The sequence below is a fragment of the Enoplosus armatus genome, chromosome 2 (assembly GCF_043641665.1).
Source record: "Enoplosus armatus isolate fEnoArm2 chromosome 2, fEnoArm2.hap1, whole genome shotgun sequence".
In the NCBI taxonomy this organism is placed as follows: Eukaryota; Metazoa; Chordata; class Actinopteri; order Centrarchiformes; family Enoplosidae; genus Enoplosus; species Enoplosus armatus.
The window spans coordinates 18976144-19120322 of NC_092181.1; the positions used below are offsets into that span (position 1 = coordinate 18976144).

The window sequence follows — 144179 nt, forward strand, 5'->3', positions numbered from 1 at the left end:
ATGAGAGCCCGGTGATATCTCCTACACATTCACACACACTCACACACACACACACATGCACACATGCACAGACGTCAACCGGATCTAGAAGGAGCCAGACTTGTTCCAGAGGATGATGCCAATCAGGAGACTATGTCGCGTGCGCTCACACACACACACACACACACACACACACACACACACACACATAAATGCAAACGTACGCACAATATTCTCCCTTATTGCCTTCCATTGAAAGTGCTCCCTCGGGTCATTGAGTGTAGCATGTTTCTGTGTGCCATTAGGCCTCTGATAAGTCCTCGCCATATGTAGACAGTAGAGTATAAAACATGCCTAGACTTGGAGAAAGTCATTACGCGTCTTAATGTCACATGTGCTTCATATAACAGAATCTCTTGTATTTGCCTCTATGTTCAATTTAATAGAACAACTAACATTTTCATCATTTATTCCAACTTAGCTAATAATTCTCTTCTGAATTAACTCTGCATAATGATGCCTGACCCTGGTTTATGAGCTGCAAATTGTGCTTTTTAGAAGTTACAAGTGGATATATTGTGCATATAGAAAACTGCATGAAACAAATGTTTTTCCTTAAAAACCGCTCTGGTGGGCTGTATTTGGTCATCAGTGCAATCAAGAGAATTCCTCGGGTTTACCATAGAGAGCAAATGACTCTTTTTACCACAGGCAACATAAGATAAAATAACTTGTGTGCACACTTTCTACAGTTGAAAAACAAGCTGGGGACTATCTGAGAATGGCTGTGCTTGTTGTGGCCGCACGCCAAGGGTAGGTATGCAGCCCAATGGACACCATCTGCATGAACACATTTTTTAAAAGCTAGCATTTCAAGTGTGTGTGTGTGTGTGTGTGTGTGTGTGTGTATGTGTACATGTGCAGAGTCGGAAACCAGGAGCAAATGCTTCACGCCAAATCGGGGGGACGAGGTGGGAGAGCAGGACATTCCTGCGAGATGACAAGCCATCACAGTCACACACCAGCACAGGAATGTTGGGAAAACAGACAGGGTGGGTGGGATGCAGGGTTGTTGGAGGTGGGGGTGCAAGGGAGGATGAGTGAGCAAGGGGGGGGGGGGGGGGGGTGTCACTTCATTAGACCAGTAGTCATGGGTTTCCAAAAAGGAGCAGAGGAGCTGCTGTAATTAGTTTGCACTCACTGAAAAGAGAAAAAAAGAGATAGGGATACAGATAGAGGAGAGAGAGAAGTGGATGAGAGAAGGCTGACTTTTGCCCCCCATCCCCATCACTGCTCTGCCCGCCCCCTCAGCCCACCCCTGCTGGTGGTTAACTCCAATTTCTGTCATGCAACTGAAAAACCACTGGAGGGGTGAAAGAAAGAGGAAAAATGGATGAAAACAAATCTCTGCGTGTGCGTGCCTTTGTGTGTGTGTGTGTGTGTGTTTGTGTGTGCTTCTAGTGAGTTTACGAAAGTTAGAGGTGGGCTCGCCATAACGACGACAAAGGGCCCTGAAATGAGCTGGAGGAATGTGTCTGGTGGCAGCGTTAGGATATATAGAGGGCCAGCAAAGAGTGAGAGGGAGAAAGAGTGTGAACACTAGTGAATATGCGCTCCAGATGTGTCGGCCTGTCACGCTGCAAGTAAACACCCTCGCTGATGGACAGCTCAGGACTGGATGGCCTCACCGTCTTCCCCCCAGGGAGAGTGCTGGAGAAGGAAGGAGGAGAGTAGAGGGGGGGGTAGGAGCTAATGGAGGAGGAGGAGGAGTTGGGGGGAAGCAGTGGGTGAAGGAGGAGAGGAGAGGGCTCTGTGTTGAGGGACCCGAGCCAAGAGCAAGTCACCCTGAGGACCTGTGTAGCCTGGCAGGCTGGATACAGCGGAGACAGAGAGAGACGGGAGAGAGGAAACGAGAGTAAGGGAGAAAGAGAAAAAAAAAGAAGGGGGAAAGGGAGAAAAAAGTACATGGGAGAGAACGAGAGGGAGGGATAGCAAGGGAGGACTGGGCCTGATTGTTCCCCTCCTGTCCCTCCTCCATGTGGCCTCCAAGGGGGCTCCTGCAGCCTCAGCGAATTTCCGTCTGGCACAGACCTGCGAGCTCCTGGGAGCAAACTGAAATATGAACTGCAAGAAGGGAGGATGGGAGGAGAGACAGGAGAGAAAGGAAAGAGAAGAGAAGGGAAGGAAAGACAGAGGCACCAAAAACGACAGGCGGGGATCTGAGATGAGTGAGTTGTGGTCGGTCCATCCCCTGATCTCCTCACATAAGTACACATAATCTCTCCCATTTAGTCTGGCGTATTTAAAGGGTGGTTTCACCCAAATTATAAAAAAAAAAGATGTACATTTTCTCACTTACCTCTTGTGATATGTACCTATGCAGATAGTTGTGGTTTTATTTGCCCAGGTTTTAATATATCTGCCTCTGAGGTTTTAGCCACAACCCCAATACAATGGAGCTGAATGGAATTTTGTTACTGGTGCTCAAACCACAAAAAATTGATTCTTTTGATTCAAATACTGATGCTGTCTGTTCAAAGGTCAGGCAGCATTTGTTCTTTTTAAGAAAGATGAATTCTTTTAATGTAATTCTTGTAATTCTTACGTCTTTATTTTATCAGTGTGTTACTGAATCTGTTCTTACTCACTATATAGTGGTTAGGTGTGGATACCTCAGTCTGGTAAATAAAAACAGGCTGACAAAGCTGGTCAAGGCGCCCAGCGAGGTGATTGTGGGGTGCAGTTATACTGAGTTTTCCTGTAACCTGTGCTTTTAATAACTGCCTGCAAGCCATTTTAGTTGAAAACTATATGCATGGCTACATACCACCAGAGGTACATGAGAAATGTATTTTTGTGATTTGAGTGAAGTGACTGTTTAAGGTAAGTTTAGAACACAAAAGCTTTTGGCACACAGAAACGTACACACACATGCGAGTGGAGAAAACAGCCACATGTTAAGATCCCACATGTTCACCTTGAGCGGGTGTACCTTTGCTTTCACACTCTTATGAAACTTGTACTGTGTAGTATTATTCCAACTGCTCTGCTGTTATTTTAGCTGCACCGGACAGGAGCGCTCCAGCGGAGTGTGAGAGAGAGAGCGCATGATTGGATAAGTGCATACACTGCGGTCAGGTGACCATTGCTGGCCAAGAGGGCACCCCTCTAGTGCATGATGGGTCGCCAAGCAGTCACCAAACCATGAGTATATCAAGCATGGGGGGGAGAAAAGGGGAATAACTGCAGCATAGGTTTTTGTCAAGAATTCCTATTTTTGATGATGGAAAGAAAGGTCCCTACTGATGCTCAAATACTAAATTATAATATATTCATAATGTAATTGAGAGCTACACTTTGTAATGTGACAGCGTTATGAGCAGTGAAAAATGATAAGAACCCTGTCTGTAGTCATACACTCCAAATGTGATGTGTCTTGTAATCATGCACTGCAACTGTGATATGGCACACATCTAATACACCTTCACCGAGGTGTTCCAAAACCACATTAGCCGATCTGCTAAATGTGGGGGGCTCATGTGCAGCAGATACATTTGAGTCCCGTCAAGTGCAATGGAGCTGCTATCAGAAAGCAGCGCTGATGACACTACTGCATTAAGCAGCTGTCCACTCCCATGATCATTAGTGCGATATGGATGCAGCGGAGCAGTGAACAGGATGCTGGGATTGCTACAAAGACAGGTCTCCAGGGGGAAGAAGGCAGGGAGATGAGTCTAAACAACATCAAGTCACCGCAACCCTCCGAGACAGGGTCAAAACTTTTACACGCACAAACAAACATACAGATTGAATTCTCCCAACATCTTTCTGTGATAATCAAATCTTATTTCACTCAGCTTCCGCAAATTCAGGACCACATACGTGACAGCATCATGGGAAAGAGGCCTTTTGGTAAAATCAGCTCTTATTTTCTGTGCCTACCTTTAAAGTCTTTCTCAAAAGAGGATAAAACCGTTTTTGGACATATTTGTGGAAACAGTGTTTAACCTTCAGGCCTCTGAGTGGGCGTTTCCCATGGCGGCAGTTGACTGACATTTGAGGGTCAGCATTGGTAGGAGGTGCGCTGTTAACTTATGCGCTACTATCATAGCCCTGTATAGCCCACAAACGTTGATTCAGTGTTGATCCCACATAGCGTTGGATATGGACCGTTAGACCTTTACAACGTTCAACATTTGGGAGGACCCATTGTGCCTTTACATTTCTATTTAACTCAGAAAGTTGAAGCTACTTAGGTTAGCTTTTGATTTTTTGATGTTTGATTCCCACCAGACGTTAATTTTTTTTCATGTTATATCAACACCCGCTCAGTCATCTGCAGCTCTTGTACACTCATTGTAGGAGCTGCAGGAGGGGAGAGACAGGGGGGGTAGCTGGCATTAGCTGTCTCTCTTTTATGGGTCCATTGATCCAAATGAACACACTGTCAAAACCTGATAGACGCTGATGGACAGCAGCATTTCTGATCTCTCTTTCGTAACAAAAAAATAACATAAGCTACCACCTCTTAGATAAAGCTAAACCAGAATGTTGTAAAAGACAAAATGATTCTAGCTCGCTTTAATCCTACCTTTTTTTTCATTATGCATTTCATATTTTGCTTACTGTGCTGCGCTCTGATAAGACTAATGCTAATGTTATCCTCCTGGTTAGCAAGGTTAGCCAAGGCAGCCTTGAGGACCAGACCTGCTCTGAAACCACGACCGTGAAACATGAATTCCACAAAGCTTCAAAAAACACACACGCCTCTGAAAATAACTGCACAGAAGATTAAGGGGGGAAAAAAATTCCATCTTCTAAAAGTATTCAAAGCTTGAATGACTGTGTTGGCTTTTAGCATTTATTGAATTCTAACTCATAGATGTAACCTTGCTCTTAGAGTATTCCCACTATCTAGCCAATGAGGTGCAATTGTACTGAGATAGAGTGTCTAATTAGCTTAATTATGAGTTTTAAGCAAGGGATTAACAGATGAAAATCAGAGGTGGGTGAAGGTTACAACGCAGAAAAGCTGCTCTTTTTTCTATTTTCATGGAAATGGCTGCTAGCTATGAGCTACTTGACCTACAGCTATGGTCAAAGACGATGAAAAAAGGCAATCAAAAATAAAGCTGACAAAAGGCAAGACCAGAGGAAAAGATGCCGTAGCCCATATCTAGCTAGTATTTCATTTTAAACAGCATATGGGTGGTATTATGTTGGAGCTGTATGTGCTACTGTCAATGAGGAGGGTCCGCTGTGTTTTCCCACAGTGTAAAGCAAAGTCACACGGGGGTAATTATCTGTGACGTGGAGACAGACATGGCTTCCTACCACACACACACTCAAATTCACACCCCAACATTTATGTACGGCCATATGGTCCCTGGTGCACAAATGTATGACTCCCACAATGTGTGTGTTTGTGTGTGTTTACTGAGCTATGGATGGGTTCCCCCCTTAGAGCCATGGGTTGAGTGAATATTCTTAGCACGTTGGGACAGTCCACAACACAGTGCGTCCCTGTAGACCCCTGCCCTGCCTGCCTGTACCCTCTGATTTGGACAGAGGGCAATCAAGCAGACCCAGTAAACAATACACAGTGAGGCCATGGAAAACCACAATAGCTCCTCAATGTATTCCTCTCATATCGCTAGGGACACCAGTGTTTGTCCAATCACTGTGGAGTCAGAGAGAGACAGTATGGAGGGACTATTAAAATGATCAAGGATGCTGGTTAATGGCCAGTGGAAGATAGGCAGCGGAAGATGACATGCTGTACAGTGCTTTCATAGAGCTTCTTAGGGAACATCCATTAGAGTGATGGCCCATAGGAAAGATATATATAGTGGAGTGTCAATGGCTGCTTTTCAAAAGCATTTTCTTGTTTATTTTATCCCGGGTATGCCTCCAGAGATCTGAGTTCATTCTGAGCCAGGGGGCAAGACCAGAGGGCGCATCTGAGGCCCTTCATGTGGCCGTCCTGCAGAGGAAAACTCCCAAACTTTTTTAGGACATCACACAGTGAAGCTGTTGGTACAAATAATGAGAGATACGCTCCAAACACACAGACCCATAGCATCAGATTAGGAGCCTGTTTCAAAAAAGCTTACACATAGATCGCAAATGGTGGCGGCTTCCTCTTTCACAAATGATCGTCGCTTCCAAATTGCAGATAAATTTGTATGTCCAAAAGAGCTCACACATGGGTCACAAGTTTGCCGTTTGTTTTCATTAGCAAAATGAACATGAGAGAAAATGTTGCTAATTGCAGCTTAAACTGCAATGCTGTCCTTTTTTAGGTAAGAAATAAAAGCAAATATATCTTGAAAAACAAACATACAGATGTGAAGTGTAAATTACAACTTAATTTTGCCTATAAACTGTACAGAGGTAGATATTTAGCATCACCTGCGCATTTCTCCTTTACAGGTTTTTGCTTTGCACAACTTTTACTCTTTTTCTGCGATAACAGAACTGTACAAGAAAATCTATTATTTTCTATTGTTCCACACTGCAAGACCAGCTGAGGTAATGACTAAATAGAATCTGGAGTGTCATCTCCAGACAGGAGTAGAGGAAAGAGAGTGTTCCTCTCACATTACCTACTCCTACATTGGCAAATGATTAGGCTGCTGAAAACATCTCATTATCAGTATTTATGAGGGAGTGCGCCAGCCGAAGTAATGACAGCTTTACTCCAAAGTGGCACTCTCTCTCTTTCTTCCTTTCTCTCTGCCTCTCTTTCTCTATGTGCACACACAGTCTCTCCCCTCCCACTCTCTCTCTCTCTGTTTTACACACACGCTGTTTATCTGTATACATACAGGACGGATATAAATTGTGTAGATATAGATAGATTCAGATACCGTAAATGTTATCTTACTGTAGTACATTAATGCATTATTCTCTTCCTCTTACACCCTGATCCTCCTCGCATGTTGAGCCACTTATAAAGAACCCTTTTATTTCCTGCTGTGTGTTTGAGAGCCTGTCTGTGTGTGCATATTTGTGTGTGTGCAGCTACACTTGTCTATCATTGTGAGAGAAAATGTGAGGCTCCAAGAGTAAGGACATTTTTGTCAGACCTCTGTTCAGGGGTTTAGCTTCAGGTTCGAAAGAAGATTAGATGAAGGTTAAAACTGAGAGTTGATGTCAGACGTGCACAGAACTGATGGCTTTAGTTAGGGTTAAAAGACATTTAGTCTGTGCAGGTCCTCACATGTAACACAAGTGTGAGGACATGTGTGTTTGCTTATTTCTTTACCACAAATGATGTATGGACACTTTATCTATTGTATCCATCTGTGTCCATCCTACCTATCCTAACTACTTTACACCAGTGTTAACAAACAAAATCTCAAGTGCTCAATCCTTTCAGGTACACTAGGCTACATTCAGAAGCACCACCTGTGAAACGACAGCTGCAACTAATTTTGAGACATCCCCACAACAAGCAAACACATCTATCTGAGACCATGTCCACACTAAAGCCGAAGAATCTGAAAACACCATTTACATGTAACGACTACTTGCTTTTTCAGGAAATTCTCTGTCCACACTGAAAGACAACAATGAAATGAAAATGGCGAACTTCTTACCAACTCTCTTGTTCGCAAACAATACACTTTGTAAACACTGAGTCACAGACTCTGCTTGGTGTCAAGAGGGTGAACCTCACCTTTCAGGCAAATTTGTGATTTTTGGTTATATAAATAAAACTGACTTGACTTATTTTGTGTTTTAGTACAGCCAAACACAACTTACTGTTGTCAGACAACTGAACAAGAATAATACAGTGATTTGATTAAATAATAAATGCTACCTGTTAAACAAGGTGAGTGGCAATTACTGCTAATCCTGAAATTATTATTTTTTACGCATGCAAAATTACACCTGTATTATTTAATCAGCTACACTGTCATTCAAAATGAGCACTTAGAAGCAAAGAAAGTTGTCTTCATATACATATATATGTATATATTAGTGTATTGGGTGTGAAAAACCCTCGATAGACTCGCTCAGTGTGGACATGGGCTAACATCCTCCCCAAGATCAGTCAACATGTCAACTTCTTTGCTGGAACCATTAGTTTTAACTTGGCGAACTTGTTGAAAATCTGGTTTCGGTCACAGATACATACTATCTCTGCACTAATCATTTTTTTCATCTGTAGACCCAACCCTGAGAGACGGAGGAGATTTCTTATTAGTTTGGATCCTGTTGCCTGAGGGGCCAGAAAGCGATGAGATATTTGACCAAACGCAGAAACCCAATAAGGGGCCATCGATTAGGACGGATGAGCACCATATTGGACACACAGGTGGCTACAAAGAAATTAAAAAGCTGCAACAAAGAAATGGAAGAAATCAAAACTGGGGCACCTTAAATGTCTTTGCCTCTTCGCCACAAGTTGAGCGTCTGTTTGTTTGTTTATGTTTTGGATCCCCCGGGTGGAGGGCGTGTTGGCTGCCTGAAGAGGAAGTCGCAATAATACATTTGTGTGGACCATGGAAGAGCGAGCACAACGTGTTCAGTGTGGTCTAGACTGACACTGGTGATTATTTGATGTTTGTGAGTGATCTTAATGCAGTCTAATGCAACAGTCCTGCATTAAATTCTGCCTTCATGAAGGTTATAATGTTCAGTTTTTGTTTTTGAGAGGTGTTGATTCAACTGTATGATCATTTTGGAGGATGTAGTTTGTGGTGCTGTTGAACAGCAAGGTGTCTCTATTATTTAACCTACCCTAAGTGATATAAATGGGGTGGACAAAATAACAGAAACACCTAAATGACCATACAGTTGAATAAACACCTGTCTAGAACAGTTTAAGCAAAAACAGAACATTATGTAACATTAGCTAGGTGTTATTTTTCTGCAGTGAGAGCGCTTCTGACTGGTATGATATCTCTGTGGGTGGGCACCAAAAAACATAATATCACTTCAGTTGTTCACACAAAGAGAGACGACTAACGTTAGATAGCCCCCTTCCGTCCTGTAATGTGTGACAAACACAGCACAAACATAGAATGGGTCCTACCAACATTTGTAGGCTTTACAAACGTATGCTTCAGTTAGTAGCATGTTAGTGCTAGTGTTAGTTAGTAGTATGTTAACGTGTGTATGTGTTAACATATGTTAGCGTGTCTCCTAGCAACGCCGGCTCATAAGTGTCAGTCAGCCACCGTAATGGGAAATGCCCAGCCAGAGGCTTGACACTTGGATAATATGCACAGTAGCTGCAGAATTATTATAGTTTATATTAAAACTTCAGTTTGACTTTTTTTTACAAGCTACTAGACATTGATGTTAACAACATTATCCATGAAATGCATGCAAAAACTCTATTGTTGTAAAGTGGAGACGAGCAGGGACAACTTCACAGCTACCTCTCACAAAGTGGCAAAGCTTTCTCAATATTGTCTATATTTAACTTTGACAAGAGGGAATGAGTATGTTTGTGTTGTAAATACTAAGTGTGCAGGGGCTATAATATGAATTGGCTGCAACTGGATACATGTGACTAGGGGGCAAATGGATCTAATGGTAGTCTTAATGCTGGCCTTGAATAATGAGGCCTTTGTCTAATAAAACTGGAAAGCCTCCAAATACCTATAGGGACCTCGGCTAGTTAGAGCAATAACAGTCTATCAAAAGAGAAAGCAAAGTGATTACTTAGAGGGTAATAAATACAAGGCCCATGCTGGGGAGGGACTGGGAGCTAGAGTGAGGGAGAGAAAGAGAGAAAGACAGAGACAGGGACAAAGAGAGACAGAAAAAGAGAAAGAAAGAGCTTAATGGATAAAACAAACTCTACACCTGTTCTTTTACCAAGAACTGTTGTTGAAATTAGGTCCTGGGTAAAATAAGTGTCCAACCAGCATCCTTTTGCATCGTAAAAGCAAGCAATGGAAAAAAAGTCAGGTGGGTAAATATGAATACATCTGCAGGTACCAAATCAGGCTGAAGTCCTACTTAACCTTGTAAATCTTTCAAGAAGTAAAACATCAAGATAGCTTCAATTGAGGTCAAATTAAAAGTGTTTTTTTTAATTTAATTTTTTTTTTAAATACAAACGTATTTTGAGCATGAGGACCTTGATGATTGTATAGGTGACAAGTAAGAATAATAATAAAGAATAATAATTAAAACTTTCTTCCAGGTAAAGATTTTTTTTCTCCAGGATACTTTGAAAACTACTTCACACCGCATTTTGTAATTACTTAGTAAAATAGTTTAAAAGTCAGTTGAAATATGCTACAAGAAAGGGCCACCAAACAAAGAACACGATCAAAGCCAATGTGTGCATGTCTATAGCGGCCAAGGGCAAACACTACACTTTAGAGGGAACATGGAGTTCTAAGGAAATATTGTCCCTTATTCAAAATGACAAAACACTTCAAGCGTGAATGTCAAGATTGTTTTGAATTTTAAAGAACTGTTTGAAAACCAATCAGGTTCACATCGATTGCTTAAACAGACAAAGAAAGTGGGTAACCCTGGTTTTAGTGCTCTCTCAAATTTGCACACATACAGAAACATGCACTCACACACAGGCAGAAAAAAAGAAAGGTTTTCACTGTCTACCCCATTCCCAGCATGTCTTAAATGGTAGAGTAGTGCTGACCTGGAGGAATGGCTTTAGGGCCAGAGAACTGGACACAATAACACCACCATCAATTATGGCCCAGAGAGAGAGTCCAATCAGAGAATTAGAGAGATGTGGGGCAGACAGGTGGATCGACAGCCTCGAGGCAGAGGGAGAGGGTGGAAAAGGGGATGACAGAGAGGACAGAGGAGAGACAGACTGCTGGTCCCCGCTCTAACTAAGTGACGGGATGAGGATAATGAAGAGTCAGTCACACAGAGCGAGCGGTGGCCTCGGAGGGGGGAGAGAGGGAGGGTTCAGAGCAGAGGGGTGACAGAAGTGAGAGATGGACTTCATCAAGACTGCTGCCTGATGGTCAGGGTTCAGACTGTTGCTCTGTTTCTGGCCCTGTGTCTTAAGGGCAGGGAAAGTGTGTGTGTGTGTGTGTGTGTGTGTGTGTGTGTGTGTGTGTGTGTGTGTGTGTGTGTGCGTGCGCGCATACTGGCTCAATCTCTAATGACAGGTGAGTGATTCATTGCCCCCCCCACACACACACCACCACCACCACCAGAGTGACCAATGCCTTTCCACTCCAGGCCTTGATTCATTTCAGCTAATGTATTACTGGAGGAGCATCACTGTCCGCTGTCTGCTGACTGGGCTGCACTGACCTAAACACAGCTTTACCGAGCTTCACTGGACTGCACTGGGCTCTCCTGAGAGTTACCAGACAGGCAGCGCAGCCTTCATCAAAGCAGATCCAAAGGCGTTTCTTCACCATTTTCAGATAACACATACGAATTTTAACCGTGAACCTCTAATGGCCGTACTTTGGCGCATTTGTGGAGAGTTTGTGGATTTGAAGGCCTTGAGATGGGAGATATTACCACGTCTTACCTGAACCAGGCAAAATAAAAAGAATACAGGACACTAGACACCTTATAAATGTCTGTTACTCCAACCCTGTCTCCTAGAAATCACATTTATATACACCTGATTTATTATTATACTTTCTATTAACATAATGAGGAAATGTTGTTAATTAACATATCTGGCAAGTCGCAAAAATGTTGACACGGAACGCACCAGCCAAATGATCCAATCTTGCAGTACAAATCCGCTTTTAGTGACTACAGGATTATTAAACTTTTGACACATGGTGTTGATTTAATACAGAAGAAGTCTGCAGTGACTTGAAGCATAAAGCCATGATCTTTCCTAACCTAAACCAAAGTGCTGCCTAAACCTAACCACAGATGGGACTCGGGATGTGATGCCTGGTCTCATCCACCCCAACCACCTCCCTGCAACCATGGTGCTGCTCATAAATGAAGCACTTCTTTCACTCAAAAAAACAATGCCTCTGAATATAATCCAGGAAGTGATTATGTTTGCTTCCACAACCGAAATGGGAAAACAATTTAGTAATATATAAACCTAATTTCTAGTAGACAAGGTTGATTATTTGTCTTGCTTCTTTTCTGTCAATGAAATAGATTTTCATGGATACAAAAACCCTCTTGTTTCAGCTGATTATTGTCACATTACACTGACTACATTACACTATTTGCTCTGTCTCCCATTCACTTCAATCAAGGCCTGTAGGACTGACTGAAGCACGTGTTTCAGTGCAATCTCCAACAAACAGTGACGCACCGTGTAGGATGCAAGCAAAAGATGAACAAGACACACTTTGTACTATATAGTGCCTTCAAAGATTCTCACAATGGAACGGAAAATGTAGAGTCTATGGCATGTAATTTCCTTTTTGCTAAAACCCCCACAAAGCTTGGATTCACACTGAATGTGATGAATGTGAAAATTACAGTTATGTGATATTACACCTGTCAGTGGTGGTTAATGGTTATGATGATGATTTATAAGTGTCTGAAGTCACAACTAGCTGCCATCTATAGAGTAATCTATTGAGTATTTATTATAGAGGGAATAGTGAATGAGTTTCCCAGGACACATCCTATCCTCATCCGTATTACCTGTTGGCCTTCTAAATATGTAAATGCCATAATGGCTGTTGAAATTGTGAAATCATTCAAATAATCTGGGATGTATTCCTTTATCTTCATTCAAAGTGCAAAGGAGCTCATTATTTTTTGATAGTCAATTTAGAGTTCAACACACACACACACTTATAACAGGGGTCATACAACGATGATTCTCGGTGTGCGAGCAGCAGGAGAGATAGAGAGACAGTCAGAGCGACAGACAGAGAAGGAGGGGAAGCTGGTGTGTCCTTCCTTGGGGACCAGATTGCCCCTTATGGCTGCCCATTAAAAACAGAATTCCTCCACAAAGTGTTTGTGTTTTCAGTCTAACTCCTCCAGGGTGCTGCTGCTCGCCACAGCACAAGACAGTCACACCACGCCTGTCCTCTCCTTTTCTCTCTCTTTTCCATTCCCTTCCTCGTTCTGTCTGAGACCTGTCTACTGTCAACATGTGGCACATGTCCTTGACGGGTCAAGAGGATCCTTCACCAGAGGAGTTGGGTGGCAGCGTCAACCGCGCACCCCCTTTTCCTCTCTTTCCACCCTTCCTCCCTCATCCTGCCTCCCCTCTTTCACTCTCCCTCTCTCAATATTGAGTTGCCTGGGTAAAAGGGGGCCAGAGGAATCTAATAACTGTGACAGTGGGGCTTTTTTGGCATTGTTCCTGAAGCTGTGCAGACACACACAGGGCTGTCTGCTGGCTCTAATGAAAGGTTAAATGAATAGGACAAAGTGACAGGAGGTACAATAAAGAAACAAGAAGGAGGAGAGAATGTGTGTGCAAGCATGTGTCCATGTCTCTGTGTGTGAGTGTCTCGAGGCCAGCCTCCCCAGCTCAGGGAACAACAAGGACAGCCCCTCCACAGCGCCACAATATTCAAAACAGATTGGTCTGCGACAGGGTGTGTGTGTGTGTGTGTGTGCACTTGTATGTGTGTCTGTGTCATGTATGTGTGTTCGTGTCTGACTCTCCCACCAGGACACAGATGCTGAAGAGGAATTCCTGCATGGGGCTCTTTGATAAATGTTAAGGTCACTGGCAGAGGGGAGGGGTGGAGGCTGGAGGGGTAGGGGAGGGCGGGAGAGCGGGTGCAGTCGGGGAGGAGGCAGAGGGAGTGACGAGGGGGGACGCATGTCTCGTCTTGTGCCTCTCCCTGCCTGTGCCTTGGTGGAATGTGGAGTCACATGAAAGAGGCCCTCTTTCTCTCTCCCTCTCTCTGAGACTCGTCTCTTGTGTCTGTCTCAAAAGCGCCACTGTCCCACTTCTGACACACTACCTGTCAGCAGATTAACCCTCAGATCGGAAAACACACACAGCCACAAATGCATGTGAACACACACAGACGCAATCATATGCACGCAGGCATACACACACATACAGATGTGCCCTTCACACACAGTTTATCAGTATTAAGTTTCCCTCAAACAGGGAAAGTAAACTAAGACGCAAACAAACGCACAAAATCCCATCATCCTTAGACTGCTTAATTACTATGATTATCACCATGAATAGCAACTTTGTCACCAACAATCACAGGGTAGGGCTTCTAAGATGTCATCCAGGTGTGTGGTGATGTATTGCATGGCACTGTACAGTCAATAGATGCAGCATAATCAATTAAAACTGCATATCCCTCAGATGTAGATTGAGACACTAAATGTCAGTCTGGTTGAACATGTGGCATCAGACTGAACCATGTGTTTCTGCCAAACCATCGGGTCAAGACCCATTGCAAACAATTTGACGCTCACTATCTTGAGCGAGCAGATGTGTTAGCTACATAGCTTCTACTGTTTAAAATGCTTAAAAGGCTTACCTCCCTGGCTGTCAGTTAAGTTTGCCACAACTTATTTTGATATCAACAGCACTAAAAAAGCGTTTTCTGATCTGGCGCCCCTATCAACAGGTCGACATCATTTGTCAGTGCCTTGTCAGTATGATTCATGTTTGGTTAGGTTTAGGCACAAACACAAGTTGGTTAGGGTTAGGGAAAGAGCTTGATTTGGTTTAAAATGGGTACTTAGTACTTACATCGTGGTTTGGGTTTGTCTTGGTTAAAAGAAACCAATGTTGACAGTCGGTAGGAAATGGGGAGCAAACAGCAGTCTCCCATGGCAACATACCAGATTTTGTTACCCATCTATGCACCACGACCTCCTCCCTATGCCGCTCTATAAAAGCATCACCCAACTTTGTCCTTTGATTCTTGTCAGTCGACTAGAGTCGTAATTGCTATGGCCTGTAGAGGGCTTTGTTACTTGACCGTAAATTGATGTCCTTTGGACGTGTTTTCTGAAACGACTGATGCTGTTGGGAGTACAGGTCTCTTTGATATAAGTACACATTCCACCGAGCACATGAATACATGAAAATGTTCACAACGTAATTGAACGCATACACAATGCACTGACATCCTTCACTGAGTTTTATAAAAAGTAATATTGAAATGACATAATTCATACAAGGATAAAGAGTCTAAACTCTGCAATAAGACTGGGTAATTGAGGCTAGATTATACATTCAGCCAACAAGGTTACACATTATCAATATATTCAGATAAGAATAATTGTCAGATAAAACCTGGTGAAAGTTAAGTCTTGAAAATCCAAGGTGACATATAACTTTCATATGACAGCATATATGGGATTTACACATTAGTTGCAACACACCGACATTAACACGCAGATTAAAGTTATCCACTCTCCAATACTAACTCCCCAACCTGAAAGCTCAACAAGAACCAGATGTGGGCTTTACAGCTGACTACTGCGTTTGTACAGGAAAAGAAAGAATTAGCATTTCTATACAACAGTATACTCAAAACTGTGATCTCAGATGGAAGTGACATGTTTAGAAGTAGGTTACATTTAAGCTTAATAAGCTACCTGTCTGGTTGATAGTCAGACACAAGACCTGTTTAATATTCAATAAGCTGTTTCTTCATTGTTAAAGTTGTATTCTCTGGACATATACACAAATAAAAACATTCATAAAAAATTAAAAAGGGGGGGGGGGGGCAACACTCTTCAGATAAACATTATGAACAAATGAATGCTATCTATCAGCAGTCAACTGGCCATTTAGAGTAAAAGGAGTTTTTATAGTGGGCCGGTAGACCTGTGAGCCAGGAAAAAAATGTCTTGTGCTCTTTGATCCTGCAATAGACAGGCCAGCTGGCCACATACAGGAGTGTGTAGCGCTATGACCCAACACACAATAACTGTAGCTATGTGCATAAAATAGAAAAGAATATATAAAAATAAATATATTTAATATTTGTGCATGTATAGCATGAGTAAAATGACAGTCAGTTGTATTGATTAAAATAGGATCTGTGCCATCAGATGGACGACTAAAAAATGGGTCTGAAACGCCTTCTGCGTATACATCCCGTAAGTAGGAAAGTAATACAAAGAACACACAGCTCAAACATTAAATAAAAATATGATTTATCAACTGTATAGTTCTTACACAAACCTTCCGTCAACAAAACAACTGTCTTCAGTTACCTTTTGTATTCGATAAGGCATCACAACATTATTACAACTTTAAAATGCACCAGGGAAAGGCTGTAAATTATTTTTACAACACTAGTGGTGTCAAACAGAAGCAAACCCAGTAACTGAGCACTTTAATACATCTTGAGTGATAGAAATGTTTCTCTTTATTAAGCCTCTGTCTTCTGCCTTTCTGACTGCAGCCACATATATATATTGGAAAAGGGCAAACCAAAGAGTTGTTAAATTGACACATCTTTAACATAAGTTAATTATAAAATGTAATACATTTTACAAAACTACTAATTCAATATATTATGTTTCACAATGGTTGGATGATTATATATCTGGACTTTCCTGTTCCCTCTCTACTATGTAATAACAAAATGAAACAGTAAAAACATATAACCTACGGTACATACCAGAAATTTCCAACGTCCAAAGTCCTCCATGAACATTTTGCGGAGTGGCTCAAATCTCCCTTGGGTCACTTGCATTGAATTTCTACTCTAGAAATGGCTTTATTGGACAATATCTGTCCAGTATCTGTATCTGTAATTTTTATCAATCCACACATTGGGAAGAGATTTGTCTTTGTGGGAATTAAATGGGACAAATGCCATCAACTAAGTACACACAATGTCACAATGTCTTTATTATGTGTGGAATATTCAAGCTAGCTTTGAAAAGGGTGACACATTTGTGAAATCACAGTATGTTCTGACAGTATTTTCTACTAAAGTATGACAGCAGCACTCTAATCTTGGAGCACATTAAAGCATCTTCTTGCAGCAGTTACTGCAACAACTATGTTATCAGCAATGATTAACATAACATAGGCAACAAAACGTTAACTGATATTGATAACTTATACTGAAATGACTAAAGGCTGACCATAAGGTAGAAAATCAACCTAAAAATGTGTGGTATGCTTTAGGCAAGATAGAAAAGCTAACACGCTGTTACCCTTGTTCTATGAGCACACATAATGGTAGTCCACTAATGGGTTCTATAAGCTTGCCAAATCACTCTTGAGAAGTGGCGTTATCAAATTTTCATGTGATGCTTTTGCCAACCAATACTTCCTGGTACTGACTGTTTAAATGGCCGTGGTATTCAGTACTCAGAAAGTCAGCAACTCAAGGAGACACACGCTAACGAGGTTTGAGGGTTCCACCTGTGGACAAAGAACTAAGTTACAACGTGTAACTTTCACACAGGAGTTGCTTTGCAATGGACTAAGGGCTAACTCAGATGCTTTACTCTTCAAACAGGACCAGGCAAGTTATGACCTTAAGCACCAACTGCAGTAGGAAGGAGTCTAAAAGCAGGCTCACAACAAAACCCCCACCCATGACTGGGGGAAATCGCAGAAAGGCCACACCACCTATGATGATCACGGAAATAAAGGATTTGGAGGGCGAAGGAGCACAACGCATATATGGTACTCAGCACCTGGACCAAAGAAGGTCCCATGTCTAGTTCAAGACAAATGTCCATGCTGCAGGGAGGAACACGGAGCAACCTAAAGGCACACGTTCTCCTGCTGTGCCAAAACTGAACACAGTGTTGGAGTCAGAAATGGTTTCCAAGTAGAAATGAACAAAAGGAGAAGGTGTAAACAAGACTGCTGCACATACATCTTCTATTGACAGTCCAGGTGAAGGGGGGCGTCAAAGAATACATACTCTGAGAGGAGTGTACCTTCAAGGATCCTGCAGCGTAACCAAGCCAGTCCGATCAAAGTCATTAGACTGCCATCACATAGCCAATAAGTCTCTGTTTGATCAGTGACGTGTCATACACCCTGTTGCCGAACATCTCCTGTGAGCATCTCTAGCCACACTGATTCCTTGGACCTTCAACACTGCCAGCCTGAAACCATCAAACATACTAGAGTCAGTATGGAGTAGAGAGCTGAACGGAGGCATAGGGAGGCTGGTGACGTCTGTCCCAACAACTACTGGGACTGTTTCTCTGTTCAGAGGAAGAAGAAGAAAGTGCCTCCCAGAGGTGCAAACCATTGTAGGAGTGGTGGAACAAGAAGTGGGAGCCCAGATCTGTAGTTCTTAAAGCAGCCTGCAAATCCCTATTCCCAAGCAGACATCATTGCCCACAACATCTACCTACATATCACCTGCTACCGCAGTAAGACAAGGTCAGGAAACACGGCCATACTTAATCGCAGATAATCTTCTTACTTCAGTAGCTAAAAGAAGGTGGAAACTGGGCTACGGTACGACGACCGATCGGTAACCATTACTGCGGTTAGAAGTTTATTTTCAGTGCCCTGCCCTGCCAGAGTGAATGGACACGCCTATAGAGCGTGTTAAAGGTACGAAGCCTGTGTAAAATACAACATTTAAAACCACTGTTATGGTCCCTCAAGCCACCATGAACATTTTCCTTATTGAACAGGAGTGGTGGTACTTTGGTGTACTGTCAAAGAAGCTTGAAGAAGAAAATTAGTATACTTTGTCCTTTCTTTGGACAGTACATAAACAGGTTTTAAAGGAGAGAAATCTGGATTGAGAACCAGAGGAATAGTTTCAAAGGCTATTCAGGTAAAAATAACATTGTCAGGCACAGTTACTAGCAAAGAACTAAACACTCAGGGCAATAATTCCAGTCAACGTGCTACGTCTCAGTCCTCAGGAATTTTTCATGAGCCACCACTTATCTTGTCATATCAGATTTCTTCCACCAGCTTTTTTGGAGGGAAGAGAAAATACACCTTTAGGGCAAATTATTCTCTTTTAATCAAATCACTCTGTATGGCCTGAGGAGATCTTTTCATGCTTTTTGAGTCACTGGGTCATGGGCCACTAATGCACACAGTCATACAAACAAATATCTACATATACACCATGTATAGAAACAGCAGCAGCTTTGGTGTCTTTTCATCTGAAAGCAAGAAATGAGACTCAACAGGAAAATAAAAAATACAAGAAGAAAGCAAGGAACAAAGCGGTGTCTGGAGTTTCCATCACAAGTGAAATCCCAGATTTTCTCACTCACTGTTCATGGAACAAAATCGAACAACTTTATTCTGGAGTGCAGTCAGTGCAGGAGGGAACTATAAAATATAAATTATACCACATAACCCTATACCTCCCAACTGAGCCATTTGGTTACAACTATACTCCTGTTCGTTACACCGGTCCAGCGTCTCTGGTATTTCTATAGCGTCGACATGAATTATATTCTAGCCCTGCTGAAGAACGTATGGATTACAAGTGAAATGTAATTTCCCAAGCAATCGGACAGTTGCCACCCAGTGACACTGAAGTGTTTGTTTTACACAGTTGCCAGTAATTAGTTGAGGACGTAATCAATTAAGGCCATCCCAAATTACAGCTGAAAATTTAAGAATCTTGACTGTGTCTAGGAATACATAAAAATGCAGCAGGGGTGTTTTTCTAAAGGCTGGGTTGTGCAAAATGTGTTCTATCATTTTTTACTTTAAACAAATACAGACTGAGGGAGTGTGTGGCTTCTGCACACACTGGGTGTGTTCATGTACTAAGACCAAAGTTTTCCTGATTCCTTCCTTGAGGAATATGATAGTGTTTGGATTAGCATGTGAAGTGAAGCCAGTAGGGGGGGAAAAAATGACACAAAAAATGAACACATGTAAGTACAAGAATCAGCTTTCAGTTTAAACAGTTTGTAGCGCTGAGAGTGATTTTAATCTGATTAAGTTGCCATATCCAAGTGTGATCTATACCTTCTCACCACCAAGACAATTCTATCATTTAGCAGATTTGAAACTCTAAGAGATATCAGTCTGTGTGATAGTACAAGACTAAACACATTTAAATGCTCATGTCATACCAGCTGTTAATCCTATTCATTACCTTCTGCTATTTATTTCTCTTTTTTTTAACAGAAGAATCACAGGAACTCAGACCAAATTTCATAATGTATTCAGAGGAAATTGAGAGTTTTCATGAGTGTAAGTGTGTGAAGATTTAGTTTCTAACTTTGTGTGCTGAGGTACAAAAAATGTAATTATGTCTACTATATGTATATTGTTTTAAATCAAGTATGTCTCACACTGTGCTTTTTATTAAATTAGGAGTCCTGCGATCCAATTTGTTTGAACGTTTCACAGTGTCTCTGTTTAGTCGCTAAAGCCTGCAGTTTAGGTTACAGTGTCTTGTTCAAAGATTTTCATCTCAAGCCACCACTAGGTATATGACCCCGACTCCCCCTTTCAAAATATTACCTTTTCTGTCACTGCCAAGACACACTATCAGTCATTCAAGAGATTATTGGGGCTGAGGACAGATGGAGAGAGGCAGAGCCATATCAGTACAGCAATGACCCACTACTGCATAAATAAAAACACTGCAAGAATGTTGCTTTGATGTTGTTGAGGCATCACGGAAACATCAATGTGTATCATCTGGAGAGAGATAGGAAAACTGCTCTCTAAGCTTTGGTAAATATCTTTATCTATTAGCACAAGCGAAAGGACACATCCTAACATCAGAGTGCAGCCTCGTCATAACTAAACTTGCACAGAAAATGGGTAGGAACATGCAGGTCACAGTGATTAAATCAATCCCGCAAAATATGAAAATAAGTACACAAATGAAAAGAACCAAGAACTCAAAGCAGAAAATACATAAATGCACCAAATGGGTTATCAAAAGATCCTTTTCACACTTAACGCACCCATTCTTTTCAAATAAAGAGGCAGGGAGCGAGAAAGTAAGAAAGCCAGGGCAAACAGAGAGGATGGAGGAGAGGGAGAAGAGGAGGAAAGAGTTCTCGATGTGAGCAGTAATCAGAGGAAGCCAGCAGGGGGGACAGGGAGGGTTGGTGGGGTCAGAGCAGAGCACCACTAAGCAGCCTTTCTCTTCATTAGCAGCCTCTCTAAGGGGGGCGTCACAGGCCTACCTGTCCAGCAGATTATTGAACCGACTAACCAGTGACTCCCACCCCACACACACACACTCTCACACACTCTCCCCTCTCTGATTCCCACAGACCCAGAGGAATCACGACCCAGCTGCAGCCTCGCTGACAACTTTAACTTTTTCTTTAACCTCACGTAGCGCCGCCATAGGCTGAACCGGGGCATCTACTCAGTGCATAACGAGGACATTTACCTCGACATTTTTTCCATTATTTAATGTGGAGTTTTGTTGTCCTACCGTTTCTGTTGTTTTTCTCAATATATACATATACATATATTTGTGGTTTGTGTATTTTCCTGCAGCAACACACCAGCACTTACTCTCTGCCAATAACTCTGAGAATGTAATAAGTGTATAATTATCTGACACACGAGAGAGACACGGAAACACACAGATAAAAAGGAATACCCGCATTTTAACTCGTGTGACTTGTGTGGTTAAGGAAATTTGAATTTCACAGATCCCTGACTGGTCTGGCAGGGAGAAAGCAGCATGGAGATAAAAGTAATGAAATGACACTCCAGGAATGTAAATTGGCATTCTTCACTGTAGTTGCAGCACCAGCACGGGCTCATGAAACATCCCTGACACACACTCAGACCAGGCCAAAATACTGTGCTAGACATTAATCTCGCCCACATCTCACTGATGAAAGTGTGAAGGTAATTTTGTGGTGCTTTTAAGTGGGGCCATTCATCTCAATCTCTCTCTCGCTCACTGTTTTCTCTTTTTCTGCCCCTCTCCCTCCTTCTTCCCTGTCTCCCGAAGCATTCAGATATGTCCATGCTGAAATGTCTTACACTGACATGAAATGCCTCTGTGTACGTCTGCTTGTGTTTCATTGTCACAGGTTGGCCATGAGCTCCCTGAGTTTTCCTTTAGAGGTACCGTAGCACAGGGACGCATAAGCCGGCAGTAAGGCAAGTGTATTTAGCAAAAAGATCACTGTCAGATTACGGGGTTGTTCAGCTCCACTAACTAGCACTGTTAAAAGCAACAATTTAAATTACCCAAAGCTTTTGTTTGCATTGACATCTAACACAGGCACACTTGTCTGTTTTTGTAAAAAACCCATTCTGATAAAGACTTGCACAACAGGCCCAAAAAAATCCACTGAAACAAGACAGAGAATAGTTCAAGAAATCAATAAAACGTTGGAGAAAAAATGAAATAACATTGACTAGAAGAAGGAATTCCGCAGAAAGGTGAAACGGGATTTTCAGCAGAGGGATTTTAGGCCTGAAAGATAACTTGAGAAACGTTGCTGCCAGCTATAAAATGAAGTCTGCTCACATTTATTTAAGTAAACACCCATAACACACTCTTTTCAACCCCGTTTATATGTGTTTGCTATCTGAAGGCATTACACTCAATTGCATTGAATTATAGCTTTCTCTGGTTTGTGTGAGTTTGTAAATATAAAGGCCCAAATCTACAGGTGGTATAAAGTGGCTTAAACATAAATAACATGTAAACAATTAACAAAGCAAATAAAAAAAATCTTTACACTCTATCTGGAGAAAATGATTTGCTCCTAACAGGTCAAGTCAAAGTTTTTAATTCGTCTGTGGGGAGCAGAGAATTGAGTAACATTTTCAAGGCGTGACGAAAACTATAAAATGATATTAAGTGAAGTGTAGTGTTTTATTAACTTACTTCGGATGCCACAGATTCTAGGTCTCATTTCTGATTACGGCCTGAATAAGCTCACACATGCTACAATGGTTACTTATGATTGTGTAAGAAGGAAGAAAAGAAAGAAACTGATCAAAACAAGCAGAATAAATCTTTTAAGTGCATGCATATGAAGAAATCAAGCGGATGAGTCATGTGAATCAAAAACAAGTGTGGGAAATACTCAATTGAAAAAAAGCTCAGAAATTACTCAGTGAGAGTTGACTAACTTTTAATCTGCCTTGAGTTCAGATGACAGGGTAGCACAGAAGTTGTGAGAAAGTTACCAATTCCATAATTTATTCTAGTGGTGTGTTTCATCTGAATAACTGAAGTAAGCACAAGCAGAAAAAAAAATCATATTTACCATTGCTGCATGTTGTATCTGACAGACCCCGGGGCTCCTGGCACTTTTCAAACTTGGCGTCCTCAAAAAAGTCTGATTTCGCCCTCAAGTGGGGAACTTTCTCCTCTTCAATGCTGCACGCTGTCTGAGGTGATTCACGGCCGGGGCTCCTTTCACGAACTTATCATCGCCGCTTTAAGGTAGCTAAGTTAACACGGGGAAACAGTTAGTCTTTTTTTTTTATCCCGAGAAGCTCTGTGTCCGGGGCTGCTTCGCTGAGGGAAAAAAAAACGCGCGTTAAGACGTTTGGAAACGCGTCGGTCTCACGGAGAGGAGCGCGCGACCACGACACTCTGCCCCCCCTCTTCTTTTCCCAAACCGTAAACTGAAGAAGTCAATGAGACCGTGGGGATCGCTGACAAGCAGAAGCTGGGTTGTAAACTGCTTGTCCTACCTTGAGCAAAACGCCAAAAAAAAAAAAAGAAAAAAAGAAAAAAAAAACCGCCTTCCTTCACTCCCCCGATGGTTTCCTTCTGCAGAGTCAGCGCAGTGCGCCGAGCAGAGCTGCGGACGGTCCGGGCTGGAGAGAAGGTGGCTGCTGCGTTGTGTTGGCTGAATTCAGACCAGTGTTTCACACGCCGTGTGTGACTGTAACCCGAGTGACTGTGGGTCCAGAGAGTTTCTGTGCCCGATGAGTTGATTTACGATATTGTGTCAGGAGGAAGAGTCACATCTTTGTGCGACAAAAAAAAAAATGTGCCAGAAACCCCTCTGCTCTCAAGATAAGAAATCGCCTGAGACGCGCATTACAGCTCGTGGAAACACTTAGAAAGCAGCGAGGACTCTTGTGTGTATTTAGTGCAGATATATTGTAGTCAAAATATATCTGTATTTTAAACAATACACCTGCAAGAAAATCGATCAAATGTAGCCAGACAGGCAACAAATAATACAAAATAAATACAAATGTTTTTGAATTTCCTGCCATCTTTTAACCACTGTATTAAGTTTTTTTCTTAGGAGGGGGGGGGGGTACACGCTGCATTTCATTTGAACTTTCCCTTTTTTCACTTTCTCTGCCCTCGCGGGTACAGTACACGCACGCGCGCGCACACGTTTTAGGCAGTTGGAAATAGTTTCTGGAGGGTTTCTCTGTGTACTGCAGGGATGTGACACTGATTTCCTAAGTCGTGTCCCGCAGATCCCTCAGAAGTGGGCGCGCTCATTAAAGTTTCATTGTGCACTTGTTTTTATGAGGATTTGCTCAACATTTGACTGAGATATCTCAAGAGTGAAGAGTTGAAGGAGGGAGGGGTGTGTGTGTGTGTGTGTGTGTGTGTGTGTGTGTGTGAGAGAGAGAGAGAGAGAGAGAGGGAGAGGATAGAGTGGAGCAGAAAGAGATACAGCGCTCCACAGAGTGACTGCCTGCCTCAGCCTGGCTCCTCCACTGGGGTGAGAGAGGCAGCTGAATCCCAGGGCAGTCATTTCTATCAAGTCAAGCGTCTGGAAGCCCCACTTGCATGTTTGGTCAAGGGGTAAATAATAGATCAGGGATTAGGCTTGTGTAGAATTCATTCCAGGGTAACAAGCTACTGAGGTCCCAGGATATGCATATTCATTCCTTGGCCAAGGCCGTGGGAGAGCGAGGACCATATGCCTGTTTGTCAGAGGGCTTACATTGCTAATTAAATGAGATATTACATACTTATGTGAGCAACAAAACAAAAAGCCTTTAAAGGATTGTCCAGGAAAAAAAACTAGGTGTTTGAATCTATTTTGTATCGACTTAAAACGCTTTGATGCTGCTTTAATTTGACTCACAAACTGTTTTCTATTCAGCAGTGTTCATTAACCATATAGACACCAGGGGCTGTGTGCGGATGAGTAATATGACATAAACTGCACATAAAAGTAAAACACGACCTTTTTTTCTTTGCTCTTAGCATGTTGCCAAACTATCAGATGAAAAATCTCTGTTATGACTTACACAAGATGTGTGATAGCATAGTTATGATGGGGGTGTGTTTAGCCGAACTCGTACATTTTCAGCTTCTAGCTATGTCTTTAGTTCATAGTTGTTGGAACAATTGTGCTTCTGTATTGCTGGGTGGGCTTCATGAGCAGGGCCAACCATCCCATTAGTTGATTGTTGTTGAAGCAAAAAGTTAATTTAGAAATGACTAATGTTATGACAAAGGTGAAGATCTAAGCTCAGGTGCAAGAAAGTATGTGTTAACCCTGTGAAATTACAGTTATACGAATTTGCAACAACAAATACATTTACTTCTTTTTAATCAACAAAATGAGGAAACATTTTTCATGACCGTAAGTCGCAAATTGTTCATACAGAACATATCTGCAAAGTGTTTACTGACAAAGTATTTCATTTGTTTTTCCTACAATATCCACTCTTGCAATACAATATCTACTCGTAGCAACTAAAGCATGATTTATGTTTTCTGTGGTTATGTTTTGGCACTTACAGCATTTGGTTAAGATTAGGGAAAGATCCTAGTCTTGATTGAACAATGAACATTATAGAGCCAACCCAATCCATAGTGGATTTTATATAAATGTAGCACTTCCTACACTCAAAAACAAAAAAAGATCTGATGGCCCTATACGGTACAAATGTTCAATAAAACTAATCATTGCTGTCAACTTTTAAATTAAATAGAGCATGGCTCTATGTACTAGAGCCAATAACTGGGCGATATTTGCTTACTGCTGATATCCATATCAGTGCATTTGTCAGCCAATATGTAACAAGACATTGCAGTCCAAAATGCTGAATTTGTTTGAGGTATCATTACCTCATTACCGTCCTATGCGCTTCCATTTTAGTCTATAACGACAGTGACTGTGTATTGGGCTCTGACCGCTGCTAAAACCTGGGCAACCATACAGAATTACTGTGGCCAAACACATCCTGCATAAATACTGATGGAGGACTGAAGCTGCTGCTGCTTTCACTACGCAGCCTGTGTAGTTAGAAACATGACCTCCATCACATAGTTTGTCCACCAGAGAGCACTGGCAAGTTTTTTTTTTCTACTGTAAAATGTCACATACAGTTTTGTGGTCCCAAGTCTTTAAAATATACACAATATAATATATAAAATGTTTGTTTATATTGTGTGAAAGGTATTAATATACCAGCCTCTCTACTGTGTACCACCTGGCATTTAAGTCGACACTGATATTAAATGTATATTGTACAAGTAACCAGTAAAGGCAGCGTGATAGCAAGAGTATACTGTATGTTTATTTGTCCCTGTGACAGGATCCCACTGTTCACTAATTATCCAGCGGGACCACTGATAATGAGCTATTGAACCTGCTACTGAAGTGTTCCACCTCCTGGGAAGGCCATCAGCTGCTGCACCGCACAGTCCGCACTCATGGATCCATCAAATCCACAGAGGTCCCCCTGTTCATTAAGTTCCTCTCACTAAAGCATAGAAAGGCCCAGAAAAGGTCAATTTGACCACCGCCAAGAACCCTGAAGAGTTTTTGAAGGACTGGTTCATACTGTTCTCTTCGCCAGTCATGAGATTGTTAATGGCTCCAGGAATGTTTCTTTATTACTTTTGACTGTGATGTGACATTTCTGATGCCAGATAAATGTCACACTTTCTTGGTATTTTCTATTAGATAAGTTATGTGCTACCATCAAGTCAAGCTCAAAATCACACCTTTCTTTATAATCTGTACAACATGCAGCATCCTCTATCCTTCGACCCTCAATTTGAATAAGCAGATAATTGTAAAACATTGTGATCATTTCAGGCATCAAATGTTTGATCATAAAAGGACGAAGATATTTAATGAGCAACACTAAAGAAAAATTGTGCTACAGAAACAATTCTACATCTCAATCTCTTAGTTTGGTGTCTCCTAACTTGTGCAGAGGGAAGCACAGGTGTTTGAAATAAGACAAATACTTTTCTCATCTCAAAGCTGTTTTCCAACTGGGCAGCATTTACTCAGGGCGATCAATGTCCCATGTCCTTGGTCTCCGCTCTCATACTCGAGGGAAATATGAACTTAAATACAACCTCACCACCTTAATTTACCCTTTCACCAAGCAAAGGACAAGCTCTCTAGCAAGGGCCCGAGGGAAATAGCCTGACTCCTTGTTCCCACACATCCTGAGGGGAGCTAACCAGGGTTGGGATGGCACACCAGTTGGGTGAGCCATAAGTGAGCGTGGCCCTTAGGTTCATGGCACCATGGATACACACAAACACCCACATACACGCTGCTGCCTCTAAGAGGTGGGTCTTGTGTGGATCAATTCCTCCTTTATGAGGGCTCTTGTCTGTTGAGGATAGGACCAGAAGGTCATCAGATGGGAAGTCAAACACAGGTCCATGCCATCTCATTGGGGCAGGGGTTAGGAACAAGGGGGCTTGTGCCCACAGCATGTGTGTGTGTGTGTGTGTGTGTGTGTGTGTGTGTGTGTGTGGGGGGGGGGGGGGGGCTTATGTTAGGTCAACGACATCACATGTATACAGGAGTGCACATGATGGCAAAGAGTGTTTGTGATGGGGGAAGGTTTTGAGCTGGAATTGTCTGATTTAGGTGCAAAGATCTTGTATGTCTAAAGGCTGAAAAGAGGGAAGAGAAGCGGTAATCAATGGTTTCTCTGTCCTGGGGTTTTGTAAGGCAGCCCAAGTTCTCACAGGATTCAGCATGAGGATGGCTCATGCTTGAGGTCAAGAGTGGCTGATAATTCTCCCACAGACTCCAGCGAGAGATATAATATCCTCCTCAGGGCATTGCTTGAATAGAAATGTGTGCAAACAAGCTTTAAAATGTCAGCAATTGAACATGAATTCAGTGAGCAATTTCAAAGGTTGGTGATGGCCAATTTCAATTTCAAAAGGCACCCAGCGTGGTAACAGCTTATTATCTAATCTTATTCAACAAGAAAACATTAAACACTCAACAAATAGAGTCATCAGCTGTGCTACAAAGTGACTCTGTTCAAAGATGTAACTCTCACATGTTGGAGCCTGTCTCATTTCCATACAGGGGGAGTGATGTTCTGCTAAACACTGTGCAGGTTCGACATCCCAACTGGCATTTGTACAATCAATGTTCCTTTAAAGCTGGGGACTAGTGACTCTTTAGTATCTATTGTCATCTCCCGCAGTTCTCAGGTTCTTTCTTCCCTCAGCATCAAAGCTAGGCCACATTAATGCAGACAATATCCCCACTTACCTGAGGCGGCAGGCGGAGACTGTGCTTTCACAATTCTCCATGGAGTGTCACGTTGTGCCTCTCTTCCTTCCTCTGTCAGCACACCGGGGCTTGTCATTTGGTTCTTGAATTTTTCATGCAGGTGCATTTGCATGATCACAATTCTGTGTCACTGTTTCCCCCTGGTAGATTAAATGCTTCCTGGCACTTGAACTTCCCTGTGACTCCGCTGAGGCAGAACAGAGGTGAGACAAGCATGCTCATTGGGATTGTCAATGCAAGAGCTGTCTTGTTTCAAGGGGTGGCTCTTCACATTTTAACAGTTGGGCAATTAGACATGAGAGGCGCACAAAGACGACTTCAAACAAGGGTTGGTTTACATTTGCTGCTGTATTGCTTATATTTGCAGCTATACATCTGAGTTAGTCATATTCTGTGGCATCCAGTAAAGAAGTTAAACCATGCTGTGGCAATTTTACTGATGGCTTATTTCATTTGGTCTATCTATTTGATCCAGCTGTAGACAATATTCCACATGTGAAGCAGTGTTATAAGTGATATTCATTATGACAAGAAAAGCAGTCTGTTTCAATCATATGAGCGAGTTTAATCACTTGACCATCTCTCCAAACACTCCAAAGTCATAACGACGGATGAAAATATCTTTTGAGCTGTGATTTATGTCAGTGGATATCAATTTCAGAGCTCTCATTTAAACTTAGATTGAGTATGACTCTTGCAGGGGAGAATCTCTTTTCAGTCACAAACTTGATGTGAAGCTAATGATCGAGTCTTGAATTAAAGATTCATTCTGCAACTTCTTTACAGAGACGGATTCTATGGTTGGTCAATTAAATGTGTTATCAAAATAAGGTTTATTGTGACAGTGGCGCTCCTTTATCCCATATCATCAAATTAAGACATTTACACTATTCATTTCTTTTAGTATATCTCATACAACAGTGTGCTTTTGAAGGAAATAGAGCCAAATGTCAATACTGCTGCAACATCTTTGGCTCAATCCATTATACTAATTAAAATTTTAATTATGTAAGGGGATAAAATATCATGAAAACTTGAAGAAGCTTATTGTGTGATTTTGTAGAGTGTTTGATCTCAATGGTACTTATCTACAGTATGAATAGTTTGGCCAAGTAGTAAGTAAGTAGTAATCTGGCCCCAAGAAGCAGCTTTAATGGGCAAACAGACATTGTTTCATTGTCTCTATATTAGATAGTGACAGTGCACGTAAAGGCAAGAAACACACAGGAAGCTAGAGAGGGATATGACATGCAGCAGAGGTCAAGTGATGATTAAATGATCAACTGATTTGTGACCTGTTTCATACATCCAATAAAATCTTTCAGATAAAAGAAGTAAAATCAAATAATGACAGAGCTTTAAGTGAAGTTTGTTTCTTTTCACTGTAAATGCAGGAAGCACATCATTGGTGATATGAAAGACTGCTCGGCTGAGATCTGCCTTTTATGTGCCTAAAATGCTCTCAGATCTGGATTAATCTGTCATTAGTGGGACAGACAACAAACACTTAAAAGAGGGCGATACAGGCTGCTTCAGACATAGGAAAGAGCAGCAGCAGGCACTGTCAAAACATGGTGGAACATGCCTGTGTAGAACATGTAAGCAACTGGAAGTGTCTGGGGCCAAATTATACGCATTTGATGATGAAAGAGGGGATAGTTAGAAGATGATCCCTTTGAGTTGCCAGTTTCCTCAGAGAGAAATGTGTTAATTTGACTTTATATTGACCGTATTTTGCCATGTAATCTTCTTCTGACTGTAATTAATCACTTTCAAGGTTTCTTATCAGAGAAACTAACTGATTTTTTTGCCACTGGTTTTGTCTCGTAACAAATATATTTTGAATCTGTTGATGATTTTTGACCTGATGAAGAATGTACAACCGCAGTAACCAGACTCAAAACCCTGTTGCAGATGTATGATGGTCATTTTTCCTCATGATGAGAGAGAGAGGGGGAGAGAGAGAGAGAGAGAGAGAGAGAGGCTTATTTATAGATACCATGTGTCAGTTTGTGTGTCTGAACAAGAAACAGGGGGCAGGCAGATGTTGCACATTATGTACCAGTCTACTGCCTCTAAAATTGTTCCGCAAATGAGGATCCTAATGAGAGGCAGTGTTCGTGGGTCAAGGAACAGCCTAATCATGCTAAGTCAATTGCATCTTTTCTCTTTATGTGTGTGTGTTCGTGTGTGTGTGTGTGTCTGTGTTAAGCAGTGAGCAGATGAACCAACATTTGTATGACTGAAGAGGAGTGCCAGTCCTCATATTTCTTCATTTTCCTCTCTCACCCTGTGCTCCAAATCTGGCTGGACACTTAAGTACATTAGCCACACAATATGGAGTTGTCTTGTCTCACCAGCAAAACAGATGTCAAACACGCGTCTTTGTTCATTTTCCCTTTGCTTGCATCCAATTCTCAAAGCTCCCACTATGGATTCAAAATGTATTGAGCATAATGTCTTTGACCTTATAACAGATCATTAAAAACATATAAAACAAGGCAAATATCAACAGGGGTAAGGTATGAATGTGTCTATTAAAAGATAAACAACAGTTTAAACATAAACTGCCATATAAAGATCAATATCATATCTCAATGTCAGTTCTTTCTTTCTTATTCGTGTGGTTGTTGATCTTTCACATAACAAAAGGGATTAATAGCCTTGTAAAACAGCTCTTGCAGACACTGGGGAACGCTCATTCTGTGTTCTACGAACAATAGCTACATAACACATCTACTTGCCATTGATATGTTGCCATTTTCTATTAATGTTACTGTAATTTTGATAAATTGTGACATTTTATTGTTCAACCTTTGATTTTCAAATGCACTATTTATTTATCAGGCTCTGTATGAATAAAATATGGACATGATAAACATGATAGTCTTCTTCTTATTCCTCTTCTTCTACTTCTTGAAAAGTACTGTGTGTTCTTCAAAGCCCATAAGACAGCTTTCATGTCTTATAGGCCTTAAATTTAATCTATTAAGTGATTTAAATGTTTTTATCAATTGTTTTGACATTTTATTACCCGTAAAGATTTTATGACAAATAAATCAAAACACCACAGTATTTAGTGTAGAGAATAATAAAAAATTACAATATTACTAAATTGCTTTGATTATTTTGTTACATTGTACTTATTTTATGTAGACCTTATCCAGTATGTTGAATGTGCCCTAATAATTACATTTGGAGAGAACTTGATATTTGCTGGCTTTTTTTTTTTCTTTTTTTTCCAGACTTGTGCTTTTCCTACTGTGACATGTCAAAATGCCGTCTGTAAAAATCACAACTGATTACTATAAAACGACCCAAATTAGTTTCATTATTTGATATTTTCCTCAAACACACCAAAAACATATAAGAGGGTGGATTTAAGACCCTAAATAGCTTGTTAACATGAACCTGACCTAACTTGAAAGTGATTAAGTGGGTAGTGAAAACACATGTATCATAGCCGTAGCATATTCTCAGCATTAGATGATTAAGAATTCTTTCACATATAAGTTATTTATAATTTAAAGCCAATAGATTTGATCCATGGTGGTTTGGACTTGATGTTAATCGTTGCTCAGAGTTGGTCTTTGTCTGATAAAATGTGCTTCTGATGAGAGCCCAGTGGGAGACATGGGCTGATTGAAGAAGTCACCAGATAATTAACCAGGCTGCCAAACAATGTCCAGGATCATGATTTTATGTGGAATGATATGAAACCAGGCACGCACACAGACTATAGCCCAATCATTTAGCCAACTGTAGGTCTAATAATAGAAAAATACTATATTAACTATAAGATTAGGTTTGAGGTCCCTGTACTTTTTTATCCCAAGGGTCCACATGTAATAGGCTGTTCTTGTACATTGGATTGTATCGTACACATTTTTTTCTCCTTATTAGATAGGAAGGTGAAAAAAAACATAGGGGGTGTGAATCGTGTTAAAGTGTCACTCTTTTCCTTAATTAGTCAATACTAAATCTGATTTTATGAAGGACCACTTGAAGCAAGCACACGCACCTTTGGAAACCACTGCATTTGGATTCGGATCATTCTGCCGTACGTTAGCTGTAGTGGTCGTAAAATGACGTGATTAAGATGACGCGGAGGGACATAAACGGAAAACAGCGGGCTTGTTTGAAAGGAAGGAGAGCGTTTCGGTAGTTATTGACAACGGTGTGATTCACCCAGAAAGTTTGTTTTGGTTTAGCAGGAAAACCTAGAAAGGGTACTTTTAATGGATGATTAAAGACTGCCGTTGAAGTATGCAGTGACGTTTTGCGAGGCGCTGACTTTACACGGAAGGCTGTCAACTGCAGACAAACGGAAAATATGATTGTTTGTTAAGTGGCTAACGTTAGCTAAGATAGCTACAGTAGCACTCTCTCGTTCTGTAAAGCTCCTGCTACAGTGTTGACATCTGCCTGGTTAGCAAACTATCGAAACAGGTAAGAGAGATACTGTGTTCTTTTCCTAAAGAGCGTGCAGTGAGCTTGATTGTCTCATTCTGCGAGTGTGCTAAAGACGTATAACTAGCTGTTAGCTAACCTCAGATACTGAGAAGAGATGAGAAAAGTACAAATCCCCTGTCAAGTCCCCCCTTTCCAAATGAACAGTGTCATCGCCGAATAAAATACGAACAGGCTTACATGCTGATAAAGTGCCATCTGTATCTATCTATCCGCTACAAGTGGTATTTCTTACATACGAGGCTCCAGACTGATCTCAGTTTTTATTTTGCTTCCTTTTCAGCCCCAAAATGTCCTCCAAAGACGACGGTCGCATCCTGGTTTTGGAGGAGCAGGTGAAGAGTTTATCAGATGAGTTAATGCAATGCCAGGTATGTATGAATGTGCATGCAAAGTGACGCGCATACACTGCTGGATGGTGGTATCTGCTACCTGAAGAAATTGTTCTGTTATAGGACACACAAACGGTTAAAGCTTGCTTCTTTTTAACCTAAAAACACATAACACCAACATTGCTCTAAAATAGTACTATTTATTGAGTGAACTGATTACAGCACTTGTCCATTCATGTTGACAATTGTTCAGCTCACTAGATATGGTTTTTAAGTGTTAAGTTCAAGTGTCCCGCCACGATTACATCACTTTGGGGTAAAAGTATCCAAGGTGAATACTATTTGACATTTGTCTCTAATTGCTGCACGCACTGTTGTTTTTACATATTTAAGCTTTTCTTGAGCCGGATGAAGCAACGAGTGAAATACGTTTATTGGTGTAAAAAGAAAAAAGAGTCGTTTCTGTTTCAGCTCCACTAATTGAAACTCAAAAGGCATGAACTCATGATTATAGTTTTAAGGTACATGACTGCAAGTTGACAGTTAAAATTGAAAAGCATAAATATTTCCAGGGAGTTAGTTGTTATTTAAAGATTAGATGATTTTACTAAATTGCATAAAGCCTATTGTAATTGTTTGGTTGTCACTACCGTTTAGCTGCAAAAGTCTGTAAATGACCTGACCCCACTTTATTGAAGGCTCAGCAAAGACAGTAAACAGTTTGTAACACATATCTGCTTCCTTGACAGTACATTTGAATACAATGAATACAAACACATAGTCCACAAATTTCTCATGAGCAGATTTGAGAACCTTTCATCTTCACTTTGTGAGTCAATTGATTGAGGGAGGTTGTCCTTGCATACTCACCACCAGGTGGTGCCTAATAACATGAGTGAACTTAACCCAGCATTTCTCACTTTGCATATCCACAGTACCTTGCTGTACAGGTAGGTAGACAGCTGGGTTCAGCAGATGATGTGTTACATTTGAGTTTTTATTAGACTATAGATACCACCTAACACATGGGGCAGGAACATTTGTTGTTGTGCTGTTTGGCCACATGTGTGCCTGTTACTTTTTTTCCCCTGTGTATAAAGTTTAGTTTGACTATTGAAGTTAACTTTTTAGAGTTTACTCAGAAAAAGTTTGACCTTTATTCCATAACTTGTAGGAGGCACAAGGCATCCTTACAAACTTGTATAGGGCTGCAAATGTATGCACCTATGTGATTCAATGAACAAAAAACTAACTCATGTTATACTAAGTATGAATAATTGACAACTAAAATTCTCTAGACTCTAATAAAAACTCCACCTATAAAAGTGACACATATTTTGAGGCCTCAGTCCATTTTTTACTTTTAAAAATGTACATTTATGAAACAATTTGGTGGAAACAATTTGTAATTGATTTGTATGATTTTCTTTCTTGCTCACCAAACAACCCCAAAAAAAGCACAACTGCTGAAAATGTTCATGTTGCAAGTTGTATTTCTCTCTGAATTTTGCTGAAAATATTGACAGAACCTAGAATACTCCCCATAACGTTACATTTTTATAACAGTGCTATTTCTTAATGGCACTGATTAGGCCTTTGTCCTACAAACATTTTAACAAGCAAATAAGAGCACCCTTAGATTACAACAACCATGTTTTAATGCACTACTTTATAGTACCACTAGTTTCCCAGTGATACTTTGTTCACTTCAGACTGAGTCCCCACTGTCCTACTACATTGAACTGACATGGAGGCCATCCTTGGTGGTCTTGTCTAGAGTAGAACATCACCGATTCTGTCTATCTAATAGGGACCTTTAGTTGTGCAGTGTACCATTTTAATAGTGGCATTTGAATACCATTGATGTCTTAAGTCTCTGACAAGATGTACTTCAGGACAGCCATTAACTACAAAGAGTCTCATCTGTCGGCCAGCAAATGTTCCTACTAGACCATGCTAATTTTATTAATATCTGGCTGAATTCCAGTGGCTTTCTGTGGTATGTTTAGCCAATGGTGTTTCAGTGTCTAGATTCAAAATTAATAATTCAACGATCATCAAACACCCACTCAATGCATCTTTAAGTACACATACGGCAGAGCAGAGCTCTTGATGAGGGTCCTGACTGAACACTTGTCGGCAGAACGGCTAATGCCAGCCAAAGGCCAGGCAGAGGGAGACCACCTATTTCAAGTCAACCATGCTGCTTAATTTTATAGTTGCATTGCAGGGCTGATTTGGTGAGATCTCTATCCTCCTTCACCCTGCTCCCACTCTGTATACACACACACATACACACTTACACACAGATGCATACAGAGACAGAGATCTACAGTTCCTCCACTTTATATGTTCAGCTCATGGTCTTATCAAGGTCTGCTTCTGCCATTTTAGTAAATAATTGATTAGACACTTTCGAAAAGGGGGTTAAAATTCATGTACTAATTGGAGACCAGTAGATTCCAGTGGGAGGGATGACTTTTATCTTATGATGATGTGAACATAATTTATCAGATAATTTTATATTAAGTCGATTTGGTATAATTCTGTCTTTTAATGTCAGAAAATGTAGTTTTTAGATGTCCCTCATTAAATGTAATGTAGCTTTAAAATGTTTGAAAAATCAGCGAGACAATTTGAATTGGAAATGTGTCAGGGGCTGGCTGGGTTTTTCTACTTGAAGATGACTCTCTCTGTCATCAGTTTTGAGTTTCTTTGGGCCTAGTTACTTTGGAGCTGTGGTGGAAAACATATCCAGAGCGCAATTGATTAATAAAGAAAATGCAAGCTCGACTGCTGTGTTTTGATTTGGATCTCAGCTCTCCCCAGTCATAAATAGTGCATAATGACAAGTGTCAATGCTTGCTCCCCTTGAGTCGAAGGTCACATCTCAGCGATGAGGATTCCTGTTAAGAGAGGCTCATGATTAGAGAGGGCAGGCCAGATCAAAAACTATTTTGTACAAGATATTTAAATTATTGATTGACTACCCCTTCTGTCGTATGCTAATGTCATTGAGCATCCTATTTAATTTTTTGTTTTTCAGTGAGAAAAGCTGAGATGTGCTGTGACTTTCCTTGTTCACCTCACTGCATTCGGAGACACATTTATCAAAAGCTATTTATCTCAATTAGGAATAACAGCTGTTGACTCGCTGAATCTTTTATTTTCACAGGCAGACAAGGAGTTTGTGTGGTCCCTATGGAAACGCCTGCAAGTGGCAAATCCAGACTTGACCCAGGCTGTCAGTTTGGTGGTTGAGCGGTGAGTAGATTCATCTTTCAAATTGCTACCTGCGAGGCTCAATAGTCGAAAATTCCTTTATCTCACAAGTGAAGAGAAATATGTGTGAAAGTCGTTCAAGGGGTGTTTAAGGCACCTTGGCCATTCTACTGGGGTTACGACGGAATCTGGTGCAGATGCTGATTTAAGCCTTCTTATCCCCGGTCTAGCAGTTCAACCATGGAAACCCTTTTAATGAAAACACTCCTCCTCTGCCGCACCCATTCTGGACAGTTGAAACACTCCTGCCAAATGCTTGTCTTTATCGGATAAATTGTGAGATTGAATATAACCTCCTTTGCAGGGTGGCTAAGCCACACCAAACACAGTGGCATGGGAACTTTCAGAAGAGAAACAGAGGTTCAGGTCTTTTCACAGCTGGATAAATTACATATATTCCTCCGTGTTAGGAAAAAAAATTGACTTTAAATTATCTTTGCTGGTATCACTGCAGTTTGAACACAGTTTTTTTCCAGTTGAAATGAATGTAAAGCTGTATTCAATACTTACGTTTTTACGGACTTTTTCCTTTTGAGGATATCCTAGAATGATAGTTCCCCTGTCATGGGTGCATATCACATACGTTTTGAGGTCTGTCAGTTGTTAGTAGACCCTTAATAGGGGTAAAACACAGGGCAGAAGTGTGCAGAGAGTTCCTCAGTACCTGTGCCTCTCATTCCTGCTCCTCCACCCTCTTCAGTTCCTTTATAGCCCCATAGGAAACCCATCAAAGTATGTTGGTCCGCTGAGACTGGTGGGGGAACATGCACCCAGAGAGTGTATGTGCATTGTATCACCTGATGCGCAGGAGGATATTGACATGGTAATTGTGTCGACTCCAGTCAAGCGCTGGTGCCCACTGGGAACTGCCATTCACCCTCCCCTCCTCTTCCTGTGTGGATCTTGTAGAGTGATTGGTTGGTTGCTCAGGACATGGTGAACACAGCCCAATATACAAGGAGATGTAGCTAGGCCAGCCTGCGTTCCAGCTCCTCCAGGGACACCCCAGATACTTATTTCAGTGTCTACCGGGGGAGACGGCTGATCAGAAGAGGCAAAGAGACGAGAGAAAAGGCCTCAAAGATGGGAGGTGTAGAAGGAGCAAGTGATGAGTGGAGGGAATGGGTGGCCCCTGGTGGCCTAAAGCAGTTGAAACAAACAGGTCCCCAATTGATGCCTTGTTTTTGTCTCACTAAAAGTTCATTATGATAAAAGAGGTGCTATTGGGCTAGAGAGAAAAGTTCAGAGTTTGGTGCAGCAGCAAGATAACACAGTAGCTCTTCTTTTACCACTGGTTGAGCATTTTCCTTTTTATTCACATTGATAATTATTTTCTTTGAAGAGTAGTTTTCATTAAACATCTGACTTTTTATCATTTTGTATGAAAAGAATAAAAGGTGTGACATGGTGTACGTTGATCTTTGAGGATGTACTTTGCCTTATTCTAACCCTATAGTCTCAAGTCACTCAATTGTAGATGCCTATGGACACACACCTATTTGTTTTTCTTTTCTCTTTCTTCTAGTGAGAAGCACAAAGCTGAGATAAAGGACAGGAAGGTGTTGGAGATCCTCCAGTCCAAAGACTACAAGATACAGGAGCTGGAACAGGTACTGTACAGTTTGGTCTAACAAGCTGTAACTTTCTGTGTTTAGGCGATGTCTGTTTGATCTCAGACATATTAATGGAGGGGGAGTCATTTAACCAGGTCTGAAATATTTACTTGACAAAAGCTGCTAGTTTTTTATCTTCCATGGTCCCCTGCCTTTTCTAGGTTGTCATCACAAACAAGTGTTTATTCTTAGCTTAAAAGTCAAGTGAAACTTGAAAAAAAATAACATGTCGTATAAAAAATGAATAACCAACAGAATCTCTGTGTATTTTTAACTGAACACCTCCAGCTCTTTCTCTCTTTTACCTGCTTTCTTTTCCACTGCCCCTGGAGTAATATTTCTTGATGGTATGATGGCTTACGATAATGACATCACTAATCTAATTTACTCCAAATCATCATCCCTTCACTGAAGCATCTGTCAGTCTCCGTCATTAGTGTCCCTCATCCAGAGTCCTGTTCATTCCTAATGAGACTGGCTGTGATGGAGTCATCAGCTTGCCAGTGCTTTTGCCCTCCTCAGCAATCGTAACTCTGATCCAGTCTATACAGTAGTTGTAGTAGTAACTCATAGGAGATAGGTGATTTCGTTAACCTTTATTGCATTGTAATATTTGGGCCTTTAGTTTGAGGGATGTAAAACAAAGTTTTCTCGGGTTTCAGGTTTCACACAAATGTGAACAAAATGTCTCACAAGTACAGGGTTCCCCAAGTATTATAGCATAGCACTCTTGATGTGGATTTATTATGGATATTCTGCTTCAGTCAGTATTTAAGTTCAATGTTCAAGGTAGAATTTATTGTCATCCTCTAAATATGCAATAATCAGTATACAGAGGAACAAGATGAGTTCCTTCAGTGCTGCGGTGTACACAATGAGAACAGATACAATGAAAAAAAGACAAAAACAAGTAGTATTAAGTTGTCGTCACACATGTAAAGATTTGCCTCTTTTCAGTAAAAAGTTCTAATGGATAAAAATGTACATAAAAATAATGACTGATGCATTAGCACCCATGACAGCCAACTTGCCAGCAAACTTTATTTGTAAAGTCTCTGGAAAGGACAATATCGCCAAGAGACTGGGCTGCTATATTACATGAGAGAACCACCTCACTGTAGAACATAATTATTAAGATAAGAATATAAGATAAAGCAAGTGTGAGACACTCTGTTATTATGTTGCCGTTGCATTAATGTTACTGTAAATTCATAATCCACCACGTTTTAAGCCACTATAGCAATAATATACAGGGCCTGAAAGTAAAAATAAGTGTGGCCCATTTATTTGTCTCTATAAGAAAGGCCTGCTGTAGCATTATGCATGAGAAAATTAATGTCGTTTTACTATAAATGCCACTTTAGAAAGGAAATACTGTCCTTTTTTACCCTGATGCCAGACCTAGACTTTCCACTTGTAGACCAGAAGGGCCCACCCAAAAAAATCTGCCTGATTTCAACAAGGCTCGGGTGAGCTGAAAATTGTATTGATCTGCAATGTAACTTTTATTAGAAGCTTAAACTAATTGCTGGCGGGCGGATAAATTACCACAGCTAGTTAATTACATAAGTAGCCACGCATTCTTAATCTGTTTCTGCCAACTTCACCATTTCCTCCTGTGTGTCAAACTTGCAAACCAACCGTCTGTGCTTCCACTCTCCAGCTGAAGGCCATAGTGTACCAACAATACAAATAGCACAGGGTGACTACGGTAAAGCTGCCCATTTTATTGGGTGCTTGAAGAGTTGTTATAACAGTCTTTATGTCTCTCAGCTGATCTGATGAATTCCAAATTCTTTCACTGAAAAGCCAATAAAATGTTGTTAATGAATTATTCCATTTTCATACTTGCATGCTGCTGTTTTCTGTGTTTAGAAAGTGTCTCGCTCTCCTCTTTAAACTCTTTGTAATGAAACATGCAGACTTTTTGTGAATCTCATCAAGAGCACTGAGCTCTGTGCTGTGTCATCCGGCCCTCTGACAGTCATCAAATCATCCACCGTCTTGAGCCACCCAAATAGTGATTAATTGGTTTTTCCTCCACCTTTGATAATGTTTTTTTCCTTCGTATTCTTGTTTTTTTTAATTCCTCTTTTTTCTCTGTATACTTTCCCTCGCTACTCCTTTCCATTTTTGTAACATAATTAGCTTTCATTTTTGAACTGCACTGGGAATTTTCAAATGCTAATCTTTCTGTCCTAGACCTCTTAACTTGGCGGACCCCCCCTTTTTTTCTCTTCTATCAATTGAGCACTACTGGGGTTCAAATTGTTCTTGCCTACCTCATTATCAACGTTTGAATTTATTTTCTGCTCTCCAGTATAAATCTCTATTAAAGCCCCTCTGTTCTTAGCACGGCGAGCTAGGAGTAGCGAGGAACGCTAAATCCACTATCTGGATATATTTGAGCGATTTTCCCTCAACATGGCAATTAATTGCATCCCAGAGCACAGTGTTATTTGAGAGGAGGGTGTACCCACAGAAGGCTGTGGATTACCAGCCAATGCCAAACCCCAGCTGATACAGTGTTAAGAGGCCAGCCTCCTCCTTCTAAGGCCACAAAGGCTGCCAAAAAACATGAAGTGAACATATACCAGCATCAAAAGTGGGTGGTCATTAAAATCATTGGACCGTTCCTGCAGGCCTTTGGTGAACCTTGTGAATCATTAAATTGATCATCATGGAGCTTCATGATATCTTGTGACTCACTATAGATTTACAATGAGTACCAGTTAGATCCTGTTAGTTGAGGGTGTGTGGTTGCTTTCTGTTCAGAGCTGCAGCGAATAGTGGATTCATCGATATGTCAATTGAAAGAAAATTCATCGGCAACTGTTTTGATAATAGATGAATGGTTTTGAGTCACTTAACATTATTACAAACTAAATATCTTTGGGTTTAAATATTAATAATATTTATGTTACAAACAAGACATTTAACATTGTCACTTTGGGCGCCAGGAAAATGTGATCTTTTCTGTGTTTCCTGATACTTAAGATCTAACGATGTTAGATAATAATCAAATGTGAAAATAATCGTTAGTTGCAGCCCTATTACCCTTGCAACACCTTCAAGGGTAAAAAAATATTACAGAATTTTTAAATCTAACAGTTTTCTATTTAATGTTTTACAGATATAGTTTTGGGCAATCGGGCTTTAATGCCTGATAAATTTAAACTTTTGTGTTATTCAGACCCTGTCAAGGACACAATCCGGACCCTTATTTCTGAGTTTTCTGAGACGTAAATGCATAATGTAACCTGTGGCTCTCTTTTTCTCTCTTTCTTTCTCTCTATCTGTGTTTCTCTGTGTCTGTTTTTTTTCTCTCTCGCTGTCTGCCACAGAAAGTGACAGGGCAGCAGCAGGAGATTAACAACTTGGCACAGAGGAGGACGACAGTGGACGAGGAGAGTTCCTTAATGAAGAAGGAGCTGACAGCTCTGCGTGAACAACTGGTCAATAAGAGTCAGGAACTTAAGGTTGGTGGAACAAATTTTCTGTGGCAGTGTGGGTCTCAGAGTCGAAAAGTCTCTTTTCTGTGTGGCACTGAACACGACAAGTCCCCTGAGGCTATAGCCAAAGGCGTTTGAATCATTTAGAGGAGAAAGAGGATTGCTCAGCCCTCTTGAACACAATCTCTATGTCTTTGTGTCTTCTCCTCTTGCTTTTCACCCTCGCTCTTTCTCACCCCTTCTTGCTTTTTTAGCTTTCTTTCTTGCTACTGACAACACAGAATACTTATCAGCTGGAAAGTGTATCTGTGTGTGTGTGAGAGCGAGAGAGGGAGAGAAAGGAAAGCAGGTTGTTAACTTGCAGATAAATACTTAATGAGTGGGGGAAAGTGAAAAGTGTGCATGTGATGGTGTGGCTTCTCCCTAATTATGCTTAGATGGGACCTGGCTATGATTAATTGATAAAGGAATGGTCCTTACACAGTCTTGGTGAGGTCTCATGGCGAGAAATTGTGGGGGACAGCATCAAAGGAGACCTAGGTTGAGTCTAATGGGTCTTGCAGCAAGCACCATTCTCATTAGGAGCCTGTCATTAAAGCCGACAGACTGGCCCCTATACCTGCAGGAGCCCAGCTCTTGCAGCACGGCTCGGCCCACACCAGCCAACATCTGGCCGCATGGGCCCAGTCATACAGCACAGGTGACCTTGGCCAATCAGCGGCCCATGCAGGGGGCTCCCGCAGCAAAGCCGGTCCGCTGTTTACATATTCATTTCAGCCTCAGCCCCATGGGTTGCTTCTCTTTTTGTATTTCTCCAGCTTTCTCTTTTCATTTTCTCAGTTTGAATCGCTACTTTTTCTATTTCTCTCCTTCCGTCACCGTTGTTTATTTGGCCCTCACGACCCCCTACTCTCCTCCTTACACACACACACCTCTCTTATCCAGGAAATGAAGACGGAGTGTAGGAGGAAAGAGGAGGAGGAGCGGCAGGTGGTGCGGGCTCTAGAGGAGGAGAAAGAGGGATTAACTTCCCGCTGTGCCACCCTGCGTGCTGACCTGGAGGAGAAAGAGAGGCAGGCCAACAGCCAACGAGACCAGGGGGATGCTGCCCAGGCCAGAGTCAAGGTATGAACATAGGGACAAGTCCATTCAGACACACACACACACCCACACACAAAGTTGTACAGGAAGGGCCCCGTCCTCTAGCTTTCCCTTTCTTCTGCACACCTTGAATGCTCTGATCCCCTTTCCTCCTCAGCATGTGAATACAAATAGATTTCTGTTGCAAAGCACACAATTTGAATATGCAGGGACTATTCAAAGTAAGAAAAAATATGATTTAACATGGGGTAGACAGATCTGGGGTAAAAAAAAGGAATTGAGCTGACCACAATTGAAAGGAACTTTTGCGAAGTCATTTGCATGTGTGGGTGCAAGAGTTTGTAGTTGTTGTGGGTTTTCTGTCATTTGTATTTATGCCCAAATACAAGCAGGGCATTTTCAGAATCTGTCCATTGCCCCAGTCATCATTTCCGAATTAATGCTTCCCATCTTTGTGGACATGAGAAATACAGTGATTAGACTCCTTGAGGAGTTTTCTCATTTCAACCTGCCGCCTCTTGCCATCCCCTTATAGAAATCAGCTGCCGGCCAATACTAGAGTCTCAGGACATAGGAGCAGCTGAGAAGCTCACATTCTTCCCATTCCTATAGACTAATTGTTATGAAACATATTACTACGCTAGTCAAATGGAGTCAGACAGAAAGTCTTGAATAAGTCAGGGCTGCAGAGTAATTACACTTGGACTGGATGAAGCCTAGCAACTAGTCTATGCACATCCATCACAACCTAAGACACTCCACCTGTTCCTCATTTTTTGTATCATATATTGATTTGAAAGATGGAGATGGAGAGTATGGGGTGTGCAGTGGATACATCATACCAATTTGTTTGACATAGCAAAGATTTATCCAAGAATTTATGCATGCACTTGTGCATGCATAGATAAGGTACACCTACTGTATAGTTATTATATATTTCTAACTAAGCAGGGGGTGGACAAAATGAAAGAAACACCTGACAATTTTAGTGATCCCCCTTATTATGTTCACTTATTTAAACACCTGCTTGACAGTACAAACTATGTCTTAAATAAACTACATGTTATGGCATGTTTTCACGTCCTTTCTTGTAATTGCAGATGACTAATTAATTTTGCATGTTGTTAATTCTGTCCAAGTGAAATGCTGTTTTTTAATTACTGTCAAGGTTTGGAGACCTTTGTGTGTTTGATGCCGTACAATCTGCCTTTCTCTACTGTTTTTTTCTTATTAAGGAAAAGCTCTCACTAACACCTTGTCTACACCTGCTGCACAGTGAAAGCAGCACAATAGCAGCAGCTGCAGTACGTCAGTGTCTCCACTGGGTCTGTTAAGCCACAGTGCTGCTGTGCACTCTGAAGTGTTTTGACAGTGCTTACAGCCCTATGAACAATCAATGTAGTTACATGTGTAAGTTTGAATAGATAAAATAGATTTGGAGCCTAAAAAGATGCTTTAGGTTGCTGTTAAAAGGATAACGTTTGGCAGAAGTGGGAGCTGTTGCACATCGTATGGATTCAAACTGAAGACTATCTGTTCCAAAATCTGTATTTTGACCCTGTTAGGTCATCATCAGTGCCACTACTGCTACTGTGGAATATATTGTGACAATCCTCTCACATTTCAGATTATTCCTTCATTTTCTGAAAGTGCGTCAATCGTGTTGTTACTCTTCTACACCAGGAGTTGGAGGCGGAGCTACACAATGCCTGGCAAGAGTTGTCCAGCTTGCAGAGCTGCAGTAGCAGTCAAGCAGCCCAGCTTTCCTCCAAAGAGAGGGAGGTAGAAGCAAAAGAGCGGCAACTCAGTCAACTTCGGTGAGCCCTACCAACTGAAGTGTTGTCCAATACACCTCAGTGTCTGTTTTCTTGTAACAACTGCAACTTTATAAGTGATATTTTCGGGTAATTTCATTAGTTAAAGGAATCTGTTGTGTGCAGACATATGCATATATATCCCCTCACATGTGTTAGTGTGTGCAGCAGTTAGAATATTGCTCTCTGCGCCATGAGGCTTGTGGGTGACACAGATTTCTTCCACTCTGGCTCTCCTAAAGCCACTTGATAAGCCCTGCATAGTGGATGTGCTTTAAAAGAGGGAGAAAAGGGAAACGGGGCAGGCTTTGGCTAAGCTTTAGTCGATATGATAAAAACTGTGAGAACCGTAGGAGTCTTAGTGGTAATCTCAACCTTTTTTTTTAACTACTTTTCTGTTTTAATGCCAGAGGCACTCTGACGTGTCAGTCACACCACGGCTGGAGACCATTCTTAAGGTTTTAGCCAGGTGATTAAAGATGTCCTCATAAGTCAGAGGAGCACTTTCTGGTAGTTCCATGGGACACAAAACACATTTCAGAAATAAACTTAACCTGTTTAATATGTTCAAGTAAATTTAGACTAAAGAAAGATCTAATAAACGTATTATTGTCCTTGATTCACCATAATATTGCAATTTAGCTATTCATTTTCAGTTTAAGCGTTGTGTTGATTGTTTGTAAAAGTGAATTACATCTATGTCAAATGTATGTTTTTATTTTCAGACTAATTTAATTACTAAATCTAAGAAAAGCAATAATTCAATATCCTGATTTATTTTAGGTTCTCTGACCTCCTCACACCATTTTGAATATGATTTCTTTATATTCATAGGCTTGAATTAAATCCAAAAATCTGGACATATAATTTCAGTGTATTAATGGAGAAAAGAATGGCAATACTGCTTTATTGATATATACAATACAATGACAATACAATGTTTTTGTATTGTATTGTATTGTATTGTATTGTGTGTGTGTGTGTGTGTGTGTGTGTGTGTGTGTGTGTGTGTGTGTGTGTGTAGTCGTGACTGTGCAGAAGTGCAGACCCTGTACAGACAGAGTACAGAACATGCAGCAGAGCAGAGTCATCTGATCAAGCAACTGGAAGGACTCAACCTAGACACACAGAAAGTCCTGAGGAACCAAGAAGAGGCACATACTGCTGACACCACCTCCTACCAGAGGGTACTTGCATATACAACACACATGCCAAACCTCAAACTCATCATTATTATTACCACTTTGTTGCACTCCACTCAGGCCTCACCCGCTGTGGTGATTTTATTTCCAAGCTAGCTGTAACCTACAATTATATGACTAGTGCCAGAAAAGAAGGACTTCTCTCACTGTATCCTGTTACTGTGAATGGGTTCTCAACTTACCATCCCTCTCTCTGATGACTGTACCACTGTGCCATACACAGCACTACACAGGGAGGGGGATAGGGAGAGATTTCGGGCAATTATTAGTCATAAAACACGAACTTGAAGGAACATTTTTAGTCTCACTTCATATCATCTTTTTCTTTTTGTTGTCTCTTTATCCATTTTTCCTTTTCCCCCTTACTTTGATGATCTTAGCATATGTCTTTCCTATGACTGTGGAAATAAGAAAACATCCCCATATGAAAACACATCAGTCTTCATGTCACCCAATCTCATGAGCGATTTTCGTCTCGTCTTCCTCCATTTGACATCCCATTTCTTGTTGACTCGACCCATTCCCTTGCCTCCTCACATCTCCTCCTGCCCTGCCCCTGCTTTTCCAAACTTTTTATCCTGTTTGTGTTTGTTGACAGCTGTACAAGGAGTTGAGTCAGTGCTACCAGGCCCTCGTGTCCAGTGAGGCCAACCTCCGTCAGAGTCACCAGGAGCTCAGCAGCCTACTGGCTCAGAAAGACCAACACGTCCTGCAACTCCAGGCCCAGTTACAACAGCAGCAGCAGGAACAAATAAAACTACAACAGCAACAGGCTCAGCACACAGCCCTTAACCCCTCACCAAACAGACAAACCAACTTTAAGGTAAGCACCCATCTCATTCTTCACCATCTCCCCCACAGAGGCCCTCTCTTTTTAGAGTTTAACAAGTGCATCACAACTCCAGGCTAAGAAGTGGTTTTCTATGATGCTTCCTCTGCTGTAGAAGTTCTTGAACTTTGATATGCATTTGCGTGGGTGCATAATGCATAATGTGGCTGTGTTTTTTCTTACATAAGAAACACATTGTATTATGATACTTCTCTCCATCGCCTGTCCGGAGCTAGTGTCTATACGGCAATGTGTAGGTTGATTAGAAGGCACAGTAATAACTGGAAAGCCCCTGCATGGCCTGTGATGGTGGTCTTTAACTGAGAATCACTCTCTTAATATCGCTCCAGTTCACCCTTGATCTATCCATCTCTCGGTGTCTTTCATGTCAGCTATCTGATCTTCTCTAGCTCTCTGTCCTGGGCACGCATGCACTCTCTGACTTACTCACTTTATCTATCTTCTTTCTATCCTCCCACCCAAGTACCTGGAAGTCCTTTTAACACACTGCGGTCAGATAGCAAAGATAGATAAGAGGTGATGTAATTGGAGCTGAGTAATGCTCTTGAAGATGATGTTGGAGTTACAGTTCTACATCTGTCAGTCAGCAGGGGTTTGGCTTTAGCTCGCTACCTTTGAACTGTCGGCCCAAGGCAATAAAGGCTCTACTATAAAGTTAATGCTGCAGCCACAGTCTAAGTGGCCTTTAACAACTCCTAATGATATGGTGATAGGTGTCTCTTGGACCACACAGTGTCAAAGGCTTGGTATTTATATCTTGTGCTCTTCAGCCACACAGCCTCATTCCATCAGCATTGTAGGGTACTGCACTTGTTGTTATAGTGAGTCTCTCAATCTGCTCTGCGGTGTGACTTTTGCTTCAGTTTAAACTACGCCCTATTACAGATAAAACAAGTCTGTAGCTGATGCCGCGGAAGATAATATTTTTGCAACAGTTGAGTAATTTTTGTGCCTCCTCAGGCTGTAATTGTTTAATTTGATTGGTTGATATTTTCTGACAGTGCTGCCCCGAGACTGTGGAAGTTAAAAGATATCAGCTCAAATGTTAAGTGAGTTACAATTGCCCTGTCTCACTTAACCCTGTTAATTTAACCAGCGGTGAAATATAAATGGATCATTTAGTCAGTAATTAAATACAGTACTGCAGTGTTCCCCCTGTAATTAATACTACATTTAGAGAAAATGCAGTTAGTGCTGTGTGTGTGTGTGTGTGTGTGTGTGTGTGTGTGTGTGTGTGTGTGTGGGCATGCATGCGTGCGTGCGTACATGTATGTATGAACGGTATATATGTGAGTGTATATATACATATGTGTGTCTATTTATCACACTAAGCATGCTCTCCACCCCGTGTCTCTTCCCCTCCCAGGTCAGAATGAAAAAAGTGATCACACATTTCCAAGGCTGAGATGTAATTACAAAACTACCTTGTATATAACCTATGCTAAGAATTGATATTAACTTTTGTTTACTGAACACATGTAGCTGCTGTCTGGCTGATTTGTTTCTTTAACTTTCTTACCTACTGACATCAAAGTGAACAGATCAGGTATCCCAAGGTATACAACTCAGTCAGGAGGGCTTTCTGTTTCCCACTCTGTAATTTCACTGACAGGTTGTGCGTATGTGTGTACGTGTGTGTATGCGTGGGTGCGTGTTTGACTAAAGGTGTGTGTATCCGAGCACATAATCGCAAATTCTGTAACAACTTCCTCCCGAACACCTGTTAAATTCTAATGCTCAGGTTGTTAAGGCAGATTTGATTTTAATTTTAAATGTTTTGGTGGAAGTTACCATTGGAGGTGATCAAAGTGCTGATCGCAACGGGAGCACAGGGGGGAGACGCAGCGCTCATTTGAATATGGACCAGAGCGATGGCTTTGAACACCCCTCCCGCAGTGGTTTTTGGGGGGGTGGGAGAGCTGGGATAAAGGAGGAGGGTGGGTGAGAGGAATAACACCCATTGTGTGTTATACTTCCATGCTGTGCACCAAGATTGACTGTCTGTTCTCTCCTGGCTTATGTCAAGTTAACTCTTTACAGGAAGCTTAACAAGACTTTACAAAGGCTTAAGGATGAACAATGTCTAGAGTAACCAAACAGTTCTGCCTTGCTGTCAGTTAATATGAGTCATGCTTGTTTTCAGATACTGTTACTTCCTATCAATTAACCTGCGGGGTCAGCACTAGGTTGTAAAATTAATGTTGCTTTCCTTTTTTAAAAATGTATAGTTTCAGTTCCACATTGAAAAAGACATTATTCTTGTGCCTGCGTCTAAACTAACAATCATTTTTATTCGTTTTTATTTATTTTCAATCTGCAGGGTGACCTCTTCAAGGGTCAAACATATTAAGTTTGAAGTAATTTGAAACAAAGAAAAGAAACAAATCATCATATTGGAGAAGCTGGAACCAGAGAGTGTAAAATTGATCATCAAAATTGTTGTTGGTCATTCAACAAATTGACTAATTTTATCTGCACTACTTGCACTGTATTTTAAGGAGTGTTCTATATTGTGTGTGTGTGTGTGTGTGTGTGTGTGTGTGTGTGTGTGTGTGTGTGTGTGTGTGTGTGTGTGTGTGTACAAAAAACAGTGAGATATCTCCATAATGTCAGACTGGAAATGGCCTCATGCCCTGATCTTCTAGCTATAGGGCTTGGCCGATCATCAGGCACCTGGGTGACCCCCACACACACAATGAGATGCAGTCTGGGGGGGGGGCAGGTTGGGTGGTCACCATCTCAATCTAGAGGCAGGGAAGAGCCCTCATTAGTGGACAAAAAAACTAGCTAGAGTGAGTATTTGATCATTTGCAACTATCTCCCTAACTGCATCATTGTATTTAAAGTAGTCTTGTGTTTGGCTATTGTTGTGCTGTGCGGTGATTAAAGACCAACATTAGAATCCATAGCAGACCTCAGGCTTTCTGGAACCTTCACCACAGTAAATGAGTGGTAAGTTGTTAATTGTGCGGGCAGTCATTCAAAGCACTGGTTATTCTCTCATCAGCATTGGAAAGGGAAAATTAGGCTTGTTCTTCACTCCAGAAAAGTTTCATGTAAATACAAGAGAAAGAAGCCCCTGTGTCTTTTTAAATGTTTACTGAAACTTTTTTAATGTACAACAGACCTTCTTCATGGAGCACATTTTGACATATCACAGTTGGAAAAGCACAGGTGTAAATAATAAAATGAATGATGTCAGAATTCTAGCGTCAGGGTCCTGGTATTACATATGCTGACTCACTGTCACACTGGACACATGAATAGAACAGAGCCATCATTATGTTGTTGCTGTGAAAAGATGTTTTCACTCTATTAAATACACAGATTCTCGTAGATACGACCTCTTATGGCCAAGCCACCCCACTTACCTTGGCTTTCCTTTAAGAATGGAGGATTCATACAGCTGCATCGCCATCCCACTTTCAAAATAGTGTTACTCAGATTTCTACGCAGTTTTAGCGTATGATCCATAAAATATTGTTGACATGTTAAAGTATCATATGGGTTTTATAAACTGAACCTTAAGCACGGAAGCAACATTTCCCAATGTGACCATTTTTTTTTTTTTTTAATAAATTGAAAGAAGCCCACATGGTGCATCTCCCTCAGCTTGTTGAGATGGTTTTTAACATCTGCTTCTGGCTTGTTATTTATGTTAGCCAATCTAAACGCTTTTAGATGTATAATTAAAGTGCTAGTTACACACACACACATATGTGCATAAATACACCCACTGCTTTGCCGGGTCACGTTTTGCTTAGGTGAGGCGTTTCTTTTGATCATCATCATCATTAATAGCAACCATCAAGTGAAAACGATGAAATCATAATGCTACACAGAAACATTGAAACCAAGAGCTCAACAAACAGAATGGAGTCGGCCAGAGAGGTCTCTTGTGTATTTTTATGTACTGTATTTAACTCAGCTTTATAGTGTCTATGACATTTCAGTGCACCTTAGAACAGCTGATGTTCAGGAGAATGTGATGGAAAGCTTGTATAAGTCAGATATTTTTGAATTGTCTTTACATGGGTCTTGTTTTGACGCTGGCTGCTCTTCAGCTTTTTCCCATCTGGAACGGCACTCCTTTAGCTTAACTGTCAGGACCTCCCTAAGAGTATGTTAAAAAATTTAGTGCAACCTGCTGCTTGTATTTACATATCCTCTCCTCTTCAGGTATATCAGTCATCCTTTCCCTATGAAAACATTGTGTAAAGGTTATACATGCAAGTAATATTACAAATTATAGTCTGATAAATACTTTTTGACTTATAATGCTATTTTTGTCAACCTTGTCTTGTTTATGCTGAGTGCGTTATCAGTAAATAGTGTGGTCAACATGAGTTTGTGTATGAGTGTGTGTTTGGAGCTGGGCCATGTCCAGGGCCAGAGACATACTAATGACATGGACTCCAGTGGTGTGTTTTACCAGCTCAACTGCTCTCATTAGATGAGAACCTCTGTGTAGCACAGCTCGCCTCATTAATGAAGCACAGCCATGTGCCGCTGCAGATATATGCACTTGTTCAAGCACGTACACTCGGGTCAAACAGACTGTGTGGGAGGACTCACGCACACACACTCACACACAACAACATACACGCACCGTACAGCCCACTCGCTGTGTGCTGTCCTTCCATAAAGTCCCTCTTCACTGCACTACCAGTTAACACATGCTCATACATATATGCACACACACATTCTTTGAAGAATCACCATCTTGAATACAAAGTGCACCTGGCCTGGTGTGTGTGTGTGTGTGTGTGTGTGTGTGTGTGTGTGTGTGTGTGTGTGTGTGTGTGTGTGTGTGTGTGTGTGTGTGTGTGTGTGTGTGTGTGTGTGTGTGTGTGTGTGTGTGTGTGTCGGGGGGGGGGGGGGTGCATGCACCTTCTAGGCCTCACTTCTGAAGCCTATCCAATCACGTTCACAAATGCTGTCGCTCCACAGATGTGTGTGAATGCCATTGTGTTATTATGTATTTGTGTATGCATGTAGTCGTGTGTGTGTGTGGAGGGGGCCCCTCCTGATTATAGCTGCTCCATAATTAACAGTGATCAGATTTGTTTTGTGGCATAAATGGTGCATGTGTAGAACATTAGGCCTGGCAAGTCTCATTTCACATTCAGCTCAAGGGCTCGGCAGCAGACGGGTCACGAGCTTCAGGGAGCACAATCACAAGCCTCCCTCCATATGGTCCTGCCTGCCGCATCCTCACCAGCGAGGGCCGTGAGTGCCAGACAAGTTCCCCTAAGAACCTAATCGTGTTCAGTAATTACCAAGACCGGCTTTTCTCTTTTTTCCCCTTCTCCCTCCCTCAGCCTCCCCCCAATCTCTTGCTCTTTTTTTTCCACTGCACCTGCATGCACTCTTCTCTTTCAGTCTCATGCGCTCCCTGTCCATTGCTTTCAGTAAGCTGCTTTTAAAATGTTTATTTTTTCCCTTTTACATTTTTACTCGTATACTATCTCACAGTTTTTCTGTTTTTTGCTGGATGAAAATCAGGATTGGGATGAGAGAGATTGTGAGGGGAAAAAAACTCTGACACTCCCACATCAGTTAATTTCTAAATTGCTTTATGTGGCTGATGCCGAAAAACCCAGTCCGTCCTCCTGACTGCCTAGAAATTATAAATAATTGTAACAGATGCGCCAATATGGCCGGCCTCCAATAAACGAGGCCCCAGATAATTTGACCAACCTCCTTTGACAGGCCAATTTAATAAAACATGAACAAAATCTTCCTCACTAATAATTTATCATCCCCTCTCCTCCCCTTTGGTTAAAGTTGATTACCCTGGCAGTTAACAAGGTCACGCCCAGATGCCAGGTTTCTGATAATGCAATCAGGACTCGTTGGAAAAAAGGTGATGACATCCTGTGCGGTTTCCTTTCGCTACCTGGCCTCTCAGTAAAACACAGTTGTGAAGGCCTTTGTCAAAAGGCTTTGATTTGATGTGTTGAGTAGAAGTGTTGTTGATAGCAGCAGATGATGCTGTTTTTTTTAGTGTTTCACACCTTTCTATTGAGGATTTAAGAAAAGAAAGGTGAGAATATATGCAGTAAGGTGATGGAGTCAAGAGGTATGTGGGTGAGTGTTAACTTCAAAATAAAGGACTCAGACATCAATTAAGCTTATACGAAGTGTATATACATGCTATTAGTCCTTTGACTATCAGTGTATGTGTCTCTAACACAGAATGCATCCTGTCACTTCAAGCCATCCTCTCTGTGAACACATATCACCATATAGGGGCTACATGAACTGTTCATAACAGCAAAAGTGTGAAGATAGAATATCATATTTAAGTGACATGGACATTATAAAGTCAATACTTGCACGGTTGCATTATAGGAATGTACATGTGTGAGTGTATGCATTTGTGGGTGTGTGTGCTTCCCAACCTCTCCTCTGTGGGTGGGCCCTCTGCTTTATCCTGGTCCCCTTCAGTTTGTTTTGGTGGCCCCCGCTGTTTGCTGAGGTGTGCAGATGCTCCAAGACACACTGGCTAATAGACACTGATAAATAGATGGTGGAAATATGGGCTGCATGGTCGCCCACCAGTTCATGAAGACTTGAGTATGAGTGTGATCTGATTGTGGGATCGTCTAGTTAAAAACTAAAAACTCCACAGGCTTACGACAACATGTCATTATGGTCTACTGAGGTATCTCCGCCTCTCCTATAGGTTTCTCTCCGTATACTGTAATGTGTACTCATAGGGGGAAGTAGTATATATATATATATATATATATATATATATATACATATATATATATATATATATATATATATTATTTTTACAGTTTGCTAATATTAATATTGATTAATATTAATAACTGCTTAATTTACCATTATGATATGTCCCACCCACTGATTTCAACGCAGAAAGTGACTGAATAGCTGTTTGGTTTCATCGCTTATAAATGCTTGTTTCCATTTTTTGTTTTTTATGTATATTGCACAGTGAACATTGGCTAGGAGCAATATTTATTCCTTTGTTCATATACTGGTTTTGGTTAAGCTCAGGCCAGTATGCGATTTTAAAATGTATTGAAAAATAAGGGGGAAAAAAAAGTTATCATGGCATGTAACAGATTATGGATCATTACTGAGAACATCGTCGTGTTGAATCTGACATGTTGAACACATTTACACTAATCTGAGCATTAAATTCCTGTTAAGTCAGTTTGGAGCGTATTGTAGGCAATATGTTTTTTTGTATGTGCTTTATAAAATGCCGCACAGCAAGCCACGTCCTCTTAATTTTGGATTCACTATTTGTTTGGTCACTTTTCTCTTGTTCTCTGCACCTATAGGCCTATCTTGCTCTCTCTTTCTCGTTGATCTCTCACAAACACGCATGCACTGTATCTCTTTTCTCACAGGCAGTGGTGTCAGAGCAGGTTGACGCCGCAGCTCAGAGGTCTAGCCCTGATTCTGACGGGGCCTCCACCCGATGCTCAGATCCCAGGCCAGAGGATAAGGCACTTCACCGCAGATCTGCCAGTTCCGTCCGACAGCAGGTAGGTTATCACACACAACTGCCAATTATGTCAAAGACAGCACGTGGGTGAGCAGCTAACATGCCCACACTTATCCATTACCACTTCGCTCAGATTAGATCAAAGCCATAGAGAAGGGATATGAAGGAAATGGTCTGTTGAGAATCATGTGATTTATCAGACCCTGCCTCTGCCAACCTTTGTCCTGAACACCCCAACACACACACACACACACACACTCACACAGATGACCCTCCTACTGTGACCAGGCCGACGTGTGCTGCTGGTTTCACGCATGCCTTGGGCTCAGGCACTGGCTAATTTACCGCTTCAGCAGTACATTGTGAACAAGAAAGAAGCTTTTGATCTTCTCAGTATTCCACTCATAAGTTTGGCAGGACATGTTTCTAGATGGCCTCACACATCTAAAGCTGGCCTGAAGACACATTGTTTGATTTATACAGCTGTCCTCATTATACCCTCAGTGGAAGTGCTTCTGTTCTGGCAGTTTATATGTGTAATGTAATTATTTTGTACAAAATAAGTAAACAGTATTGACATCATTTGATGTGCTTCCCCTTTCTGGAGGCACACACACACACACACACACACACACACACACACACACACACACACACACAAATAATCTGTCTATTGTTATGCACCCACTATGAATTATTAAGAAATGTGCCAATTGTGATCCCAGTGCCAATACTTCAAATTAGAGTGGGACTGCATTTTTCACACAATACATTTTTGATATCTTATTACACTGAATAAAAACATGAATCATAATCAGATTTATAAGAGTTTAAATCAGTGTTTAACACAGTGTGCACACGCTGTCCTTTTCAATAAAAACCAAAGTATTTTAATCTATCAAAAATGTCTGTCAACTAAGATAACCTACACTAATGTCACTTTTCAGCAGTTCGAACCTTTTCAGCACCTTTTCATATACATCTGAACAGAAATCATCATCCATAGAGTCTGCAGAGATTTAATCAAAAATGCAAAATTTACTATATCCTGCTTATATTGAACCATTCAACTAAAAAATGTATTTGTTGAATATTGTTTTATTTTATTCAGTAATAGAATTTGTACAACACAATTTCAAATGAAAAATTTAGTAGGATTGACAATGGAAAGTCGTTAAATTGAATGAGACCATAATTGAATTGAATTAATATTTAAAAGATCATTTTAGATTCTGTTTTCACAGTTCAGTTTAATTTTGAACATGTTCTGCTTTTATTCCCTAAGTGATTATTACAAAGCAGATGTGACCTCTATAAAGGTGTGTTCAGACCAAATTCAATGCGAATATGGCCACTGGAGTGTTTTTTGGAGTATTTCACAACCCGCAAATATTCGCCCTTAACAGCCAATGGAATCAAATAACAGATACATATTTTCAGAACTTACCATGTAGTCCTATGGTTTTGCTCACTTTTCTCCAAGCCCTTTCCTTTTTCATTCTGTCTCTGTAAAGACGTTGAATCGTAGAGCGCCGGATGCCCACAGATGGAGACAATAAGTTTGTCCTCCAATCCTTCTGATTTTCGTTGATGTCAGGAGAATCTCAACGCTGATAGGCTTTCACGACACAGCGTCACTCAAATTTTTTGCTCCAGTTGAAACATTTAGACTTGCGCTTGCGCATATTAACATCTTTGCATTGACTTTGTTCACAGCACACACAAATTCACTTAGCATTTGGTCTGAACACACCTTAAGGCTGCTACAGTAGGAGAGGACTAACATTCTTCACTCAACCAGCCACTAGCCGTGTGGCACAGTGGCATGTTCAGCCAACATTTGATTCTCCCTCTCCCCAGTAAGTCAAACTTAACTTCAGGTAAATAAACATCATATCAATGTTAAACCTTACTGTTATTAAAAACGTGAACATTTTGAGTAGTTGTGATGCTCCAAAGAAACCATAAACCTGTTATGCTTCATTACACTCCATTTAAACAATAAAACCAGTCTGCAAGGTCAAAAGCTGATGAAATGAGCCTTCTGTGCAGCCCACTGCTACCACCTAGGACACAATTTGCAGCTCTTTCAGTAAGTGCCGAAAGTGAAATGTGATTATTGGCTGAGGCGGTGAGCAGTTCACAGTGGTACATGGCCTGCAAATTGTTACATACATAAAATGTTAAAATTATGTTTTTAGGATTTGAGTGAAGAATTTACTTTGAATTGGGAAAACCTTATTTGGAAAAAATAATAAGTGAATTAGCTTATTAATGATTAATAAATGTTAAGTTAAGTTGTTAATATTTATTCAATTCAAAACCATCTGGAGTTTTGCCATAGAAAATTAATGTGTCATTTATTTAACAAATCATTTTAGTTTATTTCAGTGGTCCACACTGAGCATGATGTAGTTGGACTTTGAATCAAATCTGTGTACTTTTGAACCTCGCTTGGTATCTCACTACAGGATGCGCCTTCGCATGTGACCAATCACCAAAGCTCCACTACCACCACGTCTGTCAGGGGACAGACCAATCATCTGAATTGCACAGGCCGACCCATCCCTCTTTATTCAAGTCTTCTTGCTTTCTTCCCCATGAAGATCACTTCTGGATTTTTGATTTAACAGTTCACGGTTGCAGCTGTCAAGGTCGTCTCCGAATGTGGATTATCTGGTGTTGGGATATGCATTTATTGTCAATGAAAATATTACTATTTTTTGCATTGTGGTGGACTTACCTGTGTCATAACTCTTTAACTGGCAAGCTAGCACTTCAAGGTGAGCTTGTGTGTTAATAGCTACTGCTATCTAGTCCACTGCCCTGTAGTGGAGGCTATTCAGCTTTACCGCACGATGGTGCCTTCGTTGGCAAAATCAGTCCTTGGTTTTGGTTTCATCATAGTTGTGTATTAGCCTATGGAGAGAGTATGTGGTTTCAACCCTCCTGGGTCAAGGTGTTATGGCCACTGCCCTGCTTGCATGTGTAAGGGCACGTGGAAGAATATAAGATGTTTTGGGCCACAGGGGACGGGCCAGCCCGTGCAATTCAAATGATTGGTCTGCACCCTGACAGATGTGGTGGTGCTTCCAAGATCGGTCATACCAAAAGGAGCTTGAGATACCTTACTCAGTTCTCAGAGTGCTGGTGTTACCCTGGTAACCAAACATTTTCAGAAAGTTTGCACAGCGTCACTTTCAGTTCTCAGGTTACCTGCTCTTACATTAGTCAGTTGTTTGGCAGTGCATCTTGGTCTTTTGAATTTTTGTGCTCCTTTTTTTTTAATAGATTTTTTTGTGCGATACATTTGCTTTATGTTTATGTGTGCACCCACGTGTTTACATGTCGATGTACTGTATGTCTGTCTATGTATGTGTCCTGCGGTTGTGTGCGTGTGTACAACGTTCCTATTTGCCCGGGAACCTGAACAAGTTCAGCTTTGAGAGCTCCAGACGCACACATGACACGCTGCTGCAATCATAAAGAAGCCCATTGATGACAGTGACCCCTCTCTCTGGGTGATGGAGAGAGAGAGGGTGGAGGAGGGAGGCAGTCGATGAAATGTTTCTTCTTCGCTTCAGAGCCAGTGACACTGACCCCTCAGTAAATAGAAGTTTTACTCTTGCTTGCACACAGACTCTGTTTAGATACAGGCCTCTCTCCTCATTTCCCCCCTACTGTATGCTCTCCATCTGCATTGCACTCTCTTGTTTACAGAGCCATTACAGGGTGCGATGCACAGGTCAGGTCATGGCCGCCAACCAGCTGCCGAGCTGAGGTAGACAGCGAGCACATCTTTCTTTGCCTCGTGTTCTCTGCTTTTTATCTTTCAGGCCTGTCTTGTGGAACATTAACAACAATGTCACAACATAGAGCTTCCCACACAAACAGAAGGCAGTCATGTGTCTTCTGAACGTGCGGCAGACAGGCGTCCAACTGGACCGTAGAGAACATCTGCAGCAAATCTCAGTCATTTGTCAGTGTCACTATGTCATCTTCCTCCCTTCCCTGTACTCCTTCAGACAAAGCACACAGCAGTTTATCTCCTTTGGTTTTCACATACAGAGAAACACTAATAGTGTAATATTCAGCTCATTGTGAAATAAATCTTTCCCATAAAACCTATTTAGAATCCATCCTCAATAAGTCATGCTTTATAGTTGATCATCTTTACTTTTAAGTTTAGGGCTTTTAGTTGATTTGGATTCCTCTTTTGGCCTCTCTGTTTCCCCTGTGTACATACAGGCTAAGCCAGTTGGCCTGCCACTCATCAGGAATATGCAGATCAATCTGCTAATTAGTTGCGTGGAGTCATTAAGGCTGAGTTAGAACACATGGTTGGCACCCATGCAGGCATAATAGCAGAACTGGGCACACCAGGTCACTGGAGTCAACTGTAGCCCTAGGGCACATTCCCAAACACACTAGCATACTTAGAAACAATTGTCGCAGGCAAATGATTTTACAAACGTGCACGCTGTAGTGATAAAAAGAGAATAAACACATATATGTGTACTTATTTTCCTTATATTCCTTCATATTTTCATTGTTGATAAATGTACAGTATTTGCATTCTCAAATTGTCTGTTTTAGTTTTCATTGTTACTGGCGGTGTTCGCCTCTCCCATGCAGGATTCAAATTGTGTACCCATGCACTAGGTAAATGATACATAGAAGCGGTTGCATGCATGTATTTTACATAATGTGAAAGACAAAATTTGACCATGAGTTTAGTGTTACTGTGTGTGACAACATTGCTGACTGTCTTCTTTAGTCTTAAACAACTTAACGCAATGAATCCTCACAGCCCACAGTTGTTTGGCTGCACTGAAAACAAAGATATGAGATGCTCCTGCTCTGCTGAGTAGACCCTCAAGACATGTTTGCTGCCCCTGGTGGTTGACACGCATGTATCATTTTGAATGGAACACTGGGATCTGTATTATTAAAATCCACTTGCCAAATCAACCAGGGCTGAAGTCTTTAGTTTCATAAGTTTGACAGACAACAAAGCTTGTAACAGCTATCAGATTACATTTTTTTGAGGGAGGGGGCTTATTGATCCACCACCCTATTATAAACCTCCTCCTGTACTCTTCATCTACTCCAGGCCAAGGACTGTAGTACGTTTAGTCGCATTGCATATTTTAGCTTGCCATCTGGTCAGCACTGCCTGGCACCGCAGGGGGCCTCATATCCTCCCATATTCATATTCCACTAGCATATTGTTCCCACTGCTTTTCTACAGTGCGGCCCCAGCACTTATCAACTTCTTTATTTATTTCCACAGAAGAGGCTGGCTAGCAACTTGCACCCCCCTCCTAATCGGCGGCTCTTCCAGTTGTCCTATCAAGTGTAACCTGGAGGCCCCTAGTAGAGCAATTAGAGCGGCCTCCCTGCCCACCTCTTGTAATGAAGCCCAGCACATTCTGGAATCTATAGCCCCTTTAGTCTCCCCTAATGGGACATCATTATTGTCAAAGAAACAATGTAAATGTAAATGAACATACTCATTAGCCAGTCGCAGGGAGAAACCTTTGCCGCTCTCAGCTTGCAACTCCCGCTTCCAAACACGCGCATACACACACACACAAAACTGAACCTCCTCCCTTCAGCTTATGCGGACTGCTGCTCCTGCTTGCTTTATTCCTCTGGTAGCATGTTTGTTTGTGTGTGCATATGTGTGTACTGAGGAAGACAATGTGCATGTTTTACTCAAGGTGAGAGGGGAATGGAGTGAACATGGATAATTCCATTATTGGCATTCACTCAGTGTTTCTACAGATGTTAATTGTTGCATGGGTTTTTTTGCCTGTGTGTGTGTCAGTGAAGTGTGCTCAAGTTCTCACCCCAGTGCTTCTTTGCTTACCTGTCCCAGGTTGCACCTGTGCAGCGGTCCAGGTCTCTGTCCCCAGCCAGCAGTGTGGAGTTGGGTAGTGGGAGGAAAAGAGGAGCAGAACAGAGGATTCAAGACATTGAGGAGCTGCTGCAATTGAAGGTAACTAGCTAACATAGATGAATACACATAATATCGTCTCCTTTCTTCTCATCTACGTTAATCTATTTATGCCCAACTCTTCTTTATGGTTTATTCTAACTGTATGTCCTTTATTTCCTGCAGCCCTTTGCCTTTTCTGTCTTAATCTTCTCTCTTTTCAGTTTTCCTCACATGCCAGTGGCCAGTGCCAGTGACTTTGAACTACTTGAAGGTACTGTTTGCTGAATAGGGCACATTCAATAACATAGCGGAGTCCAGCTGATAGTGTGAGGCACTAGACAGACTTAATGGAGCTGCTTGTTGCTCTGGCCACTATCTTACATATGATTGCTGCTATCAGCTGCTGGGTCTGCAGCACTGTAGCAGTCACGGTCTCCAAAGGGTCCAATTGCACTAGTGCTGCCACTGCCTCCTCCATGACCTTCTCTTACGGTGTCTTTCACACACACTCGTAGACATACATATGTGTGTGCACACAAACAGAGCGTGCGTAGGCAGTGTAGCAGCAGGAGAGGAGCAGCTCTGGTGAAAGTGGCTGCAGCAGGGTTTTTTTTCCCTTAAACGAATCAGCTTTATTGGTCTTTTAACCTTCACATGCTCTATGACGTCTTTCTCCCACTATTCTTCATTCCCAAGTCTTTTTTTTTTCCTCTCTCTCAAATTCACTGCAAGCAAAATACACTTAATTTTCACCTCTCCACTATGTTTCTTTTAAGATCTCAAAATTTTATTTTATTTTATGTCAGCAGAGTATATTTTCCACTGCCATCATTTTTTTAAATTTGGACTTTCCCCTAAAGCTGTCCTCCTCGTTGCCTTTCTTTATCCTTTCCATCTCTCAGGCTGACCAGTGAGTGAGTGATTATGCAGAGGTCATCTCCCTTTGAACACAATCCCAGGAACACATTAGGCACCATTTTCTTGTCAGATCTGAAGTGTCTGAGTTACATCACTGGCAGACACCCAGTCAGACAGTAATGCTCAACATAGATTCAGACGACACGCATGATTGTCTTAGTTAATGGTGCCATTTACGTGTCTGCCAGTTGAGGGGCATTTAGCAAAGGTATGCACAGAAAAATTGTGATTGGCAACTCAAATCTGTGACCACATTAATGAGGGCATTAGTTCAGAGCATGATTTAGTGGTTATGTCCTTTGCTTGGATCTGGCATTGAGCAACATGCCCTCCATCAGCTACAGTTGAGACCTCACCTCAGTACAGTACTTCATCCGTCCTGTCCGTTGTTCTCCAGTTGATCCTATCCAATTCTTTCCAATAGACTGCCTTTCAAATTGGGTACGCCCAGCCTGTACCATTGACATGTTGACCTTAGCAGCTAACAGCAGCAGACAAACAAACAATTCTCATAATAATGGCCTCACACTTTCAAGTAAACAGTAGCTGTTGCTGTGTAATTATTTTTCAGCTTGAGAACGTCCACAGATGTGTATGCTGGCTGAGTAAGTAAGTATTGATCGGTGGGCAAGGGTCTGTGGCCTGATGACCAGAGCTGGGCTGCCCAGGGGAAGCCCTATAAGGAGCCTGGGAAGCCATGATGTGGCTAATGCCCTGCCACTTGCTCTATCCTGCCCCCCCCATCAGTCAGCCTCAACTCTTCTGTGTTCTCCCCCAGCTCCTAGTTCCACCAGTTAACACTGCCCTGGTCTGGCCCCTTTCATTAGAGCCTTGTTTTTGAGAGGTTGGGGGCAGCTTGAAGGGGCCGAGGATGTCTTGCAGATGTCCTCTGTGAATAATCCGCACTAGGGAAAATCCATACTTGTCACATTGGCAGTGTGAATGTATGTGTGTGTGTGTGTGTGTGTGTGTGTGTTTCTGTGTGTTTCTGTGTGTTTCTGTGTGTTTGTGTGTGTTTGTGTGTGTGTGTGTGTGTGTGTGTGTGTGTGTGTGTGTGTGTGTGTGTGTGTGTGTGTGTGTGTGTGTGTGTGTGCATGCACGCCCGTTGTGTGTCCAGTGCATGTTTGTGTGCTCTCTCTGTTCTCTTTGTCCTTGTTAATAATAACAGGGCTGAGGGCTCGCATTTCCCTCTCTGCAGGGCAGCCGTGTCATATCAGCAGTAAACAAGCTCCTTCCCTTCAGAAAGCGCTCGACAACTCTCCCTAGCCCTGGCCACTCAAGCAGAAACCTGTCCTGCACTCTTCCTTTCACTTTCTCTTTTGCCTTGCTCTCTCTCTTTCTTTTCTTTCTACTTTCTCTGTTCTCTCTCTTTCCCCTATTTTCATCAGCTGCTTTTCTCTCTTCCTTTGCTCTCTTTCCACCTCTGTTTGTCCTGCCTGTTGAAAGTGTTTTCTTCATCGCCCTCGCTGTTAAGGTCAGTGTGATGGGGAGGGGTGCCCCTGACAAGAAAAATCTATATGTTGTCTTCTCTTACTCCTTCTTTAAAGCTGGAGCCCAATCTTGCTGTGTTTTAATAGCTGTCAACAACAGTGTCAGCAACAAACCCACCGCTACAAGCCCCACCAACACAACACGTGCTGCTCATCAGTTGGTAACTCCAGAGAGTTTCTTTGCTGGTTAAAGAGTATGTGTGTCTGCTTAGTGGTCTGTGGCCCCATTGACTCGTCGTGTAAATGTCGTCCTTTAATGATGTCTCAGTTGCCCAGTGAGAGTGGAAGCACTTGTCAGGGAGGAAGGCGAAGAGAGAAAAGAATCTGAACCTGCTGGTTTCTGTCAGGTAAAGGTGTTGCGGCTGTAGACCAGTTTAAATATGTAGACGGTGAGGGGGCTTTTCTCAGCTTCCCTGCCACACTGCTGTGCCAGTGTACATGAAGCTGACTCCCTTTTTCAATTAAGTTATGTTTCATTTGACATGTCCAACTTTTGGGGGAAAATCTTGTCACTGTGCCTTACAGATGGAGGAGAATGAAGAGCTGAGGAGAGCGCATGATAAACGCCGTGAGCGGATGTGTCTGATTCAGACCAACTACAAGACAGTCAGAGACCAGCTGAAGGAGATGGAGAAATCAAATGGCTTGTGAGTACACGGTTTAATGTTTAGTAACAAACTCTTAATAAAAATGAATATTGTACACTCACACAATGCACAGGACCTGTTGGTATACCCACAGTTGATTCATGAAACACACAGGACCTGTCCATACACAAAGTAGCTTGGATAACCTCCAGTTACACCCACCAGCAGTCAGTAAGAGATGTTTCAAAGCGCATAACTCACCTTGCCTTATGTTAAAAGCCCTTGTGAAATGCTACAACCCTTGCACTCCACATGTTGTCTGACAAGACCTGAGTGCCGGATTCAGGAAAGTGGGAGAAATTCCTTCCTTTGCCTTTGTAAAGCTCAGAGGTTTTAAGCCCAGTCAATTTGGGCCGTTTTGTGCCAAGTGTGTGTGCGCTTCTGCGTCTCTTCTCCCTCAGCGTTCATTAGGATGTGAGAGCCAGAGGCTGGAGGTGTCTGGTCCTGGGGGGTGCAAGGTGTTTGAGAAGGCCTGTGGAGGGAGGTGGAGGGGAGAGGGCCATTTCCTGCTTCGACCTGTTATCTTCACCCGGAACCACAGGATTTTTACACAAAGGGGAAAATATGCTAGAAAATATAATATAAGGGTCTTGTTCTCTACATTGTCTCCCCCAGTCTTTTCCCACTTTTTCTGTCTCTGTTTCTTCTCTCCAACAGCATCATTGAGTCCTTTTTAAAATGTAACTAAAGGTGCATATGTTTGGTGGCCGCGTGGGAGCAAAGTGTTGACCCTGTCAGCTGTTTTCTCTCTGGGTTAATTAAAGAAAACAGCAGTGCAATGTGAGCCCGTGTGAAAGTGGAGTGAGTGAGAGAGTGTGTTCAGTGCTAGGCTCGACTCGGCTCATGTCAGCTCAGCGCGGCTCAGCAGCATGTGTCTGAGACAGTGGGAACAAAGACAGAGAGATGTAGAGAGAGAAAACTCTCAGAGTCAACACCAGTTGTGCCGCTGTTATACATTTTAGCGGGTTATCAAAGAAATGTTCTGGGCTGGCGAAATAATATAAACACCTTGATTTTGTGAGAAGAAAACATGTATGTTTATATAATAAGACAAATGGGGCTATGGTTAAGAGTAAAGAGCTACAAATCCATAATAATAAGTTTGTAGTATCAATGTCAGTGCATCTGTGTTTCATGACTGATTTGACATGAAATTGATGCAAAAGGCAGCTTTGCCCTTTTCAGTCAGAGCCCACCATGGCACCAGCCAGTCACTCAATGTTATGATCCTGGCATTCATTTGGCATTAAGCCCCATCCTTAAATAGCTGTTAAACCCACTGGGGTAATGCCAGCCTGAATGAGAGACAATAGAAAATGACTTAAATACTCCCATTAGTGCTGGGAAATCAGGGCCCTAACAAGTCAGTGGGGATAGGCGTCGAGTCTCATTGCATTTCGAGCTTGTTAGGGATTTCCCTGCAGCTTCCATGCTGTGTTGTTGCCTTTTTGGAAAGATGCGGGGGGTCGTTTTTGTTCCTCTTTTGTGTGCAGGACCAAAAGATAAGACTGTGACGTGTCTCCCTCCTTACCTGCCACACACATATTCCTCTTCTTGCAAACACTTCAGTTTATATACAAAGTATTCGCCAAATAAGATATATTAGGCGCTAACATCATTTTTCTATACCTTTCAGGTTTTAGTTTCCCTCATATCAATCTTCACCAATAAGTAATTGACTTAGACAATTGGTTGCTGTACAGCAAGCTGCTGAGTGACGTCACCAGTGTGTGTGATAACCAGTCCCGCCCAGGATAGAACTACCAGCCAATCACAGAGCAGGCGAAGGGTCCTTTGGCTCATCAGCATGCAGGCGGTGCGCAATTGGCCAGTCCCAGTGAAACCACCCTGCCATTCACCATTACCACCATATTTTCCCAAAATGGCATGAAGGAGAGGGGGAAAAAAGCCAACTTTATATTTATATTAGAGAAGGGAAAAAGTTTTTTAATCAGACTGGGGATGATGGGGGTGAGCAAATAAAATTAAAGGTTATTAAAGCATCCGTACTCTGATCAAAGTTGCGCCCATAAACAGATTCCCCCTGAATCAGAGCAATTAGCCGCAGCGGCGTGGAAAAGTTCTCTCTATTTCCTCCTGCTTAATAATGGAAACTAGGATACCATAGGGGAGGAAGCACTGAGGCCTGAAGAAGATAGCTCTCTCATGGCTCCATGTTCAACAGCTTTTAGGCCCACTGTAAACAAATTAAAATGTATAAAGCGTTACCGCGACTTAATAAAGCTTCATATACCTTTCATAAGGAATGCAGTTGATACACTACATACCTAAAAATCACACTGAGAATTAGAACAGAGCTGTGGGTAAAATATCATGTACTTTTACAGCTCCAGGCAGTGTTAAGATAGTTCAGGCTGAATTCACTGTGTGCTTGCAGTAGAATGAGTAAAAGTGTATCAATCTCTGTGACTATACAGTGAGATTATCCGTTAAGTAGCTTTGCACTCTGGGAAACTAACCCAAGCCCACAGATAGCGCACATATACACTCAGACACGCATACACTACGAAGAAGTTCAAGGGCTCCAAATTGCTCACAGGGGTATTAGCAGTATTAAATGAAAACATTTGCCGTTCCTCAGTAGCCTCCAACTCCCAGGCACCAGGGTTTAACTAGTATTAGCGTAGCGTGGCTGTGTCTACATAGCCAATAATGACCATGGCAAAAGGAGCCCTCCACAATAGCAGTGACCCTCGCAATCCATTTCCACACCTTTTCCTCATTGATTGAGTAAAAATGAGAAACTGTGTGTGTGTGTGTGTGTGTGAAGAAAATGAGATTCTCTTCTCATCTGCTACTTTTGCAATCTGTGGATTTCTCTAAAACCAGTTTTAGTTTGCAAATGAAAGGCTAATTGGAATTGAGTGTGTTGGGCTAAGACTGATTGATGAGTTGGGTGTGTGCAGGGATGTGTTGGTGTTTGTGAGTTGAAGGGAAAGTTCAATGGAGGGGGCAGCTACTGAGCACAAGTGTCATTAAGTATTCATAAGTGAGGTGTAGACATTTGAATGACCTCGTTTGCGAGTGTGTTTTTGCCATTATTTACATTTGCATGGCACACAGGGAATGGTCCACCGCCCTGCCACATGGGCAGTGCCCTGGGCTTTAACAAACATGCATACGTGTGTACATGATCTGCCACTGAAATGTCAAAGTCAAGGCTGCTCATTTGAATACTGCTAAAGATGGCTGAATAACAAAACACAGAGTGGGACTAAGGAGCCCTGTTACCCCATGTGAGTTGGCCAGAGGCAGCGAGGTAATGTACAGTACCAACCATTTTCCCTTGTTAGTATGTTTGCTTTCTGTGTGTGTGTGTGTGCCATAAGTGATGTTATTTGTTCAATTTATATGTGTGCCTTTGCTTTCCTCTACATTTGCCCCTTTGTCTTCTTATATATTGTGTATGTGTGTCCAGGCAGGGTGGAAGGATGCAGCGTGCAGAACCGTGGCAGTTAAGACAAGAGAACAGTGACGCAGTGTGGAATGAGCTGGCCTACTTGAAAAACCTCACCAGGAAACTCTCCATTGAAAAGTGAGTCACCTGCTGTCAAAGTTGCCCGGCCGACACATAGATAATACCAGCACTGGACGTGTGAGCGTGAATGCACACGTTCATTTAAGTACTCTCTCTCTCGTACACACATACCGACACGCACTCCCACTGTCCCTTCTTGTTTGTGGGTGTTAAAATTTGAGTCTGCCCTTCCCAACTTCACAGCATCCACCTAGCCCTCCACATCATTACCAGCCAGCAGGGGCCAAAGCAAGATCATTAGACTCTGTGCTCATTTGTAAAATTGGCTGCCCGAAAATTCACACATAAAAGTGAAGGAAGTAAAATCACATTATCAAAATCCCTGGCTGTGTCTTTGTGAAATAATTGCATTTTTAATGGAACATTTATACCAAACTGTTGTCCTGTTGCTAGTGTTATTAAGTGAATGTCAATAAGATACGTTACATAGAGTTTGGTGACTTTTTTAATCACAGTGTGACTTTTCTGCAAGAGGTGCTTTTCATTGAATTTCTTTCTTTCATTCCTTCTCTCTTTCTGTCTGTCTCTCCTCCTGTCTTTGTCTTTTAGTCTGTCTCTGGGTGTAGTATAGCCATTGTCTTGTTTGATCTAGAGAAGCCCCTGTAACCGTACCACTAACACTGACCCTCCTATGATGCTACACAAAGCTGGGCCTAAAGCCACAGTCTTCCTCTCTCCTGTCTCCCTTAGGCTTCACCTCTCCTCACCTCTTCCCTCCTCTATCCTATGCCTCTGTACCCTCCTCTTCTCCTCTTCCTACTTGTCTTCTCAGTTGCCTCCCTCCGGCCCTCTGTGATGCTGCAGTACGCTGAGGCCAGAATTCTGGTACTTGCCCCCCACCCCCTCTACTGCTTTCCCCTCTGCTCACCCCCCTGCCCTGTCCTCCTAATCCCAGCTGAGCTCATTATGATATAGCCCGGCTGCCTCTCTCCAAGCCTGAGCTGTCCGAGCTAATTACAGGCTAGCAGCCCTAGTGCCGCCGATGCTGCCTGTTAAGGGATGTCCGTCCGCCTGCCTGCCTGGCCACGACTAGAGCTGAGCAGAGCGGAGCACTGGTTGGTATGGGGGTGGGGCGGGGGGGGGGGGGGGGGGGGGTGAGCAGACTATAGTGAACACGCAGGGTCCTTGGAACTGACCTGTGAGGGGAAACCACGAGGGATGGAGAGCGGCTGGCCTCTTTCCTAGCTGTGTAACTGGCCTGTCCTCCGGGGTTAGTGTTGATCCCCTTCATGTGCCCCTGACCAGCTCCACCTCATCTCCTCCTCTCCTGCCCCCAGGGCCCCTCCTTACCCGGGTGGCTGGTGCAAAGTAAACTTGGCTGGGGTCTTTAAACTTGTGCTTTAGAAAAACTCTCTGTTCCAGGGCACGCATCTGCACACACGCATAGCTCAGTGTGTTAAACTAAGCGAAAACATACTGCCCATCTCTATTCCTCTTCTCGCTTTCTTCCGTACCTGTTGTGAGAAGGAGCAGGACTGAATAGATAGGGTTGTTGGGACTATGGACGAAACCAGCTTAACCAAACAGCTTTACTTCTCTGCAATGTAAATTTCTGTTGAGAGGCAACAATGAAGGCAAAAGTGTGTCTATCATAATACAACAACAACAACAAGAGTTTGTGGAAGCATAACTGCCAGGAAACTCTTGGGGCAAGCAGTTGCAGCTTGTTGTTCCGTTGACCGTATTATAATGATTGTGCTTGTGAAGGTTATGCTAGATAAGTGTTAGCAATGATCCACTAATGGCTAATTAACTCCTGCCAGCGGAAGAATTTAGGGCCAAATAAAGGCCCCTTATAAAGCTTTAAATGCCTAGTGGCAGGCTTTAGAGGAGAATCTCTGTTTAAACTCTCCATTTGTCTCCCATTCGCACTTCCTCATTGTCATGATATTGTGCACAGATGCTCTCTATCACCTCTTCCAAAAACAGCACTTGTAAAACACTGTCTTGAGGCCCAAATGACCATTTCCCAGAATGAATATTGCTGGGATAACTCCTGCACAGTGGGTCCCCACAGTGCTAAGAGGTGGTTATGAAGCTCAGGCCCCCCTCTAATCTCTGCACTTGAATTAGAGGTTGAGCAAGAAGGTGAAACAGGTCTGCTTGGATGCTCTTTTAGCTGATTTACTAAGCATTCAGTTAGCAACAAATTACTTATTTTTCTTTGGCAACTTTTTACAAGAAAATTGTAGAATCTACAGCAGGAACTATTAGCAGGATGGTTTCTCATATCACATTATTAATGTGCTTGCTGGGCAACACACACTATTTCTTCTACCTGTTTTGTGGGTTGGCTTTCAACCAGATTTTGGAACCTGACTGCAAGGTTTTGCTCCCGCTCAGCCACAATAGCATTAGTGAAGTCGGTCACTGATGTTGGGCGATAAGGCCTGGATCGCAGTCGACATTTCAAATCACCCCAAAGGTGTTGGTGTCAGGGCTCTGTGCAGGCCAGCCACTGAATTCCACACCAAAACAAAATGTCTTTATGGACCTTGCTTTCCTGTACGTCGGCATTGTCATATTGAAACAGGAAAGGGCCTGGAGCACTAAGATTTTCCTTAACTGGATCTAAGGGGCCTAACCCAAACAATGAAAAACAACCCCAGACAATCATTCCTCCTCCACCAAACTTTACAGTAGGTAATATGCATTCAGGCAGGCAGTGTTGCCCTGGCATCTGCCAAACCTAGATCCGTCCATCATAGGGCTAGATAGTGCAGCACAATTTATCATTCCAAACAATAAGTATGCATCGCACATGGTGATCCAAGGCTTGTGTGCCACTGCTTGGCTGTGGAAACCTATGTCATGAAGGTCCCTACAGTTCTTGTGCTGACGTTGTGTCCCAAGGCAGTTAGGGTTGTAACCAGGGTCAATCAATTTTTACATTCTACTTGTTTCTACATTCTATGTTCTTCTTCTGTGTTTCACTGTTGAGCTGTTGTTGCATTAATTCACAATGCTAATACTTGAAGTTGACCATGGCAAATTTCAGAAACCAACTTAATGAGAAGATCCTGTGACAATGTCACCTACCTTGGGTGCAGATCTGGTAGAGCACAGTGGTCAGTTATGATCAGGTTCACCAATTGCCAGATTGACTTTATTACAAGCTTTGGACTTATAGTAAAACCAAAACTAATGAAGAAATTCACATGCGTTACTGTTTGCCACTATTTTGACATTGTGTCATGAAATATGGTGTGAAAAATAAAAAAAATGAAAGCACAGTCAGCTTACTGACAGCTTAAGTGCATCTTTTCTGACTCTTTTCTGTCACTTAAAAATCTGTTGACAGGAATTCAATTTATCCATGGCAGAAATTGAGTAACCAAGTTGAATTTGATCTCTTGATTTCAACTTTTCTTCATGGTATTGGACTGCCCTGTTGCTTTCATTATTTAGTCGGCAAAACAATCCTAAAACAAAAACTGTAATCATGTGATTATGCATTGACTGAATCCGACTTGAACACCCCTCTCTCAACATTTAAAGAATATCTCTCCGATGCATTCTGGAGCACTTTTAAGGCACAGATAGATAAACTAGTTGACACCAAGGATGATTTTTGGTTGAGATTTCCTCATGACTGTAGTAGATGGCCAGCAAGCAGCTATGGGCAGGGTGGGCTAGAAAATTCGCAGTGGGATCATTTTATCTGCCTCATTATGCATCTGTCTGCGGCGCTCCATGTCCGTGCTTGTTAATTGTTGTTAAAGGTCTGTTGGTAAAAAGAGGCAGGGATTATTTAGGCCCTATAAACAGAATAAACACATGCAGTGCACCCTCAGACTTAAGATGCTAGACTTAGACGACATCAAAGCATAAATTAGCTAGCGATTTACTGGGGAAAAAGCCTTTGAGATCATTTGCACTGCAGCAGCAGTGAAAGCTCCTCTGTAGAGAGTGACCATTATGGACGTGAACCTCCCCAGTAAGCGACGTTGACTCTAATTAAGTTTAATAAAGTTTACCCTGATGTTCCCCATATTCCTCTATTTCTTTTCGTTTCATCTTGATTTGCTACAAGGTATTAGAAGTAATGAGAGTCTTTTGCCCCCCGGACCAGGGCTTAGTCGGAGGAGGGACACATTTGCTCACACACACACACACACACACACACACACACACACATATACACACACACACACACACACACACAAACAGAATGTTTTATGCATGTTTTTAAATCAGACAACTAAGGTTTTTCCTTCATTAATTATTTGGTAAATTAATTATTGTGTAAAAAAAAAAAACACAACTTGCTTTACATTTACTTATTAATTATGATGCAAGCTTCAGTGCGCCATCAAGTCTTAGCTACAGTAGTCTCATAACAAGATAAAATTAGAGCATAAAGAATGCAGTTATTTCAAAGAACCAAACCTCAGAAATACAATTCACACATACAGTAGAAAATGCAGTAGGCCTATTTCCTCTTATATTCAAATTGTCATTGACTGTGGATACAAATATCTTTCTCTTCCTCATGTTTAATAAATGCAACATTATGATATTGTTTTATTTCATATTAGGATACCTAGCGGCATCAACAAGCCTCTTAAACAGGGAATATTGTGGACATCCTAGGTTGTTTCCACCAGTGGTTATTACATGAATCCCCATTTGCCGCTCATATCAGTGGCCTGTGGCTGGAGAACCTAACTCTTAAAGACTCACTGTTGCTGCTGCCGCTGCGTTGCCCGCAGCTAAAATACAGCACTGAGCCATGTAAACTCCACCAGTCCCCATTTCTGCTGACAGCAGTGGCTTATCCACCCAAACTCCCTCCACCAATGAACAGCCCTCTAGCCTGAGTTTAACCATAGGGGAATCCCCCCCTCACCCCCAAAAACAAGATGCGTTCCCCAGCGATAAAAATGCCAGAGGTGTTTTCGCTTTCTCACCCTATTCCCTGCTCTTCCTGTGTATTTTTATGTGCCGAGCAAGAAACCAAGAGGAGGCTGGCACGTGAAAGCACAATGGGTGCAGATGATGTTGTGTTGTACACCCTTGTGGATGGAGGCTGGCAGTTTGCGCTCTAAGCTGTGTTAGGTGCAACACAGGTAGAGACAAGATCAAATGACATGGAGTGGATAGCTCAGGGCTGAAGTTCTAGCACTGCACGAGAGAAAAAATGTTTTCAAAAACGGGGCCAAAAGAGCGGCGTGAGACACAGACTTACATTGCAGACCACATCATTACCAAACATAACACCTGTCTGTTGCCTTTAGTTTGGTTCCTGCCAAGAAACTTCTTTTGCTTTTATGCCTACTGATTGTTATTCTACCTTCAGTGAAGCGGCAGGTTGAGAGGGAATTGAAAATTGTGCTAGCTTCATTTGATTTATCATTCAGATTTTAAAAAATAAAAAAAAAGACTTATAATACTCTTGAAGGTACGGCTGTAGAGAGCCTTTTCTCAGCTGTGATAGCTCAGATATGACAGAAAAACATGGTTTCCCTTCAGATAAATTAGAAGTAGTGTAACATAGGGAAAAGGTCTGGAATTTGTTTCAGGTGGATGCGGCTATAATGTGATGCAGGTCTAAAACATAGCTCCTTGAGGTTGAGATTTAGCTCAATGCTACTGCAGCCTTACAGTGTTGCCTAAACATCCTTTCGAATTCTCAAAGATACTCTTTTCCCATCATCAGGGTCCCAATTGGCTAAAAATAGTAAGTATCTGTTCATCAAATGATGTACTCACACAAGGAAGCAAAATGTGAGGAGTGAAGACTGTAAGGGAAGATTGGAGGAAACACCATTCAAGGAAACCGTGTTGTGCAGTTGAAAATGAAACCATATTTTTAAAATGTGTTTTAACGTGTTGCCTAAGGAAAAGAGAAAAGGCTGTACAGACTGTAGAAAGCTGTGGTTGTATTCAACGGTGTAAATAAATGAGAATTTTCCATCATTGACGAAATTAACCAAAAGCGTTGACTAATACTGTAATTCCAAATGTGTTGTTTTGACAGAAAACAAAAATATTGGCGCTGTAACTTCACAAAACTAAACCAAATGTAACAAAATTACATAACAGTCTGTTCTAAAATACAAATGGGCCTGCAGACTAAAGTTTAAATGTATTAATTAATTTTACTTTCACCAAATTACCTATGCAAATAATGAAGGTCAGTCACCAAATTTGTATTTTTGCTCTTATTATACCCGTAGCTCTGTTAATTTCTGTGGCAGACTGTGGCAGACTGGTGCACACACTGCAGCAACTGAGTGTTCCTGAATAAGGATGCAATAGTCTTCCATCTCCAGAATGTTATGATGTGAAACTGGAGGCCCCTGGCCAATGAACTCCATCTGCAATCTTATCCGTCCTCCATCCAAGAAAGTATGCTTATCCTTCAACAAAATTGAATGTTTTGCATATGAACTTTGGTTTAGCGTCAATACCATCAGCATCTGAAAAGGCATAAAAGAGAAACATGAGATGGAACAGGCTCCTTCCACATGCTGCATATTTCAGCTCATTTGTCCCATTAACAGCCTGGACACATAAGGCAGTGCCGGTGCCGCATCGACTTGAGTTCATTTATGGAGGAAAATCTATAGAGGAGCGACACATATCCATCTGCTTCCTCACCCCCCCTCAGGGAGAGTCATTTGTGTACTTATTTAAGCTGCGGTCAGCCATTAGACCAGGCCTCTACTGGACTGTGTGGGCTAAAAAGCTAATTACTTTCCTTTCCTGTGCTATGGCGATAACTTTTCCCATGTCATTTTCTTGGCATTTGTATGGAAAAATCACTTGGTTGATCTAGCAAAATTAGATTGGTTGAAACAGGTGTCTAGTTTGAGTTAATTATGCTCATAATAGTTCACCATAGTCACAAATGCCCTGTTACTCCTTAAACACAGTGTTATCGCGCATACTGCTTTTGCTGCATGCTGTAAGAAGTCAGTCAGAAGGAAGACCTGCTGTTGTAATGAGGTTAACTGAGGGAAGAATGCCACTACAGTAGCAGGAGCTTGTTTCTAGTGTTTCTCTCTGACTCTGTGGAGCAGAGGGGAGGGAAATTAGGTGTGTGTTTCAGGTGTGGTTGTCTCAGTGGGCTTGTGTGTATCCTCAGTAGACTTCAGTTGGGGTCCTAATAATAACTTGAAAGTGCAAAGTCTCGAGCATGGCTCCACATAATTAGCCTTTAGCAGGAATCAAGCTAATTGCAGAGAGGTAATTGTGCACACTTTCCAGTCTGTTATGATACACACACACACACACACACACACACAGACGCACACTGTACTTTCCTACCTTGGCGTTTCATGTTGCTTGTCACTTTGATTTCCAGATGAATTAAAAAGCATTTTAATTAGTTGATTTCTTCACCATGTCGTCTTTTCTGTTGGGAAGAGAAAGCCAGTGCGTTCAAGATTCAAGTTAAGATGTGTAATAAAAGTTTCCACAATAATTGAGTCCACAGTGGAATCCAGAGAGATATTTGTGGAGATTTAAAAAGATTCTCATTATACTGTTCAATGCTTGTGTGGGTAGTGGTTTCGTATTTCTTTTTGTTATTCCATTCATATTTGAAGATGAAGAGATTTGACGTAAGAGCTGTGTGAAGCAAAGTTTATAATGTGTGTGACTGCAGAGCCGGCCTGGAAGAGGAGCTGGACATGCTGCGAGTCCAGGCTGCGATGGACCGGGCCACAGTGAAGGAGCTCCACCTGTGTCTTGCTAATGAACACCAAGGTGAACAAAGGTTTTCTTTACATTGTTTTTTTACACAGGTTTTACAAGTTTTTTTTGGGGACTTAAAATTAATCAAGTGAACAGGATTCTTTAAAATCACCTTTTGTCTTCAGTCTTTTTTCCTTTCTTTTGGTCTGGAAATACTTTGTCTAAACTGAATTTTTACACAGTTCTTCTTACTACATTACTCTCTACAATGTTACCCAAGGATGTTGCAAGTATCCACGTTTAACATGACAGCACTTTTAAGCTATCCTTCTACCTCTGGGGCATGTGTATTAGTGAGCAGAATTAATAGGACAACTCCCAGTGGAATTAATAAGACAACTCAATTAAGACTTGATCAACTCCTCGCAAATTGATTTGGAGATCAAGTAGTGTTCATCTTGTCTGCATATATCATTCCCAATGTTAAAATGCACATCGCTTTTAATCCAATCTGCAACCTTTTGTCAGACGCTGACCACCGCAACCACTGGCCTTGATTAACTAGTTCAATAACAAATGTGTCCTAGATCACTTTAATTTTCTTCACAACCAATGATGGTGTCTGTTGGAGATGCGAGTATGTGATTTAAAGGATGGCACTAATTAAAATAGTGGATCCTCTCCTATTGACAGTCTAGTCAGGAATACTAGGAAATAATCTCCTTCAAAAGGACATACTTAGTTTTACATCTTGTAGAGCTTGAGTATCTGCTTTCTTGTCTTTTGTGTTATCACGTACAAATCATTTTCCAGTTTATGTCAGAGAATAATTCACTCTAATTTGAAGGGTAAGGCAGTACTGTGTATGCCTCGCCTCACAAAAAGGATTTTAATACTCCTAACTGAAACAAAACCCTTTCCAACTGCAGAGAGTTGCTTTTATGTGTTTAAATACTGCTGTTTTTGTTGTATTACCATTAATGTTAAAGTTGTATAGAAAATGCTTGGTACCATACCAAGCTTTAAAAAAAATCTTCCATTAAATGATGTGAAGCTACTGTGTGGGTGCAGGATGATAGTTGATATAGCCATATCTAGATGAATGGCATTAATGGTTATTATATCACCACAGGTTTATATTATCATAATAACCAACTTTATCACAATAATCTGTGTCACACTGAATATTAACACACCTGCTACATGGAGAAAAACACAGCTGCGTAAGCATTAGAATGCCTGATGTAGTTTATTTCAAAGGACATAAAGCATTTTTTGTTCTGGAGTAAACAGTTTTTTCCTCATTGGGTGTTGTTTTGCTGAAATCACTGTTTTACAACAGTAATACAAAACTCACTAAAACATTGTTTCACAATATGTTTTTAAAGAAAAAAAGATTGTGTCAAAAACATGCGTTACCTAAGTCATGGAGGCACTGCCCATTTTAATTCTATTTTAGGTTTATATAGTCAAAACAAATAAATCGTATATTGTGGCGATTTTAGATGTAGTAAGATAATCTTACCATAGACTGTGTGACTCAGTAAATGCCAGTTGTGTTCATTAATTTGTATTCAAATTAAGGTTCTACCATGTTTCCAAATATTTATATCTGGACTAAAACCAAGATGTTTGGAGTCAATAGTAAGTAAACTCAACATTATTAAGTGAATGGCCACAACATTTGCTCCCAAAGAACCTCTGTGACCCGATCAAAGGGATGGAGGGTTGAAGCGCTCACGCCAGGATCACACTAACGAAAGGCAGCAGATGAAAGGAACAGGGCCTTTGTGCTGCAGCCCATGAGGAGACGTGGGAGGGACGTTAATGTATGCCGCAGTGCCAGGACCTCCTCCAACAGTGGGTGACTAGGGAGCCACCACGTCTTCTTATCAAGGTAGTGCTGAGGTGCCAACTCCCAAGCCACCAGCACTGGAGCTGGATAATTGTCTCCCAACCTGGTTATGTATCCAGCGAACCCGGCAGCCCTCCTGTCCTATTTGGTGCTCTGTCTGATTGAATTTGACATGCTGGGAAGACAAAAGAGCAGGCTAATTCAAAGTAACAAACTTCCCTGGGCAAAGCGTCAAATGCAAAGCAAGGCAGCAGCAGCTCCTCACAACATAACCCTCTCTCTTTTTGCTCTCTCCTTCTATGGCCTCTTTTTCCAACTCGCTCTCCAAAAGATCAACTGACCTGAAAAGTCAAGGTCCTGAATATTTAATGTTTCCAGCCTCATTGTACAAATTATTTTGGTCGTCCTGTCATGAATGTTTAACAGGAGAGAATGAAAGGCAGAAAGTTTTATATTGTTTTGTGTTGCCCTTTGCAGGTAGATACTGTATGTCAAACAGTGACACAGAGGCTTGTTGGATTGTGGATGCGCACATGAATATGTGTGCATCAAATCCCCAAGCACTTTGACTCCTGCATGCATGCTGTTGTTATCATAAAGCCTAAATCATATGTTTGCCAAGGCCACTATTGAAGTTCTCAGAATAAAGCAGCATGTTAGTCTGCGGAGATTAGTTGTCCATTGGGGAAACATAGTGGACTACAAAGCAGTGCAGCCTGGGGCTGTGTGTTCACAAGGGATTCAAGCACTTCTCTTCGTTTGCTTAAGATCCCTAGAGAGAGGTTGCACATAGCATGTACCAGTGTGTGCGTTTGAACACTGTTTCCCTATTTCCACGTGGATTACTAAATAAAACACCTTTCTGTTAATCGGGAGGAAAACAGGTATTTGATAAGATTTTAGAAACAGGAGATGGGTTTTAGCTGTAGAAATTTAAAGTCCCTGTGAAAACAGCATAAGTGATTCTGCGTTCCTTCCAATTTGATTGACAAAAGAAAAAAAAAGAAACTGGACCTTAGGAAGGAAATTAGACCTTAGTAATGCTAATTGATTTAATGTACCCTCTTTATTATCATTCTATTGATTGAGCAGCCTGAGTTTGACACGACATGTCACAATAACGAGCTTTGTTCCCCTTTGCAGAATTGCTTCACAAAGTGGTGGAGGAGCGCCAGGTCAAAAGCAGCACTCCGAAAAAACTTTCTGTTTCTGCAGAGCAAATGGAACAGTCATTTAAAAAGGTACAGCGCTATGCCATCACTAAGTGTTCTTTGTCATTGCCAATAAAAGAAACCCGAAAGAGCCATAACTACGCACAATGCCTCTCAGAAAATTTGGTTTTGCTCTATCACGAATGACTTGAAAGTATTCTCACTCTTTGGAGAATTGGTCATGTAGTCATTTCCAAGTCAAGTGTCAGCTAGGAAGTATTTTGTTTTTATCACAGTTTTAAATCTCATAAAAAAGTAGATCATTTAACATAAATGTTATATTGGAGCTGTTAGTAGGTTGCACATATTTGTGCACAAATGATTTTAAAACTCCTGCTTGCATGAGTTCATATGTTGCCCCCCTTCTGCCTTCATGGCCGTGAATCATCAAGAGTGGGGATAGCCATGTAATTTTGTTTGAAAGGTACCAGGCTTCACCAGCGGGCAGAGTGAGAACCAAATAAAAGGGAAAAATTGCCTGGAGGCACAAACCCAGCAGGCATTCACTGTTCTCTTAAACAGTCTCCACTGAAGATCTAACAAATAGACTAAGTGCTCCTGGTTGCTGCCTAGTGAGGGGTGATCAGGGTAAGGGGGTACCAGTTAGATGTCCGTAGCCTTGCCAGGCTGGGGAGGTGGGTATTACGCCCCTTATTCGTTCAGCCATATGCGCATTGGCACATACACCCTTGAGAAAATGTCTGGAGAGGGAAACCACTGTGTGCATGCTACCACACACAGGTCAAATCAGGAACTGGCCTTTCTGATAGAAACTTCCACTGATAGCATACTGTATACTATAGAACAACAGCATTGTGAACTCAGGTTTGGCATGTTGTTTTCACTAGTATTGCAAAAGCAGCGTGTTCAGAAGTTTGAGTGTTCTATGGTAAAAACAACAGATATGCAAGGGAAAAAACTGACTATGTTGTACCACTGAGGCCCCATATCCCTGATTCCTTCAGATTGAACAGCTGGAGCGGAGGATGATGTCCCTGGAGGAGGAGACAGAGAGGCTGAGGGAAGAGAAAGAGCAGCTACTGGAGGCCAAGGAAGACTTGGCCCACAACTGCCGCAGACTCAAAGCCTCCCTGGATCATCTCCGAACCCAGGAAGCTGTCCGTGAAGAGGCAGCCCAGGCCCAGACCCTGGCCCAGGGGGAGCGGCATCGCAGCGAGATCATGGCTCTAGAAGCCCGGCTGGCTGCCTCTCAAAAAGAGGCTACCAAGCTTCATCATCAGCTGCTTAAGCTGAGACAGGAACTCGGGATCCTCCGAGCAGCCAGGGACTTCTATAGGAACCGTGCAGCAGGACAAGCACGGGCAGGTGGGATCGCTAGCAACATTAACAGCAAGGTCAAATTCAAAACAACTAGGCTCAGAGGTCCGCTACGCCAGCGCAGCCACCGAACAGTCAGCCCCAATCAAGCCATCAGCTGGCAAGGCCGCAGCCCCAGTCCCACTAAGGACGAGTGGGAGGACATGAGCGTAGATAGGTAATGATGCACACGTACACACAGATGCACTTATTCTCACTGCCTCCCTCCTCATTATTTTTAGGTAGTTGGAGTGGAGAGGGTGGGCCGGCTGAATTGTGGGGGGCCACGCAGCATCGAGGGGACAACGTGCATATGCAAAGCGTAAGCAAATGGGTGATTGAATTTCATCGTCTGTCTAGTTGGTATTCAGGAGCCAAAAGAAGAATGCGAGCAAGAATGATAGAGAGAAGGAGAGAGGAGGGGGAAACTACTGTCAGATCCTTTGAAATATCCTGGGACGCCTTGCTTGGAGCTTATTGACTGAAATTTGCATGCAAAATTAGCCACCTCTTCACACAAAGTTGAACCGATGCCAGAGAAGCCGAGGGATAAGGGGGCCGCCAAAGCCTCGATACCTTCCAGTGATGCCATTTTCATGCACTAGTCACGCTACCCTGAAATTGACAGTTTGGCAGTTTGATTTAATTTACTGGTCCTTTGCATATTCACTAACCCCCCCTTGACAGCGCTAAGGATCCCCCTGCAAGTACCAAGCCCCCCCACACACACACACACACCCACCTCCTCCACCCGTACACACACATGCACGGAAGCTAACCCCACCCTGTGTCTAGTCATGTTGGTTATCTTGTGGCATGTCAATTCACAAATGTGTGTGTGCTACTCTTAGTTCCTCCAGCCACCCTCGTAACCCCCTCCCAACACACACACACACACACATCTACATCTTGCCCACCCTCCTCTTTCCTCTCCTCGCCTTAATTTAGATAGATAAATTTTGAATGACCCTACTCGGCTCTGTACCAGATGTCTACAAGCTGTTTAACACCCTCTAAATTAAGAACCATCGACAGTAATTATTTCATGTATGTTTTATGCAAAAAAGCCACTGAGCCAACATTTATTGAGTGATGGTCGGAATGATTTGATTTCAAACACTCAGAGCTTTCGCTGATATTTATTTCCCTTCACTTTCTCTCCCTGTGCCTCTCTCAATCCGCGCACTCTTTTGCTCGGTCCTACTAACTCGCCATCTCTTCACCAACTAATTCATCAGGCTGTAATCCACCCCATCTCTATCCACATGAGGCCGTTTAACAGGGACTGGGTGCAGCTATGCCCTGCTTTCCTAATGCCTCTCCATGTGGCTAATAAGCAGCAGTCTAATATACGCTTTACCTGAGAGGAGGATCTAAGTGGATTTGTGAAGAAGGGGTCTAAACTGAGATGTTGTCTTATTTAAAGCACCTGTCAACTGATTTGTTACTGTAAAGCCTTCTGCGTCTCTTATCTCGCAGCGGTCTTCTTCAGCAATATGTCTGGTAGGCGCTCCTTGAAATACAGTATTTCTGCCTATTTGGCCTAAATAGTGCCAAATAAAGATGTCAGACTCGTTAAGGCTACTGACAAGTATTTGTTTTTTCCTCTCCTTTTTATCGCTGCCTCTGGCTCGTTTTGAGCTGCTGAAGGCAGCTGACCATTTTGAGCAGATCAGCAGTTTTGTTGGAGAGTGGGACAGAATGAGAGCAGGGGGCATGGAGAATATTATTCTTAATCGTATTGAATTGTTCTGTTAGAAGGACTATTTAGTGTGTGTTTATCATTGTGGTTACATAATTCATATGCTCTTAATTACTGCTGGAATACACTACATTACAGATGGGTGACAAATAACTGACAAGGAAAAGATTTACAAGGAAAAACTAACAGTGTCTCGGTCAGGTGTTGGGCCACCACTAACTAGTGTTAGTTAACCCATAGATTCTCCAAGTCTCTGGACCTCAACTGAGATATATGTATGCCATCCTACTGTCATCGTACATATTGCTCCAAAATATCCCATTGGTATTCAACTGGGTAGAGATCTGGTGACTGTGAAGGCCATAGCATATGATTAACTTCATTTTCATGCTTATCACACCATTCAGTGACCCATGTGTCCTATATGGAAGCGCCTTATCATCTTGCCATTTCTTCATTCTTTTATACAGGTTTTCTTTGAATTTTTTTCACCCATTCGTATTTGAGACGTACAGTTTTGTATCCAGCCTGTAAATGCACAGACATGTGTTTTATATACAGTATATACCCCCCCGATTGGCCTCATGTTCACTGTAGACAGTTTGAGTATCATGCTGACTGCATGTGATGCTATCTTAGTAGAAAAGTATGTTCAAATTAATAGAGAGGTGAGTTCAGAATTGTTTTCACAAGGCTAAATTTAACCTGTTTAGCTGTCTCACCAGTATGAAGCGGGTAGCATTTTTCATCAAATGCATGTAACCCTGGTCTTAGTGGTGGTGATTAGTGATCCTCAGCAAGTCCCTGTGCCCCTTCCAGACTGGGTTTAACCCCAACTAGCCCCAAGCCATGTCATGTTCCAGTTAGATCCTCTCTCTGTGGTCTTTACCTCCGCTGTTTCTCCCAGGCCCCACCTTAATAAACCCGCCAGCGTAAATGTCACTGGCTTCCACCTTCACGTCAAAGGTCACTGTCAATAAACGTGTGTGTGTGTGTGTGTGTGTGTGTGTGTGTGTGTGTGTGTGTGTCTCAGGAAGCCCTTACCGTGTGTCCATCAGATGCAACTTTGCTTGGCTCCGCTCAGCCGTGCCTCTCACACACGTCTGTCACACACAGAGGGCTAATGAAGGCCACAGCCGCTCTCATACATGTTGATGCATTCACCATCAGCACCAGACACTGCAGCTTTTCACTTAATTTACACCCACATTTACACTTCCAGCTCAGAAATTGGATGGGACATTGATTTTCTGTTGGAAGGAGGTGTGTGTGTGGGAGGGGGGGGGGCAAATGCACATATTTTTGCTTGATGTCAACTAAATCAACCATAAAAGGTAAATTGGATTTTTGTCCAATGGTGGTACTTTCAGAACCAGGGTTGTGGGTTCAACTTCTGGCCTGTGATAACCCTTCTCACTTTTCTCTACAGTGACAGTGGTGAAGAGTACTTGGACAGTCTCAACAGTGTGCGCTTGGTGACAAAGCCTTACAGACTACACGCTAACAAAAAGGTTGGCCTGCCCTCATCCTTTAATTATTTTTGTATTAAAAAAAGGAATGAACTTCTACAGTGAGATATTAATGTCAGGGTAGTGGCTATATTCCCTTGCAGACTACTATTGTTTTAGTTAGATATATGTGAATAGCCTGAGAGTGCGTACAGGTTGTTTTAATTGTGCCAAGACTATCATAAAAACTATTTCTGATTCCAAACTATCACTAAACTATTGAAGCATAAGCTATATCAGTACAGTATAAACATACTACATTTCTTGATCCTAAATTTACATTTTTGTTATTGCAATTCAATTTAAGTCAAAAGATTCACATTTGCACAATTATTAAGAGCTATATTACCATGGCCATAGAACCAGGCAGGATTTATTGCCACCCCAGTAGCATTGAAAATGTCCATGTTGTGTTTTTTTTTATTGTGCCTTATACAGTGATTTAAGGAATGCACTCTTCACTTAAATGTCCTCAGTGTCTACAGATTAGATTATTCTGACAGAATGATTGTTGGAGTTATAGGAAAGGAGCTGAAGACTGTACAAAGTATTGTGTTGATGATGCAGAGAGTGTGTTTTCATTCATGTTCTTTTGGATGTCTTTTCAATGCCACGGCAACTTTACAGTTGGCAGCTTTATAAGCCTATGTGAGCTGCCCATTTTTTACCATAAAGGCACAAAAAATACAAACACTCACACCCCTGCATAGGTAGTATTTTCCATGACACACCATACATTTTAGCCGGCCACTCCTTTTGCTCTTTCACATTCATTCACATTTCATTCACAAAGGCTTCCCTATGTGTGGTTGTCGGTGCTTCTTCTTTTCCCTCTCCTCTCCACACCATGAAATCAATAGGCCTGCACCCTTGCACTTGTGCGCATCAAACCACTTCACAGCAGGACATGGCAGCTCCAAACCCCAGAGAGATATGTCCGTCAAGAAGAGAGATGAAGAGAGGGAAGAGGGGGACCTTTAAAGATATTCTGTCTTTCTCACTTCTCCTCTCTTTCTCTTTTCGAGAAGGTGGAGAGGAAGAGAGGGTTGTTGTTGTACATGTAACCAGGGAGCTGTCAGGACCCTTACTCTCAGATCCCCTTCAGTTTCCTCGCTCCAGAGCCGCTAAATGTGCCCATCAGCTCCTCCTGGGCTCATCGCTATGACAGCCCTGGCCCCTCACGACGTGCCATGTCACAAACCAAAGGGTTCATCTCCCCTCTCCTCTCTGCAAGGCACCGTGTGATCAAACCTGGCACTGATCAAATCCTACCTTACTCCATATACAAAGGAAACAGGCAGAGAAGAAGGAGCAGTGGGGGTGGTTTGGGGGGTTCTTTGATGTCGCTACAAACGATGATGCAGTTGGGAGGTGTCACACATACACACACGCATACACACTTATGAGTGCAAATGACTGTACACACTCACACACGTCATACTGTAGGAGTAAATCAGGGTTTTCAGACAGTGATTGAACAAAGGCGGAATTTGCGAGCATCTGTCAGAAGTAATATCCGTGCTGAAAAGCGTTCAAGTTGAAGTCGGTTGAACACGCTCAGGTGAATTATTAAAGCACAGAGTGATTTGTCTTTGTCGCATTAAACTGAGAACACCCTGTGATCATGGTGTCATTATGAGCTGCGTTCTAGGAAGCACAACATGTCAACCGGTTGTGTTACATTTAACAGCTGCTTTTCATCTCCGTCTCTGACTTTTCCGTTCTTTCAGTCCTACAGGTGTTCGCTGATCTCTAACACGGAGGCACCGGCAGCAGAATCTAACAGAAAACAACTTGATGTTCTGGCCCAAGGTACCCAAGTTTTCCTTTTTCACATCCATGCAAAACTACAAAATTCTAATCGACTATTAATTGAAGCAGGAAGAACACTCAATGTATGTACATTCTGTCAATCAGAAACAAGTCCTGAAGAAGTTAACAAGCTTTGTTTTTTTTGTTTGTTTTTTCAGAACTTGACACTCCTGAATTGGTTATAAATGGAAAACGTTAATCATTCAAGTTGTTAAATATATCACAGTTTTCACTTGTGCATACACAAAGGCACTTTTACATACACCTGTTAACTCCCAGCAGTAGCTTCTAAATAGGGATTTGTTCTGTGCACTTGTCAACTCTGAGGTGCCTGCGTGTACTTCCTCCTGTTAGACGATGAACAGCATGAGCCCTGGGAACGAGGGACGAGAGGAGAGAAAAGGAGGTGGAGGAGGAAGAGGATGCTAATGAAGACCCAGCACTGCTCCTCCTCTTCTCTGCAGCAGCGCATAGAGTCCCTACAGCGTCACATTGACATACTGCGAAGTGCCAGGAAAGATGCTATGCTTTCAGCCAGAGAGCTGGGAAGGGCCAACGAGAAGATCACAACACAACTCAACTCCCTCACTGAGAAACTGTGCAGCAGCAAGCAGCTCACACAGGTAACTTGGGGAAAAAACAGGGAGATGAGTAAAGGAAGAGAGCCAGTTGTAAGTGTTGGGAAGTTTCTTATTTTTCTGTCTTTGTCTTTCTTTTTGTGGTTCTTTTGTATTTTCTGGGGGCTGAGAGTGCAGCTGAAGCAGGTCCTTTGCCCTTATCATGCTTAATAAGTGTGGCTGACAGGCCTACCCTCGACTGTGGAGGTCAGCACCCCGGAGCAGAAGAGAGGAGAAGAATCTCTCTCCCTCTGTCTCGTTTTCTCTCTCAGACTCTGCTGTTGTCTCGTCCCACTGAATGTTTCAACAAGCCAGTTCTCCACAACAATCTGTGTCACTAGCAGTTACATTTCTCCAAATTCATACACCTGTGTGCACAGACACACACAAGGTGACTTTTTTTTTTTTTTTGGTGTCAGTCCACTGCCACATACCCATTTAGTTATTTAGTACCTGCCTCCAGGTAGGAAACTCTTTGACTGTGTATAGACTATGAATAAAACACCAAGCACTTTTGCCCTAAACAGTATCTTTCCTGTCAGTGCCTTCTTGTACACACCCACATTTGAACACACACATACATAGACACTCAAATACACACACACCAACTCCTAGACACACACAATCGTTAATCCGACAGGCAGGAGACTTCTTTTGGTGAATTCCGACATAGCAGCAGCCAGCGAGGACCCACTGGACGCCTGATTAGGCGCATGTGTCTGTATATTTACTGTGTAGAATAGTACAGATACAGTATATTTTGGGCTTGTACACACAGGTCAGGGTGCAGCCCTCATAGTGTTGCTACCTAGGAAGTGGCCCTTGTGCTCCCAGCCAGGCATCTGATTGCAGAGGCCCAACGAGACCTTAGACTCAGACACAGCAGTAAAGGCACACAAGTACAAGCGCACATACACAAACACACACTGCTGCGTGAATGAGTGGACGGAGAGGGAATTGTTGTCTTCCTGTTTGTTTCCTCTTTCCTCCTGCAGTATTAATGCCACTCCACCAGATAAAGTTGGAGCTGACTGACTGGCCAAAGCCAGGTCTTGTTGCCCTCTCTGGAAAGGGCAAGAGGTGATGGACTTTGGGCTTGTTCCAGCCGGTCCTGGCCAACTCTCCAACTAAAACTCTCTGCTTGTAATTGGCTTAGGACAGCCTCCACAGGGGCCATCATGTGAGAAGTAGCATGGCAGTTTCACAGAAACTTGTTTGTGTTGCTGTGTCTCCTGATCCTTCATCCATTCTGTCCTTCCCTTGTTGCTTCTGTCCTTATCTCCTTCCATCAGTAAGTCTTATTTCCTTATTCCTTCCTTTCTTACTTGCTTTCCCGTATGTTCCTTTTTTAATTCCTCTTCCCTCTGTGTTCTCTGTATGAGTTTCCCCACAGATGTCTTTATCAACAACAGCATGTGACCTAAACTCCCAGACCTGCAGTGCAGAAATTTGTAGATATTTACTTTTTTCCTCAACAAATTGATCTTAAATCTTAATTTTTAAATCCGGCATGGCAAATAATAAGTGGTCGATCATACAGGTTGTAAACAGGGTTAGGGTTAGGATTTAGATTATCTAAACTACTTTATTTGGAGGTGAAACCGAAAGTGAGGGATCCGCAATGTCAGTAACGATCCCTCATTGCACAGGAAAACTTTAGGCACTCACAACTAGTACATTTTCAGTAGGTCAAAGTTGAAAGAGGAAGTCGGTCTGTGAACAGGGATGGATGATTCCAATGTTCACCCTCGTTTTCTCTTTCAAATAAATGTGTCTAACTTAATTAATTAGTTAACTTTGAGATCTAGGAATATGGCAACTATTCCTAGAACTAAACATTTTCATTACTGATAGAAATAATGGCCAAAAACTACAAAAATAAGACTTGAGTTGTAATAAACCAGAATTATCCCTTAAGGTGGCATAAGAAGCTTTAAAAAACTCAGGTGATAGGTGCAGCATACCCTCCTAATTCTACCAAGTCTGGCACTTGAAGAAATGTGCTAGTCACGCCTATCATCCAAATACAGGATCATTGGGTTGCTTGGATTATCTACCTCACACAGTTATTACTTCCCCCGTTTACTTCACTTTGCAGTGTGCTGTGACATCGCCTCATGAATTTACCAGCCTTATCTCTTTACATGTGGAGTGTCCTACCCTCCTCTAACATGTAAAGGGCTGGGATTATCACAGGATTAGGGGGTGCAACAGACAAACTGACTGAATTTAAAAGGCTCCAGACATTATTTGAATTTTAATGATAGTTGCACTACAATTCACATAAAATGTCTGGCCACAGGGATGAATACAAAGTGATTGTACAGTAAGTCATTACGCTAGTGTTTTGATTTATGTTGACAGATTCAGCCAGGGTTTTGCATGTGTTCTTACATGCTCTTGAGCATGTGGCTATTTCAGCAGCCTCCTTTTCCCTATTTATCCTGCTAATGATTGGGTATCTCTCGGAACAGCATCAGTGAGACCACTACTCAGATGAGAGAGAGAGAGACCGAGAGAGAGACAGAGAGAGAAAAGTGTCCTTTCTTCCAGCCTAATGGACCACCAGTATATCAGTCCATGTCAGTGTCATCTCTCACCAGGGCTGAAAATGGCCTGTGAAATCAAAGCCTGTCTTACAGGAAGTGTCATCAATGCCACTCTTAATTCGTACACCACTGCAGCCATAGCCTAAGTTTTCATTCCCTACTCCTTCCTCTCTCTCTTTCTCTCTCTCTCCACCACTCCTACCTCTCTCTCTCTCCCATCCTCTCTGGGGATGTGGCATGTGCGTCTTCAACAGAGAAGAGGAAACCTAAAACAAGAGGGATTCTATTAAAAGGTGTCAGCCAGCAACCAGATATCAATAACCTCCATGTATGCAGAGCAGAGAGCAAGCCCCTGGGAATCTGCGGTTTCACTTGGATGTGTGCGAGTGTGTCTCTGTGTGTGTTCCAGCATTTACTCCATGTGTGCAGCATACATCTTCATGTATCATGTCTCCTATTTGTGCCATTAAGCATTCTTGATGTTTGAAATGATACCAGATCAGCTAATTGTGGCAGTATTGAACCAAACGTACAGAGACGTGTTTCTGCCCTACATTTTCTTAATAATCAAGGCAAAGAGCCGTTTTGAGCTCTGCCGCACACATGTGGTTAAAAGTGTTCACCTCAGATGCTTATGTTTAGAATCACTGATACACTGTACATTGCACATAATCAGCTAGTGCCATTATCGTTCATCACTCTAAACCCAACCACTCACCAAAATGCTGAACTCCCTCTGTCCCAAAGTGCTCTCTGATTCTGCAGGATGGCTTTATTATGCATGCCAATCACAGTGAGAATTAGGCCCTATTGACCGGGCAACGGTATAATCTGTCTCCTAATTAGCATAAAAAAGGAGATTTATCACAGCTGAGATATTAAAGCAGAGCCTGCAGCTCTCCCGTGGTTAACGCACAGAGTATTTTCAACATATTGTGTTTACTTTGTCTCTGCGTTTATTATGTTAATCTAATGTGAATTTAAAATAAATCAGATCTTTTTTTTCTTACAACAGTAATCCATATATGCATCGCAAAGTAAGCTGGGTTTGGGTTTGACTCAGACTTCTTCAAGTTTACGTCAATTTACGTAGCAGTGTACATATATATATGACTCCCATTACTTTTTAACCTATAATATGATATATATGATATATTTTGTTTGTCCTATAACAGAAATATAGGTTGCCTTGGTTTAACAGTAGGCAAAACTTTTGTTTTTAGTTGTAGTATCAGCAGTAGCCTAGCCCACCAATTCTGTCTGTCGGTCAATCTGCAGAAGCTGACCTCTGACCTGGCTGGTACGGAGCAGCAGAAAAAGGTTCTGGAGATGGAGCTGGAGCAGTGGAGGCAGGTTACATTCCCCAAGCAAACTGCACCACCACCTGCACCAACAGCACCAGTAAACACAGAGTGCTCCTGCCAGGGCAGGACCATGTCTCAGGCCCCGGGGGCTGAGGTCAAACAACTTCAAGCCAAACTTAAGGTTAGTGGTTATAAATTATGAGTAGAACTCTGGGGTTAATGAATTGCCCTCATGCTTTGTCTTGTTGTGCACGCCTTATTAGATAAATCTCTTAATAGGATGATGCTGTTAAGGATGTGTTCATTTCCAATTTTGTGCACTATGAAGCTTGAGTGGATAATACCATCAATAACAAGGAACATTTTGAGAATAATAATGCTGTTTGGCTCAAAAGATATTTGTCAAAAAAAAACCTACATTCATTTTTGTGTATACAGGCATGTTTATGGACAAAAGTAGGAAAACATAGTTTATGAATTTTGCACATTTCAGTTTGAATTTCGGTTGCCTTTTTGCTACTTATTATGCAGTATCAAACAGTCTACCAGTGTTGGAATACACATGCATTTATGTTTTTTAGTCAGAAAAATGTTATCAAACATTCCCTTCAGGACTTCAGAAACTGAAAGAAACTCTGTCATGGTTTTACTTTCAAATCATGTAAAAAAAAAAAAAAAAATTCTTGAGCCTTTCAATTTACACTCAACATCACCTGAAATTGCATGTGATTTCGACATGAATTAGCATTTCTTATCATTTGATCTTATTACGGACTACCTGTCAAAAAGATGAGAAATGGGGAATAGCAGTAGAGACGTGCCCTACATCATAGGGAATAAGGTGTGAGTGGTGCCACGGTATTGTCACCCTCTCCGCAGCCAGCTCATCAGTGTCACAGAGCAGATTGCTGCTGTCGTTACACACAGCAGAGGAAGTCATGTCAGGTGACAGCAAAAGGGAGAGGCGAAGGATGCACTGTGGGGGTGCATGCACTGAGTTAGCACATTGTCAAAAGCTTGTACTGGTACAGTTCCCACAAGAGACTTGGGGCCCTTTAAACCAAAGTGAACATGCACATTCAAATATCCATCATTCTTATGATCAGAAGCCAACCTGTCGTCATGAGTCATATGTCTTAATATGTCATAACGCAGAGATATAAGAGATAAAAACAATTATATTTAAAAGGTTTAAAAGGTAGTTATTTTAATATTTAAATGTTTGCTGCTGGATTTAATCTGTTGGTAAATATATTAGTTATTCTTTTTTTTTATACTCAATGCCCATTACAATATATTCCATGGTATAGGTCTATAAATTGTTATTGTTCTTAATTACTCCCTTATCTCATCCACTTTGAAAAATGCTGCTTTCCTCTTAACCTGTTTTAGCACCCTCCACCCTCCTGCTGTAACTATAATGAGGAGGCATGCTGTGCCTGACCTGTCATCAGCCGTGTCGCAAAAACCTCCCCCACCCTCTATCACACACACTCAAACATATTAACCAACACACCGTGTGCCCTCCCCCCAGAGTACAAGTGCGGAGGTCACAAGGCAGGTGGCAGCTAACAAAGCCCTGCGAGGCCAACTCCAGGAGAAGGAGGACAAGCTCCGCCAGCTGCAGGACAAGTTCGTTTCACACCTTTTTCTTCATTAGTATTAGTTCTTTCTCTTTGTGCTTCTTTCTTACAGTTGCTGGGCAGTACAGCTCTTTTCATTTTTTTCTTTAGGCATCCCTCTCTCTGTCTTTGTCTCTTCATCTGCCGGTGTCTCTGTCTGCATGTTTGCACATTCTCTGCAGCTCTCATCTGTAGTGTTTGATTCCACCCTGTGGCAGCACTCTGTCTGCTGCACTCCATTTAGGCATGCTTCTCCCCTGCGTGAATCATTTGTGAAATTATGCATGTTCTCATGAGCGAGTGAATAAAAAAATGACTGAAGGAATTAGTGTGTATGCACGTGTGCATGTGGGTGTCTTGTGTGTCATGTAGTGTGGTATTGCTTATGTGGGTAGCTGATGTGGAGTGCTGATCAAAGCAGTGTATTGATTGTTTGTGTGCCGCAGGAGGGACCATTTTGGCCCATGACACTAAAACCCACACAGCATCACTCTGGCCTGTGGGCCACAAGCCCTAATGAGTTACATGGTTCACCTATTGTAGCACTAGCTGCATTACATAGTCAGAATGTATGGCTATAAACAATTCACTCAGGGAAGCTGCTGAGAATTGAACAGTGTTGTGAAAGGCGTATATCATCATTCTGCATTAGGATCTCATCTTTGAACTAAGAGAAGGGTACAAAGAACAACTTGGCTTTCCTCCCTCTCATTCCTTTTGTCTAGTATGCTGTGTCCTCTGCCTGCCATTCTCAATAATGCATCCAGGGCATGTGTACAATCACAGTGGATATGTGTTTGTGTGTGACCAAAGCACCACGGATCACAGCCAGACAGAGTGAACATCCCTCAGCTGAGTTTCCACGACAGCCTCAGCCTCTCCTCAGGCTCTTGTCACACATTCACTCACACACACATGTAACCAGCCATCTCTTCTAGCCTACCTCTCCATTTGCCTCCATGGAGGGACCCCTTCTCAGAATGAAAGACATGTCTAGACGTCTCTGAAATATACATCTCAGCACACACACAGGGAGCAAGGCTGCTTCGCCTTAAAGAAGAGAAGAGGGGAAAAAAAGAAATGAATTTCAAAGTATACCGGCATGTCCTCAGTCAATATCCGGCACTATGGCCCTGCCTTATTTATGAAGCTGCTTCTTTCATCTTTAGCCCTGTTGTCTATCAGCCACATGAAACGTCCACCCGCACTTCATTCTTAACAACATACACAGAAATGTGCGCTCTTGCTCTCTCTTACGCACACACACTTCAGACCACTGACTGTTATCATTACAATACACGCATGTTTGATGAACAATATTGCCAACAAGCACAGAACAAAGGGAACAAACGTGTGAGTGATTGGGATATAGTTTGAGGCTTTCTCTCTTTCCACTAACACTCATAAATAGAGATCACACGCTCAGGCAGAAGCACCATATATCCTTCATTCTTTTTTATCCTCTATTCTTTTTGGGTTGCAGAAGAAGAGAACATCTAAAATAAATGCTGTCGATCTAATTGCCATTAGCATTGGGGCAGAGGGAGCTGCTGGGGCTCTTATTGCTGCTCTCCGTCTTTAAGTCAACACCAGACAGTCATCTGAAAGGTTCAATATGGGTTTTCTCATTAATGGCCAAATCCATGGGGTAACCAGCCAGCGCGACTTTCCCCCAAAGACCCCAGGCTAGACTCCGCTCTCATTTAATTTAATGTCACTCCAATAGGACAAGCTCACATTTATTTAGCCAGTCTGCCCTCAGGCATTTATCCACCTAGGGAGACAGGGACATTTACTTACACGAAAGCATTTGCTCTAGCGTTGCGTCATCTGTTTATTTAAAACACACATGCCATGATGCGTGTGGGAGCTAAGAGATCCACTACATCTTTGAAATAAAAAAAACGGCAAAAACCATTTTAATTAACTGCATCCTTATGATCTTTATTCTATTTGTTCTAATTCCCCAAGGTATAGACAACCATGAAAAATGCCTCATATTTGCCTTTTTACGAAAACAGAATAAAACATACTAACATACTGAGCCCATTTAAAACAAGGCCTCACTATAATATGGCTGTGCAGAATGCTGGAATATTAAACACGTCAATACAGCAGGTTAGCGAAATAGGAAGTGACATGTGGTGCATGTTTGCACTAGTTAAGACATGAATAGCTTACAATACAGTCACCTTGCCTCTCTTTAGGGAAGTATTATCAGCGCAGTACAGCATGCAAACAAACAACATTTTTTAGAGCCTATTCCCTTCATAATCAGTCTTTCCCCCTGCTGATGTGTTTTTACATGTGACTAGTGTAACACTGAGCTGAAAATAATAAACATTTAAATATTGATTACAGTCTTTCAAGTAGTGTCACTGCTGATTCGAAATGCTGTTTGTCATTGGACTCCCTAGTCACACTTAGTGTGGCATTCCCCGCCAGAGCACTTGTTCTAATATATGCCAGTTGGAATTATATATGCATCCTTATTTCACCCCTCTCCACTTACCTAAACAGCATGCCAGTGTATTTAGTTGTCATAATGAGCTGTCATGCCTGATGCACTGCGTGGGGACACTGTGCCTGCCAGCTTTGTGTGTGTGTATGTATATCTGTCTCTCTTTGTGTGTGTCTGTGTTTGTTCTGCTGTGTAGATGCTCTATGTGAATTTGCGCCTGTGCAGAATGCATTCCTGTTTATGTTTAATACCATATTTGTGTGTTTTTGCTTGTGCGCCTCTATGTGTGTTTCCAGGACGAGCCACACGGAGCGAGATGTGAACATGAAAAGGCAACTGGTGGAGGACTTGAAGACCAGACTGAAGTTCCTGCAGGAGATGGAGAAAAGTTACCGCGGACAGGTGGAGGAGCTGGAGAAGAAGGTACACACAGCACGTCATCATCATGTAATCTAATTAGTTTGATGCTCCTTGGAAAAATGACCTAAAAAATTAGGTATTTGCGTTGCTCAGTGTATTGTGGTGCTTATATGTCCTGGATGACCAAAAAGGAAAGGGATTCATTTTAGTTACTATTACATTAACTTATAGAATAGATCTTTACTTAATTGATTTGAAGGAAACCTCAGGTGAATATATGACTTGAGTACCTCCTTCCCCTTTGCTTTACTTCTCTACAGGTGAAGACTTTATCAGAGGAGGCCACCAACAGGAAGGCCCTCATTGAATCTCTAAAGAGGAGACTGAACGTTGCAACCACAGAGAAAAGCCAATATGAGTCTTCTTGTGCAAAACTAAAGGAGGACCTGGAAAAAAAGGTACGTAACAGCCACACTGCCAATTCTTACTAGAATTGTATCATATGGAACATTTGAAATGTTTTACAATTTTTACATTTTTGTTAAAAACAATTTGTTTTGTCCCACAGCACTTAGGACTATGAGAGGCAAGTTCAGTTCAATTACTGACCTGTATAATGAGCTCTTAACAGCGCTTAAAGGGAAAAATGTGTCATTATATCAGATCACAGTTTAGCAGTATGTAATTAGTAGAAAGAAAACAAGGGTTTCAGGATTGGAGAAGAGTAACTTCCATTCATGAACCTTTACACCCAAGACTACAGAGGATTAAATAAGCATTTGTGACTCAACAGAAAACAGAAAAAGAACGTCAAAGTAAAGAAATTTACTAACCTGATTCCAAGTTGTAAAACAATGAAATTATAAAAGCATTATAAAGTTCAAGATGGAGTAAATATTTTTCATAGTTACCTGTTTGTTAAGAAGACATGTTTGTGATAATAGAATCTTAAATTTCATTTGAAAAATGACACAACCCTGGTGGAAACAGGTGCGGCCTATGTGTTTCTTTCAGCCCATTAATTTAATTAATTAATTGAACACTACCACTAGGAGTCGGCAAAGTCAGAACATTTCAAATTCTACAATTACTACGATTGCCACAGGCCTATGCAGATTGTCTACTTTCGAAACAAAACAAGATTGTTTGCCTTCAGCTGACCAGCTCCACCTGCTATTTTTCTTTTACAGGAGCAGCGCATGCATGCCTTGCAGGCTCGTGTGGGAGCCGGTGAGCAGGCTTTGGCTGCACTGGAACAGACGGCCACTGAGCAAATGGAGGGGTTGACCCAGCAGAGCTCCCATGCCTTGGACAGGCTTCAGAGACAACTAAGCCAGGCCTACTCCCAGCTGGAGCAGCTTCATTCTTTCATCAAGGTACTGTACTAAAGGGTAAAGGGATCAAATACCATGAGTCCAGAATTTGTCTAGTCAAATCATCAACCTTGTCTTAAACCAGTATGGTGTAGTGTGCCTGCAAGTTCTTGACCTATGATTTATAATGATATTTTGTAGGTGTCCCACCTGAAAGATAAGGTGTGAGGGTCTGGTGCATTGTTAATTGAACAAAAGTTGAAGGCTTATGCATTCTGACCCCATAAATGAAAGCTGGCTCATTGGACACACATGCCAACTAGATAATGGAAATACTCAAAAGCCCCAAGTGGAGTGCCAATATCTTGTAATATTCCCCAGAAAATAAGGAGGTTGCCTATATGTCAGTGTGTCATGGAGAGAACATTCTCCAACTTCTTGGAGTCTCTGGTTGATGACCTGATGGACTTCTAACTTGACACTAGCTTGTCATAGAAACATGGATTGGGAGGAATACCCTGTCTTAAGTAAACCTGGGTGGTATTTTTTTGTTGGGCTTTTGTCTAGTTCATAATGAACACCATGTTGGAGCCTAAGATAAAATGAGTGCATACGTGTACCAGAACACAATAGGCCAAAGACTGATGAACAACTGAACATCTCAGATCTGCAGCTGTATGTCATGGACGTTCAGGTGAAAAGCGAAGCAGAGCTGTCAACTGATCATCACCTGGTGGTTAGTTGGGACAGTCGAGGAAGCTGCTGGACAGACCTGGGAAACAAACAGGCCTATTCCAATCACAGATCTGAAGAAAATACATTTTGCATCCTGGTTGAGTATGGGGACTTGTGTTCAAAGCCTGAATTGTGAAGACGGACGGTCCACATTGTGGCCAGAAGATCATCTGTGCCTGTCAAGAACTCATTGATAGCAGATATATATCAAGAGGCCAGAGGGATTGCAGCATCTGTGGATGTGGACGCAAAAACCTGCGTGTGGGAGGATCTGGAAGATGCAATGGAGAAGACTTTCAAATGGCCTCAGAGAGGTTCTGGCAAACTATCAAACATAAGAAGGGGAGGCAGGGCTTTGCCTTGGCTGTTCTTTTTAGCAGAGGTCACTGAGGTAGTCAGAAAGATCTGCATTGGCATGTTGCCATGATGAAAGTTCTGAATAGTGTTGGGCCATCTCTGTTGACATGTCTCTTCAATGTTACATGGAAGTCGGTAGCAATCCAACCCACATGTATTTTATACTCTTATCACCATGTCCCCTAGGATGTCTTCAGGAATTTGGGGTGAGTGCAGTAACCTTATAACAGCAGTGACAGCTAAGTATGTATTCCAAGGAGAAGAGAGTGTCCAGTTTAATGACTTCAGGATTGCATCACTGCTTTGTACAGACAGTGTAGTTCTGTTGGCTTCAATAGACAGTGAGCTTCAGTACAGTTTGCAGGCATGTGTACAATGATTAGGATGAGAGTCAGCAACTATATTTCTTAGGTAATGATTCAGTGGATTACTCCCTGACACCTGGGAGTGAGTTGCTACCCCTAGTGAAGAAGTTCAAGTAGCCCAGAGTGTTGTTCATAAATATAAGTAAATTGATTGATTTACAGTTTGCCTTTCATTCCCCCATGCAAGGCACTAGCCTAACCATCAGGAGCAATCAGGGTTCAGCATGTTATTTAAGGAGGCTTCAACATCGAATCAAACCTCCAACCCTACAATTCATGGACAGTCCGCTCTACCTCCTGAGCTGAAGCCATCCAAGATGGAGAGTGAAATCAAGTGTATTGGTGGGGTGTCGCCAATGATGCAAGCGTTGTGCCAGACTGTTGTGGTGTAGAGGGAACTTAACCTCAAGGCAAAGCTTTCAATTTACCCGTCAATCGACATTTCAGCCCCATGAGGTCTAGGTAGTGATCAAAAGAATAACAGCTGCTCGTTTGATTACCAGTGGGATATCTAGAATGGTTCCATTCCTCCTTCGCATTGAAAGGAACCAGTTGAGATGGTTGAGGCAGCTGATCAGGTTGTCAGCTTGATGCCTCCCTGTGGGCGTATTCTGGGAATGTCCAACTGGGAGGAAACCCAGAACACAGTGGAGGGATAACACATCCCACCTGGCCTGTGCAAGCCTCAGGATCCTCCAGGAGCGGCTTGGGGGAAGGACATCAGCACTACCTTGCTTAGTCTGCCTCCACCACAACCAGGTCCCCCATAAGTGTCAGAAGATGGATGGAATTGTAACGACGTGTGTATGTGCCATTATGCATTTGCACTTTCTTCCAATGTATAGGCTGCCACTGTGAGAATACTGTGTGCCCAACGGGAATGGGCACTATTGTCTTTGTTTAGGCCTAATCCATCACCTTGAGGAGTGTTTGTGTGTGTATCTGGCAGAGACTGATAAAGACTGTCCATCAACTCTGTTCAGCTGACACCTGTCTATCAAAAGGAGGAAAGGGCTTGGCAGAGAAAGATAGTGATGGCAGTGGATTTGCACACACACATAAATCAAGTTGCAGATTATGGACACTGTTTAGTGGAAATTTTCCTTTGCTTTTGTCCTCATAAGCCAGAAATACTGGCTCATCCTGGTATGGCTCACTTACATCTGAGGAGAATTGGAGGTGGATTTTATCTTCCACTTCTTTTTCCAACCTCTGATTTCTTTCACACAACTAAACCTTCCGCCTTCCTTTTTTCACACATACGCATTTATGTACTAAAGAAAACACGCATGCATGTACACATACAATCTACATGTAACCTCAAAATAGAAGCTCCATTACATGTGAAAGCACACGTTCATAGTCATGCATAGAAATACAGTTCACGCTCGTATAACTCCTCTCCTCCATTCCCATAACCCTAGGCTGGTGGGGCCATTGTGTTGTTGTTGAGGATTCACATCATTGTTTGTCTCCCCCTGGCTCCTGTGATTCCCTATAAGAACACCAAGCCCTTTGATTGGACTGCCTGACGTCCGGAGGAGATTTACTCTTGTCATGTATTGATCAGGACCGGAGGGCTGCGCAAGTGTGTGTGTGTGTGTGTGTGTGTGTGTGTGTGTGTGTGTGTGTGTGTGTGTATATAGATGTGTCTGTGTGTGTCTTTATGAGCTTGTTTTTTTGTTCTTTGTGCCTGTATATGCTGTGTGTGTGTGTGTGTGTGTGTGTGTGTGTGTGTGTGTGTGTGTGTGTATTTGTGTGTGGAGATTTTTCTTTATTGTGTGCCAGCAAACCCTTTTGGCCCCTGCACACGCCCCAGGCTGTAAGCACTGCTGTTGAACTGCTAAACAGTGGCCCTGCATGTAGTGACTACTCCACAACACACATAGACACACACACACACACACTGAGGGTAGTTCGCTTGTAAAAAATATTTTGGCTTGTCATCCCTGCTGAAAAGTACAAGCTTGTGCAATTTGGGTATCATTTCTTGAAATTGCTATCGGACTTGGGTATGAATCACCCCACAACAATGATGTAACAACATATTTACCTGTGATTATCTTACAGTATATACTTTTCTTATACCCGCTCTGTGAAAGGTGCTTACATAATTAAACATGTTCGGGTTTAATTATGTTCGTAGGGTATATGAACAACGGTAAACAGTGTTTTTTTTTTTTGTGCCTGCATAATCGAACAAAATTAAAGCATTTTTTTCCTCCCACTTTGCTCTTTATGTTTTTAAAGGGCCCTTTGTGTCCTCATGTGTGTGAAGAGGTTCAGAGGTAGCTAGTTATTAAAGAGGATATCTTTTTGCTGCTCATTTGATCCCCATCTCTATGCCCTAATCCTCGTCCTGTCTAAATTGCCCCTCTGGCAATGGTGATTGTGGTACTAGCTAGGCTAAGAGCTCCTAACAAAATCACACAGACGCATACACATGTAAACACACAATACCCTCTGTGTATGTATTTGAATAGCTTGTGTGTGTGTGTGCGTGTGCATGTGTGAATGCTTGCGTATCCCCCTCCCATCCTGTGTCTTTCCCAGGGCTGAGAATGAGTGATAAATTCACCCCTTAATTTCTTCCTGGATTATTCCACATGCAGGGTTTAGGTCAATTGAATGTAACCCTTGACTAGCGACAGTGAATATCTATTAGCCTGTAAATAAAAGAATAGGATCTCCGAATGTTCGTTAATGAGCTGTGTATTCCTTAAGGGTAAACACAGCTCTCAGATCACCAAAAAGAGCTAAAGCTGCCTTCCTTTATGAGGAAATGGATGATGGTTGTGATTTATTCTCATCCTCTTTAATCAGTACTATTCTACTTATTTTATGCCTACATGGACATAGTAGGCTACCTTTGAAACTGGATTTGAAATTAAAAATGTAATTGACTTAAACTGGTCATGCTTCTGTTATTTAGAAGAAGCAAATCAAAAACATCTTGACTAGACAATTCACACTGTTCTTGTTTTATAGTGTAACAGTTTATATTAGACTCGAGATCCGGAGTTGAAACGCTCTTCTTTTTTTATTATTATTATTTTAATTTGTATGATGTGATCCTGCTGGTTTTCTTACACATCTCCTTTGAATTTCTGAATATCTGAGCTCTGCTTGTGTTTTCTTCATTTATTTTGTTATAATAGACAAATAGCAACACTCCAAGTATCCTGTGAGAACCACCACTGGCTTTGTAAACTGCACCTGGTCCACCTGTGTGAAATCAAGAGAGAGCAGTGGAGATGTTTGCTGCTATTCAACACTGTTCATGTGTGATTACCCTTGTTACTCTAATGCACTTGAGTGTTTTCGTATGTTTGTACTTACGTTTGTGTATGTGCGTACACAATGTACTTCTTGCTTTCCTGTTATATTGTGTACTGTCCAAGAGCAAGTTGTACTTTGTTTTTGTTTTTTTTTTATTTTGTTTTTCTGTACTGCGAGTTCTCCTGTCTCTAGCTTTCCCTCTTCTGACCATCTATTCCAAGGTCAGCTTTTCAGCAGGCTTACAAGGGAATGATACAGAAGATTATTGCCTCGATCAATAAGCTCAAAATGAAGCAAAGGGGAGTTTACTTTATTGACTTTCTCGTGTACAGTGGCAGTTTTAACATTTAATTGTCTCTCTGTATTTAGAGCAAACTCCCATTTAGTGCCCGACAACTGTGCCATCCCAGGCTTTCCTCCTCTCGCTTGCCATTCACTCGGGCACCATTTAAAACAGCCCCTCATAGCTTAATTATTAACAGTGTTATGCTGCCCTGTTGTACTGTGAGACATTCAGAAAGCAAATAAATAAATGAATGGCTGTATTTTCAGTAGCTCTCTGTCTTTCTCTCTCTGATGCATGATTCTCTGTCTGTGGAGATTTTAGCAAAACTTGGGGTGCGTTTGGTATCAAAGCTGTGTTCCCTCAGCTTTCAATCGACAGGGCAACAAACCCTCAGGTCCGCATTCCTACTAGGGAGCTTGAGGCGAAACCGAAGAGAATCTGAGTGTGTCAAACTCAATATTCCTCCATAATGTACTAGGCCTCTCTGGCGCATGCTTGATCAATTTCATTTATTCATCTGCCAGGCAGAGCTATCCCTCTTGTTTTTCTATATCCATTTCATCATCCTCTTCTTTTTTTATTCCTTCTTCTCCTCCCCCTTCAGGCCCTGGCCAGTGAAATACTTTTAGACGTTCAAGAGGTCAAGCAGCAGTTGATGAAGAGGAGGAGGTTAAGGCATGCCAACGCTGTGGCTGCAAAGGGCGGCCTCTCAGCCAAGTCTATGATCAAAGCCAAGTCCATCGCTGCCTCCATCCTCAATATGTCAGAGAATGATCTTGCGGACATAATGGACACTGACCAGGTAAGGCCAAGGGACAGCAGGTCAACATTTCATAGAAATGCTAACTTAAGGATCTATATCAAGTCTATTATGCTCAGAGCACTCAACATACCTATAATAGATTTTCCTTGCTGTAAAATTTTGAAACATCCTAAAAGTTTTTAGGGGATTTTGCTTAGTGATTGCACCAGAGGACTGGGAAAGATGTTTTATCAACTTGTAACTTGAGGTATTTTCTTTGTCAATTGAAACTAAATGAGGTGTAAGGAGTTACTGTAACTTTGGCCTATCCTCTGGGAACAGATACTGTAGGTCGGCGTTGGTGTAGAGGGGAGAAAATATAGAGAAACAGAAGCCTTCTGTTCTTAGTTCATTTCACCTGTATCTAACTGTGTTTAGCCTTGCTGGAATTCTCGGCTTCTGTCTGTCTTTCTCTTATTGATGTGTAGATAGATTTTGGAAAGTAAGCAAGGTTGAACACCAAGAAAAGGTGAACCACACACCAAGGCATGTCACTAATAAGTCGGGAAGTTGTTGTGCAATAGAGGAGGATGTGGCTTCATGTTTAAAGCTGGTGTTCTTGCTCTTGACAAGATCAAAAACCTGTCAACACCTGCAGCACCTGTCAACTTGATATAAGATTTAATATGGCACAAGTTGAGTAAGTACAACTCTTTTCTTTTGCTGAAAGCAGTCATTGAACTGAAAATCCTTGCTATTGACCGTTGGCCACGTGCAAAAGTCTGAGTTTCAGTCTCTCTTCCAACTTGGTGGGCCCTTTCTCTACAATAGATCATACCCAGCCGTGTCATCAATTAGCAACCCCATGTTACAATCAACCTCCCATCCCTGGGGACTTCCTCCCATCTATCACAAGATGAGAGAGGGCGCACCAGGCACTTACTCACACTTGAAACCAATTTTAGCCCTTTGCAGCCCAGCTCCACCCAGGAGATGACAGGGAAGAGTTTCTCACTTGACGAAAAGTCCCCCTCATCAGAGCTGAAACCTCTGTGGGTAAAATCACTCACTACTTGATTTCTCTGTCGTATTAATGGCGGTTAATGGCAGTTAATGGCGGGGTGCCTTACGTGGTGGGTGTGTTTTTCGCGTTTTGTTAATTGAACATTCATAGATCACAGCGCACCCACCAGAGAATTATAAATGCTGTGTCACAGAGAGAGATTAACAGTTCAAGCGTGATTATGTGTTGCAGAATGTAATTGTGAATGCTGGAAATAGATCCCAAGAGAAATGGTTTGTTTCTGTATGTGCGTCTGCGTGTGTGTTTAGGTGGGTGTCGTGGAGAGACAAGTGACATGCACTGTCACGAGTCTTCTTCTGGACACATTAAAAGATCTATATGGTAGTGTGTGTTTTATATGTAGATGTTAGTCAGCTTGGGGTTGGAGGTAACTCAAAATCACGTGCACCCTACTTAAACCCGCCTGAATTTAACTATGCTTTAGCTGTGCAGACAAGCCTTAACTAGTTACGGTATCCTACGGTACGGTAGTTATTACGGTATCCACAATCTGAACTGAGGCTGGTTTGCGACACATTGTTGACACAATGTTGAAAGTTATCTCAAGTTTTGTTACAGAGCTGAAGTTTCATGGTACTTGTTTCAGAATTGTGATTCCCCCCCCCCCCCCCCCCCCACACTCCACAAAATGTACGGAGCTTTTGCAAGACCTTTGTAGATTCTATGTTTTTCTTTGGACTTGAGGACGTGACATGAGGTTATCAGGATGTCCCAGCAGTCTTCAAAAAGTCCAACACATAACAAGTGTATTCATTTATTCACTTGGTTGTGCGATACCAGTGTGCTGAATGAGAGCTCAGGGCTCAATGGGATTTCTTTTACTTTTCAGTTTTACTTTTAAATGAGAATACTCCATTGCCAACATAGCTACTTTTCTTTAGTTTGGCAGATTTCTCTTGTCAACAATATTTGCAGAAGTTTTTAACATTGTGGGGTACCGGTACTTGGTTTTGAAATCAATGCATTTTTGAATTTCAGGCGAATCAAAATTTTTGAATGAATTATTCTTGGTTGTGGTTTTATTTCAGGAGAATTTTGGGAACAGATGACCTTCGTGTAATGACCACTATCTTTTCTTTTCTCCAGAGCATCAGTCTTGGTTTGTTCATTTGTCCCTGCAAATAAATCTGAGCTTTTGCTTGAGGTGTTTCACTGAACAGAAAAGAAAGTGGAAAGTGGGAGCACCCTTGTTTTCAGATCTTAGATGGGAATGGGGAATGTATTTCTAATTTATCCATTAATTTTCAAAGCGTTTAAAAGTCATACAGAAACTTACAGCTGCTCCCTCACACGCAAACGCATAAACAAACACCCACAAAATCAATGTGATGTATGTACATAGATGCAAAGAAGGTGTGTAAGTGTGCTAAAACATAACTACTCCACACATGTATCATGCTGCACACTCTTATTTGCCTCTATTCATTCCATAGCGTGCAACAGAGGGCCAGATAGGGCAGAGCAGCTCCAGGCTCCCTGGGCAACTTGTTGTGGAGTTAATGATCCAGATGTAATAAGGCTGTAATTGCCAGGCCAGTTTGTTTTGCACCTAATGTTTGATGGAGGGTCAGTGCTTTGTTATATATCTACCAAGGGTGGACAAGCACTCTCACTCTCATGCACTTGCACTCTTTTACACACCGCGTTCACCCTTGTGGGAGGCTTGAAAGCAGTAGTCACAAGAAGGCCCCCTTCTCTCACCCTCTTTTTCCCTCTTGCTATTATAACCACACACACACTCCCTTGGTCTCTACCTACTTCTCAGTTACTCTGAGCACCGGTCACAATTAGGCATATGCTGAAATTAGCCTAGACTACTGCTAACACCAAGGATCACACATAGAGGGTACCAGGAAGGTGGGGAACACCAGAGAGAAACACATGCTTAATACAAATGTCAGCCCTCCAGACCTGGGGATTGGGCCGCTGCAAACTTTTGTCATACATACTGCGACAAGTCCGAAGTGCTCCCTGTCATTAGGTTATAAGGATGCTGCTACAAGGGGATAAAATGTGCAATGAGATGGGACTTCAGACTTCACTCATTGCCATGGATATGACCAATGGCAAAATCCTAACTGTCCGCTGAGTATCTTTCTGAATGGTTCAGAATATTTGTCCAGAAGAAAGGGAATGGGTGCTTCCCAAAAATCAAGGCCCACAGTGCAAAGAACCCTTTATTATTGTGGCTACATGATTAAAAACAAGACCAACATGTATCAACCACACAAATAAAGTAGTGAAAACACATGCCGATGGATTTTCTATTTTTTTTTATGGTGCTGAATTCACATTTGGGAATTGCTTTCGATAAAATAATAGAAATAACATAATGCTTGATATGCACAGTAACACTTTCCACAACTTTGAATAGCTTAGCATTAACATTGCCAATATTTTCTTTCTGCTGAAGGTCCTCAAAAACATAGCTGGTCAGATTTTTTTTCTTAAGCCAAGATTCATCTGTCTGATTCACATGAATATTGGGTGATCTTCAGAGCGCACTCTGGTGAAGTCTGCACCTGAAGCTGAGTCTATAAAAGTTCACATAAAGTCTGCATAAGCCCCCTTGCGGACTTGTGGCATTGGACAACCCTTGCCACCCCAGACTTCACAGGACTGTGCCCGTTAGGGCCACCAGTCTGCAAGAACAGGGACATTTAAATTCAGCCACACACACACTTTTCCCCCTCCTGCCCTCCCCGTGTCCCTGTGAGGCAGTACAAGCTCGTCACATCATTTCGAGCAGCAACACCTGGGGTTTGAAGTGAAGAGGTAACACATTAGTGCTGAGGTGTACATGGCCATGCCGTCGCTCTTCTCCGTGTTCATTAGCAGTAACAAGGCTACCACTCTGTTAGGTCTTTATACATGAGTAGCATGCAAATGTATGCTGGCATACCTTTCCACTGAGTCTCCAGAGAGCTTCTTCAAGGTCCTTGCTGGGGTGATGCTACAATTCTGCCCTCAAGCAGGAGACTCACAGAGGCCGATGTTAAGATACAGTATACCCCTCGTCTGATTCACTTGAAATTTTGCACGTTTTATCCACGTGCAAAGCGCTAAGATCCGTAGGATTTGTGAAAGGTGTTTTCTCTAAACATCGGCATGATTTCTGTCACCATGTGTATGTTTCAGTCTCCATCTTGTCATTGAAATGTGTGTATCTGCTGTTGTGCTTGTAGGTGACACAGGCCCGTTCTGAGAGTCCAAGGGACCAGGAGTGGCTGGACCACCTCAACCACATCCTCCAGCAGAAGGTCAGGGCTCACCCATCTGCAGACATGATCACACAATGCACATAAACAGGAATGAGAAGTCCTGTGCAAGCTATTAGCAGCTTCCCTTCATAGTAAAATCATTTTTCAGCCTAACACAGCTCTTAGTTGTGGGAGATTTGTTGTCTGGAGTGTTAAAAGGTAACAGAAAATTGGCAGAAAGTTTTTCTTTTTTAAGTGTTTGGTAACAAACATATTGAAACGAAGGACAGAGGTACTTAATCAAAAACAACGAATTCTCAAAAATGCGCAAAAACCTTGGCACTGGTTTAATTTCCTTAGGATTTTAATTACAAGTGGGACTATGATCTGTATTGCTTTATATAAGTAAAAAGGATTATTGATTATCACACCACTATTTTATCATTTTCTTTCACTCAAATGGTCAGATATTTAAATTTGATTCTGAATAAGCACAGTACTGTATATTGTTAAAAGTAGTTATTACCATAGTATTGTTTTATGTGTTACTGAGCAATACATTAAAAAGAGAGGTTTTGTGATGTTGATTTTTTTTGTTTGATAATTTAGTTTAAGAATAATTGATTTTAAGTTTCAATTCCATTTAGTTATACCATTTAGTTTTATTCTGTGTATCCAACTGCAAATAATTAAAAGGTTTTAGATTTTTTTTGAGGTGCAATTGAATGTAGCCTTGACTTTAAAGCTTGGTCTCTAGGTGTTTGCATTTCCATAGTGGTTCGACATTTTATCTACCTATCATACCAAATATTTTAGCCTAACATTGCAGACATGCAGCTTTGTCAGTCTTCAGTGTAGAAAAATCTGAACGCCACTTTCATCCAAATACAGTAAATAGAAGATGAATTTTAGTTCCAATCTCAATGTGTCGTGCTCCAGGCTCTGCAATGATGCAAAAGATAAAACAAAGAAAAGCAACTACATCCTGACTGTGTGTGTGTATGTGAGTCTTTGTGTGCACAGCCACTCATCTGTGAGTGCTCTGCTGGAGCTTTACTCGAGTGCTGTCAACGTCTGCTTGCTGTGATATGTGTATGATTGAGAGTGTCGAGTGTGTGTATGTGTGTCTTGTCTGTGTTCTTGTCAGCGGCTGCCGCAGGCACTCATGCGTCGCCTCCGCACCACGACACACACCAGACACTGTTCTCTTGTTCCCCAGATCTTCTTCTGACCTTTCCACCTTCCTCTCCCCCTCCCACACTAACACACACACACAACACTCTACTGAATCCATGTTTTTCCCTTCTAGCTGGACAGCTCTCAGTCCCTGTTCTCTGTCTCTCTCTGCCATCCTCCACTGTCCTGCATTCCTCTCTCTCTCTCTATCTCTCTCTCTCTCTCTCTCCATCTCTCTATCTCTCTATCTCTCTCTCTCTCTGGCTCAGACCCCGAGGCAGCTTGTTAGTGGGGAACTAAATATTGATTTGGCGGGCCTGTCGATGCCGGGAGAATGAGCTAGTGTCCACCAGAGACCTCGGCACCGGCAGCCTGCTATCGACGTTTTCCGTGGGCAGAACAGGGGTGGTGGAGGGGGGGGGGGGGGGGTACTGGAGCTGGAGTGTGGAGTGGAGGAGGAGGAGGAGAGCGGAGTATGACAAGGCTGAGACTTGCCCCTAGGTCCCTGTGGGGACCGCTGGGACCACCGCAGTCATCCCCCCTCACTGCAACAGACTTTTTCTATCCCCTTTCAAGTCCATCTTGCTCTGTTTTTTGTTTATTTATTTATTTCACATTTTTCCTCCTCTCTCTATCTTGCGGCTTTCCTCGCATCTGGTTTTTAAAAGCCTACTGTCGTATCAAGGGGACACCAGACTCTGCCTGTGTCTCTCGTCTGTTTTTCTGAAGGGCCGGTGTGACATCTCACATGCTAAAAGACCAGGGGACGGGTCTATGAAGACGCTTTTAGTGCCTGTCTGTTGGTTAATTTAAGTAGATCCCCTAGTTTTTAAGACCGCTATGATAATGTCGCTGTACTACACGTCTGCTGGTGCTGAGAAGCAAGCGTTTTCTTAGTGAGGGAATACACTTCAAGAACTCTCATACTGTACTCTCTGCCTTTCTACTCTACTGTCATAGCTTATGAAAGGCTCACCAAGCAGAACATCTGTGAAGTGGAATGGCCTGGTCTGTCACCCTGCCTGTGACACTAATAACACACTCCCCTAATAGTGATATGATCTTACCCCCGAGCTGCACTCACACACACACTTCTTCGGATAAAAAGACACAGAGACAGAAATAGACCCAGTGAAAGGAAAGATGAGAGAGAGAGATCCATGTCCTTAACTGGCTGGCTGTCACTGAAAGAGGATGAGGATGTGTCCAACTGTGTGTGCATGTCTGGGTATGTGTACATCTTCGTGTGTGCATGTGCACTCTCACGACAGCCTCATCTTGTCACTGTCAGTGCCTAATGGAGCTGCCAGTGGGACAGCACTTTATTATCTCAGTGGCCCTGTCAATAGCAAACCCATCACTCACTCTGTATGTGTGCAGATGTGAAAGAGTGTAAGAGTGGTATGTATGTGTGTATCTGTGTCTCTGTGTGTGGGCCATTGTTCGCCATCACTGTCATGCACCGCCACATGTCAACATAACAAGAAAGAGAGACATCCACAATACATTGGCAAGCAGTGTGTTGCAGGCAGGAAGATACGTGTCTGTGAACGTGTTGAGTTACTGCTCCCTTCATGCCAAAGAAGTGGCATACATTTCTGGAGGCCCCTCACCGCTGCCCCACATGTCCACTCAAAACCAAATGAAACATTGCATTCATTTCCTCGTCTCTAACCTCCACTGGTGAGTTAATGAAATCAAACCCTACGCCTCTCAGTGGAGAGCCACCATAAGCAGTGCTCCATAGCCAGGATCGAGGGACGGTGCTATCTAATAATCATGAGCAGGCCAGGGGGTGTGCTGTATGGCTCCACTGCAACCCACCATGAATAAGGCCAGCAGAGAAGATGGAGTGTCCATGTGGGCCATGGGGTCCAGGCACCGGCCCGGGGAAGCATTGATTTAATTGCCTTTGGTTTATTTGTGGAGTCCTAATTATTGACTGGAGGTAGAATTTAATGGGCCAAGTCTTTATGAAGACAGGGAAATGACTGGCTTCTGCTGCTGGCCAATAATGAACAGGAGGAGCATGTGCACGCAAGCGTGTTCACATGCATGCATACACACACACACACACGTTCCCTCCAGATAATTTTTCAGACTCATTTTGTACACACACACGCACCCATCTCAAGCCTCATGACAGCATAATAACATTTAAAAAGTCATTGACTCTGTTGATTTCTTTATGAGAGGACAGTGGTTTGGTTTACTGGTATGGGGTGGCGCTGAGGGCCTGCTAATATTTACCTCACAATCACACCCGAGGGAGACGTACAAGCATCACTTCTTATCAGCCTCCAAACTATAACAAGCAGGTGAACATTACATTAAGACAGTAGTGGAGACAGGCCGTACTGATCTTGGCTGGACTTGTTATAAAACATCAAAGGCGTTTATGGATGGACTACGGGTCTGAAATAATTCCTTCAAACCCTTGTCGAACTTTAGGGAGGGCTCGCTGTAGCTCATTGCTGCGACGGTGAATGGCATCATTTATCTAAAGTTAAATAACAGACTTTATTCATGTCACTTCTTGTCAAAGCTTCTCACCCATATTGGCGCTTCCATAGGGCATTACATCATTAACCCTCGTATTAAACATATCAAAGGCTCCATGCCTCACAGTGCTAATGTACTGAGAAAGTTTTCTATTGTTGTCGGTGCTGAGAGGGCGCGGGGTAGTGTGTTGTGTTGTGTGGCTCATTATGCCTCTGTAATGACAAGGAACTGCTCTGAGTCCCACACTTCCCTCTGAAGGAAAGTGACTCTAATTAAGCCTCATTTAATGATTGAGCTAATTAAATCAGCCACTCTTTTTCCGTCTCTGTAAGTGTGTTTGTATGTGTGTGGAGGGGACTTGAGCCGAGCCTTTGTACTGTAAATATGTCACTGGAACAGTGGCGGGGACTAGGAGGGGGGGTTCCCGGGAGGAGACTGGTGTTAGAGTTGTTGTTAATGCCAGAGCACACTGTGACTTATTCGGTATGTTCAACTTGCATTTCACAAAAATAGAAACAGCAGATACAGCTTGTTGGTGCTGTTCCTTAGCCATTAAACTGTTGGGGTGATTACTTAACCAGGCAAGCTGCATTATAGCAAACAGCACATTTGCAGGGGATCGGTTGAAATAGGCCAGGTGAATAATCTTATTGTTATTCTTGAGTCATGATGCTATTTTGGAGCTTTAAGGTTACTGCCAGTCTGATTGTACCCAAGGGTCGTCCTTTGGAGCATAATGGACTTTCCCTTTTTAAGTGAAGACAGAAAGAGAATTAATGATGAAAGTAGACATTTCCTCATTGAATAGATGACTAGATGTGTTAAATTCTCTTCATGTCAGTGAACAAACATTGAAAGGCAACAATTCTTGGCACCCTCTTGTTTTGTATGTGACAGTTTGCTGCAGGCGACGCCACTTTTGTTGATTGTAACTGCTTCCCAGTACATTACCTTGGCCAATGAGCCGTACTGTTAATCACGGGTGTGTTCTTGATTGCTGAGTTCTACCTAAAGGTTGCATCTCTTTTGTATGGATATCACCTTTCTAAATTTATACCCCAATCGTGCCTGAATCACCTCATTTTCACACCTAATGAGTAGGAACCTGAAACAAAGACCCGGTGCTTTCCTGTGTTTAATCTAGGGTGTATTTAGGTCAGATCCCTAACAAATGCATGTTGCTCACTGAAATGATGTTTCCAAACAACGTATCAAGAAAAGGAGAGATTTTTAATTACAGTATTTGTGGCCCCAAGTGTCCAATTCCCTTTCATATCAGTCTCTAGTGGCCTAAAGGGGAGAAAAGAGAGGGATCTGCTCCGCTGCAGGGGTAGGTAATTACGAAGGAGAGGGAGAGAATAGGCTTGTCTGTGCTTTGGTGATTTTCTTACCTGAGCCCCTCTTTGCAAATGTGACATATTCATTATCAGAGATAATCAAATGCAAGACTTTTTAGTATGGTGCCTTTGTGCTTGGGCTTTTTTTTTATCTATTTATCATGCTGCTGTTGTTGTTGTTATTCCCCCGTTTGATAAATTTGATTTTCAAACAAAAGTGAGAAGATCAAAGATCAAAGAGCTGTTTTTCCCCCTCTGTGATAAAACTACTGTAACTACTTCTCCCTTACCTTGAATAGTGGCCTAGATTGGAGACGGCTCACCAACCAGGGACAAAGATTAACCGCAAGAATGCTTCACCGCTGTGAAAACGCTCCTGTCATACCAGTCAGATCCAAAACCGTACTGTTTTACAGTTATTATGAAATTTACCAGTAGTGTGCATCCTTGTTTATTACAGTATAGATATGCAAAATGCAAACTGTATATAAGCTATGAGGTCGTTACAGGTACACAGGTAGACACTTCAAGGATCCAAATGTCGCATCTATAGTTGTAGTTAAATTAAGCAGTTAATTGCACATGGCTATTACAATTATATTGATATGGTGGTGAATAACTGAGAAACAACACACAGTAGCCCCTTGCAAATTTGGATGATGTACTCCGATATATCTCTTTTAGTCTCTCTGATACCCCCTCCCTCTCTGTTCTTACTCATTTAGATATCCAGCAGCCTGACACAATCTTTACAACTTCTCACAAATTGGGCCCTTGGAAATAATTGTGCTAACCCGTTCCGAGGGAGAAGACAAAAGAGCTGGAATGATCGATCTTTTAAGAAGAAGAAAAAAGTTGATGTGTGTAATGCCACTACCAGACAATGGTCACTGAAGTGCTGCAACTTTGAGCTGCTCCTTGCCTTGAGGTGTGCCCCAGGCTGTAGAATAGCAATGTCATTTAATTGGCTCATAAAAACACCTTTTGCTTGCAGCCCCTGTCCTTGTCTCCACACACACACTTACACACATACTTGTCAGTGTCAGTGGCTTTACATGTCAGTTCACTTCTGAAACATTTTTATGAAATCATACCTAGACAAAAGGTCTGTTCTGCAGGGCCTGTTGAATAGTAATGGATGTGAGTTAGCAGGGCTTAATGCTACAGTTGCTTTTTTAGTGTTGCCATAGGGGACAGAGCTTCTTGCAAAACAGTGGCTGTGATGCTTAGTGCTTGTGCTGGATAGCTCTGCCAAAGGGGACAGGGGCCCGGCTAAAACAACTGTAGCATAACATTAGTGCCAGTTCCTAACACTGCCTTAAGCAGCCCAGGGGATCCAGTAGAGCAGCTGCATCACGGCTTACCTCCAACTATCCTGCAGGGTATGGGTCCCCAGCAAATGTGGCGGTTAGATGAAAGGGAATGATAGTCCTGCTTGTCCCGTTTGGGAGCTTGTGTGTGAGCGCTTGTGTTTCCTTGTGCCAGAATGTGCTGATGTGAGTCACACACCGTAGGGAGATGACTCAGAACTAGAGGTGTTTTATCAAACGCAATATTATCTTATTTATCAATCAGAACAACAAGTTCTCTCTCTGTAGTTGATGACATATATCGACCTTAACGAAGCTTTATAAAGATGTTGGTGCCGTCGTGCCTACACTCATAGGTTACAGACACTCATGTCAGGTTTATCTAGATCATGTTTACCTGTTAGTGTTGTTTACCCATATTCCCATATCGGTACTTTTAATGATCCAGTCTCCCTCTTTGCTGTCCCGTAGAGCCTTGTGTTGTGGCTGTGTCTCTATTTTAGTGGGTTTGTTTGCATAGTTAGTGGCTCTAAGTGCAATTAGCTGATTAGGAAATTGTGCGTATGTGTGTGCGCCCATGTGAATGTGTGTGTGAGACAGAGAGAGTGAACTCTCCCAGGGGGACGGAGGCAGAGGGAGATGTCTCAGCAGTTACTTCAGTGTAGTGGTTCTCTGAGGAATAGCGCTGTGTGTTTGATGCATCCAGTGCTGCTGGAACTGACTCCCCACTGCACATATGCTCAAGTGCGCACACACACACACACTTCCCGACACACAGGGCCTTGTGTTCCCTGCTCCTGTTACCTTTAATGAAGAGGAGAGAGGTGTCAAGGGGCAGAGGGACTGTGTGTGCATGTGAGTTTCTCTCCAGACGTGTTGGAAATTGATAAGACGATAGTTTCAAATCACATCACAGTCTTTTGCCGGTGTCCTTAAATCAGCTGCAGATCTAATTCCAATATGTGTTGCGAGTTTGTGTTAATCACTTCAAAGCAACACGATACCTTGTATTCCCAGATGCAGATGTTATTCAGTAAAGTTTGTTACAGCACTTCAGACTTGTGTCAGCCAGTTTCTGTGTACGGTTCAATAGCTCATGTTTTCACATTCTCTTTCAAGAGATAAGAAGTGAAGTGATTTTATGATATTGAAGTCACTATTTTCAGCTTGGCCAGTCCACTTCTCATCTCATGCCATGTGACTTGGGAAATTGCTAAGGGAATGAATTTGTTTCCCCTCACTCGAAAAAGGCTGCACATAGCTTGAAGTGAATATTTATGGGTGATACAGTATGAATGCCTGCCTTTGATCAGGCGCCCTAATGACCATAAAATCCTTGTGTCGATTCAGAGGAAAAACAAAATTAGCCAGAACTCTGAGGAGAAACCTGTCCACCTCTTTATTTCATCGTTTCCACGACAACAACTAAGCAAACACAAATAGCGAGTTCCTTCATACCTTTGTAATCCTGTATGATTAAGTGGACATGCGTTCTCGTCCTCCAACCTTCCCAGCATAAATACAGTCCAGTAAAAACACAACAATGCTGTGAATGTCCCCAGTGATGTTTTGATTATGCCTTGAGGCGTGTCTGCTGAAGAGTGAGCAACTTCAGCCTCTGGGGAAAAGTGTAGTGTGTCTTCAGTCCCACCAGAAACAGTCTGTCGTAGAACAATACTCACATGGTCACATGTACATTAAAAGAGGTTTTGAATGCTGTAATCATTGCTCCTGTCCATATTGGCTATGAAGAGGTCCCTTTCAGACACCATTACAATATAAGATGAGGGACAAAATGCACAACTCCTTTTTAATGCAAAGTGAATTCTAACATTTTACAGAAGCTGATATGAGGCTTCAGCACTCTGAGTTTGTTAAATCATTCCAACATTTTAGCCATTTTAGTACAAAAGTCTTTGTTTCTTTTTGTTTCCCCCTTAAGTGTTTCCTTGCTGAGCTGCAGTGGAGGAATAGTTACAGAATGACTAACTTTTAAACCTAACTAACTCTTGATTAAGCTACCTTACACCACTGATGCCTCATATTAGCTTTAGCTTGAACCTAAGAATGCATTTGTGCACAAGGACTGTGGATTTTGTCCTGTATCCCTTCAACTGAAATTGCATTAGGAAGGGGTGTCATCACTACCACTAGAGATAAGAGAAACAACTACAGCAAACAAGAACTGTTTAAATGCACATATGGGCATGTTAAAAAACACGTGAGCCTATCTTTTAATATGTCATGCATTACTGTACCACTGTTTGAGAATGGTAGCTTAGAAAAAAAGTAAACTCCTGCTGTGTAGTCTGTTTTGTGCATTTCTTTGTCAAAACACTGACGGTCCCTCAAAAGTCCGCAGGCCCCATCTGAGGTTCTGTTGTTTCTTAAAACTGAAAAGCTGCCAGGTGTCAAAAATCAGACTTTTTAATAGTGGTGCATTTGTGTGTTTTCCTCATTTTCTCTAACCCCTTCTCCCACCGCCCCCACACCCTTTTTCCATCCTTCCCCTCCCCTGCAGATCCCCTCTGCTGGCCAGCTAATGGAGGCTCTGCGCGTGAAGATGAAGGAGAGGAAAGTGCTGACAGAAGAGCTGGCCACGCTTGCAACACCAGTCAGCGAAAAAGCCTGACTCCCTGGGCTGAGGTTGGGAAAACTGTCATCCTCTTCTTTTTCTCCCCCCCTCCTTCTTCTCTCCCTCCCTGGTTCCTACTCAGTGGGAGCTGGGCTGAGCCAAGCTGAGCCGGGGCAGCAGAACCAATATTTGTGAGAAAAGCGCTGTCGACTCACTCTGGGCCACTGGCTCAACGCAGCAGCCCGGCTTTTGTAAATGAGCCCTCGACATCTGTGTTAGCGCACTGTGCACTATGTCTATCAGACAGGGCCCTTTAGCGCCAAGCTAATTTACAGTGCAGCCACTCTCCCCCCACTCTCAACGCAGACCTGGGGTGATAAGGCAAATGCTTACGTTAATGTTTAAGTTAGACTTTTTTTTTTACTCTCTTTTACCTCTCTCCCTAATTTATTTGGCACCTCAAGGACCTTAGGGTGCAGGGACTTGACCTAGCAATGCCAAGTCGACACTTTGAGAAAGTCAAGAGTGCAGCACAGAGCAGAATATTCACTTCACAAGAGGTTGGATCCATTTATCAGACCTGATACTACACTGCTCTTAGAGATTATTCAGTGATTGACTCTTATTCAGTGATTGATGCCCGCTGAATTGTATTCATCAGATGCACTGCAAGTATTTATTTCTGAAGGACATTGTTTTTGTGGATGTTTAAGATTTGTTATAGCTTCTACTCTGTAATTATTTGTTCTGTTGATAACTTAATAGGTAATGATGTTAAATATCAGTGATTTTCTTCTGAAAAACTCTTCTTAATGTCTAAATAAAAAAACAATTTCACAAATTCTGGTCTCGTATTTTGTTCGATCCAGCAGTTCAAAGGACTGTCAGTCAGTGTGTGATGGCGACTGAGGGTGCTCCGGTGGACAGCAGGGTTCTCACACCTCTGTCATGATTGACAGCTGACTGTTGGCATGGTTCCTGTCTGTAACAAGTGACCCCCGCTGTTGACATCATTAACAAGGGTCCACATGAGCACACACGCACAGCACAGGGGTGTATTAGAGCAGTGGTTCCATCCTTGACATAGCTACCTCCAACCCCTTTTATCTATTTCCCTTTTCCTCCCTCTCTTATTATTCATTTTGAATATTAAACCATGATCCCGGTCTCCTCTGTCCTTGAGTTGGCATCCCACACAAGAGACCACACACTCCTCCCTTCAAGTCATCCCTTTTTTTTTTTCTTTTTTTTTTACTACTTTCTTTACCTCTCCTAGCTTTTCTTTTCCTCTTCACCACTTTCCTCCTTTCTTTTTGTTATGTATAATTAACAATGGTGTGAAGAATCCTCCGTTCAGGAATTAAAAAGAAATAATTCCACTTTTTAATCCCCCCTCCCTTCCCAATATATGCTAATGATGTCGTTTTCCTTTATCTTTTTATAATAAAGGATTAGGCCAGGACTGTCTCTAGCTGCAACTCGGGGACCAATTTAGCTGGGATCCAGGAGAGACAAACCCTTGTGGTTAATTACCATTCATTAACATAGTTTGCATCTTTTCTTCTTCTCCAATACCCAAGAGCCAGCTATTGTCAATATTTGTCCCATATAAATTTCTGCAGTTTTTTTTCCAGTCACTGTCCTCCAGCGTAATGCAGCTAATGACAAACATTAATAACTCAGAGAAATCCGGTGGCGCAGTGGGTACAGAAGAGCAAAGCATCGGTGCCACGCAAATTATCTGGGAGCCCCCACCCCTCGCTGTCTGACTGTCTCTATTTCTCTCTCTTCCTTTTAGCGTGTAATGCATAGTCAACATGTTTGCTCGCCGAGCCCCGGCCTCGGCTGACACACTCGTGCTATTTCTGTGACATATTCAAATGTGGGCCCCCTCAGCTGGTACTCCCTTGGGTTTAATTAACCTGGCCTTGCCTCTGACGCTCCCTCAGTGAAGACGTTAAAACGATCTTGAAAACACCCTTCAAACAGCCCCCCCCCCCACACACACACACACACACACACCCAACACACACACCCATGTCTTCCACTAGGCGCTGTATATGATTCATCTCTTTATTTTCTGTGTAGGAATGGCGTGCCATGCCCTTCTTTTCTTCTCTTTCACTCTCCTTGTCTTCCATCCTTCTTTTCTTGTACAGCTCTCATTAAGAGAGGTTTCCTGTGGGAATTACTTTGATCAGTAGTTCCAAATGCAAAGTTTTTCCTCCCTTCTCCTTTTATTCATTCCAACACAATCAACTCGGTGTCATTTTTTTCCCCCTCTGTCTTTATCTCTTTCTCTCACCCCGACTTCTTTTTAAATCGAACTTTCTTGTATTTTTTTTCTTTCTGCAGACTGCTGCAGGAGATTGTTCCTGGAGGGGTAGAGGAGGTCAGGGGCACGGGTTGACTTTGGGGTCGATCAATGATTTGTGTACGTGTGCGTTTGTCTTGTGTATGTGTGCGTGTCCCAAGGCTTCTCTGTTGTACTTTTAAGTTCCCTCGGTGTGGTGTGAGTGCGTGCCACTTGGGTGGGAAGGCGGGTAGCCCACAGTACAAAGAACAGTCAAAGCACCGACCGAGAATTTCTGCAGCCTCCAACTGATGCACAATTAGTCCTTGCAGATCTCGTCAACCAGCTGTGGAGTGAATAGAAAACAGCCTCTGGTGATTTCCCTTACTTCACTGACACAGTTTCACACCCCGGCTATTGCTGCCAATACACCAGTCTGCTTTGATTTCACACGCAGACACTTGGCACTGTCTTAAATAACAAGATACTTGTGACATACAGCCAAATGTGTTTTTGACAAATGTATAATGCAACATGTTCATTGTGTCTACCCTTCATGTTTGATCCACGGGGAGAAAGTTCAGAAACAAAAGATGCTGTCTGTATGACAGAAAGCTCACTGTTCTATTTACTCCTAATAGTGCTTTGAAATTTTAGTCTAATGGTAATTATTTCTTCAACTTTTAGATCACAGACGTGTCTCCTCAATACATCCATGTTTGATTTTCTTTTTTATTAAATCAGATGCCACCTTAAAAAGAAAAAAGGAATCACTCTCTCCTGATGCACATATGCTATGTATACAACCTCATTGATCTTCACTTGAACAAGTCCCTTATCCTCCTCTACAGCGCTCCAGACATGAAACAGCAGCAGATTATGGGTGGATGCGGCCCGCCGTGGGAAGCTAGGGAGCAGATAAAAAGGCCAGCCACTCAGGGGACTAAAGCTATGTTTTGATGCTGTGTGATAAAGCAGAGGCATAGGGCGAGAGGAAGGGGAAAGTTACAGGATCTATCTATATATATATATATATATATATATATATATATATATATATATATATACATATATCCTCTGGCTTCCCTTTTTTGGATTTCTCTATCTCCCTCTCACCTCTTTGTCTTGTCCATCGTAACCAAGCTGTTCCTGCACTTTTCTTGTTCTTTGACACTCACACTTTCTCCGTCCCTGTGGACTGTCCTAAGCCTTGCTCATGGCAGCTGTCTCTCTAAAGCCATGGCCTGAGCTCCTGGGCAGAGGGGGGAAAAAAAGAATGAGAGAGGGGTTGATCTGGTCTCTAATCCACCTTCTCTTACAGCGTAGGAGGGAAGCCGCAGTCCTCAACATCACCTCAGAGAGGAGCGACTCCTTGAATGTGACTACCTGAACCCTCTGCTGTCCTCAGGACTAATCTGGGATGTTGTCTCAAATGGTGTAGAAAATGTGGCTCCTAATATCACACATCAGTCAAACTGTCATTCTTGGGTGCATTATGTTGTTGTCAGAGATTTCATGCTTTCAAATGTGCCAAGCTTCTAAGCAGGGGATTTTTTTTGTTTTGAGGCTCCGGGTTCATCAATTGGCACAAAGTCCATAGCACCATTTAGTTATGTGCATTCAGAATCAAAACCAACAGCTACAGTATCAGTATTCATTGGTCCTAGCTGTTACAAAGTAGGCAGCCATCCTTTGTTTTCTGCTCCAGCATATATAATAACACCTTAGTCTGTGGTGGATAGCTCCTCAAAGCACCTCTCCACCTTGACTAACTTTTCCAAGCGCTCATTAGCGGACTGGCTGAAGTTTGGAGGGTATGAAGCGGGCTGGCAGATTACCCCCTGTAAAGTAGCACACCTCAGGTAATCACACTAATGAATTCAAGCACCCCCCACTCACCCACCCCTTATTCCTTTCTCCTTTTCCCTTTGCTTACTTTCTCCCTTTCTTCCACAGTGACGGGTCGGTGCAAGAAGTGCCAAACAACAAAGAAGTGTTTGTTTGCATAATATTAGCGCTGCACGCTCGCACACAGTGGCGGGGGCCTGACTGCAGGACTGACTGGAGGCTTCCCATGAACACAGGTGGAGCAGGGCGAGCATCACTGGGACCAATTAGAGCAGAGCACAGGTACATTAGCATGTTTGAGTGGAGCGGGATGGCATGGGGATTGGTGGGCCTCACGAAACACACAAACACATGACCATGGCTTGTTGTGCGTTAGTTGTTTGTCTCCAGCGACACGACTGGCATATGTGTGACAAATGACCCCTGGTCTGCTGTCGCAGCCCATGCTGTCTTTTCCATCTGCACCCAAACACACATTTTCCTCACAGATATAATTGCAGCTTTTTTGAAGTGCAAGTTTTTCAGGGCTTATTTATTATGAAATATAAACATGGCCATTTGGTAATGTTTTAAAGATTAATATAAAAAAAAGTGAAGTCAGTTTCTTGTGGATTGTTGCCTCAGAGGTGAACAGAAACCAGAGAGAAACAACAGAAAGAGAGTTCGTTTAAAGATGCAAACACTGAATGTAACTAACTGCGTGCAAGAGCAGCCGCTCCTGAGCATTAAAAGACACCATTTTAGTTTAGTTAAGCTATCATGGTTCGATTAAAGTAAACAATTGATTAAAGTAAAAATGAGCCAGGAGTTCTGGATCTGCCCTGTGGTCTCCTCCTAGTTGGACGAACCCAGAATCTCAGGCACCCAATCAAGAATTCTTGATACCAGACACCCTGCAAAGGCCACCTGTATCTCTCATCTCATTCCTGCGGTTGCCACCCAGAGCTCATCATCATCACCATCATCATCATCATTATTGGTGAGGGTTGGACCTCAGGACTTCTGGTTGGCCTGGTTCTCCGCTCAGCTCAGAATGTGTGAGTCCAGCTGACACGCGCTCTGTGAAATAGAGTTAGAAGAGTCAGATGAAACTTTGCGTCACTCTTGAGATGCTGAAAGCTCTGGATTTTGTGGCAGACATTGTCATGTCACGCAGAGGTCACAATCAGTGCTTATTAATTGGCAGATAGGGGAGGTGTAAAGGGGAGTGGAGGGTGTGTCATATCAGGATATCACACTGCTCAGCTCTCTGGGACTCGTTCCCATGTGAGGATAAGCTGGAACGTGAGTTTGACAGATATCGTCATGATATCCTTTAATCGGCGTCTGAAGGTGAGGAATATTTACCCATCTATCTCAATAGCACTACATCAGTCAGCATTAAAAATATACAGAAAAAGCTTTTGAAAAATATTCCAATATACAATAGAGCCTTTAAAAAAAAAAAAATCAACTGTCTAGATATAAACATTGCTGTCATACATATTAAAAACATGCCCCTGTTACTAAGAACATGTTAGCAACTGAAACACTATTCCAACTTTCACTTTATTACACTGACCAGTGGTCAGTGTAATAAAGTTAATGGCAACAATCTCATATTTCACTTGAGCTCAGCCTCCATCTGTCTGCGCAGTACAGGTGAGATTTATTGTCTCGTGTGTTAAGACAAATGGACGTTCACCTCAGGCCACACGCGCACACACAGATCGCTGAGCCGTGGGACCGAGCACTTTATCAGAGCTGCCCGCCGAGGCCAGCGAGCAGGAAAACTGAGCAAAGAACTGCACTCAGGTCACTGTCAGCCGGTTTGATGTATCACTCGTACTTTCTCTGTTAGCCAATAAGAGCTACTCAGACAAAATCCACATTTGGTGTTCAGGGCGGTCCAACTGCATATATTATATCCGTATATCTGATATACATATGCTGCTTTCACTGTCTGATCTGACAGACTGATACAACATAATGTAATCATGTGTGTTGCATGGCAGCTTTCTCTCTGTTACACAAATATGCGTCATCATTGCTGCATCCTTTCATACCACTAGGTGGAAGTAACGCATCATAGATTGTGACTTATTGGGCAGTGGACAGACAGGCATAGTATAGATCTGTGCAACCTGCAAAAACAGGTATTTTATACCTAAAATAATGTGAATTTTGACATCTTCAATGATTATTTTTGAACTTTTGACCCTTGAAATCCTGTATTTTTGTAATATAGACATTGTCTGTGGTGGTATCCCTTGTGAGTAAGCTGAATTTGTGCATCTGTGCTTTTTAAAAATCACTTTTTATCAGCCTTTGCAGACCTTTTGACATTTTGTACAATTTCCCCCCGGGGATCAATAAAGTATTTCTGATTCTGATTCTGATTAATTGGAAGCACTATTTTTGTTTGGTGTCTTGGTATGTGCATTAGATAGAGGGATAGTAAACGTGGTATATAATTCCCTCTGACTGAATGTATGTTCAGAAATTCTCCACAGGATGGCGCCACTGACATGACAAATGTTTCTCCCTATTTTTAACCTGCACTGCTTTAAATAATCCGCTGTGGTGGAATGTGACCATTGCAAGAGGGCGGAATTAGACACAATTTAAAAAAAAAAAAGAAGCAAAATGAGATGATGCAGCAATCAAACCGTAGTGATGGTAATGATGGTGTTTGCACTTGAGGAACACATTAATGGTTTGATAGATAAATATATTTACAAAGGAGATGTGTCATGTGTATTTAACTGTTAATATTAAATACACATGCACCTTTTGTATTGTGTGGATTCATCCCACACAGTCCAACCTGCAGGGCAACAGTTTGTGCATTACAAGTGTGTTGTTGCATCTGAAAGCAGATGTACATGTTTATAGTCAGGGGGTCAAAAGGCGCATCATCTCTTCGGGGAGGTCTTTACTTCAGGGGTTATTTTCACGATGCATTTCATATGAGCACTTTTGCATTACTTACACCCAGTCTGTGGTCCAAAGGTGATAAATACACCTCGCTCAAATGTTCACCACACACATTCACAACAGTAGTTTATTATTATGCTCTGACATTGTGTCTGCATTTCATCACCTGGCACCTAATTACTCCTCAGGATAAAAATAACTGAGCTGTATTTAAATGCTTTTATAATATTTGAAAGGGAGAGGTTAAAAAAAAATGAAGGCAATAAATATAACATTTCACAACTCTACTGTATCCTAAAGGTTGCATATGTCATAGGCTGTTTAGAGTTCATTTCCTACACGGAAGCATCTTCGAATATACAGCCTCGATTTGTTTTATTTGGACATTTCACAGCAGCAGAGATGATCATATGTAGGATTTGATCATCGTCACTCCGTGTTTTATTCCAGGGCTGCAACAGTGGCCATATGGGATGCGTCTCTGACTGTCTGCCCAAGTAGTCCTACCACAATCGACCCCGCCATCTGGCGTCGAGGGGCTGCCGCTGAGCTGACACATGCGTGCAGGTGACTTCTTAACTTTAATTCAGAGCCATTACTTACTTCAGATTCTTGCAGGCTTTTAATCCTGTCAGCCAAAGAATATCGTGAAGACCGGGCTGAGTTTGGGTCTGAGTAGCCGAAAATAATCTTTAAACCCTCATACACGCATTGTTCTGTTACAGGTCATGCCTACATTGTCTGTAAATGAATGTCGACACACCCATCTTTAATTTTTGGTGTTTTGAAATATACCATTTTTGGCATTAAAGCATCTAATAAAGTGCCATAGCGGTTATAGTTTTGTGCGTAATTACGCAGAAGGCCTATTTGAGTTTACTGATTGACAAGTTCACGATTGTACGTGTGATACACTCATTCTCACATATGTGATCAGGACAGTTTTATTGTCCACCGTGTGGAAAGTTGCCTCTGGCTTCACTACGCAGCAAAAAAAACAAAAAAAACAATAACAAAACAACGTCACCACAATGTCCATTCTTCACGTCTCTGCGGTGATGGGCGCTGTCCAGGGTGCTGGAGGAGGCAGCGTAAAAGTCCTACATTTCAGATTTCACTTTAGTAAAAGTACAAAAGTATTTAAAGTTAAGTACGTATATAATAGTAGTTAATCTGTTGCACACTATCATATTTCATAAATTGATCATATGTTTTGTGTGTAAAACTTAACTTAATCTGTAAAGTAACTGGTAACTCCAGCTGCCAGATAAATGTAGTGGAGTAAAAAATGGAATATTTCCACCTGAAATGTAGTGGAGCGGAAGTATTAAGTAGTATAAACATTTAAATGCTCAAGTCAAGTAAAAGTACCTCAAATGTGTACCTAAGTACTTGATTAAATGTACTTTCCACCACTGTATATAGTCCATTCATGTAATTTGAGTTAAAGACAAGTCCAGCAGCTCACATTTGATTTTCTAACCAACAATCTTGATATTAAGGTTAGGTAACGTGCTGGTTTTCCATGTCGTCGTGCTCGCAGGTTCTCGCCGTCCTTGTCCTTCTACTAAACGAGCTTAGATTAGAAATACCTCAGCCTCCTTTTAGAGTACCGGGTCCAGCAGTGGTGAGGAGGCGGCCGCTTTAAAAGGAGCTGGCTCCGACGTCAGCGCAGTTTGAGACATGTGGGTTTGACATCCAATAGCCTGATCGGGGCTTTAGTCAGCCCCCTTTCTCACAGGAGATCCCTCCGGTGAAGACCAGCGTAGGCAGGAGTTAGTCACGGCTGCAAGATCACCGCCAGATACAATCAGGACCGAGATTTCCTCCTGACGCACACCTGCAGCATCAGTTCATATTCCCGGCTAGAAACCACCGTGTAGCGACCATGTCTGTAGCGGGGCTGAAGAAGCAATTCCACAAAGCCACTCAGGTAAGAGGACGCGACGTCCCGAACACCAGACCTCAGCAGATCTTCATGTTGAGGTGACACATTGTCGGAGAGCGGCGGGAGGAAAGCACACACACACACACACACACACTCGCCTTTACTCGTGTTGGTTTTAAATGAACCCCTCGTGCTGCTCTGCGTGCGTGTAGCAGCGTGTTGGAGTTGTGCTCCATCTGTTCTACATCAGTCGGCTCCTCGCCGCTGTCCTGGTGCTGAAATGTGCTGCACTGAAAACACTGGCGTGGTGCAGCATTGCACCAGCAGAATAATTTATTGCTCGTGCTTTGCACCGCAGCCTCCCGCGTTATTTACCGCGGTTCTTTGGCGCACGAGGGGAAAGACACACGGCCATTACTCGGTGTTCGGTTTGCGTGTGGCCGTCGGGGAGGCAGGTGGCACGACGATGAGACGGCAGTGATGTCGAGGACGTCAGTTCCTCTCGGTACCCTTCAGATGACATTCCGCGTAGAAAAAAACCACCAGAGCCGCGGCTCGTGGCGGCGGCTCACGCGTTTAATGCGCAGGTTGTTGCCGTAAAAGAAGGACGGTTTAAATCAGTGTTTCTTTCAGCCAACCACAGTGGGAACTCCGACGCGCGAGATGTTATGCAATCGTTAAGTGCGCCTTGGCGGAAATCCGCTCCTATACCAGCAGCGGCACGCCATGACCTCGGCGCCCTCTAAACTCATTTATGGCCTATTGTTGGACAGCAGTGATGAATTGAACGACGTCTTCACTGTCTAATGCATGAATCGTCTGTTCATATTAGAAGTAGGCCCAACGCATGAGGCCGTATTCAGTTCAAGGTTACTCAGAGGGTTCCTCAGCCCACCCACCCATTTTCAGTATCTTAGTTATTTTGCTCCAAAGATTTCAGACTGAAGAGTTGAACCACATTTAACTTTGGAGGGCGTCAGAGTGGTGGCCATGGGTCACAAGTGGTCTTAAATGGGACCTTGATGGTCAAAGGTATGGACAGATCTGTCCCCGCAGCCCCCCCCCCCACTAACTCCGGGGCTTTGACTGACTTTTATTTCCGGTGTGGGCCGGGAGCTCCGGCACGTCTGAGGGAGGTTGCCCGTTTCTAGGGGTGAGTCACAGTGACACTGACAGTCAGCTTCAGGCCTCACACAGCAGGACGCCCGGAGCCTGGCTGAGTCACGCACACACACTCCTCCTCCATGTTCTCCAGTTCACCCAGTCTCCAAACGGCCTTGGTTACAGCTCCCAGTTTGCATCATTCCTCATCTTTATGAGCGATTGTCACTGAGATGGGAGGTAATAATCACTTACACTTACACACACAATGGCACTGATAATAGTGTATCTCTTGAAGGTCGGCGCCTGTAGATATTAAACTCTCTTAATTACATGTTGGAGCTGAATAACTGAGACAAAGGTAGTAGTTTGTGAGGACAGGGGTTAATTTACACATTTAACAGCTAGGATCCAATCTTGTGATACAGTGGAGTCTAGTGTTGTATGTTTAGTTAATTTATCCTGCCATTAGTCATTCATGTCATTGTTAATGTCACACTGACATTTGAGGTACTTGCGTAGATGATTAAAGTCACACACAGGAACGTTGTTATTGAGTTTCCGTTGCATATTCCTGAAGAGCAGCGCTTGCGGATCAAAAATAAAACGATACCTGGAGGAGTTTAGTCATGTTTAAGGATTAAATAAAAAGAAAGAATAATTGCAAAAGCTCGCGTTCTGCTGTTAACACACTTCTCAGTTTTAATCAGCAGCTCATTTGATCAGATTGGAAGTAGACAGCAGCCCACACGGGGCATTAGATGGCTGCACAGATTGTGTTAATTCTGTGTGATGAGTCTATTGTCACCCATTAGTAGAGACCTCTGTCTCTCTCTCTCTCTCTCTCTCTCTCTCTCTCTCTCTCTCTCTCTCTCTCTCTCTCTCTCTCCGTGCAGATTTTCCTCTACAGCCTCAAATACATCTGTGTGTGTGAGATGAGGCTGCATAAGAGCATTAATATCTGTAAATATGCATACAGTTATGGCTCTCAGTGTGCCTGCATAAAGAGGTGCCGCTGAGTGTGTAAACATGCAGTGACTACATCTGAATTTGTAGATTTTTTAAACGGCACAGTCTTCATTACACAGTTTTATTCCCAATGCGAGTCAGTCAGCTCTAGGCTCAGAGTTAGCTGTCTCTATGGTGTCCTGCCGTCTGTTCCTCAGCATTACACCCCCTCACCCCCCAGCACGCATTCACACTGTCTTCATCCCCAGACTCCCAGTGGCAGAAGGCTCCCTTCAACCCCTCTGTTCCTGTGCCACAGCCCTGTAATCCAGGCCCAGACACACAGCAATCTGGCTACTTACACACACACACACCCTCCAACCAGACTTTAGCAGCACCCCCCAATCCACAACACGTGAAGAGGGGGTCACAGGGATTAAGGGATGGGACTCAGGGATTTAAAAGAATCAGATCGGAGTTTGGCAGAATGGATATCAGCATTAAAGGAATAGCTTGAATTTTGGGGAAATTTGCTTATTCACTTTCTTGCCGAGAGTTAGATAAGAAGGTCGATGCCACTCTCACGTTTGTGTGGTTAATATGAAGCTACAGCCAGTAGCCTGTTATCTTAGCTTAGCATAAAGACTGGAAGCAGGGAAAAACAGCTAGCCTGGCTCTGTACAAAGCTAATAAAATCTGTTTTATAGAGGGGTTATGTGCTCCAGCACATCATTTCCTGTAACACTGCAAATTGTTGTTTTTACACTTCTGTTTTGTAACGATTAAACAAGCGACTTGTAACATATTTATTAGTGAGCTTTATGAGTGCTGGTAGGTGGATTTTGTTGCTGTAGCTCCCTTGTTAAACGAGTAAACGTATTTCTCAAAATGTCGAAATATTCCTTTAATGACATTTGAGTTACTCAGAGTGTACAGTCTCGTTTCTCATTGTCATCACTCAGGACAGCTGTGAGTGGGTGAACTGGATAATAGCCTCCATCACCATGTATGTAATTTTATATAGCGATACCAATTCATCGTGATATAGTACATTTTGTGGAAAAAAAACAGCGAAACAGTTAATTGGTAAAAAATAATAACCAGACAATAATGCTTTTTTCAGATAATCCAGAAAATTAAAGGATTCTTTATCAAATTGAGGCAAAATCATATAAAAATCCAATATTGTCTTAAGGCAGACTTGCTCATTGATTTATAATGTCACACTCAATGATATAACCACGTATATTAGAGGAATAGCTCCCCTGCTATAAACAGCAACGTCTCTCATAGTTGGCACATTTGAATTGTCTCAAGGTGTGGACAGAAGAAGACGGGGCAGTGATGACATAAAATCTCAAGATAAAACATTTCCATAAATACATGGAGCTGTCAGACTGGTTTATATGTAGATTGGAACAGATTGCACATCCTAAAATGCTGCGTTGACCTTATGGCCCTGTGCATCACTAATTGCTAATTAGCTGTGCAGCTCTGTCTGAAGTTAAATGTACAGCATCTGCTTTGTGAGACACGGAAAATCCTCGTTTTTGTGCATGGAGGCTTGCATCATTTCTTCATTATAGACTTTATGCACTCTGCCAAGAGAAACGGCCCATAAAAGGCAGAATGCCATGAAGTTACTGGGATTTTATGAGATTCTCACACACATAGATGCTCACACAACCTCAGTTTCACCTTCTCACGTACATCACTGTGTAATTTATTTCAGACAACCACAATCACACGTTTCTCTGACAGAAGACATCTCTCTCTCTCTCTCTCTCTCTCCCTCTCACCCAAGGACATCGGGGCTTAGAGTGGTGCATTAATAACGGGGGCCATTTTAAAATGAAGGGAAGCACAGGGCATGAAGGGTAAAACCCAGCAGGTCCACTAGAAATTGCCTTTAAAAAAATATTTTTTAGTTTATCCAGCAATCCATTACTCATTCTCACTATGGACTTATGTTTTAAAGTGACGGTGTAATAGATTTGAATGCTTTGAGACAGTTTATACTTTATCTCAGAAAAATAACATCAGCCTGCTATAAAAATGACACCTTATATTTCTCAGTGTGTCTGTCTGCCACATTTTTAAAGGTGACGATTGCTCACTTATTACGTCAAAAGTCAACTTCCCCTCATAGTCAGATGAGTCATGCTTAGAGCAGATGCTACTTTCATGATGTCTCTGTTCCCATGGAGAGAGTCGCGTGTGCATGCGTGCATGTGAACGAGCAAATGTGGTGACGCTTTTTCCACTCAGCTGCTGGCTTAGGAGGAGAGTAAACTGCATGGTGCGTCTCCTAAAGCCTCACAGTCCCGCTTGTTGTTATATTTTAATCAAATCCCAGTTTTTATGTTTATCTTGAGGCTGCAGAGAGCGTATTTTATCTCAATGGAGTGAGTGTGTGCTGCCAGCAGGAAGACAAAAATATGTTCATTAAATAGAAACTGCAGGAGAGAGAGAGGGGAGATGAAGAGGATGGCAAGAAGAAGGCTCGAGAAAGTGTGTCAGAGTGAGAGAGAGAGAGATGGGGCAAACAAAAAGAAGAGTCTTTGAGGGGTTTGGTCTTGCAGCTTTTCCAGATAAAATGGTTGCCGTGCTTCTTGTCAATGTCAGAAAGACGATAACACGTTTCCTCACACGTTTGGCTGCTTCTGAACGCACGTCATATATGAATCCATTGTGTCTAGAGCCGCTTATTTGTCTTTTTTTGTATGTCAGGTTAGTGAGTTTAAGAGTTAGTTGAATTTTGAACCGTGATTTACTAGATCATGTTGTCTGTCTAGATGTTATGGTACCTTTACCCAGAGCCACACTTTCTTCATAAGATAAGATGCTATTTTAGAGTTTGCTAAATATATTTAAAGTTTTCATATTATCGGCGATATTCTTGGCTGCAGATCAACACAATGCAGGCTATATACAGTCCATTAATGTAATATAATGTATGATAATGTATAATCACAGTGATGAATTTACGATGACAGTACCACTGATTCAGTGTATCTTCAGTAACACCAGATTTGTCTCAGCGCCATGTATAATTCTTTTTCCAAATTGAGATACTACAGTCCAAACCTCAACATTATTTAAAATATATTGAAATTATTAAAAAGAAGAGCAGCAAATCCTCCCATTTGAGAAGTTAGAACCATGACATTTTTTTTAAATGAAAAATGACTAAATTATAGCAAAATAATTTTCTGTCAATCAATTAATAGACTAATTGTTTCAACTTTACTTCTTACTTAAATCTTAATTTGTTAAGTAATTAGTAACAAAATCTATCACATAAATGTAGTGGAGTAAAAAGTACATTTCCCTCTGAGTTGTGGAGTTGACGTTTAAAGTGGAATAAGATTAAAATACTATATATAATACAAGTACCTCAAATTTGTACTTAAATATGGCACTGGAGTAAATGTACTTAGTTACATCCCACCACTGGACATATCACATGGTGAGCTCCAGGTTGCAATGTCACCCATTATGTTTTGGAAATGATCTCTTCAGTTGTTTTGGCACTGAGGGAAGCTGAGGGAAGAAAACAAAGCCAGTCTCTTGGCTTTGTTTTCGAGCTTCCTTCAGGAACAGCTGAACGAGCAGAGTGAAGTGTTTTATCAGCCACGTTCTGTGTGGAAACAAAAGTATCTGTCCAGAGACTGTAGGTATGTGGAACGTGTGTGAATCCATATTTGTCTGGATGCGTTCATGTGTTGTAGAAATGAGAAGCTGCCATGAAGTTTAAACTGGGTATATTTCTTACAGTGGACAGTAGAGCAGTAATCCCTTATTTTGTAGTCAGCCATGGTTCGACTAGAGGACTTCCCATTGTGTGAGCTGAATACTAATATCACTACAACACACGTCTTACCCTCATTGTATTGTGTGTGTAGCATTATGATTTGTCAACTGGAAACCATCTCATTTTAGCTTAAAGGCAAATAATTAAGTATTGGGGACTTTTTTTAATTTAGATAGAATTTTTCATGTGTGTGTGCACGTCCAGACATTTCCGGCAGGTCAGGTATGCCATGTGCAGGCGTGCATGTGAGCGTGCATAGATGTACATCCGTGCATGCCCGTGGACAGCAGTGGGGTCCTTGGATGTGGCTCACGCCTGCAGGGCTTTAGGGCGGCAGATTGTGAGTGGGTGACTCATCCAGCCTGGATCCTCGCTAGGCCTGCTGCAGTGCAGCGTAAAACAGATCCAGCTGGGAGATAACAGATGGGGCGGGAGGGACGGAGAGAGTGGAGCAAGGAAAGAGAGATAAGAGAAGACAAGGAAAAGGGGGAAAGAGAAGTAGATGGAAAAGCAGCCTTGAGCAGGTAGGCAGCGGCAGAGCGATAAAGGGAGAATTTAGCCAAGAGATACTGAAGGCGAGAGCAGGAGGAGGGACTCAGCCAGGTCAAAGGGGAGAGAAAGTGTGGAGAGCAGTCGATCTGCAGGGATTTACTTTCTTGCAGGCTTTTAGGCGAAATTTCTACCAAGCTGAGCTTTGTCAGTGGATGCTGATACTATGCCAGTCCTTATTAATTCTAGGTAGGGCTGCAACTAACGAGTTCTTTCACGGCCAATTATTGTGCTGGTTATTTTCTCAGTTTATCTATTTGTCTGAAAAATGACCATCCAGATTTCCCAGAGCTCAATGTGACGTCTTCAATATACTTTTGTCAGACCAACAGGCCAACACTCCTCCAAAATATTCAGTTCACTACAATGCAAATCCTCACATTTGAGAAGCAGAAACCAGAAAATATTTTGCATTTTCCTTAGAAAATGACTGAAATGATTATTCAATTATAATTTTTTTGTCAAATCAACCATTCAATTAATCAAATTCTGTTTTACTGGGTGATGTCTGGGTCATCTACGTCAGAGGATTCATAGACTAGTAGTGATAGTTTGTAGTTGTAGTCACAAGAAAAATGTATATACTGCCGGGTAGTTCCGTCTATAATAATACATAATAATGTATTTGTTGATTATATTTTGTCTTGGGATGTTTTTTGTCTTGTAATGTAAATCTGCAATTTAACTTAAGTAAGTAAAGCTTTGAAATAAATATAGTGGAGTAAAACATTTAATAATGGCCTCTGGATCGTTATGGAGTAAAGTACAAGTATCTCAAAATTGTACTTAAGTGCTTTCTTTCCACCACAGATGGCAACCATAGTATGGTTAAGGTTAGGAAATGATCGAGGTCGCAGTTAATAAAAATGCAAATGTTAATTTCAGGTTTGAGACGGGATGCAAACTCCTCTAGATCTTTTGCTTTCTGCCTCACTACATATGTTGCACACAACCTCCTGTATTAGCACTGAAACTTGGCATTGGATGTAAGTCGTGAGGTGCAGCATTGTCCCATGTAGACGTAATCCCTAAGGATACTGGTCTGAGTATCAAGTGTAGACGTGGTGTGACATGTCAGCTATTTGCTCATGAGTCAGAGGACAAAAAGTCATTGTTGAAATGATCTCTTAAGAACTGAATACACTTGTGCCAGCCAACCTAGTTCTGGCAAAGTGTGGATCAGCAATGCAGCAAAAGAGATGCTGCACTGCATCTAGTCCAGCAGCAATGTACCTCCCATCCTTTTATCTTGATTTACTTCCTTCCCTCACAGTGCTTCCAGTACACTTCACTTTTGCTTTTCATTTGCCTTTTGGCTTAAAAAAAGAGGTTTTACTTTTCCCCTGATACTCTGCTGTCCTATGCTTGGACGTGCTAAACAGGCATCCATTTCATTTCTCTGACAAGTGCAAACAGTATATTGTTCTCAGATATTTGCTCCCAGCTTCTGAAGACTGCTTCCTGAAGTTTTTGAAGAACAGTGAAGTCATTCACCAGTCCTCAGACATGTTTTGCAATATATTAAAGCAGCAGTGACAGTCTTTTTTGACTAGTTTGAGTGTAAAATGCCACCTCCATCACCTCACCTGTAATAAATGTTCTCATTAATTTCCCTGACACCGCATAAATCCTTTACAGAGCATTACAACAACGACTTCTTGTCTGATGACTCATGAGCATGTGATAAACATGACTCGCCTTCCTCAGAGCTGCTACTACACATTGCAATGTGCTCTGACGTAATATATATCTCAATAAATCCCATAGATTTACTCAAAGTATTAAATAGAAGAGGCTGAACCTTTGCAGAAACTTTGAACAAAAGTAAAAGTCAGCCGTATCCCTTTTGACCGGAGTGATCATGCAGTAGCCAGAGGGTTGAAATCTGGACTGTGGTCTGACGTCAGCTTTGTTCTGGAGGTTAATGACAGACGGACTCGGCCTGCACCAGAACTATTCTTAGCCAGTCCTGTGGTTAGATGCTGTCGGCGCATTTTGAATAAGAGCACTAGCGAGGTAAACTCATTAAATGTCCTCACCCAGAAGAAATGTGAATGAACGATGTTTAGCCAGTTTCAGCGTTGCTGCATGGTGTCCTGATTTTGACAGTTGCTTGAGGTTTCTGGTTTGGCTATAGAAACTGAGCTGTTGTTCGTCACTGTTCGTGGTTTCTCTCTTCCTCTCCCTTATTTCTCACCCTCCCTCTCTCCCAGCGTCAGTATCCAGGCCATGGTTGATGTTTTATTCAGGACTGGTATATTATGTATTCTGGGAATCAACCACTGCAGGAGAGACTGCTGATGGCTTGAGGCTGGAGAAGGGAAATTCTCAGGACCTGTTATTAAATACTGGGTGAAGGTTTGCCTTATCAAACATAATGAAGGGTGAAAATGAGCCAGTGGTACTTTAAATATATTGTCCATTAATGTGACTTGCTGAAAGTCCAGTAATATTACACAACAAAATAACACAGTTTTTTCGTTATGTGATGATTCCACAGTTAATGTGTCGCCATTCTCGCAGAGAGTAAAGCAATTTACTTTCATGCATGGAATACCTGGAAGCATTGATAAGACTAAATTAAACCACCTCCACACGCACACACACACACACCTACTTCAGGGACATTCAGGTCACATCATTATTACCCGAATCTATAACCCAGAGTACAGCTCGCAGTACACTCTCCTCGAAACCATTGGTGTTGGTTATTGGCTTTTGTTCTGTCTACTGACGTGTTGGGGAAATAATGAAGGGCCATGCAGCATCATTTGCAGATATTGATGTTTTTTGATCCCCAGAGACCTTGTGAAGGTATTGTCTGTCGTATGAAGTGCATTTGCTCAGGGTGAAAGGTCATTGTCCATCCAAACGTCTTGAACCGAGTCACGCAAGCCAGTCACGTGTTCAGTCAAGATATTAGGCACAAATGGAGCATAAGACCATATAATAATCAAAAATAAGAGCAAACAAGACAAGAAGAAAAACAAAAGCGGCTATGTGTAACCAAATTGTTAGAGAGACGTGGTTATCATGTTGTGAGCATGACCGTGTTAGGAGATGTATGTGGCAGTATTACCTTTATAATTTTTATAGAGAGAGAGATGTAAAAGATACAATATTTATTTTTAGCCACTCTAGCAACATGGCGTGCCAACGTGGGTCTGACTGAAATATCCAAAACATCTATTGGATGGATTGCCATGAAATTTTGAACAGACGTTCACGATCCCCAGAGGATGAATCCTAATGACTTTGGCGATCCTCTCTCTTGAATTGGTATATTTTAATTAATTTCATGATAGTTCTTAAGACATTTACTAAAAAACACCCGTGTCAACCTGTGGTGGGATGAGAGGAAAAGTCAGGGATTCACCAAAGTAAGTAGGCTTCATCCTCTGGGGGATCATGAACATCTGTGGTTGAGATATTTCAGTCTGGACTAAAAGTGATGGACCGACCCACCATCCACAGAGCTATGTAGCTAGCATAACATGCATTTATTCCTTTTGCTGGAAATCAAGAAAAGAGGACATTTGTGCAGGAAAAATGTGGACCAGAAAGTAAGAAAGTGGGAGAAAAGATGATAGAGAGAGAGAAGGGGGGCGGGGGGGGGGGCAGAGTGTAGCAGAGAGCAAGAGGAGATGAGAGGAGGAAGTAATGGAGTTGAGTGGAGAGAAGAGGAGGATGTAGGGAACAAAAGAGGAGAGGAGGCTGTGCTTTCAGGCAGCTGTAGCATCATGAGCTCAGTCTAATGGCTAATTCGGCTCATGAAGGGACCGTAATGAGGAAAGGGGGGGGCATAATGTGCTTTATTGTACTTACATGTCTGATAAAGCGAGCGTCCAGCAGGTTTTGGGAGGACTTTATGTATTTTTGTGTGAGCGTGCTTGCGTGCTTCTCTAGTTTAAAAAAAAAAAAAAAAAAAAAAGCCATGTTCGTGGATCTAGCCTTGGACCCACAGTAAACTCACACGCCCTGTGCACACACACACACACACAGCCTCCTCCCACCGACTGCAGAGCCGAGACTAAATGGCTTGTCAGGGATTATATTCAGATTAATCGGAGCCCAGTGACTTTGCATGATATTGGAGCTGTGTGTGAATCAGTGCGCTGCAGCTGTAATCTGTGAAACGTGCTTCATGTGCCGGGCCAGACCGCCAAATGTACCATGTGACGGGGTCAGAGATTCACGACTCCCACCTTGCTGTTTTTGTCAGAATTTTATTTTTAGTTCATCTCTTCTGGGGATGTTAGTGCTGATGTATGATTTTTACTTTCACCCACAACCTATAAGTCACCACTTCCCTTTAGTTCATATTGCTTTCTACAAAAAAACACTCAAAACGGTGTCAGGGTGATCATGTGAAGAGGCAGATGAGCTTAATTTTGGTATAAGTATACATAATAATTAATTATTACGAAACTCTGTGTCATAATTGCTCTAATGTTATTGTTTACGGCACAGTTGAGTAATGAGTTATTTAATCACGCTGGTGCTTTGTGTAAACAAGCCTCTTCATCATCTTCTAGACTTGTAAAAAGTGCCACAGGCTTGTGGGTAAACAAAGTTATTTTTCTGCCGTTCAGACTTAATATGACAAACACCACCCACAGACCGAGCTGTGGATTCGACACCTTGAATTAAATGCAAATGAAAGATTTTAAATTAGACAGCGGGGGTAGACGGTCTTCAGTATGCTCGCATGGAGGTGTGTGTGTTTGCAGTGGATAAGTAGATAAAGTGGTTTAGAAACTGGTGTTTTAACTGTTTTATTTCATCCACTCCATTTATATCAGTTAGGGGAGGCGAAAGGACAGAAACACGTCTATGTATAATGAGCTGTAGTTCAACACCACAAACTACAGCCTCCAAAATCATCATACGGTTGAATCAACACCTCTCTAAAACAGCTTCAACTAAAATATACACCTTTTATAAAGGCTCCCTTGATGCGCTCCCAATTTTTAGCAGTGTAACATGTTGACCTGTTTTTCTCTTGTTGTTAAGAATGATGCTGGCCATAACTTTTATACGCTGATGTACAGGCAGTAGTAATAAACAAGGTCACAAGCTGTGCACCATTTATTGTTATATAATCTATTGAAACATTATCTGTACTTTATTTCTGAATTTACACATCTTTTGTCGATCTTTTTGTATTTAAAGTCTTTTTTGTGGCCGCAACTGACAACCACTTTAAATATCGATTAACCTGCTGATTATTTTCGCACTTAATGGTTTTGTTTTCCAGAGCACAAGGGGACGTCTTTAAATTGCTTGTTTTGTCCGAAACCCATAGATTTTCAGTTTCCCATCATATATGAAGAAAAGCTTCAAATCCGCACATTTGAGAAGCTGGGACCAGTGAATGTTTGGCTTTTTTTGCTTGAAAAATGATTATTATCAAAATAGTTGCCTATTAATTTTCTGTCAGTGGACTAATCAATTAATCAACTAATCATTTCAGCTCTTAATATTGTATTATTTTAATATGTCTTAAATTTATGTGCATATTCCTCAGTGTGCATCTCTCTTTGTTTGAATATAAAGGATCAGCAGAGGCCATCAGTATTCTGGATATATTATATTTCTGTGCAGTCTGTCACCTCCTGTCGTGACCTTTATGGACTGGAAATCTGATCAAATCCCACTCTGTTGAATAGCAGATAGTCAATATCAAATAAACAGGATGTTGGTCTGCTGAGGCTTTTCCGTTTTCTCCTTTTTTAATGGGTCATGCCAGCCTTAGTATTATTGTTTATTTTGGGAGGGATTGGTGCAGTGTGATTGAAAGTCTGTGGTAGTGTTTTGCGGATAAGGAATCTGTTTTGTTTTTTGTTTTTTTGCTGCTTTATTGATTTTTGTGTAAAAGCTCTGCTGCTTATTTCTTCCTGAATCCATTATTCTGTCGCTGCTGGACGGTTCAGCTTGAAGTTAGAAGTAAAAGACATTTATCTTCATCACCAGTGATAATGAATCTTCTTTCATGCCAGGCAGCATTTGTTCAACTTCAGTCTGGTGTTCAAAAGCTCAATGTGTTGAGTTCAGGGACATTAGCTTGGTGAGTTTTGTGTCTCCTGCGCTCTCACAGTCCACAGGTACAGTCTGTACAGATGTTATTTTCCAGTGTCTCTGCAGGCAGATCTGGAGTTCTCAGCAGATCCTTTGTCACTCACATGTTTCCTACCTATCATCTCTCTTTTCTAACGTGTTTACGGTTTAATTTAATTATTTATACACGCACTTTCATCATGTTTCTCTTACATTACAAACCACATTTTGTGTTATGTTACTAAGATAGTAATATGCAATATAGTATATGTACAAATGTACAGATACACAAAAGAACACAAACATGTAACGCAGGTACAGTATAGTTTCACATTATCATCTACCTTCTTGAATTTACATATTACACAACAGGGCTGCAACTAATGATTATTTTCATCTACCGATTTATTTTCTCGTGTTTGATTTATGAAATCTAAATCTAATAAATCAAAAAATCGAATTCCTGAAGCCCAAGGTGACGTCTTCAGTCCAAAACCTTAAGATATTTGCTTTACACTTACATCAGGCAAAGAAAAGCAGCAAATCCTCACATTTAAGAAGCAGCAACGAGGACAGTTGATCTATTATCAAAATAGTTGCCAATTAGTTTTCTGTTGATCAAATAATTGACTTATTGTTTCAGCTCCACTATAAAATAAACAGCATCATATAAAATCTGGATCTATTACTTTTCAAAGATATTTATTTCGCTTTCTCTATATATTATTTTGCTTTATTGTTCCGTCTTTCTCTTTGTCTCACATATTTAGAAATCAATAATCAAAGCTTCTGCATCTCCTGAAGCTCTACAGGTGACACATGGTGTTCACCGCTGGTCCCTCCCACATAGATTAACCCCAACAAAGACATGAGGGAAGTGTTGGGGTTTGTGGGTGTCACTGAATAGAGTGAATAGTGCTGTGTGTTTGAAGTTCATTCTTGACCTTGGCAAAGCTAGTTTGAAGAAATTATCTAACTCAAGGTTGATTATCTTAGATTCTCCCTGTGAGATGCAGATGAAACCTCCAGAAAAAGCGAGTTAAGGGCCTCGAGTTAAGATTATTTTGTCAAGTGACTTACTGTAGTTTTGCGTCTTTGATGAAAGAATAAAAAGGAGCTAATGAGGATTGTAATTCCATCACTCAGAGTGGACTTGAGTGAGTTTCTCGTGTTTTCATCAGGGTTTGTTATTGATTAACTGTCGTGCTCTGTGGGAGGATTGGCTTTGATATCCACTGATGAACTGCAGCTACAGCGTTTCCATTTAGTGAGGATTTTGCTTCGTTTTTAATATCAGGACCCACATGTAACAACAGGTCGAGCACTGCTGTTGTTTGTGTGCAGGATTGTGTGTGTGTTTGTGTGTGTGTGTATGACTCAGAACAATTTGTGTAAAAGGTCAAACACCTCATGAGGAGGACAAACCACCTCCTGCTGGGAGACACATGGCAGCATCTTCCCTGAACCTCCCTCACTGTTTCCGAACCAACCAACACCGTGGCTTTACCGAACACAAGTCAAGAAAGTAGCAGATTTATAAAATGGCTGTTGTGTTCCCAGAGTTGAACTAATCTCACAGTGATTTAACCACCGAATATTATAATCTCTTCTCTTGAGTGCTTATAATGCATCACTATGTGCCTAGCTTGTACTATTGTTCAGTAGTATTGATATTACTGATTGGATGTAATTGAAAACTGAAAAGACAATATGAGGAGCACTTTGACAGAATCGATCAAAATGGCAATAATTGAAGGTGAAGCTGTTTTAATGTTAGTTCTTAATGTCTAATAAACCAACAGAGGGATCTACAGGACAGAACTAAAGCTCGACATATAAACTATGTGATGAATCTGTGGATTACACACACACACACACACACACACACACACACACACACACAGGCAGGCAGCAGTCTGAGCTTTAATAACTATCATCGATACAGATTTTCAGTGCTCATTATCCTAGACAACACCATCACTACGCCCACGCGGATTTAACTCACCACTCTGATGGATAAACATTAAAATGATGTTACGATGTTGTACGAATATATATATATATATATATATATATATATATATATATATGTCATTATTTCTCCTGTGGTTGAAAGGGAAATTTCAGAGTGGCAATCAAGTACAGAGACGGAGAGGAAGCTAGTGTGTTGTTTACTGTATGTAGCCGTGTGTGTTTGAGTGGATGGTGAGTCGCTCAACAGATCGTTTATAAAATCATTGTTTCAGGGTTCATGTTCCTCTCTCTGTTGGTGATGAATGAAAATGAGAGACTTTGGCTTCAGCCAGTAATGATACTGAAAAAATATCTTTAAGCTGAATATGCTAACAGCTGATATTTTGTGCAAATAGTTATTATCTTTTAATGGTACAATTTTGATGCCAGAGCCTGTCAAGTACCCAGTAACTCCTCCAGCCTTTCTCTAGTGAAAAGCCTGTTTTTTTAGCCCCAATTTTATTATCCTTTATTTTTCAGCTAGATTCACTCACGAACGCTGCTTCACTTACAGTCAAACCTGATGCTGCCCAGTGAGGCCGAAGTCTCACCCGTTTGCCACTGAGTGACGTTACTTCCTGTAGTCGTTTTTATTAAATTAACTGCTCCTAACGACCACTTTTGCAGCTTGTGTCGACTGATAATCGCCGGTTTGGACAAAACAAAATAACCCCCCTTCCCACCACAAAATCGGCTAACATGAACACACACATCAGGCTGAATCAATGACACGATACAAAATGGTAATTCAGTCTGATTATCAAGCTATAATTATTCAGTTCTCCATCAAGATTTATCCTGCTAATCCTGAGATTAAACCCAGACTGGCAGACTTTAGACTATCCACTGAATCTTACAGCTGCCCTGTGGAGTTTCCCTTGTAAATAAACCAAAGTTATGTTTACATTCAGTGTTACTCACCAACATACATTGTGTGTATCCTTGAGATCTAACAAACATGTTGAAAACTAACTTTTAACTGCATCCTACGATTGATCAATTTCCAGAAGCATAAAAGGCAGCGAGTGAATGTGAGAGGGAATTAAAAGAGAGACTTGAACACATTTAGTCTTTCACACCTTCTCATGGTTCATGGACAGAACTATAGGTGGTCTGGCACTGAGAGCTAATAATGTGCAGTTTATTATTGAAGAAATTTTCCATGCAAAGATGATTTTCTTTACTTACATTTCCATTGCAGTGGTACCCTACTCATTTCCAAAAACATCCTACACAGATCTGTTTTGCCAGGAGTTGTAAAAATGCTAATGTTAAAAAAAGAAAGAAACCTGAAAACACACAAATAACAATTGTGTTTTGATCGTGAACGTACAGTAAACAGATTCACTGATATTTGTCAGCTGCATGTCACACTGAGTCCAATCATGGAGCTCAACAAAAGCTTGCCATCATTCGTGTCGTGTGTGCCGTCACTCATCCTCCATCTTGGGCTCATTATCATCGCCACGTATCCCAATGCTCACACAGTCTGGCATGCTTTCCACACACACATAGTGCCAGCTGGTTTCCCCTCCCCTTCCTCCCCCCCTCCACCGAGCGGTACATGCATGGATTGGAGTGCGCACACATCTCCCCAGCTACAGATTCATCCCTGCTGTTACATAAGAGCCATGCAAAGGCTTACAAATCAGATTATAATAGCCACAGGCCACACACTCAGAGAGGATAGAGGTCAGTGAAGCAACATGGCCAACCAGTGGACTGATGCTGGCATGAGTTTGGACAGAAGAAAACGCTGGCACCCTGTCCTGTTTGGGTGCTCGTCCAATCAGTCTGCACTTGATGCCTTCCTGTCCTGCAGGTATTAAATTGTCTGAACTGAGCAGCAGTTCCACTTGTGTTTCCTGTGAGACCATTGTCCTTGCTTGTTTCTCTGTGGTTTTGTAAAACATCATAAAAAGGCGTGGTAGCAATGAATTTTGTCCCCGCTAATGCCGCCTCAGGCCCTGATGTTCTGCGGGATTACTATCATCCTGAAACAGCTGTAGTTGGAGCAGGAACCAGCCACCCCCACATTGGCTTTGAACACCAGGATTTAATAATAAATGGATTTTCCGTGATTCCACGAGAGCACAGGTCTATTCTCAGGACGGCCAGTACAATTATATATTCGCTTCTAAATAAAGTTTTAATATCCATTCACAGTTTTGGCCCTTCACATGCTCCAGTATGTCCTTAGAAATCCTGGTCAGCCTGAAGTCAAGGTTTAAAGGTGACGGTGTAGATTCCAGTTATGGTGAATGCGGTCGGACATATTGTTGAGTCACAGTCCGGCAGTGAAGATACTCGGCGCAATGTTGCACGAGAAATGTGACGACGAGAACAGCGAGGCCTTGAGGGTATTTGGAGGTGAGAAGAGAGAAAAGGGGAGTGATAAAGACGGAAGTGGAAAGAAAACAAGAGAGGCAATCTGAAAATGGAGGGGGAAAAAAAGGACGAGACAAAGATCTTCTGGGCATTGTTATGCAATTGTTTTTGGCTTTTCAATATTTGTCAGTTCACTGTCATATTCCCAACTGATGCGAGCCTTTCTCTTTCTCTACCTCTGTCCTCATTCATCGTCCTTTTCTTCTCTCAAAACAAACAAGGTGAAAATGAGCTTGAAAGAGAGAAAAGGATGAAAACTAGTTTTGCGTTGGTACTAACTCAATGGCAATGAGAAATGAGAATATCTTTTTCCCCTCATGACATGTTGGGAGATGCCTCCACTCAGATCCTTCCCCACAAAGGGGTAAAAAGGGCAGTTAGGGAGCAGGAAGGTGGAGAAGGTGGGGAGGGATCTTTTAATGCTGTCAGGAAGAGTCAGATCCTCTGGTTACTGTCCAGCAGCAGGGGCTGTCCTCCTAATAGCCTCACTAATCACTCTTGTCATTTTTAATCTCCCTCTTCCACCCTGGGCGTATTTAAAGCAGGGGCCTCTGTGTGCCCAGCTAGGATTAGACCTGAGCAGGAGAGGAGGGAGGAGGCATGGGAGGCGGGAGGGGGAGGAGAGCAGCAGCAGAGGCAGCACACTCCTTGTGCGCCTCACATTGGACGCCATGTGACTGATGCTAATGCTAGCAGTACAGCTGTGAATGCTAAAAATATAGGCTAGCACAAAGATGTACTGGCTGATGATGTGTTTTAGGTGCTCAGCAGATTATTGAAAAGACACTCGAATAACATTATTACAGTATTACTACAGTACGTATGTGTCTCAGTAGGTGATGTATGGGTGGACTTCTGCATTCATGCAGACATGATTCATACAGAACCTTATTACATTTGCAAATGAAAACCATCATGTTTTTTTTATCCTATTTTGATACACAGTATCAGCGAAATAAATCACATTTAGCCACACTAGCAGTGTGACTCGGTAAATAGCTCAACTATCAGATGGATTTCCATGAAATTTGGTACAACCACTCATTACTCCCTCGGGATGAATTGTAATGACTTTGGTGACTTTTCCTCTAGCGCCATCATCAGGTTTTAATTTGTCAGATACTTTGGTTCATGTCCAAATACCTGCTAAACTAATGACATCCCCACCAGCCTCGGCTGTGCTTTCTGTTTTGTGCAAATTAGCAAATGTTAGCATGCTAAAGATGGCTTAGCATCAGCATGTTAGCATTGCCATTGTGAGCACCTTAGCATGCTGACAGTAGCATTAAGCTCAAAGCACAGCTTTGCCTAAGTACAGCCTCTTGTTTTTTTTCCAAAAGGAAATGAGTGAATACATCCGACGGTACAGTTTGTCCATTCATTAGGCTACTTAAGTCAATGCTTTGTACTTTAAAACTGTGTTGGGGAATCCATCATGGGATTATTTTTCAGGGAGTCCATGAATGAACCCCACATCGTCTTTATTACAAATGTAACTTCTTCCACCAACATTGAGCCTGGAGCTCCTTTTAACCACTGAGACACAGAAATGGGAGATGGTTTTAGTAATCAGCAATCTTTTATTTGGCAAATAAGAAAAATTTACCAACCTTTTCTTTCACACCTTAAGTAAAATACTGTAGGGAATTCGCCAAGTAAAGTGAAATAAATTCTTCATTATGTTGTGGCAGGCTTAAACACTGAATATAACAATGGACACAACACCAGGGTAGAAGTTTACTGCATGAAGTTTATAGACAGAGTGGCAAGAGAGCTGAATAAAGGGCCTGCTTATATAGGTTCAGTCTATTAACAAGCACAATTGCCTGCCGATCAGATGATCAAACGAGAGCTATGGACAGGAAACATCAATGTAAAACGGGATATAACAACTGTTAAAACTGTTTTTATTAAGCTTTCAATTGAAGAGTTTGTCTCTCCTTTGAGTCCGTCTTTTGTAAGCATAGAGCCACAACTGTTTGTCACATTAAATTTATGTTTGCAGATATGTTGTAGTATTGATCACACTGTGTTCTGCGGTGAGCAGCGTAATCTAACCCCGGACTTCCGTTTAAAAGCACCACCAGACGTTTTGAGTGTCTCAGGTCTGCTTTCTCCTCAGCCCTTTAATAGTATTAGCTCAGGGTGTCTTACACAGGTGTAAAGCCCTGCTGTTTAAACTCTCCTGTTGTGTTTGCCAGGAGTGTCTTCATTAATCTGTGTGAGCAGTTCTCTTTATAGAAAAGAAAATAGTGTCGGCCTGCAGGTGAATTGTCTCTGCTGATTAAATATAGCAGAGTGGGATCAAATACCTGGTAATGGTTTGTGTATTTTGGGGACAGTAGGAGAAATTACAACATCTATCAGTGTTGGGCGAAACAAGGCATTCTTCAAATTATTACGCCAAGTTATTTATTTTTAAAAACCTTTTTTCTCTCTAAAAGAATAGTTTGACACTTATTCGAGTTACATGAGAAGACTGATACCACATTCATGTCTGCTTGTTAAATATGAAGCCACAGCCAGGAGACACTGAGCATAAAGACTGGGAACAGACGTGCTTCTGTCCAAAGGTAATAATTAGTGAGCTTTAGAGGCTCTGGTAGGTAGATATTGTTACCTTTGGACGGAGCCAGACTAGCTTGGTCCCTCTGTTTCCAATCTTTATGCTAAGCTAAACTAACCTAATTTATTAACTTTAACTTTAAATTACAATTTGAGGTAGTATAAACAAATGGGGCAGTCACAACAGCTCAGTTGTGTCATGGTATTTAGGGTTAGCAATGTTGGTGTCCTAGCTGTAGCTGCATTATTTATTTTTGACCTCCTCCCTAATTTTAGATAATGGGGTGTCTGCTGAACAACAAATACAACACGTGATTTCACTGCCCTGACTTTTGAGTACGGTACATGATTTAGTTCAGGCTTTATTGCCCTGCATGGACAATAACGTGGCAAAAATAGACACATGGGACGCATCCATCTGTAAAACAGAATAAATAAGAAAGTCAGAAAAAGTGACACATATTGGCAGCAAAAACAATAGATTTAAACAACAATTTAAAGCCGGTAAACACCAATAAAAGACAGCTGGTCCTGTTGGTTGAGGATTTTCATTTTGGACTTAAAATGGTTTTCATCAGAGTAAAATCCATGACTTGAGAGGTTTGTTTGGTGTTGTGAGTACAGAATCCCTCTCAGTGGTAAATACATCTTAAGTTGACCTGTTACATCAGGCTGGTTTTCAGCTTTACTACACCTGGTTGGTGTCACCTGAGGCTCTATGAACACTCATGAACTCTCCAAAGATCCATTGTGAGAGCATGTCAGGACACACTCGGCTGTCTGACCCGTGGGATGATGCGAGAGATTTTGGGACGACGAGGAGGGAGGGGGGAGGACGCCCTGCAGCCTTTGGCAAAGATCTCTGGGCTATTTTCCTCTCCACATTTAGCATCTTTAATCTGGTCTGATTTGGTTTACATGAGTGCCAGTTGGAGAGAAAAACGCAGAGTGAGGAGAGAAAGCTAAAACCTCATGTGAACTAGGCTTTGAAGGTTTCCTGTGTGGAGTTAGTATTATAGTTGTATTTTATTTCACTTGACCATATTATTCTTGTTTTGTCTCTTAATGTTTGTGATGATCTGTCGGTCCACCTCTTTGGTCCAGACTGAAATATCTCTGTTTACATTATTTTTTAATTGTTCTTGTTTGTTTAATTTTGTCCCCCTGGTGTTTATAACCACACTTGATTCAACTTGAGTTATTGTTCTTGTATTTGGGAGGACTGTTTGAGTCCCTTTGGCTTCCTTCCTCCCTGCACACATTCATTCAGTCCCCCTCCAGTCAAAAACATGTTTTTCTTATTGTTACTTAACTTGGATGTTTGACCTTCACTGTGCAGAGTCTGCGTTCACCTTAAATCTCAGTTTAAGACAAACATTATTTCGTGACAAGTTTAATTTACAACGTACACAATGTGTTGTGTTATTTGCATATTCATATATTGTTTTTTTTAATGAGGGAGAAGGAGTAGATGTAATTTTTAGATTTTTTTTCTTCATGGAAAAGCCATATCAGGCACAAATTATTATTCAAAGCAGAGCACGTTTTGTACATCTTAAAACATGTCTAGAGGGGATCTTTAAATTAAATCATATTAAAGTAGCCTAGAATACAATGGCTGCAACGTATTAGGAATAACCCAGCCCAAGCTCTGCAGTGAAACCTTATCCCTGCATTGCCTCTTTGTCTAGAGGCATCATGAATCAGCTGCATGTGCATTCACTCGCATGTATCGGCACCGTGCACGGCTGCCTTCACGACTGCGAGTGCTTTGCATGTGACGTCGCAGCCTGTGACGTCGCAGGTTACATATCGTCTACGCCACCGCTGTTATGTCCCAGCAGCCAAATACGTATTTTACTCTTCCCTCTGAGGGTTCACTTCCCACTGCTGCTCAGTTCACCTTGTCCTTTCCTTTCCCTGCAGGGAGGACGAGGAAGAAGAGTGGGAGGGCCAAGGGAGAGTGATGGGTGAAGAAAGGAAAGGGTGGTTGTTGACTGAAGGACAGATTATGGGCACAAAAAGAGATCAGTTATGTGTGAAAGCACAGTGACATTGCTGGTCGCCTCAGGAGGTTTTAGATTTCTTGGGCAATAGGTGAGATTGGTGGCTTGGGTCACATTAACGTAGTGTGTAGTAACTCACTGCGAGAAACGATCAATCATCAGTCCTGTGACATGCTATATAGTCCTTTAGTGTCTCTGAGTGTGTGTATGTTCGTGCACGTGAGTTCGCTCTGGCATGCATCGCCCTTCCATCGCTGCACTAAATTGCTGTCTCCTCAGCTTGCAGCCATCAAAGCACAACACCGGCTCTGTCTTAGCTCTCCACTTTGCAAGTGTCTGGGGGTTGAACATGCGTTGACAGCAGCCATGGGCAGCAGCGTGCACAGCAGCACTCTTCCACTTACTCTAAACAGCCACCAACAGCTCATTTTTATTCATTCAGTTGCTCTTCCCCTGCCAAGCTATACGCACATCCCCACAGGCACTGCTTGACTGAGTTGTTTTTCATCCATTTAGCTTAAGAACTAACTGACTTGTACTGACTCTGACTGACTATCCTCCCTCTATCTCCAAGCCAAAGAGCTCTTAGATGTGGGTCAAACACAAATAAGATATGGTTGGCTTTAGAGCTCCGAACACTGTGTGAGTTGCGTCTTCCTGCATCACCCAAGACCTCCAACCAGAGCTTAAATTGGGCCTGTTTTTATTTTCACTTATTACTTACTACCTTCGCATATTACTTACTTACTTACTTACTTATTACCTCCACTTTCTAAAGTAAGTATTTATGGTCTAGTTATTGTTAGTCTTGGCCTGTTTCCTTTCTTGAGAAGAGTCAGAAACGTGCAGCTGTGTGAGTTACAACATGTCGTCTAGTTCAGTTCTAAACAAATTGTTGGCTAAGAGCTTAGATTTCTGCTAAAGCCTCCAAATTCCTCCGTCCATAAATGGTCTGTACAGAGTCCAACAAGTATCAAGGGTAAATTGTTTGATAATTTGTATTAGAGTTAGAGACAATTATAAGATTAATTGATATGTCAATTGACTGAAAAATGACTAAAACGTTGTGAACTCATTTTCTAACAGCAATATCAAACATTCTCTAGTTCCAGCTTCTCAATAATGATGGGTTTTTTTTCCTGTCTCTGTCTTA

General features: G+C 42.0%; 1 protein-coding gene across 1 annotated transcript; it reads left to right on the plus strand.

The window, feature by feature from the left end:
* Positions 1-33023: 33023 nt before the first annotated feature.
* Positions 33024-112762, plus strand: cntln (centlein, centrosomal protein). The gene is made up of 26 exons (XM_070924775.1): positions 33024-33104; positions 36241-36329; positions 37873-37957; positions 41305-41439; positions 42358-42537; positions 44197-44330; positions 45352-45514; positions 46128-46352; positions 53768-53905; positions 59747-59866; positions 62740-62861; positions 66301-66417; positions 74033-74133; positions 77060-77157; positions 78093-78622; positions 81576-81657; positions 83385-83466; positions 83821-84089; positions 87911-88117; positions 89471-89568; positions 92316-92442; positions 92700-92837; positions 93570-93755; positions 99319-99516; positions 103726-103800; positions 112587-112762. Exons 1-26 carry the CDS (start codon positions 33024-33026, stop codon positions 112695-112697), a joined length of 3891 nt encoding a protein of 1296 aa, XP_070780876.1. The 3' UTR covers positions 112698-112762.
* The last annotated feature ends 31417 nt before the right edge of the window (positions 112763-144179 follow it).

What these genes read in the sequence shown, in the direction of transcription:
- cntln (XM_070924775.1), top strand. Translation starts at nt 33,024, where the DNA reads ATGTCCTCCAAAGACGACGGTCGCATCCTGGTTTTGGAGGAGCAGGTG. An exon ending in CGGCAACTCAGTCAACTTCG is followed by an intron (nt 44,331 to 45,351) that starts GTGAGCCCTACC and finishes GTGTGTGTGTAG; the next exon opens with TCGTGACTGTGCAGAAGTGC. An exon ending in AACTTCAAGCCAAACTTAAG is followed by an intron (nt 88,118 to 89,470) that starts GTTAGTGGTTAT and finishes CCCTCCCCCCAG; the next exon opens with AGTACAAGTGCGGAGGTCAC.